The sequence below is a fragment of the Oncorhynchus nerka genome, linkage group LG9b, assembly GCF_034236695.1.
Source record: "Oncorhynchus nerka isolate Pitt River linkage group LG9b, Oner_Uvic_2.0, whole genome shotgun sequence".
Taxonomy (NCBI): domain Eukaryota; kingdom Metazoa; phylum Chordata; class Actinopteri; order Salmoniformes; family Salmonidae; genus Oncorhynchus; species Oncorhynchus nerka.
In genome coordinates, this window is record NC_088424.1 from 4199706 (window position 1) to 4343884 (window position 144179).

Genomic DNA, 144179 nt, shown 5'->3' on the forward strand with positions numbered 1-144179 from the left:
GCTCCCGGACAAACTGAGCAATCGGTGTAGAAGGGCCTTGGTCAGGGAGGTGACCAAGAACCCAACGGTCACTGATAGAGCTCCAGAGTTCCTCTGTGGAGATGGGAGAACCTTCCAGAAGGACAACCATCTCTGCAGCACTCCACCAATAAGGCCACTCTTCAGTAAAAGGCACATGGCAGCCCACTTGGAGTTTGCCAAAAGGCACCTAAAGAATCTCGGAACATGAGAAACAAGATTCTCTGGTATGATGAAACCAAGATTAAACTCTTTGGCCTGAATGCCAGGGGTCATGTCTGGAGCAGACCTGGCACCATTCCTACACTGAAGCATGGAGGTGGCAGCAGCATCATGCTGTGTTTTTTTTAGAGGCAGTGAATGGGAGACTAGTCAGGATGAATGGAGCAAAGTACAGAGAGATCCTTGATAAAAACCTAGAACAGGAAAATGATCCTAAGCACACAACCAAGACAAAGCAGGAATGGCTTCGGGACAAGTCTCTAAATGTCCTTGAGTGGCCCACCCAGAGCCCGGACTTGAACCCGATCAAACATTTCTGGAGAGACCTGAAAATAGCTTTGCAGTGACACTCCCCAATCAACCTGACAGCTTGAGAGGATCTGCAGAGAAGAATGGGAGAAACTCCCCAAATACAGGTGTGCCAAGCTTGTAGCATCATACCCAAGAAGACTCGTGGCTCTAATCGCTGCCAATGGTTCAACAAACTACTGAGTAAAAGGTCTGAATACTTATGTAAATGTGATATTTCCAGTTTTCTTTAATAGAAATGTGCAAATATTTCTTGAATTGTCATTATGGGATATTGTGTGTCGATTGATGGGGGAGGGGGAACGACGTAGCGTAACAATATGTGGAAAGAAGTGGTCTGAATACTTTCCGAATGCACTGTATATTGTGTTCCTTAAAGTTATTGAAAAGAGCAGAAACTCTGAACTATAGTAAATAGATGCCAATACTAACTACTTACAGGTTATTGAAAATGTGCTGTTTTAGTATTTCTCCAGTATGTTTCATCAAAGAAAAACCTCCACTTCTATCTCAAAGATAATAAAACACAAGAGTAAATTATTAAGGTCCGCAAAAACACTACAGTAAATAATACAGTATACCATAATCTGTACTATAAACATGATTTATACTATAGTTAACTGTAAATACAACAGTATACTACAGTAAATACTACAGTATTAAAGTCCACAAAAAGCTACAGTGAATGCTATAGTATACTACAATCATGTCCGTAAAAACCTAGCAAGATTCTTGCTTGAGAAATATTACCCTTTGCTAAGAAGCCATTTTGTTTATTTATGATAATTGTAATTGAAAACAATTACAGTGAGGTACTTAAAGTGTTACCCAGAAATGATTTGATATTGCGATTAAAAACGGCTGCATTGGACCTTTAAACTCAAACTTTTTACATTGCATTGCTGGTTTTAGCTGTAAATATTATGTATTTGGGTGCACTAAAATTACAGAAACTGGACTGATTAACTCTGATAGCCCTAGTATATACACATTATTTTTTATCAAAGATGGTACAAAAAAAGAGCTTGTTTTTTTCCTTTGTATTATCTTTTACCAGATCTAAAATGTTATATTCTGCAACATTGATTTAATTTTTCCACAAACTTCAAAGTGTTTCCTTTCAAATGGTATCAAGAATATGCACATCCTTGCTTCAGGTCCTGAGCTACAGGCAGTTAGATTTGGATATGTTATTTTAGGTGAAAAATTGAAAAAAAGGGGTCGATACTTAAGAGGTTTTAAGACATGTTTTTACTAGCAGATACTATATAATACTGTATATTCTACAGAATCCATTATCACACCATAAAATATGCACAATAAACTAAATCAATAATTTTTCAATTAATGTTTATGCTACTCTAATATTATTGTTTACGTATACATAATAAATACAATACAGGAACTGAAAAATAACTTTTGTGGATTGCTTAAAGTAATGTGCCAAATACCAGAAATTTATAAAATATTTGTTTTAATTACTGGAGAAATCCTTAAATCAATCAAGATAAGCGCAACATCAGCTGTTGAGAAGAACGCAACAGCATGTCAATATTTAGAAATGTTTTATCATATCATTATGATTATAAACTGTCTGGTGCTGATTGGCTGACAGCTGTGGTATATCAGACCGTAAACCACAGGTATGACTTCTCAGGTTTTTACTTCTCTAATTACGTTGGTAAACAGTATATAATAGCAATAAGGCACCTCGGGTGTTTGTTATATATGGCCAATATACCATGACTAAGGGCTGTGTCCAGGCAACCAACATTGCATTGTGTATACCACCTCAGCGGTGGTATATTGGCCATATACCACACCCCCGCGGGCCTTATTGCTACCATAACTATCCCTCTCCTAAATGAAGATTCGAGCTCTTCTTTACATTTTTATTTGTAAATTGACTCATTCTCAAAAACACAAATTGGGAATATACAAAATGTTGGTCAATTTACGCTCACCTCACAATATAATCACAAATCTGTGCATTCACATGGTTAGTAAAAGACAGCCAATATCTGTGTCTTGTAATATTGTACCAAGGTATTTGAATAACAAAATGTATTTATTTATATAAAATATTGATATTATTTACTTCATGAAATAATATACTTTAAAAAAATCCCCCTTCTGTACAGGTGTGAGTTAGACTTCGATGAGTGCTCATCAGGCCCCTGTGATAACAGAGGCTACTGCCACAACCTCCCCAATGGCTTCCACTGTGACTGTGAGAGCAACTTCTCAGGCAACCAATGCACAGTCGACTGCAGTGAGTTCTACTTGTACCTGGCCCTGGTGCTGTGGCAATACATGTTCCAGTTCATTTCCTACATAATCCTGCACCTCGATGATGATGGCCAGGAGATCGACCAGGAACACCAGCAGATAGGGGCCAACATGGACGATTAGGGTCAATTGGAGCCAAAATGAGGAAAATGATGTGTATATATTGAAGCAAAATCTCAAAACATCAATCAGGAAGATAAAGCTTGGTCGCAAATGGGTCTTCCAAATGGACAATGACCCCAAGCATACTTCCAAAGTTGTTGCAAAATGGCTTAAGGACAACAAAGTCAAGGTATTGGAGTGGCCATCACAAAGTCTTGACCTCAATCCTATAGAAAATGTGTGGGCAGAACTGAAAAAGCGTGTCCGAGCAAGGATGCCGACAAACCAGACTCAGTTACACCAGCTCTGTCAGGAGGAATGGGCCAAAATTCACCCAACTTATTGTGGCAAGCTTGTGGAAGGCTACCCGTAACGTTTGACCCAAGTTAAACAATTGAAAGACAATGCTACCAAATAATAATTGAGTGCATGTAAACTTCTGACCCACTGGGAATGTGATGACAGAAATCAAATCTGAAATAAATCATTCTCTCTACTATTATTCTGACATTTCACATTCTTAAAATAAAGTGGTGATCTTAACTGACCTAAGACAGGGAATTTTTACTAGGATTGAATTTCAGGAATTGTGAAAAACTGAGTTTAAATGTATTCGGTTAAGGTGTATGTAAACTTCCATCTTCAACTGTACCACCCTGTCTTGTCACAACACAACTGATTGGCAGTAAGGAGGAAAACCGACATCAAGTGTATATTCAGTTCTCTCATCAATAGCTATTGAACCAAGCATGGCATGAAAATGGTACATTCTGAATCAGGGGAGGATGGAGAACAATCAAAAAGTCCCCCCCAAAAAAGTGTGGATTGTTCTCCATCCTCACCTAACTGTTTAATTTACCCTTACAGGACAATCTGGGAATTCAGGCACATGTTCACCAGCATATGACCTCAACTGGCATTCAATACTCTTCCCATCTGCATACACTTGCCACATGACCAAATATTTTGCAATTATTACACTGAGGGGATTTGGGCATGAAGGATCTCATAAAGCAGAACTTTACATGAGAAGGTAGAGACTCTTTATCAAAGTATGGATGAAGTGAATTTCCCCAACCACTCCTCCCACTTTTTCAGGTATTTCGGTCTCTTTCTGTGACCAAGTTTACATGCACATCGTATTCCAGATAGTAGCTCATATGCCGTTTAAGGTCTTATTCGGGATACGCTTTTCACATGCACCTTTGATATTCAACGATTATCTCCCTGTACCATGAATAAACAGAATATTCCTAATTTAAATTCATATGGGTTAAATGGAATAGTAACTGAAATAGACACTGACACTAACTGTAGGCCTATAACTTCTCACATGTAGCCTAATATAATATTAACTGCTGCAGAATTATGCATTTCTTGAAGTTCAATTATACAACAAATGTTCATTTTGTCTAGGGACCAGGAAATTATGACTTCTTTTTTTCATCTCTTGAGAAAATGCAAATGTGCATGTAATGTGTTATCTTTGACACTTATGCAAGCAGACAGTATTTCAACCACAAAATATGCACCCAAGACAAACTGAAGTCTTAACAGAAACGTGTTTAATCGTTTTATCAGCTTTTAATTTATTTAAAACCTGTCAAATTTGATGACATTTGGACATTTTGCACAGGAACAATCTTCCCACTGTTTTGGAGGTATTCCGTTTTCTCCCCAGTCCCTAAACGAAACAGACAACTTTACCAACGTTAACTAGATTATGAATGCATTAATTCTACCGATGTAAGACATTCTTGTGAGCACTACTTTACTTCGTTTTCTAGGCCAGGGCAACAGGTTATGACAGAAGAGAAGCTGCATGTATAGAACTATAGTTGACAAACAAATGGCCTACCAAATGTCGGAAATTATAAGCAGAAACATATCTAAATTAGGGGTGAAAGTAGCCTAAGCCAGTTGGCTATAAGGTCCAATACAGTGTATAAGCAAAATAAGTTATGGAATTACTATGGTGGCTCGAAATGTGCAGGTATATCCTACTTTTTAACGTGATTGGTTTGAGATTCGAATGAAAACACCATCACATGTGAAACTGAGTATGCACAGACTGCAAAAAACAACAGTAAACAGGATAAGGTGTTGACATGCCACAGTATAGCATTTAAGATCAGCGTATCTCAGGCATTTTATACGGGTTTATCATAACCGGGATACAAGCTTTTTAGGGTCATTGTAAACGGGATAGGATGTTTATATGCGTCAACTCAAAAAACAGAATACTTGAGTATCCCGAATAATAACAGGACATTGGTGTGCATGTAAAGGTGGTCACTGTCACCAGATTCTGGGTTTATACAGCTGTAAGGTTACTTGTGGACTGAAGATAATTACCGACCAGACTTCAGAACTCCCATTCACAGGTGTCTCTAATCAAATGACCTGTGTCACATTCAGGAGGGTAAATTTGTTGTATATAGCTAAAAGTCCCTATTCTACATGAGGCATGTCTTATCTACATTATAATCTATATTTCTTTCCATGTGAAAGGAACTGATAATATGCGCCTATGATGAATTAGTGGTATTTCTTTGATGTACATGCTTAGAATATTTTCCATCAAGGTAACTTTGGTCAACTGAGTTCAACGGGATAATCGGTAGCACGAATGTGTCTCACCTTTTAGCAACGTACATTCCTATGCCAATGAATCCTCTGAAAAAACCTGCTCCTGGGCAGGTTAACTCAGTCACTCAATTTATCCTGAATGAAGTGTCTGAGCTGCGAGTTGAGGACCAATGAAATATTCTCTCGCAAAAACTACGTTATCATCCCTTTAATTTGACTGATTCAATATTTTAATAATTAAATGTTAAAAATACCAAGCACACCAAAGACGGCATTAACGTTAATCAATAGACAGCACCTCAACAAGCCTATTTTATACCATAGCCCCAGAATTTGCAAGATAACTTTAATTTCGTTTTTGATCTCAGCACAAAGTCAAAATGTGGCACAGACTCGCCTGTTGATTGACGTTTCAGCATTGCCTCAATGAAGAGTTCAGCGTTTGACTTGACACGTACGAAATGCATGCGCAGTTAAAAGCCTGCTACTTAGCGGCAGGCGGACAAGCAATTCACACATCCACCATCGTAGCGCAGATGAACCCTGAGCTGGAATGTGAAGCTAACGGAAGTTGGCTATTTAAAATAAAAACCGAATAGATTTAGCTTCAATCATAATATACCCCTCAGCTCTGAAAAATACCTGATGTGTAAAGATCGGCGATTGGTTAAAAAGACTGAATTAGGCTGACTGTGTAAACACAGCATGCATGACAGGCATAAGCAATATTGCTTTCACACGAAATCCTCTCAGGCTGTTTACACAGGCAACCCAATTCTGAACGCCTGTCCAATTATTGTCAAAATAGCTTTTGGTCAAAATACCAATTAGTGTAATAAGATCAGAATTGGGCTGCCTGTGTAAACAACATATACATTGTAAAGTGTCTTGCATGTTTCCGCACATTTCTATTTGAGCACTTTCACCATACAGATGGATTAAAACCTAAACAGGAAATAAAGCACAAACACAGGTTGACAGTTCTGGTTGGAATAACTTTTATTTGATCTGTCTGTAAACAAGGTGATTTATCAATTTATGGCATTTTCCCCCAAACATTTATCAAAATGCAAATTTAATAACTGACTGAATCCAAATGCATAGGGGAAAGAAAAATCACAAATCAGTGTGAAATGTGTAGTTCTGGACATATTCCACAAAGCCTTTACAGGAGGAAAGAGCCATAGTCCTTGCTGGGGCAGAAGTTCAAAATCTAACTCACAGTAGCAACAGATCAGATCTACATTATGGCACAGGATAGTTTTCTTTGAAAGTTTTCACAAGACAACTCACTAGTGTTCTTATTCCAACCAACACCATTTTCCACCAATTTAGTGTAAACACTTTCAATGTTGTTTTTAATATACTGTTAAGTAGTGTGCTGACAGTTGCTGATACATCTTTGATGAGTACAGCACAAGGCAACTCATTCAAAGAGTTTTGCCCAGCAGAGCTTGGGTTTACGGTCATTCACTAAGAATACACTCATTACCAGTTGTCCAATGAGACTGCAATTTCACCCGTTAACAAATTAGCAGTAAATCAATTAGTTTAAGTAATCTAAAGAAGCAGAAAGTGTTTAAGCCATCTGAAGTATAGTGTCTAATGACTGACAAAATGAGGGCAACAATCTTTCACAATGGTTTGAAGCTATTCTGAAAATCACCCTGACAGACAATTGGTCCTATGGAAAATAAAAACTTGCCAAAACGTGGTTTGTAGGGACGATACACTGCACAATGTCAGCAGTGTGAAATTAAATTGCAGGAGCTGGCATATCCTAGATATGTGCCTGAGCTATTGCAAAGATGGAATGTCCATGAGGACTTTAAGACGTATTGAAGGTTCATGGGAGGAATATATATATATTTTTTAAACTCAGCAATGCTGATCTTATCTGCCATTACTTTCAAACAATATTCCAACACCACATCAATGACTTGTAAGACCACATTCAAGTTACAACAGCAAAAGCAGTTGATGGAAGATAATGCAACCTAAAGAAAATAAAATCTAAATAGTGGGCTGACTCAGCTGAGGGGTTTCAAAGTATGTTTAGAGGACTATGCTGGAGGAAATCTTTACCTTAATGATGTATCAAATGACAATGCAAGGACTGAATTAAAATAACATTTCTGGATGGAATATAAAGGTTTGGGAAAGGCTACTAAAAGATATGCATGCAACTTTCAAACCCTGACATGCTGAGGAAAGGAGACCACACCAGACGGTCATCGCTTCAAACTGTCTGCACCATCGAATGACGCAGCCAATTAAGGTATGCTTCCTCCTGTCATTTTCCAATTACTAAGTATTTGTTTATACCAGCCAAGTCCAAATTTGGTACACTAAATTGTGTTTTTTTATGAATTTCTTTGCACATTTCCCTTTTGGTAAATATACATTTCAACCATTTCTGATGAACATGCTCTTACTTTAGTGTCAGAAATAGGGTACATAGTGTTAATGCTCTGAGAAAGAATGGTGAGGAAAAGGGACAAAAAAAACATGAATTAACAAAAAATAAAACAAAGGGTGTACATAAAAATGGAACTGGGGAAGAGTACCAATGTGTCTGCTAACTAATCCTCAAAGTACTGTCAACACAATGGAGGTGAGAAAGATGATGGGTAGAGGCTGCTTCAATATCCAGACTTCCTCAGGTGCTCAGCCATGGTAAATGCTTTCTTGTTGAGCTGTCCGCCATGGACCCCTTCCTTTCCCATGACTAAAACTAATGCTGGAGCACACAAGGAAACAAAAAGAAAAATGAACAAAACTGAAAATAGTCTTTTTCCCCACTAAGAGTGGGGATAAAAGTGACATAGGATGTTCCCACCACGACCATTACTCTTCATTGCTATTAAAGTTTCCACGACATTTGACTGTTTGCAGAAGAAATCTTAAAAGCAATATTTATTCTCTTCTTTTTGTCCCTCAATTTTAACTAAGCAAGCATGGTGACACTAGAACCCCGAATCCCTCAAGTATTTTGCCATTGAGTATGCCTTCTTATTCAATCCGCCTCCGTGGACCCCTTCTTTGCCCATTACAAGAACCAAGACTGAAAGAGAAGAAAGGAAAAGGGAAATTTTTTAGAGTATTAAGAGGTTAAAGAAAAGGCAGTCACGTGAAGGAAAGGTTAGTAACAAAATGGAGGTGTACAGTTGGCATAACTGAAGATAAAGTTATGGCTACTTGTTTTGCATTTGTATTACAGGGAAGAGCACACTTGCAGGGAAATACCCATAAAGCCTTTGTCAGTGGTCAAAACACCTACAATACTATAGCCAACTATTATGGTATGATTTATCCTTTTTGTAGGAGCAAATAAAGTATTTACTATAAGCTCTAAAGCTTTACATTAAACCAAGTAGACACAGTAACTCCAGAGAAAAATCTATCCTTCACAAGTTCACTGAATACTTGCATACAAGTTCAATGCACACTTGCAAATGTAGAGGACAAATGTTTTTAGAAACTGGTCAACTGTACAGACACCAGGTAAAAGCCAAATTGACTCTAAAAAAGGCAAGTCAAAAAGATTTCTGCCCCATAGGAGTGTATACAGGCCAGGCTCATATAATCTCTGGTTTATTAGGCTACTTTTATCAGGGTCATCATAACCACTACAGACCACCTGGTTTACCACACACACACACGACCTTCCATCTGAAGAGTAATGTGAGGGATGTGTGTGGTGTTTTTAGAGCCACTTCTTCACTGGCACCTGAGTCAGGATTATTAGTGATGTTAGAGACAAAGTTTCACAGGGTGATTGGACAGTCACCTACCATCTCTCTTCATCCGTCTTGCCCAAAAACATTTGAGCCAGAATATTATTAACTCATGTAGCATTTCAAAACGTGACAGACTGACTTGAAAACAGATGTCAATGGACTGCTAGTTTATCCAAAATTAAGCCGGCTATAGACCCATACTGCTTGCAATCAAGTCTAGTGTGTCAAAATGTGAAGACATTGTAGGCTACTGTCCAGAGTGACAAGATGACTAGGAATAATATAGGCATTAAACAGACTACCCAAAGCATGCAGCTAAAATGTTAGTTAGGTTGACAACCACCCAATAGTTAAGGAGCAGCTTAAGAAAATAATCAAAGGTAAAGACCCTCAGAGTTGTTGATTAGACTCAGGTGATGAGACGATCAGAGTAAAGGGCTCAGACACACCAATAGAGTTAGCTGACCAAGAGCACTTAGCGCCTCAAAGTAATTTGTGAGCCCGAGTGCACACCGATTTCACATGTAGCATCTGTGAAAAATGTCGGGAGCCAGAAATCTACAGCACATTGAACGATCGGCATACAAACTCTAGATCAACATTCTGTGCGATGTGCGCAAGCCTCAAGGACCACAAAGGCAGATTGACTTAGTAGGTAAACCTGGGCTTCTTGTTTCTTTTCTCATGTAATTTCTTAACCTCAACACACTAAATAGAATGAAGCATAATGCACCATTAGCATTTCTCAAACATAGTATGGATCCAAGGAAGTAACATGAACTTTGCCACAATGGACATCTTGCCGACCAGTGAGAATTTAACAGTTCTCCAATTTCTGTGTGCTGTGGCTTACAATGGCATACCTTAAATTGTACCCCTTGTCTAAATTGATGGAACAAATACACACTTCCCTCTGCAATATTTCATGCTCAAACAATAATATATTCTGCTGTTTTTTTTATTTAAATGTTTTATTTTAAACTGCATATACTAATATGAGAACAGAGAGCATTAGAGAATAAATAACCACCAACAATCTGCAAGATGCTTGCGTTGATTAAGGACAACACTTGAATATGTTATAGCCACAGATACATCCTAGAATGTTGCAATACCTGACTTTTTTTTTACCACTATAAAAAGTGGTCACCCTTTACCTTTGACAGCTTTGCCTACAGTAATGTTGTACGTTGGCTCTCCTCCTTGACTCTTTGTCCTGATGTCCATTGTCCAGTCCCCTTCACTATGGAGGCTGTCTCTGATGACCGAGCACTTCTTTGAACCCAAGGCCATGCCGTTGGTGAAGAAGCTAGTCCTGTCCTTTCCAATGAGGACATCAATTTCTTGAGGCTGAAAAACAGTGGTAGTACATAGAAAGTTCATGTAGGCATGTTACGTTTAGAAATGACATGTGCCATTAAAAGCTTCTATGGAATGGGGTGCTCATCTGGGTTTAAGTCATATTTTAAAGGGCGACGGTATCTCCCGAAAAAGAGCACAACAGAAGTATTCTAATGCACAAGTGATCTTTTATTAATTTAAGAAAACTGCAAACCTCAATCTGTCTTAGTCAAATCTTGATTTTATTGGTGGTTGTGGTACCACTTATTAATAAAAGCACCCTGGTCCTTTCATAAACACACAGCTGTAGTAATCACAGGTGTGTTCATGTTTGCCAAAATTGATTGTTAATTTATACAGTTTGAAGGAGAGTATGAATGTTACTTTTGAACCAGTGGCGGTCAGTGACGTTTAAGATGAGGGAGGAAGATTAGTTTTTCTTCACGAGCATGTCCATATTTCATGGCTCTCAGTCATATTCTAGTCATTCAGTTCAATGTAACATCAAAGTTTACAACGAAGCGGAACACAGGTTGAAAGAAAAAATTGACGTGACAGACAGTGACACATTCAATATCCGCCTTGCACTCTTGCCTGCGTCTAGCTAATCCAGGGTGTAATCAGTCCAACAACTGCAAACAAGTTTCTATTGGACAAATTCCAGAATATTTATCTCCATTTAATTTGCTACCATTTAAGACCCCCCCCCACCACCAGAATGACTACACCCCTGATCACATGTAAATACAGATCACTTTCATAGCAAAATATTGCTCTCTTGCTTCTCCTTCATGTAAGATATGAATTGGTTCAAAACTGTTCAACTATCATCTTTCTCTCGGAGTCAACCACTCACCACATGTAATGCACTGTGCAGTGCTACATGTAGCTTATGCTTTCAGTACTAGATTCATTATCTGATCCTTTGATTGGGTAGACAACATGTCAGTTCATGCTACAAGAGCGCTGACTGGTTGGAGGACGTCCTACGGAAGTTGTCATAATTACTGTGTATTTCTATGGAAGGGGTAAGAACCATGAGCCTCCTAGGTTTTGTATTGAAGTCAATGTACCCAGAGGACAGAAGCTAGCTGTCCTCCAGCTACACCATGGTGTTACCCTACAGAGCGCTGTTGAGGCTACTGTAGACCTTCATTGCAAAACAGTGTTTTAATTATTTGGTGACATGTGAATATATTTGGTATAGTTTTAACTTTATATGTTTTACTCTTTGAAATTCACTGATGGTCCTCCCCTTCTTGCTATAGGGAGCCTCTGTTTTTAACACATGACGAATTACCAGTTGGTTTGATTACACCTGAGGAATAATGTTCAAGTAGTACAGCATTTAGCTAATCTGATGTCAAAATGCAATAACTGGTTGCAAACTTATCTAGGTAGTTAGCAAGTTTACCCATTGTGGATGACATGGGGAGCAGCCATCTTGGTCCTGATTTGAGCAAAACGTTTTAGCATTCTTTCAGCTAGTTAACTAAGAAAATAACTAGCTACCAATTACATTTACTTATCCAGACAGTTAGATATTATAAAAAGTCGAAATGTATGCACAAATATTGGCTAGCGTCTCCAATTCGAAACATTAGGTAGCAAACTTGGCTATTAGCCAAATAACTTTACTACTAGTAGTAAGCAACTAACGTTAGCTAGCGGCCTCAACTGTTTATTCGTGTATACTAACGTTAGCTAACGTTGGCAAGACAAGTCTTAATTTACTTACCTAGCCAACTAACGATAGTTGGCTATTGGCTAAGCTAGCCTAGTAACGTTAGTGGGTCGAATATATGGCTCTGACGTTAGCTAGCTTCAGACAACGACACTCATTCATTGGCTAACGTCGGCAAGCAGACTGCTAGTACATAACGCTACCTAACATTGATAGCAGCCAGCAAATATTGCATAATTGACATTCGAGTAGTTCCCTGGTTATATTCACATCAGTTCAATATTATTGGCCAACAAATCAGTGTACCAATTTGACGTTAGCAATAGCAAACTAGCTTGCTGACTTATCGACTTTGCTGGCCAAAAGGGGATAGGCGGTGAAGCTAGCTAACGGTAGCTAGCTACTGTACTAGTTAACTGGCCAACATTAGGTAGCAAGCTCATTCTTTGCTAGGTCCGGCGAGGTTGTGATAATCCCAGGCAGCATTCATTCTGATTCAGACAAATATCCACTAGTGGCATTCACTGTTTATTTATGTATAAAAATTGGTTTCCCTTTCATTTCTTACCGTTATGTTGCTAAAAGTACCACCGGCATGTGCTGCCCAAACGTATTTGGCGTCCGTATACCCAACAATGGCGGAATCCTGACAGCTGCCGTCGGCCATCAGGTTATCCACGTAGCTTTGCCAAGACATTTTTGAATTTGTTAAAAATATACAGCTTCCTATTCACTCAAAGATGTCGTTTCTAGGACAAGACCTTTACAGCCAATGTTGCACTGCTTACGGGTCAATTTAGTGTCTCCAACTATAGCTACCCCCACTTCAACGTTAACACACGTCTTGGCTCGGGCAGGAAAGAAAGCCAATGTAATCATGCAGCGCCTGAGCGTAGTCAGTATCAGATCCCTCCGCACAATGTGCTCACTGGCACTATATAAAGGGCCAAAATAATTTTAAAACATGTCCTCACGGTTTTGCAACGCTTTGGATTATAGTACTTATGTGATTTGTGTAATATTCTTCTCGAAACTATATTGTGAGATAAATTGAGGAATGAATAGACGGGGTGAGTGTCTGTAGAACATTGCTGCAGTAAAGCAACATCTTTCATGATTTGAGGACCTCTGTATCTAGCCTTTTGGGGGCTCGTAAAAATATGTTTTTAATTTCCTGCAATTCTACAAATTTTGCCATGGGGCATATAGAAATGTTGCAATTTTAAAGCAAGTTTTCTGCAATTGTATACATTTTACCATGGAGAGGAGATAACAATTTGAGTTACAGCTCATTTCCTGCAATCATACCCATTTTGGAATGACTTAAGGAGGAGAAAGGAGAAAGAGACAGAAGAGGTATCATAGATGGAGATCAGGGTGCCTTGTGAGGATCCGCTGACGAGTGGCTAATCTGCCTTTGCCATCGGTCCTATTGGCCAATGTGCAATCGCTGGACAATAATTTGGATGAACTAAAAGCACTTATATCCTACCAACGGGACATTAAAAACTGTAATATCTTATGTTTCACTGAGTCATGGCTGAACGAAGACATGAATAACATACAGCAGGTGGGTTATACACTGTATCGGCAGAATCGAACAGCATCCTCTGGTAAGACAAAGGGTGGGGGTCTATGTATATTTGTAAACAACAACAGCTGGTGCATGATATCTAAGGAAGTCTCTAGGTTTTGCTTGCCTGAGGTAGAGTATCTCCCGAGTGGTGCAGCTGTCTAAGGCATTGCATGTCACTACAGTCCCTGGTTCGAATCCAGACTGTATCACATGCAGCCGTGATTGGGAGTCCCATAGGGTGGCGCACAATTGGCCCAGCGTCGTCCGGTAAGGCCGTCATTGTAAATAAGAATTTGTTCTGAACTGACTTGCCTGGTTACATTTTTTAAAATCCTCCCATTAAAAACTGTAGACAAAACTATATACTTTTTCTTAAAACTGCATTGTTGGTTAAGGGCTTGAAAGTAAACGTTTCACTGTAGGCTCTACACGTGTTGTATCCGGCGCATGTGACAAGTAACATTTGATTTGATTTAATATGATATCTGAGTGAAAATGACTAATACAGCCAATGTTGGCACCCTGGAGGTAAGGGACCCTGCATCCAGGGTCGGGATTTGTCCATGCCCATGATTAATACAAGTTTAGATGGCTGGCTAGACTAACTACTTGTCACACCCTGATCTGTTTCACCTGTCTTTGTGATTGTCTCTACCCTCCTCCAGGTGTCGCCCATCTTCCCCATTATTCCCTGTGTATTTATACCTGTGTTCTCTGATTGTCTCTTGCCAGTTTGTCATGTCAACCAGATTTTTTTGTCTCAGCACCTGCTTTTCCCAGTCTCTCTTTTTTTTACTCTTGCCTGTTCTGACTCTGAACCTGCCTACCTGCCCCTGAGCCTGCCTGCACCTTTGCCCCACATCTGGATTAATGACCTCTGCCTACTCTGAGCCTGTCTGCCATCCAGTACCATTCCCCCACCTCTGGTTTACTGACCCCTGCCTGATTTGACCTGTCTAGTGCCTGCCCCTGTTGGATTATTAAACCATTGTTACATTTAAGTTCTGGGTCTTACCTGAATAAATCACTGACAGTGTCACCAGAAAAGCACCATCACACCTCCTCCTCCATGCTTCATGGTGGGAGCCACGCATGCGCAGATCACCTACTCTGCGTTTCACTAAAACATGGCGGTTGGAACCTAAAATCTCATTTTAACTCATCAGACCAAAGGGCAGATTTCCAACAGTCTAATGTCCATTGCTTGTGTTTCTTGGCCCAAGCAAGTCTCTTTTTATTATTGGTGTCCTTTAGTAGTGGTTTCTTTGCAGCAATTCAACCATGAAGGCCTGATTCACAGTGTCATCTGAACAGTTGATGTTGAGATGTGTTTGTGACTTGAACTCTGTGAAGCATTTGTTTGGGCTGCAATTTCTGAGGTGCAGTTCACTCTAATGAACTTATCCTCTCCAACAGAGGTAACTCTGGGTCTTCCTTTTCTATGGTGGTCCTCATGAGAGCCAGTTTCATTATATTGCTTGATGGTTTTTGCAATTGCACTTGAAGAAACTTTCAAAGTTCTTGAAATGTTCTGGATCGACTGACCTTTATGTCTTAAAGTAGTTATGGGCTGTCGTTTCTCTTTGCTAATTTGAGCTGTTCTTAATGTGGACTTGGTCTTTTACCAAATAGGGCTATCTTCTGTATACCACCCCTACCTTGTTACAACACAACTGATTGACTCAAACACATTAAGAAGTAAAGAAGTTCCACAAATGAACTTTTAACAAGGCACACCTGTTAATTGAAATGCATTCCAGATGACTACCTCATGAAGCTGGTTGAGAGAATGCCAAGAGTGTGCAAAGCTGTCATCAAAGGCAAAGGGTGACTACTTTCAAAAATAAGGCTGATTTCCAATTTCGCTGTTTAAGCATGTCACATTGGTATGAATTATTCGGGAGACAGGCACAGGAATGCGTAATAAGGTTTTTTATTAAGCCCAAATTACGGCGTGCCGTGTAAAGGCATGGGGATGAAGACCAAACAAACACGTAACAAAACGCAGGGTAGAAACCCAAATCAAAACAGCGAGGAGTACCTCAAATAAATAATACACTCGCACAATGATTAACCCACAGTACGAGACCTACAAACCTGACTCAGTTACACCAGCTCTGTCAGGAGGAACGGGCCAAAATTCACAGAACTTATTGTGGTAAGCTTGTGGAAGGCTTCCCAAAACATTTGACCCAAGTTAAACAATTGAAAGGAAATGCTACCAAATTCTAATTTAGTGTATATAAACTTCTGACCCACTAGGAATGTGATGAAATAAATAAAAGCTGAAATAAGTCATTCTCTCTACTATTATTCTGACATTTCATGTTTTTTAAATAAAGTGGTGATCCTATCTTACCTAAGGCAGGGAATGTTTACGAGGATTAAATGTCAGGAATTGTGAAAAACTGAGTTTAAATGCATTTGGCTAAGGTGTATGTAAACGTCCGACTTCAACTGTATATACAAATAGTAATCAGTGGGAATAGGGGACAGGTGTGCGCAATGAAAATGTCAGAGGGATCCATGACCAAGCAAACGCTTATGCCTGGAACCGACCCTGCCTATATGGTCCATTGCACAGTTGCTTTTTGCTACATTGTGTCACAATCGGATGGCACACCTGTAAGATCTATAGAGAGGTGTGTACACATGTCATGAGGAACTTTAGCTTTTGATTGTTGAACCAGATATTTTAACCAAATATGTTTGGTATCCATTAGTGGGAGTTAGAGGTTAGTTACAGAACCTTTTTGACCCACCTTACCTTGGCGATACTATCTTCGTTCTCGATTCTGCCAAACATGTGTTTTCTAAAATGTCTGTGTCCAGTTTCAGGTGGTGCGTTTGAATTTATAAATTGATCTGTTATTAAGATGTATTTTTTTTGCTCCATGAAGTAATCCAACAATGTGTACGCCGCCATCTTGTCTATTGTCTATTTCTTCTCTCATTGATTAAGACAGGTGGGTCTACCCCATAGTGCCCCATGTTATGATGAAATGCCTGTCTCGATCAATGAGAGAAGATTTGAAGTAGACAAGATGGTGGTGTACACATTGTTGGATTACATGGAACAAAACATTTATTTATTTTAATAACGGAGCATTTTCTAATTTCAAATGCACCACTGTGCTTTGGTGTATTCTGTTTCTTTTTATATATAAACAACTCCCTAGTCCTTGCTGATGATAAGCATACCCATAACATTATACAGTCATAAACATGCTTGAAAATATGAGTGGTACTCAGTGATGTGTTGTGTCGGATGTGCCCCAAACATAACGCCCCAAACATTTATATACATTTTTTGCAGTATTACTTAAGTGCCTTGTTGCAAATAGGATAAATGTTTTGGAGTATTTGTATTCTGTACATGCTTCCTTCCTTTCACTCTGTCATTTAGGTGAGTATTGAAGAGTAACTACAATGTTGTTGATCCATCCTCAGTTTTCTCATTTCACAACCATTCAACGCTGTAACTGTTTTGAAATCACCATTGGCCTCATGGTGAAATATCTGAACAGTTTCGTTCCTCTGCTGCAACTGAGTTAAGAAGGACGCCTGTATCTTTGTAGTGACTGGGTGTATTGATAAACCATCCAAAGTCTAATTAACACCATGCTCAAAGGGATATTCAGCATCAACATTTTATTTTACCAATTTGTGTCCTTCTTTGCAAGGCATTGAAAAACCTCTCTGGTCTTTATGGTTGAATCTATGCTTGAAATAGACAATTGTATGTGTGGGGTACAGATATGGGTAGTCATAAAAAAAAAATGTTAACCACTATTATTGAACACAGAATGAGTCCATGCAACTTATTATGTGATTTGTTAAGCACATTTTTATTCCTGAATTTATTTAGGCTTGCCATGACAAAGGGGTTGAAAACGTATTGACTTTTCAGTATAAATTTTTAAAAATATATATATTTTACCCAACTTATTGACATTTCAGTATTTTTAAACATTTTAATATACATTTTACCCACTTTTTCTCCCCAATTTCGATCTTGTCTCATCGCTGCAACTCCCCAACGAGCTCGGGAGACGAAGGTCATGTCATGCGTCCTCCTTAACACCTGCCCACTTAACCCGGAAGCCAGCCAACACCAATGTGTCAGAGGAAACACCGTTCAACTGACGACTGAGGTCAGCCTACAAGCGCCAGGCCGCCACAAGGAGACGCTAGAGCGTGATGATCCAAGTAAAGCACCCCGACTAAACCCTCCCCTAACCTGCCAATTGTGCGCCGGCTCTGTAGTGACGCCTCTAGCCTTTGACCGCTGCGCCACTTGGGAGGCCCAGACATTTCAGCTTAAAATTTTTATGAATTTTCTACAAACGAAATTCCACTACTCAATTTTTAAATTGAGGCTGTAACACAACAAAATGTGGAAAAGTTAAGGGGTGTGAATACTTTTTGAAGGCACTGTAGTCCTTAGTGATGTGGATACCGTGGAACTCGAAGCTCTCAACCTGCTCCTGTACAGCCCTGTTGATGTGAAGCTGATTGTGAAATCCACAATCAGCTCCTTTGTCTTGCTGACGTTGAGGGAGAGGTTGTTCTCCTGGCACCACACTTTTAGGTCTCTGAACTTCTCCCTATAGGCTGTCTCATTGGTGATCAGGCCTACCACCGTTGTTGGAGTCGTGCACGTCCACACAGTCCTGAGTGAACAGGGATTACTGGAGGGGACTAAGCACACACCACTGAGGGGGGACTAAGCAAACACCACACGCCCCTGTGTTGAAAGTAAGCGTGGAGGATGTGTTGTTGCCTACCCTCACCACCTAGGGGCGGCCCGTCAGGAAGTCCACGATCCAGTTGCAGAGGGAGGTGTTCAGTCCCTGGGTGCTTAGATTATTGATGCGCTTGGAGGGCACTATGGTGTTGAACGCTGAGCTTTAGTCAATGAACATCATTCTCACATAGGTATTCCTTTTGTCCAGGTGGGAAAGGGCAGTGTGGAGTGTAATAGAGATTGCATCATCTGTGGATCTGTTTGGGTGGTTTGCTAATTGGAGTGGGTCCAGGGTGTCTGGGAAGATGGTGTTGATGTGAGCCATGACAAGCCTTTCAAAGCATTTCATGGCTTCAGATGTGAGTGCTACAGTACGTGGCGATAGTAATTTAGACAGGTTACCTTAGCGTTCTTGGGCACAGGAACTATGGTGGTTGAACATGGTTGAACATGTCAGTGAAGACTGGTCAGCGCATGCTCCAAGTACGCGTCCAGGCAATCTGTCTGGCCCTGCGGCCTTGTGAATGTTAATCTGTTTAAAGGTGTTACTCACATCGGCTGTGGAGATCGTGATCACACAGTCATCCAGAACAGCTGGTGCTCTCATGCATGGTTCAGCATTGCTTGCCTCGAAGCAACCATAGTACGCATTTGGCTCGTCTGGTAGGCTTGCGTCAATGGGCAGTTCATGGCTGGTTTTCCCTTTGTATTCCGTGATCGTTTGCAAGACCTGCCACATCTGATGAGTATCAGAGCCGGTGTAGTAGGATTTGATCTTAGTTCTGTATTGACGCTTTGCCTGTTTGATGGCTCGTCGGAGGGCATAGCGGGAGTTCTTATAAGCGTCCGGATTAGTGTCCTGATCCTTGAATGCTGCAGCTCCAGTTTTTAGTGCAGATTTTCCTTCTGGTTGGGATATGTATGTACGGTAACTGTGGGGATGAATTTGTCGATGCACTTATTAATGAAGCCGGTGACTGGTGTGGTAAACTCCTCAATGCCATTGGAAGAATCACGGAATATATTCCAGTCTGTGCTTGCATCGAACCACTTCCATATTGAGCTGGTACTGGGTACTTCCAAGTTTTTCTTGTAACCAGGAATCAGGAGGATAGAGTTATGGTCAAATTTGCTAAATGGAGGGCAAGGGAGAGCTTTGTATGCGTCTCTGTCTATGGAATAAAGGTGATTTAGAGTTTTTTGCCTGTTGTTCCACAGCTCATTGAGTTTGGTTTTAGTGCCAGTTTGTGGTGGTAAGTAAACAGCTACGAAAAATACAGATGAAAACTCTCTTGGTAAATAGTGTGGTCTACAGTTTATCATGAGGTATTGTAACTCAGGTGAGCAGAACCTAGAGACATCCTTAATATTAGAGATTGTGCACCAGATGTTGTTAACATAGAGACACACAACACACCCCTGACTTTGCCTGACGCTGCCATGCTGTCCTGCCAATGTATAGGAAAAAAGCTAGATTTATATTTTCCATGTCCTTGTTCAGCCATGGCTCAGAGAAACATAGGATATTACAGTTCTTCAGATCTAGTTGATAGGATAGTCATGAATGGAGCTCGTCCATTTTATTCTCGAGTGATTGCACATTCGCCAATAGAACCAAGGGTGGTAGATGTGCGTTATCAACTTGCCGACTTAGTTTCGTCAGTTATTCTGCACCCTCTATAACGCTGCTTCTTTCTTCTTCAAGTGTTGCGGATTTGGTCCTGGTCCTGGATGAGCAGAATGTCAATCGACTCAGACTCATTGAAGTAGAATCCTCATCCAAATTGAGATTAGTGATCACTGTTCTGATGTCCAGAAGTTATTTTCAGTTATAGGAATGATGGAGGAGACATTATGTACAAGAACAGTTAAAAATAGCGCAAAAAAACACAAAATAGCACAATTGGTCAGCAACCCATAAAACGTCTGCTATTCCCTCCAGCGCCATAATATTATTATGTTTTGACTTTGTGGCTGTGTTATTTCATGTAAATGGGGTCAAGTGGCCAATGTAGATATTGTAATTTCCTGGTTGCTTAAATTCTACACGCTTTATGTGAGAAAACAATCACTGAATAGTGTAGAGAATCATTGTACAATCTAAATCGCTATGAAATATATTTTTAATAACAAAAAAATATTTTTTTACAGCTGTTTGAAGCTGGTGGACCTAAACCGAAGGTAAAAGGCTCAGCGAGTCTCCAAATGTTATATGGAAATAGGATGTGGGGAGGGGGAGATTTGTTTTGAATGCATCCTAGTGCTGTTGCAATTCCCCTAGCTTCCACATAGGGAAGCTAGGGGCACATTTAAATGTCACTTATTTCAAGTTGCATCATTGAAAGATATGGTTTCTCAAGGCCTTCCCACACTGTTCATCAGATTATTAACAATTATTACATGTCACACTGGTATGACCAAATGAACATATACAGTGGGGCAAAAAAAGTATTTAGTCAGCCACCAATTGTGCAAGTTCTCCCACTTAAAAAGATGAGAGAGGCCTGTAATTTTCATCATAGGTACACTTCAACTATGACAGACAAAATGGAGAAAAAAAATCCATAAAAACACATTGTAGGATTTGTTATGAATTTATTTGCAAATTATGGTGGGAAATAAGTATTTGGTCAACCCATGTTGTGGGTTGTTTATAGTAATTAATAATTATCGTAATGTTTTTTCATGTCAGAAATAAATAAATAAATAAAATCCCAGAATGCATCAGTTCAAACACTGCAGCATTGAGATACTTTTAAATGACTTATTGTAATTCCGAATTCTATGCACTTCCGTATGGAAAGGAACAGCAAACAAAGAAATTACATGACAAAGAAAAAGACTGTTTGACAGATGAGTTATAATCAAAGTAATATGTGTAATGTTACAGTGCCTTCAGAAAGTATTCACACCCCTTAACCTTTACAGCTTGAATTTAAAATAGATTAAATTGAGATTTTTCCCCCACTGACCTAGTCACAATAACCCATAATGTGAAAGTGGAATTATGTTTTTAGACATTTTTACAAATTGTAAAAAAAATGTAAAGCTGAAATTTCTTGAGTCAATAAGTATTTAACCCCTTTGTTATAGCAAGCCTACATTCAGGGGTAGAAATGTGATTATAAAGTCACATAATAACTTGCATGGACTTACTGTGTGCAATAATAGTGTTTAACATGATTTTTGACTACCCCGTCCCTGTACCCCAGCCATACAATTATCTGTAAGGTACCTCTGTCGAGCAGTGAATGTCAAACACACATTCAACCACAAAGACCAGGGAGGTTTTCCAATGCCTCGCAAAGAAGGGCACCTATTGGTAAATGGGTAAAAAATATAAAAAAGCAGACAATGAATATCCCTTTGAGCAAGGTGATGGTATTTATTACACTTTGGATGGTGTATCAATACATCCAGTCACTACAAAGATACAGGCATCCTTCCTAACTCAGTTGGCGGAGAGGAAGGAAACTGCTCAGGGATTTCACCATGAGGCCAATGGTTACTTTATAACAGTTATAGAGTTTAATGGCTGTGATAGGAGAAAACTGTGGATGGATCAACAACATTGTAGCTACTCCACAATACTAACCTAATTGACAGAGGGAAAAGAAGGACACCTGTACAGAATAAAAGTATTCCAAAACATGCATCCTGTTTGCAACAAGGCACTAAAGTAATACTGCAAGAAAATGTGGCAAAGCAATTCTATTTTTGTCCTGAATAGAAAGTGCTATGTTTGGGGCAAATTCAATACAACACACTACACACCTACCTGCAAGTTCCCGGGCATTTCTGGGGAGAATGGCCCTAGCCCTCACACTCCGATCCAACAGGTCCCAGACGTGCTCAATGGGATTGAGATCAGGGCTCTTCGCTGGCCATGGCAGAACATTAACATTCCTGTCTTGCAGGGAATCACGCACAGAACGAGCAGTATGGCTGGTGTCATGCTGGAGGGTCATGCTGTCATGCTGGAGGGTCATGTCAGGATGAGCCTGCAGGAAGTGTACCACATGAGGGAGGAGGATGTCTTCTCTGTAACGCACAGCGTTGAGATTGCTTGCAATGACAACAAACCCTCCACCTCCAAATCGATCCTGCTCCAGAGTACAGGCCTCGGTGCAATGCTCATTCCTTCGACGATAAACGTGAATCCGACCATCACCCCTGGTGAGACAACCGCTACTCGTCAGTGAAGAGCACTTTTTGCCAGTCCTGTCTGGTCCAGCAACGGTGGGTTTGTGCCCATAGGCGACGTTGTTGCCGGTGATGTCTGGCGAGGACCTGCCTTACAACAGGCCTACAAGCCCTCGGTCCAGCCTCTCTCAGCCTATTGTGGACAGTCTGAGCACTGATGGAGGGATTGTGCATTCCTGGTGTAACTCGGGCAGTTGTTGTTGCCATCCTGTACCTGTCACGCAGGTGTTATGTTCGGATGTACAGATCCTGTGCAGGTGTTGTTACATGTGGTGTGCCACTGCAAGGACGATCAGCTGTCCGTCCTGTCTCCCTGTAGCGCTGTCTTAGGCGTCTCACAGTACGGACATTGCAATATATTTCCCTGGACACATCTGCAGTCCTCATGCCTCCTTGCATCATGCCTAAGGCACGTTCACGCAGATGAGCGGGGACCCTGGGCATCTTTCTTTTGGTGTTTTTCAGAGTTAGTAGAAAGGCCTCTTTACTGTCCTAAGTTTTCATAACTATGACCTTAATTGCCTACCGTCTGTAAGCTGTTCGTGTCTTAACGACCGTTCCACAGGTGCATGTTCATTAATTGTTTATGGTTCATTGAACAAGCATGAGAAACAGTGTTTAAACCCTTTACAATGAAGATCTGTGAAGTTATTTGGATTTTTACGAATGATTTTGAAAGACAAGGTCCTGAAAAAGGGACTTTTCTTTTTTGGCTGAGTTTATGTAAAATGTATGCAAAGTTTTACCTTTAAAATGCCCAAGTATACAAAACATGACAAGTTTCTAGGAAATTTGTAAAGAACATTCCCTTTGTGCTATATGGATGTAAATTGGATTTGTGTATATAACTAAACTGCTAAGTCCATCATATACATATTCTAAACCACATATTCCCTTTGATATGTAATGTTTTACCATTATTCCTCCTCCACTAAACTTCCCACTTGGCACAATGCATTCGGGCAGATAGTGTTCTCCTGGCATCCGCCAAACCCATATTAGTCCGTCGGACTGCCAGATGGTAAAGCGTGATTCATCACACCAGAGAACGATTTTCCTTTGCTCCAGATTCCAATGGCGGCTAGCTATACACCATTCCAGCCTACATTTGGCATTGCGCATGGTGATCTTAGGCTTTTGTGCACTTGCAGTTGACCGGGGCAGCTCTAGCAGGGCAGAGATTTGATGGACTGACTTGTTGGAAAGGTAGCATTCTATGACGGTGCCATGTTGGAAGTCACTGAGCTCTTCAGTAAGGCCATTCTACTGCCAATGTTTGTCTATGGAGATTGCATGGCTGTTTTCTCGATTTTATACACCTGTCCGCAACGGTGTGGCTGAAATAGCCGAATCCACTAATTTGAAGGGGTGTCCACATACTTTTGTATATATAGTCTATTTTCGAGGGATTCACAGCCATCTATAGTTCATTGAACTGACTGAATACGTTAAGATTTGTATACATTGGCCACCAGGGGTCCAAAGATACAAAGACCACCAGGGGTCCATGGCAGAGTTTTAGTTTTGATTGTTCCTGCTCCCTTCAATAGTGTTCTTCACCAATCCCTTGAGGGGAACGGATAGTAAGGGGTGCAGTCTCCCTTTCAAATAATAAAAGTGGTCGAAAAATAAACAAGACAAATAGTCTAAAAGTGTAGTAAAATATATATATATATCGAGAGAGAAAAATTAAATTCTCAATCATTATGTACCTAAATATGGTTGCGTTCCCGCTTCCCACGATGCAGTGCAATTGTACGTAACCAAATATTTTATATTATATTGACAAGAAAGTCGAGTGACTGCTCTAACAATGGAAATACATGTCCATGAAGATGGAAGCCAGGCGAAAAGAGAGATATCTTGTGGGACCATTCTAGCTAATAAGAGGGCAAATACGCGTGTGAACAACAGTCACAACTCCAATATAAAGTTGTTTTTTCTAAGTTGCTGAAATCTCATGTGCGTCTACTTATATCAGTTCGTTCGTGACAATCAAACAATTGACCAAATTCGACACTTGTCATTGACTTCCTTACAACAATTTCTCATTGGTTGTCTTATTTTCGTGGACAGATTTTGGGCGGAGTAAACCCTCTCGCGTTGCCTCTTCCTCTCTGATATAACTGGCTAGCCATCTTCTTGACAAGAGTAAGGTAGGCGCTGTTTGGAATGTCAGTTCCATGAAGTGGGAAATAGTGACAGTGTATTCTTGGAAATGTGATTCAATTACCTTTTAAACAAGTGTTAGTATTGAATAATTTTAATTCGCAAGTCAAGAGGGGAGGGTAGACTTGATCCGCATGATGTCTTACGTACTTGTCCCAACGTAGAGGAGTGTTGCAGCTAGCAAGCTAGCGTTAGCACTTTGAGTGGAGTGGAGGGGTACGGGCCCGCCTCAGACTAAAGTAGCTCCTGCAGCTGGGGAGCTCTCTCTGCGACAGCGGCCATCTGACAACTACGGAGTCGGGACATTACTTACTGGGCAGGCCGGTTCTGACGGATCAAAGCTTTGGATCAGTTATTTAATTGCTAGCTAATTCTATTGGCAAACGCCGCATTGCTTGAATTGAGACCGGGTCGGTCTTCAATGTTATGAACTCGTAAAATGCAACAGGAGAGGAGGTAGGATGACATACTCGTCTTGATAATAGAATAACTGAAATCGATGCGAATACGCTGTTTCAGATAGCCATTTGTCAGCTGATACTAGCCCACTCACGTTTGACGCATGATATTTAGACTGGAGTTGTAAACTCAGGCTCTCAAAATGTCTAAAATGCCGGCTAAAAAGAAGAGCTGTTTTCAGATCACAAGTGTGACACAGGCTCAGGTGGCGGCCAGCAGTGCCACGGATGACACAGAGAGCCTGGACGACCCAGATGAATCACGGACTGAAGACGTGTCTTCGGAAATATTCGACATGTCCCGGGCTGACTACGAGCCGGAGGTATGTGATCGAAGTTCATCTGAGGAAACCCTAAACAATGTAGGGGAGCAAGAGGCACCTGGCGTTATACCTCAAGTTGGGCAGCTACCTGCAATGTCGGGTCCCCCAAATGAGGGTTTTGCTATTCAAAAGGTGGGAGTGGCAGGCTCTCTGGGAACTGGTTCCTCAAGCGGCCTCCCTACTATCTCTCAGTCCAGGCTCGTGCAACAGCCTGCCCCAGTGACCAGTGGGGTGGCTACCAACGTGTCAGTGAGCACATCTCAGCCAGTAGTAACTAGTTCAACCCCTACTTCTACGACGTCGACAACAAGTTGCAGTTCACGCTTCAGGGTCATCAAACTTGATCATGGTACTGGAGAGCCCTTCAGAAGGGGCCGATGGACTTGCACAGAGTTCTATGAGAAAGACTCGGAGGGTAACACAGTGGTTAACAGGACTGCGGATAACATTAGGCATGCCAATGCGTTGGACCCCAGCGCCGACAGGGACAGCGGGCTGGGGTTGACAGGTGGTTCGGTGGTCGCACCGGCGACTCTCTCAGGCCAGGGCCTAGACACTCTAGTGGATGCTGCTGCATTTAGTGCCTCGCACATTCACCCAGTGGACACACTGCTACAGCAGCAGCTCCACCACCAAAACTACAACATGGGGCAGCCTGGAACAGCCACAGCCAACGCTTTCCCCACCAACAAACCCGTGGCTGTCTCAGTTCTGCAGCCAGCGCCGGGCACTATCCAACCCGCTGCCCCCCAGAACCTCCTTGTGGGGTTCAACGGTCTGCCTCAAACTGGCATCCACATACAGAAATCTCATAGCGTGCCCCCGGCAGCCCAGACCCAGCCGCTGGCTTACCCTCTCCAGCAGCAGCAACCCATTCTACAGCATCTTCCACTGGGACAACATCTATCCAACCAACCCCCAGGCCTGCCCCAGAACCAGGCGGACTACTACCAACACCACCAACCTGTCATGGAGGCAGTGGTGTCGGCTGGCCAGACCCTTTCCATGACCAGCCTCTCCATGGGACAACCTATGGGTCAGGGCCCATCGCCGGTCATGATTCCCGCCGCCGGGGTGCCGATGCAGGGCCAGGTAGGGGAGTTGGCAGCAGCGGAGGGAGGAGTCCCTTTACCCCTTAATCAGCCAGCTCCAGGCTTGATGGGTGCAGTTATTGGAGGTGTTGGGGCCTCCATACTGCTGGGCAGAGCCTCTACTCTGCAGCAGCCTGTGTGTCAGTATGCCCCCACAGGGATGCCTCAGCCCCTCGGGCTCCACTCCATGCCCCCCAGTGCCCAAAACGTGCCTACCGCCGTCGTAGCCGTGACCACCAGCATCGCCGGCATGCCCACCACTGTGCAGAGTGCCTCCAACACTGCTGCAGCAGTCCCTGCCACCATGTCAAACCTGACCGCCTTCTTGTTGCCCAGGCAACAGGCCCCCACGGCCTGCAATGGCGGGGGGGTGCAGGACCTCTTGGCTGCCGGGTTTGACCAGGTGGAGGAGGGCAGTAGGAAGGTGGAGGACCTCGCGACGGCCCAGCCTCCCGCCATCGCTGAGAAAAACCTGATGAAGACCCCAGAGGGCCTGCATCAGGCTGACAACCCCTCTGTGAACAGCCTGTTTGGAATACCCATACAAATGGACTGGGACGAGGACAGGTAAGGCCCCACCACCATCGTTCACTCTGTTACAGTTCACCATAGAATGGAATAGCCTAGCTAGAAAGTCAACTAAATGCTGTCAGGCCACATACTATGGACTCTCAGGGGCAGAGCCATTCAGATACATGACTTTGGCCTAGCCTAAAATTGCCAAAGACTCCAGTCACCCAAACCATAGATTGTTCACTCTTTTACCATCCGGCAAATGGACCAACAGGCTTTGAGACAGCTTCTACCCCCAAGCCATAAGACTGCTAAATAGTCAATTAATGGTACCCAAACTATCTGTACTGACTCTCCATCTTGCACTGCCTTTATGGACACTCACTAGACTATGTATACACACTCACACACACTACATTGACACTCCCACACAAAACCCGCACGCATTCAAATACACTACATACACCCACACACTCATACCGACAACACAAATGCACACATTACACACACGCACTTTCATTTGCTGCTGCTACTCTGTTCTTTATTTAGACTTATCTATCCTGATGCCTAGTCACTTTACCTTGCCTTCATATCTGTCTCTAATACTTTACCTCTGCACATTGATCTGGTACTGGTACTCCCTGTATACATATCCATTCTTGTGCATTTAATTGTATTCCTCGTGCCACTATTTTATTTAAATTATTTTTAAACCGCGTCGCTGGGAAGGGCTCGTAGGCAAGCATTTGTACTACACCTGTTGTATTTATGTTAAAAATATAAACTGATTTTATTAGCTATAGTGAAACAATAGCTCAATCTCCTTGGTTGAGGTATAAATCATTTTGGTACCGTTTCTCTCTGTATGCAGTACAATTGGCAGGTTTTTATATCAGTGTTGAATAACAACATTGCAGCTGTGAAGTGGTTTTATAAAGTGCAGGGGGTGTGGGAACTTTAAGTGTGTGTGTTCACATGGGGGAGGGTCTGTTTGAAATTATGTGGCAGCCAGCTCCCTTTCCATTCGGAAAGTATTCAGACCCTTTGACTTTTTCCACATTTTGTTACTTTACAGCCTTATTCAAAAATGTATTATAATTTTTCCCCTCAATCAACACACAATACCCCATAATGACAAAGCGAAAAATAGTTTTTTTTAACCTAAGTATTCAGACCTTTTACTTTGTTGATCACCTTTGGCAGCGATTACAGCCTCGAGTCTACTTGGGCATGACACTACAAGCTTGGTACACCCTGTATTTGGGGAGTTTCTCCCATTCTTCTCTGCAGATCTTCTCAAGTTCTGTCAGGTTGGATGGGGACCGTCGCTGCACAGCTATCTTCAGGTTTCTCCAAAGATGTTCTCCAAAGGGTTCAAGTCCGGGCTCTGGCTGGGCCACTCAAGGACTTTCAGAGACTTGTCCCGAATCCCCTCCTGCGTTGTCTTGGCTGTGTGCTTAGGTTCATTGTCCTGTTGGAAGGTGAACCTTCGCACAAGTCTGAGATCCTGAACTCTGGAGCAGGTTTTCAGCAAGGGTCTCTCTGTACTTTGCTCCGTTCATCTTTCCCTCGGTCCAGACTAGTCTCCCTGCCGCTGAAAAATATACCCACCGCATGATGTTGCCACCACCATGTTTTTTCCCCAGACGTGACACTTGCCATTAAGGCCAAATAGTTCAATCTTGGTTTCATCAGACCAGAGAGTGTTGTTTCTCATGGTCTGAGAGTCCTTTGGGGGTCTTTTGGCAAACCCCAAGTGAGCTGTCATGTGCCTTTTACTGAGGAGTGGCTTCCGCCTCGCCACTCTACCATAAAGGCCTGATGGGTGGAGGGCTCCAGAGATGGTTGTTCTTCTGGAAGGTTCTCCCATCTCCACAGAGGAACTCTGGAGCTCTGTCAGAGTGACCATCGGGTTCTTGGTCACCTCCCTGACCAAGACCCTTCTCCCCCAATTGCTCTCTAGCTACAATGATATCTTCAACCTAGCATCTCTTTTAGCTTGCTAGCTAGCTGCTCTGCAGTGCAAGCTAGGTTGACTTGCTATAAAGTTTGAGAAACAAGTTGAGGAAAAAGTAATTAAACAACCTTTTTATAATCACCTGAAACTGTATTTGACATGAATGAGAAATTCACATTTTCTAATCTCCCAAAATACATGCCATCTCTGACGAGAGACCGGCTCTCCTTCCATCTTGCATTACAAACACTTGTCCGTTCAGTAGTGGGACAAGACTCCATGAAGATGACGTAAGGCATAATGAAATATGTCACGATGTACATGGGTCAATTTTAGAGTTAAGAAATCAGCATTTTCAAAGCGCAGACCATCAAATCTGCATTTTTAAACCTTTTTGACCTGAATTTTTACATTGTGACTTTTTTTTTTGTCCGATCAGGGACCTGCAACTAGGACTGACCCCTAACTTTTTTTTACCGACTGGTCAATTGTGCAGTCGATAGGCTGTTGGTCGAACCTAGATTTCACTAGTTGAGCAGTCACAAAAAAAATCACGGTGCACACGATACCTGTCTGATTCGCACCTGTCTGAGTAGACTAATCCATTGCGGAGGCTGTGGGGATGTCACTTTTGTGCTACTGAAATTGTATATGTTTATATTATGTTAGAACAATGGTGCAACTAATAAAAATATAATTTTATATCGTGCTTTCTCCTGCCTTTAGAGCGGTCGCTGTCCATGGTTCTGAAACGCCAGTGCGCTGTTGAATTGGTGCCTTTTTCATGTTGCTATGTGCATAATAGCGAAGTTAACCAGTATTTTCGTGTTGAGAACAATGTGGAGGAGGCTGCAGTAGAATTAGGAGACAGGAAAACAGCCCTTTCCTTAATTGTCTAAGAAAAGTGAGGAGAGTGATAAACCCCAACTTAATTAGGTCTAATCAATAGCCTAACTGTTAAATGTGCCTGACTTTAAGTCATCTATATACAGTTCCAGTCCAAAGTTTGGACACCTACTCATTCAAGGGTTTTTATTTATTTTTTGCTATTTTCTACATTGTAGAATAATAGTGAAGACATCTAAACTATGAAATAACATATATTGAATCATGTAGTAACAAAAAAGAGATGATTGAAAGTAGCCACCCTTTGCCTTGATGGCAGCTTTGCACACTCTTGGCATTCTCTCAAGCAGCTTCATGAGGAATGCTTTTACAACAGTCTTGGAAGGAGTTCCCACAAATGCTAAGCGCTTGTCTGTTTTTCCTTCACTCTGCGGTCCAACTCATCCCAAACCATGTCAATTGGGTTGAGGTCGGTGGATTATTGGAGGCCAGGTCATCAATGCAGCACTCCATCACTCTCCTTGGTCAAATAGCCCTTACCAGCCTGGATGTGTGTTGGGTCATTGTCCTGTTGAAAAACAAATGATAGTCTCACTAAGCGCAAACCAGTTGGGATGGCATACCACTGTAGAATGCTGTGGTAGCCATGCTGATTAAGGGTGCCTTGAATTCTAAATAAATCACTGACAGTGTTACCAGCAAAGCACAGTCACACCACCAACCAAAAATCTCACTCCCTCTAGTTATTTGTCTTAAATATTTAATCTAACAGTGCGCTTAAAGCATCAGACAAGCTCAGCCCATATAGTGGATTTTATTTAAACACGTAGGGTGTCTACATATAGAGAAATGTGTTTGAAAAATGTTGGCCAATCAATTGGTTGAAAAACAGATGACTTTTGGTCATCAATATTTTTATTTTTTTGGTCGGACAGCTTACATGCACCGACCGTATTCCTTCACAGAAAATGCATTAGTGCACCACATTCGGCAGAAAATAGCTTCATTTTCATCAGATGACAACAGAAGTGCAACGCTATTTGGCTGGTCTTTTTATTTCTGTTGATCATCGAAGGAATGCAGCCAGCTACATTTCACAATGTTTTGCTTGAAGTTAAACTGGTGTTTTACCTGAGAAACGTAGCTACACATCAGTCAGTGCTATCTACTTAAAAATGAATTCTCATCTGAGTGTAGAAGTGCAACTGAGCAGAAAATTGGTCTGATGCCAAGCAGAAATTACAATAAGAAGCATTTTAGATCTGCATTGACAATGCAGCAAGATATTTCTTGAGCGTTTTGTAATTAATTATTTTGTGGAATTCTGCATTAATGCAACCCTTGGCTTGTATATTGCCACATTTCATGTTATCAGAATTTGTATTTATTGTGGATCACCATTAGCTTAAGTTAGATATACACTACATGAGCAAATGTTTGTGAACACCTGCTTGTTGAACATCTCATTTGAAAATCATGGCCATTTTAATATAGAGTTGGTCCCCCTTTGCTGCTATAACAGCCTCTACTCTTCTGGTAAGGCTTTCCACTACATGTTGGAATGTTGCTGAAGGGACTTGCTTCCATTCAGCTATGAGCATTAGTGAGGTCAGGCACTGACTCAATGGCTCAGACACAAGAGGCATGTGGCAGGGTCTACAGTCAATCACGGACTACAAGAAGAAACCTAGCCCAGTCACGGACCAGGATGTCTTGCTCCCAGGCAGACTAAATCACTTTTTTGCCCGCTTTGAGGACAATACAGTGCCACTGACACGGCCTGCAACGAAAACATGCGGTCTCTCCTTCACTGCAGCCGAGGTGAGTAAGACATTTAAACGTGTTAACCCTCGCAAGGCTGCAGGCCCAGACGGCATCCCCAGCCGCGCCCTCAGAGCATGCGCAGACCAGCTGGCTGGTGTGTTTACGGACATATTCAATCAATCCCTATACCAGTCTGCTGTTCCCACATGCTTCAAGAGGGCCACCATTGTTCCTGTTCCCAAGAAAGCTAAGGTAACTGAGCTAAACGACTACCGCCCGTAGCACTCACTTCCGTCATCATGAAGTGCTTTGAGAGACTAGTCAAGGACCATATCACCTCCACCCTACCTGACACCCTAGACCCACTCCAATTTGCTTACCGCCCAAATAGGTCCACAGACGATGCAATCTCAACCACACTGCACACTGCCCTAACCCACCTGGACAAGAGGAATACCTATGTGAGAATGCTGTTCATCGACTACAGCTCGGCATTCAACACCATAGTACCCTCCAAGCTCGTCATCAAGCTCGAGACCCTGGGTCTCGACCCCGCCCTGTGCAACTGGGTACTGGACTTCCTGAAGGTGGTGAGGGTAGGCAACAACATCTCCTCCCCGCTGATCCTCAACACGGGGGGCCCCACTGCAAGGTGCGTTCTGAGCCCTCTCCTGTACTCCCTGTTCACCCACGACTGCGTGGCCACGCACGCCTCCAACTCAATCATCAAGTTTGCGGACGACACAACAGTGGTAGGCTTGATTACCAACAACGACGAGCGGCCTACAGGGAGGAGGTGAGGGCCCTCGGAGTGTGGTGTCAGGAAAATAACCTCACACTCAACGTCAACAAAACTAAGGAGATGATTGTGGACTTCAGGAAACAGCAGAGGGAACACCCCCTATCCACATCGATGGAACAGTAGTGGAGAGGGTAGCAAGTTTTAAGTTCCTCGGCATACACATCACAGACAAACTGAATTGGTCCACTCACACTGACAGCGCGTGAAGAAGCGCAGCAGCGCCTCTTCAACCTCAGGAGGCTGAAGAAATTCGGCTTGTCACCAAAAGCACTCACAAACTTCTACAGATGCACAATCGAGAGCATCCTGGCGGGCTGTATCACCGCCTGGTCACGGCAACTGCTCCGCCCTCAACCGTAAGGCTCTCCAGAGGGTAGTGAGGTCTGCACAACGCATCACCGGGGCAAACTACCTGCCCTCCAGGACACCTACACCACCCGATGTTACAGGAAGGCCATAAAGATCATCAAGGACATCCGAACCACTGCCTGTTCACCCCGCTATCATCCAGAAGGCGAGGTCAGTACAGGTGCATCAAAGCTGGGACCGAGAGACTGAAAAACAGCTTCTATCTCAAGGCCATCAGACTGTTAAACAGCCACCACTAACATTGAGTGGCTGCTGCCAACACACTGTCATTGACACTGACCCAACTCCAGCCACTTTAATAATGGGAATTGATGGGAAATGATGTAAATATATCACTAGCCACTTTAAACAATGCTACCTTATATAATGTTACTTACCCTACATTATTCATCTCATATGCATATGCATATGTATATACTGTACTCTAGATCATCGACTGCATTCTTATGTCACTAGCCACTTTAACTATGCCACTTTGTTTACTTTGTCTACATACTCATCTCATATGTATATACTGTACTCTATACCATCTACTGTATGCTGCTCTGTACCATCACTCATTCATATATCCTTATGTACATATTCCTTATCCCCTTACACTGTGTATAAGACAGTAGTTTTGGAATTGTTAGTTAGATTACTTGTTGGTTATCACTGCATTGTCGGAACTAGAAGCACAAGCATTTCGCTACACTCGCATTAACATCTGCTAACCATGTGTATGTGACAAATAAAATTTGATTTGATTTGATGTTGGGCGATTAGGCCTGGCTCGCAGTCGGCACTCCAATTCATCCTAAAGGTGTTCGATGGGATTGAGGTCAGGGCTCTGTGCAGGCCAGTCAAGTTCTTCCACACTGATCTCGACAAACCATTTATGTATGGACCTTATTTTGTGCATGGGGGCATGCTGAAACAGGAAAGGGTGTTCCTCAAACTGTTGCCACAAAGTTGGAAGCACAGAATCATTTAGAATGTCATTGTATGCTGTAGGATTTCCCATTACTGGAACTAAGGGGCGTAGCTCGAACCATGAAGAACAGCCACCGACCATTATACCTCCTCCACCAAACTTTACAGTTGGCACTATGTATTCAGGCAGGTAGCTTACTCACGCCAAACGCCGATTCGTCCGTCTACTGCCAGATGGTGAAGCGTGATTCATCACTCCAGAGAACGCATTTCCACTGCGCCGATGGCGGCGAGCTTTACACCACTCCAGCAGAAGCTTGGCATGGGGATCTTAGGCTTGTGTGCGGCTGCTCGGCCATGGAAACCCATTTCATGAAGCTCCCGACACAGTTCTTGTGCTGACGTTGCTTCCAGAGGCAGCTTTTAACTCGGTAGTGAGTGTTGCAACCGAGGACTTCGTGGCTGAGCCGTTGTTGCTCCTAGACATTTCCACTTCACAATAACGGCGATAACAGTTGACCAGCGCAGATCTAGCAGGGGAAAAATTTACAAATTTGGCTGTGCTCGATTTTATACACCCTTCAGCAACGGGTGTGGCTGAAATAGCCGAATCCACTAATTTGAATGGGTGTCCACTTTTATACACAACAAAAATATAAACACAATTTGATGTGTTGGTCTCATGTTTCATGAGCTGAAATAAAATATCCTAGACATTTTCCATATGCACAAAAAGCTTATTTCTCTCATTTTGTGCACAAATTTGTTTATATCCCTGTTGGTGAGCATTTCTCCATTGCCAAGATAATCCACCCACCTGGCAGTTGTGGGCAAGTCAAGAAGATCATTACACAGGTGCACCTTGTGCTGGGAACAATCAAAGGCCACTCTAAAATGTGCAGTTTTGTCACACAACACCATGCCAGAGATGTCTCAAGTTCTGAGGGAGCGTGCAATTGGCATGCTGACTGCAGGAATGTCCACCAGAGCTGTAGCTAGATAAGTCAATTTCTCTACCATAAGCAGCCTCCAATGTTGTTTTTTAGATAATTTGGCAGTGCAGCCAACTGGCCTCAACCGCAGACCACATGTTTGGAATCGTGTGGTCGAGCACTTTGCTGATGTTAACATTGTGAACAGAGTGCCCCATGGTGGCGGTGGGGTTATGATATGGGGAGGCATAAGCCATGGACAATGAACACAATTGCCTTTTATTGATGGCAATTTGAATGCATAGAGATACCGTGATGAGATTCTGGTGCCCATTGTCATGCCATTCATCACCTCATTTCAGCATGATAATGCACGGCCACATGTCGCAATTCCTGGAAGCTGAAAATGTCCCAGTTTTTCCATGGCCTGCATACTCACCAGACATGTCATCCGTTGAGCATGTTTGGGATGCTCTGGATCGACGTATGACCTCGTGTTCCACTTCCCTCCAATATCCAGCAACTTCGCACAGCCATTTAAAAGGAGTGGGATGACATTCCACAGGCCACAATCAATAGTCTGATCAACTCTATGCTAAGGAGATGTGTCACGCTGCATGAGGCAAATGGTTAGATAATCATTAGATAATTTATTTTGGTACTGTCCATATGAAGATTGTTTTTGGTCGTAGGTCCAGGAATGGCTGAAGAATTGCAACATTTACGTGGCTCTAACTCTGCAGTTGGCACTGCTGGGTGATTTTGAAAAGTCATAGTCAATCGATCAATAACATTTTGCTAAAAGTATTATATTTTCTTTAATTTACAATCTATAGAAACTGAAAATTGGAAAGGTTCAGAACTTTTGTGAAACATCACAACACAGTTAAACTGGATGGTCTTTAGAAATGGATGGGAGGGGTAGAGGAAGGATAGGAGTAAAAACAAACAAAAGATTGTTTGTAAAATGTATTTAGTAAGTATAAGCTAGAGGTAAAAGCCTAAGTGCTGCTGTTCATCAGTTTACTCCAATTAGGGGAGGGGTATTAGGGTTATTGGAAAATAAATGAAAATATATCTTAAAGATTGTGTATAGTGCCTTCGGAAAGTATTCAGACCCCTTGACTTTTTCCACATTTTGTTACGTTACAGCCTTATTCTAAAATGGTTTAAATAAAAAATCCTCAGCAATCTACACAATGACAAAGTGAAACTAGGTTTTTAGAAACTTTTGCAAATTGATTAAAAAAAATATATTTACCTTATTGACAACTATTCAGACCCTTTGCTATGCGTCCTGTTTCCATTGATCATCCTTGATGTTTCTACAACTGGATTGGAGTCCACCTGTGATAAATGCATAACCCAAAATGATGTTCCAAAAACAGGTTTTAGGCATTTTTGCAAATTTTTATTAAATGAAGTACTATAACATTTGCATAAGTATTCAGACTCATTACTCAGTACTTTGTTAAAGCACCTTTTGGCAGAGATTACAGCCTTGAGTTGTCTTGTGTATGACGCTACAAGCTTAGCACAACTGTTTTTGAGGAGTTCCTCCGGTTTTTCTCTGCAGTACCTCTCAAGCTTTATCAGGTTGGATGGAGAGTGTCACTGCAAAGCTTTTTTCAGGTATCTCCAGAGACGTTCAAGCCCAGGCTCTGGCTCGGCCACTCAAGGACATTCAGAGACTTGTCCCGAAGCCACTCCTGCCTTGTCTTGGCTGTTTTTATTAGGGTCGTTGTCCTGTTGCAAGGTGAACCCCGGTTTGAGGTCCTGAGCAGTCTGGAGCAGATTTCCATGGTTTCTAAACCTGTTTTTGCTTTGTCATTATGGGGTATTGTGTGTAGATAAACATTTATTGAATACATTTTAGAGTGAGGCTGTAACGTAACAAAGTGGAAAAAAGGGAAGGGGTCTAAATACTGTGTGTATGTTTTGATCTGCAATATTAAAGCTGATCAACTTTGGGACTGTGAAGAGGCCTGGTGGCATGTCTTGTGGGGTATGCATGTGTTTTTGAGCTGTGGGCTAATAGTTTAAACAGACAGCTCGGTACATTCACCATGTCAATACTTCTCACAAATATAAGCAGTGATGAAATCAATCTCTTATGTACTTTGAGCCAGGAGAGATAAACATATTATTGTTAGCTCTCATGTACATTTAAGGGCCAGCCATGCTGCCCTTTTCTGGGCCAATTGCAATTTTCCTAAGTCCCTCTTGGTGGCATCTGATAACACGACAGGACAGTAGTCCAGGTGCGACAACTAGAGCAGGTAGGAAAGCAGAGCAGCACTTTATTATGGACAGACCTTTCCCCATCTTAGCTACTGTTGCATCAATATGTTTGACCATGACAGTTTACCATCCAAGGTTACTCCAAGGAGTTCAGTCTCTTCAACTTGCACAATTTCTACATTATTCATTACAATATTTACAGTAGATACAGGTTTTACTCAGAGCCAGTGGTAGGTCATTAGTAAAGATTTTAAAAAAGGGGCCTAGACTGCTGCCCTGGGGAATGCCTGACTCTAACTGGATTATGTGGGAGAGGATTCCATTAATTCCTGTGGTAGGTTGACTGATAACGTTACAGTTTTAAAGCTTTTTCCTGAGTGGGCAGCTTGATGAAAGCCAGTTAATATTTGGTCACCTGTTGATAAAGCATTTCATACACATTATCCTGATACTGACTGTTGGCACTTGGTCGAAAGCAGCTTCCCACAAGAATGGGCTTTAGGTGGGGCAGGTGAACCTGTAGCCATATTACTTCAACAGCATTTGGCATGACATCCTCAAAGCATTACAGGAATATGACTCTGAACATAAACAGCAACTCCTCCACCATTGGCATTTCTGTGTCTTCTGAAGATGTTGAAACCATGTATTGCTACCACTGTATCATCAAATGTATTATCTAAGTGAGTTTCAGAGAGAGTCAGTATATGAACGTTATCTTCTAGCAAATTATCGATTTCATGAACCTTGTTTCCTAGGTTACATGTTAATGTGGGCTATTTTTAGCACTTGTTTTTATTGCTTTACTGGGAGGCTTATCAGAAGTAGACATGACACTGATATTTATGTTTGAGCTGATAGTGTAGGGTGAACTGCACCTAGTGGACTTCCAACTAGGTCAAACAGCCTCAGTGGTAATAGTATAACTCAGGCTCATGATTACTGCATACAATAGCTGTAGGATGGCCCGAGGCATTCAGGGGAGTTGGAGGGACATAAATTAGGTTATTTACATTATGACTGCCAACAATCCTGGGACAATGTCATTGCCTTTAAATGCCTTTAAATGCTAGGACAGGAGCCAAAATGATTTGGATGGACTCTGTCATTCCTGTAAAGCATCTTCTGTTTCCAAAAGGTGTCAAAGTTAACTTTTATAGATATGCCAACAGAGCTACAGTAGTCTTTTAGCCAGATGTGTAATGCCAGTAGCCTGCTGAGTCTTTCACAGCCTCGTCCCAGCGATGGTGCCGGGCCTGAAATAATTTATCACTTTTTTTTGGACAGCCTTGTATTGTCCTGTACTCATGCTCCAGTATAGCAAAGGGTTTTTGTCCCGGGAACCTAGCTGCCTGATGATATTCACATAGTAGACCTCCCCCTTAGGAAAATGTTCTGGGAAGATGGGCCAGGAGTTGGTGCATGCTTTTAGAAGTGGTTGCTGCCAAGTGGATTTCTCAAGAACTGTGGTTAGTCTGTATGATATGTATACATTTGATACAGGAGTCAAGTTTGGGGATAAGCTCAGCCTACAAACATAAGTATGACATCTTGGAAGTAGGGCTGCAAATTTTGGTCCATTTTGCTGTAGACTAATCGACCCTCATTAACCGTTAACAAATGGTTCAATTTCTTTCAAACAGCAAAATGACTTCAACAGAAAATACTATGCATGCATACATGGAATTTTTCATTTAAGAGCTTAATTGAAAAATGCAATAATAGCACGGCTACGTTTCACAGCCAAAATGCTATTTTCTTATACATGCAACTCCTGTAATGAAGCAGCTAATGTAAAACTTCATTGTAAATCATTTTCCAAAATACAATTTGTGGGAATACACTTCTAAAGACACACAGAGATTAAAATCTCAGAAATTTAGAGGGAAAATCGAAAGATGCAAGAACTACGGCGGGTTGCTAATATGACTTGGATTGTGCCTTTGGCTTCTGGACAACAAAATAAAGTTGATATGAAAACCAATAGAGGAGGAGAGATGCTGGTTTCAATGGCATAATAGGAAGTCTATATAAAATAGTTTCTATAGTCTGCTTTTGGCTAGGCTACTTGGAAGCAAGGTAAGACATGCCTCATGAGTTAAAATGTCCAGGTTTAAAACAATTTTAAGTATATGTTTTCAAAATACCTCCAGCTCAGATTGTGAGGTGGTGGGTACCTCGTTGATGGTCTGCCTACTGGATTGCCTATGCACTCGAATGGCGAATGGAGGACACACTTCAAATAGTAGCATTAAAGCTGGTATCCTCTTAAACTCTTTTTTTTAGAATTGTTGCGCAATGATTATAAGAATTGTTTCACTCCAGCAGCAACCAGCTGTTTGAGGGGCAGCAGCTTTTGATGTCCCTGATATTCCACTCCAAACTAAGTTCTGTGTGTGATTAAATAAGACTCACGAGGACTAACAAAAATACACGGCCCAATTTTTATTCCACTAAATTGTGCAAATTAACAGACAGATAAGCATGACCTGTAAATGTTATTTTCGCCGGCTAACAGATTAATTTATTAATATCCAGGAAGGATATGTTGGTGGGTCGGTCCACCTCAAAGCACAAGTCGATTTCGACACCCACCATCTCAGATTGTTCAATAATTGTTTATTTTAGAAATGGATAAATTACCGTTCCTGAAATATATTTTGATCTGAGAAATTAAGCTAATTGATTGCACCCAAATTGGTCATATTTTTGATATATAGGATTCAAATAATATTCAATAAATATAGTACCTAGCAATGAGTGAGGAATCCAAAGAAATTGTCAAAAGCCTCCCACCCCAACAACGAGTCTCAGTTCGCTATGTCTTACAAGTAGTATGGCACTGCGGTTCAGAGTATTGTTATGTATTCCCAGTGAATTTAATGGTGTGTTCCCCCCCCTGTCGAGATAAATTAGACATTGAAGTTGTTAGGTCCAATCCTACATCCTGATATTACACAGAGTTCCCCCAAAATACAAAATTACATATTGGTTACCTTACCCTGTAAACAGTCTATGGACAAGATATGACCGCAATCCATGTGTTGGTTTTGTTGTCCACTGTTTCATTTGTGGCACAAATTAAACGCAAGTCGATGGTACCTACAGTATGTTGGCATTTTCACGCTTCATGTCCAAATCATCCTGAAGTATCACATTTATTGTGTAACTCGGATGTTTCTTCTAGCTGTGGATATGACGCTCAAATGCTAATTATAGGTACCATTGACTTGCATTGAATTTGTGCCACAAATGCTAAAAAATTAGCATTTGAAACAGTGGCCAGGTAAACAACCAAACATAGGTTGGTGTTATACCTTGTTCATAAACTGCTTACATGTCATGGGAGGGGGAGAATTGATACTGTATAGTCATTGTTAGGATGGGATTGGCGTAGGGTGGGGGAGGGTGAGTCTCTTTTGGATTCCTCATGTCTTATTGTTGAAAAAGTTTGGTCCAAATCGTATGTTCGGTACTACATTTATTGAATATTCTAAGAATCCTATGAATTAAAATGGCCAATTTTTTTGGGGGTGCAATCAATTATCTTAATTTCTCAGATCAAATTGTTTCAACAAAATAATGTTGTAGGAATGCTAATCTTATCGGTTTCTAACTACAGAAACGCTTTCAGAACCATCTAAGATGGTGGGTGTCATGGCTTGCTGAAATGACATGGAACAACTCTTCTGACACAAGTTACAGATACTAAACCTTGACTGAAAACAGTCCTTTAGTGTAGATATGCAGTTTAGACTAACGTTACACAGAATCTTAGTGCATATGTTAATCTACAGATTTGGTTGAGAGGTGTCGCTCACACTTCCTTTTCATACGCTAAAACGTTCAGTTCCTGAGCTGAGCGCTTGCCTGGGTTGGCAAGCGTGAGAGGAAATGGTAAAATGGCTTGAATCTTTTGGTAATTTCCATATACAGGTTTTATAGACAAATATAGACCCGGCATCCTATGCAGCAGCGCAGGCATTTTGCGTTCGGTGACATATGGCCTAGAGGCCTAGTTTAGCCCTTTTTTTGTTTTAAAAGCATACTTTTTTTTTTTTTTTTCAAGTTATTTTTATTTCACCTTTTATTTAACCAGGTAGGCCAGTTGAGAATAACTTCTCATTTACAACTGCGACCTGGACAAGATAAAGCGAAGCATTGCGACCAAAAACAACACTGAGTTCCACAAACAAACGTACAGTCAATAACACAATAGAAAAATGTATGTATAATGTGTGCAAATGTAGAAGAGTAGGGAGGTTAAGGCAATAAATAGGCCATAGAGGTGAAATAATTACAATTTAGCATTAACACTGGAGTGATAGATGTGCAGATGATGTGCAAGTCGAGATACTGGGGTGCAAAAGAGCAAGAGGGTAAGTAATAATATGGGGATGAGGTAGTTGGGTGTGCTATTTACAGATTGGCTGTGACTTGCCTTATAAGCTTTTTCAGAAAGTTGTTTAGTGTGTTTTTGCAGCACAGGCTTTTGTCATTTGAAGGCTCTGGTTCTGCCCTTTGTTGAATTCATGAGCCTAACTTGCTTTTTAAAGTTATTTAGTAGTGCGTTTGAATCGGCCACTTATTTAGTAGTGCGTTTGAATATAGGCCACTTAGTTTTTCAGTTTTGCGATTTCTAAGTTGCTGTGTTTAAAACGGCAATGATTCACACCTTGCAACAAAGTGACTGCCTATCTTCTTTTAGCTGTTGTGAGTGAAGCAAGCAGCTGCTTGTCCCAGGCTCGTGAGAATTAAAACTCTCTCTCCAAATGATTCGAGTGGGGGTCTCATGATAGCAGCAGCCCTATCAGGCAGCGAAGTGGTCTTTCCACCGTGCCCCCATTCTACAGATAAGGCCCCGTCAACGTGGTGTGTCGGACGTCAGTCACTACACTATATCTGCCATATATTTCTCTCTCACTCTCACTCTCTCTCAATATCTGCCTGAAACATAATTGAAATTCGTCATTGTCACCCACCTCCCCTTGTCCGGAATCAAAACCGCACTGGCTGTCGAGACCTGCCTAACTTTGCATCTGTTCCACCTCTGTATCTTTCGTGCCATTGGGAACGTCCTCTGTTGCAGTGTCTAGAGCCAGGCCCCTTGACTGACTGCCCGGCATAGAGAGGCAAGGCAAACTGGCAGTTGTGACTGAGGTATTCCCAGAACTCTAGGAAGCCACAGAGTGAGTGGAGATCCACAGAGTCATATTTGATATAATGGTCCCAGATGAGTGTGTAGGGTAGTGATAGGCCTAGTACATAGCTCGTATCTCCCTTGGTAACATTTGGGACTATAACATCTAGGCCTAACCAGTTGTAGGTTTCCCATTCTCACAATATAGTTAGCAAATGTCATCAACGGTGTTGGTAAAATTAGGTGTCTGACTTGTTGCTGTCGCAGTGACTACATCTGTTAATGCCTTACACGGAACCCAAACCGGGGGGTAGTAGAAGTGAAGGAGTGATTGACACTGAAATGTGCCCGTATGTGGTGGGGGAAGATGGAGGTGGGGATTCACTTTTTTGAATAGAACAGTCGTTAAGGGAAGTCTTATGTATTTCCTGAGTGTCTCTGTGACAACAATCGGCCTAGGGTATCCTGCTGTTTCCTGTTTTGCTCACCAGAGAGTGAGAAGAGGGGTATGATCACTGTCTTGACCATGGTTTCCGTTATGTAAATGACTGGACATTTTGAGAAATTTACTGGACCTGTATGCTTTGGGTGCGTAACTTGATTTGGGTGTCTACCCACAGTACTCAGAATAACAAATCACACGTAGATTATGGTAATTCATCTTAACAGTACATTGTAACTCGAGGATGCAACGACGTGTGTCCTCTCCGAATTACTTTGCAAACTGTGAAGATGTTAGATCAACTTCACATTTTACTTTTCCTCAGCCAACAAGACGATTAACGAACAGCAAAATCACTAGCCTATGTGTTATAGGTTGGACACTATATAAACTATGTCAATCTACTAGAAAGAGAAAAATTGCCTATTCCAAACGGACTCTGGGACAGTTGTGGGACAATAGATCCCAAATTCATACAACCAGTATGCCTAGGCTACGTATATTTAAAAACATATTTAAAGCAATGATGCTGAACATTTAGCTTACAATTTTGATGCTTTACAAAAATATACACTGAACATGAAACAGATTGTACAGAGGTTCAGATAAGGAAATCAGTCAATTGAAGTGAATTCATTATGCTGTTATCTATGGATTTCACATTACTGGGACCTGGAACACGCTGTCGTACTCGTTGATCCAGAGCACCCCAAACATGTCTGAGTATACAGGCCTTTGAAGAACTGGGACATTTTCAGCTTCCACGAAGCTGAAAATCTTTGATGGCCGTGCATTATCATGCTGAAACATGAGGTGATGGCGGCGGATGAATAGCATGACAATGGGCATCACAATCTTGTCACGGGATGTCTCTGCATTTATATTGCCATCGATTTAAAATGCAATTGTTTGTTTTTTGCAACTTAGTCCTGCCCGTAACAGCCCCACCATGGGGCACTCTGTTCACAACATTGACATCAGCAAACCACATGCCCATACAACGTCATACAGGGATTCATCCATGAAGCGCACACCTCTCCAGCATGCCATTGGCCATTGAAGGTGAGCATTTGCCCACTGAAGATGGTTATTACACCGAACTGCAGTCAGGTCATAACCCTGGTGAGGAGGACGAACACGCAGATACGCTTCCCTGAGACGGTTTCTGTCAGTTTGTGCAGAAATTCTTTGGTTGTTCAAGCCCACAGTTGCATCAGCTGTCCGGGTGGCTGGTCTCGGACGATCCCGCAGGTGAAGAAGCGTGGAAGTCCTGGCCTGGAGTGTTTGTTTGTGGTCTGCGGTTTTGGTTTGAAGTACTGCCAAATTCTCTAAAATGACATTGGAAGTGGTTTATAGTAGAGAAATAAAAATGTAATTCTCTGGCAACAGCTCTGGGTACATTCCTGTAAATGAGTAGCAATGTACAGGTAACTGACAAAATATAGGAAACAGTTAGGTAAATGATGGAGACTAAGTATATTGAAAGCAGGTGCTTCCACACAGGTGTGACTCCTGAGTTAATTAAGCAATTAACATTCCATCATGCAGAAGGCCATGAATAAAAATACCCAGTTGCCCTTTTATTTTTGCCACCATGGCTAGAAGAAGAGATCTCAGTAACTTAAAAAAAGGAGGGTCTCAGGAGCATATGGGGTTTAAAGTGTGTGTGTCTGTCACCAGATCTCAACCCAGTTAAACACTTATGGGAGATTCTGGAGCGGTGCCTGGGACAGCGTTTTCCACCACCAAAAAAAACAAACACCAAATGATGGAATTTCTCCAGACACTTGTAGAATCTTGCCTGTCTCAGCGCACTGACGCTGTTCTGGCAGCTTGTAGTGGCCCAACGCCCTATCAAGAAACTTTATGTTATCGTTTCCTTTATTTTGGCAGTTACCTGTACATGAAGGCATAAGTCTACATCCAGCCCCATACGCTTTACTTTGTTACCATTCAGCAGGCAAGGGGGCTCGTTTGGCTAAAACAGGTGAACAGAATTAGCCAACCACCGGTAATCTTTTGCACTGCTTTGAACTCCCTTTAACTGCTTGTGGTTTGTGTTTTAAGTCCCATCTGCCTTTTTTAATGCTATTCTAAAGAAAGGTGTATTGTTCTCCGCGGACCCACTCTGCCTGTCCCCGTCTTTAGGTTCTTCCTCAGTCATCAACTCTGCTCCAGGTACAGAGGCCCTCCATTGTTTGGAGAGGAAGGCATGTCAGCGCTTCGCTACCAATAATAGACTGGCTAAACAGTTCCTTCATGGGGAAGTACTGTTACTGTACGAAGTATTGTTACTGTACGTCACAAAGGGCTATTTATGCACAGCATTTAGGTGAGCAGTGTTTAAGTGATCGGGTAACTGCCAACATAATGGAAACACTTGAGTAAATGAGGAACACAAAGTACAGTTTAAGTCGGACGTTTACATACACCTTAGCCAAATACATTTAAACTCAGTTTTTCACAATTCCTGACATTTAATCCTAGTAAAAATTCCCTGTTTTAGGTCAGTTAGGATCACCACTTTATTTCAAGAACTTGAAATGTCAGAATAATAGTAGAGTGATTTATTTCAGCTTTTATTTCTTTCATCACATTCCCAGTGGGTCAGAAGTTTACATACACTCAGTAAGTATTTGTTAGCATTGCCTTTAAATTGTTTAACTTGGGTCAAACATTTCAGGTAGACTTCCACAAGCTTCCCAGAATAAGTTGGGTGAATTTATGCCCATTCCTCCTGACAGAGCTGGTGTAATAGTCGGGTTTGTAGGCCTCCTTGCTCGCACATGCTTTTTCAGTTCTGCCCACACATTTTCTATTAGGATTGAGGTCAGGGCTTTGTGATGGCACTCCAATACCTTGACTTTGTTGTCCTTGAGCCATTTTGCTGCAACTTTGGAAGTATGCTTGGGGTCATTGTCCATTTGGAAGACCCATCTGCGACCAAGCTTTAACTTCCTGACTGATGTCTTGAGATGGTGCTTCAATATATCCACGTAATTTTCCAGCCTCATGATGCCATCTATTTTGGGACGTGCACCAGTCCCTCCTGCAGCAAAGCACCCCCACAACATAATGCTGCCACCCCCATGCTTCACAGTTGGGGTGGTGATCTTCGGCTTGCAAGCCTCATCAGACCAGAGGACATTTCTCCAAAAAGTACCATCTTTGTCCCCATGTGCAGTTGCAAACCGTAGTCTGGCTTTTTTATGGCGGTTTTGGAGCAGTGGCTTCTTCCTTGCTGAGCGTCTTTTCAGGTTATGTCGATATAGGACTCGTTTTACTGTGGATATAAACACTTTTGTATCGGTTTCCTCCAGCACCTTCACAAGGTCTTTTGCTGTTCTGGGATTGATTTGCACTTTTCGCACCAAAGTACGTTCATCTCTATGAGACTGAACATGTCTCCTTCTTGAGTGGTATGACGGCTATTGGTCTCATGCTGTTTGTACTTGTGTATTGTTTGTACAGATGAACGTGGTACCTTCAGCGTTTGGAAATTGTTCCCAAGGATGAACCAAACTTGTGGAGGTCTACAATTTATTTCTTAGGTCTTGGCTGATTTATTTTGATTTTCCCATGATGTCAAGCAGAGGCACTGAGTTTGAAGGTAGGCCTTGAAATACATCCACAGGTCCACGTCCAATTGACTCAAATGATGTCAATTAGCCTATTAGAAGCTTCTAAAGCCATGACATCATTTTCTGGAATTTTAAAAGCACAGTCAACTTAGTGTATGTAAACTTCTGACCCACTGGAATTGTGGTACAGTGAATTATAAGTGAAATAATCTCTGTAAACAATTGTTGGAAAAATTACTTGTCATGCACAAAGTAGATGTCCTAACCGACTTGCCAAAACTATAGTTTGTTAACAAGACATTTGTGGAGTGGTTGAAAAATGAGTTTTAATGACTCCAACTGAAGTGTATGCAAATGTCCGACTTCAACTGTAGTGTGTTTGTGTGGCCATATGTAGTGGGGGTGTCAGTGGAAGTACTGTATGTGTGTGTGCGCCGAGTCCAGTGCAAAATAAGGCCAATGCGGGTAGTCATTTGATTTGCTATTTAGCAGTCATGTTTTGCATTCTTATGGCTTGGGGGTAGAAGCTGTTCAGGGTGCTGTTGGTTCCAGTCTTGCAGTACTGGTACTGCTTGCTGTGCTGTAGCAGAGAGAACAGTCTACGGCTAGGGTGACTGGAGTCTTCTAAAAATGTTGTGGGCAGTCCTCTGATACCGCCTGGTATAGTCACAATATCAAACAATTACTCAGATCAGAATTGGATCAGGCAGGGAAGTGCATGGTTGACATTGATAAGTCGCTCTGGATAAGAGCGTCTGCTAAATGACTTAAATGTAATGTAAATGATTAACCTGTTGTAACACCCCATTCCGGGTCCTGGAGCGTAATCATCAACTGACCCTAATTAGCATAATGCAACGCACATAAATATTACTAGAAAATATTCCTATTCATGAAGTCACAAGTGAAATATATTGAAACACAGCTTAGCCTTTTGTTAATCACTCTGTCGTCTCAGATTTTCAAAATATGCTTTACAGCCAAAGCAAATAAAGCATTTGTGTAAGTTTATCGATAGCCTAGCATTATGTCCAGCTAGCAGCAGGTAACTTGGTCACGAAAATCAGAAAAGCAATCAAATTAAATCGTTTACCTTTGAGCTTCGGATGTTTTCACTCACGAGACTCCCAGTTAGATAGCAAATGTTCCTTTTTTCCCAAAATATTATTTTTGTAGGCGAAATAGCTCCGTTTGTTCTTCACGTTTGGCTGAGAAATCGACTGGAAATTGCGGTCACGACAACGCCGAAAAATATTCCAAATTAGCTCCATGATATCGACAGAAACATGGAAAACGTTGTTTATAATCAATCCTCAAGGTGTTTTACAAATATCTATTCAATAATATATCCATCGGGACAATTGGTTTTTCAGTAGGAGCGAAAGGAAAAATGGCTACCTCTGTATTTTACGTGAGAATCACTCAGAGCCATCAGGTGACCACTTACACAATGTAGCCGCTTACGCTTATTCTTCAACATAAAGGCGTAAAACTACGTCACTATGCTTTAGACACCTTGGGGAATACGTAGAAAAATGAATCTGTAATCTGGTTGATAGCCCATTCACTGCTCAATAGGGACGCATCGGAACGCAGAGCTTTCAAAACATGAGTCACTTCCGGATTGGATTTTTCTCAGGCTTTCGCCAGCAATATCCGTTCTGTTATACTCACAGACAATATTTTTACAGTTTTGGAAACTTTAGAGAGGATAGAAAACAAAGTTGTTAATTATATGCATATTCTAGCATCTTGTCCTGACAAAATATCCCGTTTAATTTGGGAACGTTATTTTTCCAAAAATGAAAATACTGCCTTGTTACAAGAGGTTAAATTGCCTATATTCCTATTCCTATTTGCTGTAGCCTATTTCAATACATGTTTTATTTACATAAAGCACGAGAACAATGTAGACCGAGCTAAGAGTCTCACCAAAGCAGTGCAAAATATCCTGTCAGAATAAAAATATATTTTTGAATGCAGGAATCTGGGCCTTTTTTTTAGGATTCTCTGCTGTCTAATTGTTATAGAAGCCCATATGTATTATTTGTGACCCAACACCTGGATTCGGTCCTATGTAGCAAAGTTTGGAATGGTGTTTTTTTTTACATTGGATAAAAGTAGAGACTGTAATCCGGAGGCGGGTGTTTTTATACAACAGCCTTCTTTCTGTGTTCTCTTTTTGGACTCTCTGCATTTGGCAATCATCGCTCTGCTTCCACCGAGCATTTCACTCATTTCAAATCTGTCAATTTCCATGACAACGAAACTGTTTCTCCCCCACCATTGTCATCAGAAGACTCTACAATGTCTGGTTCAATGAAAAATGTTTTTCCTAAATCGGGGATTTCCTCTTTTTGTCAGTCAGCATGGCACAATCATCCTCCAGAAAGTAGGCCATCACGTTTTGGCACTTAGCTTTGTCGATAGCGCTAATAACTTCAAGGCAGCAATGTTGAGAACAGTAGCAAAACTGTCAGTTCTTCATACATTTCCAAAAAAGACATGGTAGACAGGATTATCCACACATACTTAGCAGCTCATGTTATAGACAGAAGCATGCTACATGGCAGACCAGTCCAAACTTATCTCTCATCATGTCCAGCCCATTCATTCTCAGCCAATCATGGCTAGCGGGAGGATTTCTGTATTTTTCTGTGGCTGAATCAACTAGGCTCATTTTAAATAAAATTTTTAAAAACATTTTTTTTTACTAATGGCTTACAAGTTTGTCATTAATGAAGCCAATGACTGTGGTAAACTCTTCAATGTTGTCGGATAAATCCTGGAACATATTCCTATCTGTGCTAGCGAAACAGTCCCGTAGATTAGCATCCGCTTCATCGGACCACTTCCGTATTGAGCGTCACTGGTACTTCCTGTTTGAGTTTTTGTTTGGAAGCAGGATAAAAAAGGGAGGGTGCGGGAGGGCCTTGTATGCCTTTCTTTGTGCGGAGTAAAAGTGATAGAGTTTTGTCGCCTCTAGTTGCACAGGTGAGAAGTTGGTTAAAATGAGGTAAAACAGGTTTCCGTTTCCCTGTGTTAAAATCACCAACCACGAGAAACGCTCCCTCTGGATGTACATTTTCTTGTTTGCTTATGGCCTATACAGCTCTTTGATTGCGGTCTTAGTGCCAGCATCAGTTTGTGGTGGTAAATAGACAGCAAGGCATGACTAACTCCCCCCCACCACTTGTCCTTTGGACCTTGTTGTTGAAGGGCCGGATGGCAGTAGACAAGAAGGATATAATTCATATTGATGTTAATGATTCATTTCGAGAGTCATGATTATTGACTCTCTCTCTGACAAACAACCAAAGAGATCTCTAACAAACACAAACTACTAGGTCATCATTTGGGTCCACAACAAATTTAAATTGTCATGAAGACCCAAATGTCTTTAAATCACACAAAGGGGCTCTTTCCTTTTCAAACCAATCTCTCCTTCAATAAATTAACATTAACGTGTTAGCTTCCAAACTTGTTTTGTGGGTTACAGGGATGAAAAATACCATGGCTGGTCAGTGAAACATTTAGGCTAACGTTAGCTATAGCCGCTTGTCTTCAATAGTACTGTCACTCCAACAACACTGGCTACAGCCTACCTTGAACAATGCAAAGAAATGCAGGTAGTGAAGGCCTGCATCTTCAATGCTAATGCATTGTGTTTAAGTAGCTTCTCTTTAGGGAACTCATTGTGCCCCCCTTAGCCCCAACAGGTTAACTTCTTATGGGCAGGTGGGACGGCCGACATCCGGTGAAATTGCAGAGCACAAAATTTGAAAATACCAAATTAAAATATTTAAGATTCTTGAAAATATGTGTTATACATCAAAATAAGAAGAGCCGCACACACAGGGTATTATACCCTGATGAAGACAGCTTGGCTGTCGAAACGTTGGACATTACATTTTTGCATCTGAGCTCCTAGAGTGTGCAGCTCTCCTTTATTTTCAAGTTTTCCACTCCGCTAGCCAGCACCTCGCCTAATAGGTGTGCGTTTCTTTTTCTTCTAGATACATCAAAATAAAGCTTAATTTGTTAATCCAGCCGCAAACCATGCAGTTCTTTGAGGACAGTGCCCCGCATACAAACACATGAAAATCGTATTTCAACCAGGCAGGTGCGCCACAAGTCAGAAATAGCTCAAAATGAATGCCTTACCTTTGAAGATCTTCTGTTGGCACTCAAATGTCCCAGAAACATCACAAATAGTCCTTTTTGTTCGATAATGTCCCAAAAATGTCAATTTATTTGGCGTGTTTGATTCAGAAATACACTGGTTTCAACTCCCCCAACATGCCTACAAAGTATCTATTAAGTTACCTGTAAACTTGGTCCAAACATTTCAAACAACGTTCCTAATCCAACCTCTGGTACCCTAAACCGTAAATAATCGCTAAAATTTCAGACGGAATAAATTGTTTATGATACCGGATAAAAAACAACGTGAAGCACGCTCCAGTTCACGCGCACCAAATCAGTCGAGTCCACCTGTAGTGACACTTACAATGAATAGGACTACTTCTTAATTTCCCAAAAGAACATTGAACTATTTCTAAAGACTGTTGACATCTAGTGGAAGCCATAGGAACTGCAACCAGGTTCCTAATAATAAGGGTATCCCATAGAAAACATTTGGAAAATACTATGACCTCAAAATAAATTTCCCTGGATGGTTTGTCCTCAGGGTTTCGCCTGCCATATCAGTTATGTTATACTCACAGATATTATTTTAACAGTTTTAGAAACTTTTTGTTTTCTATCAAAATCTACAAATTGTATGCTTATCTTAGCTTCTGGGCCTGAGAAACAGGCAGTTTACTTTGGGCACACTTTTCATCCGGAGGTGAAAATACTGCCCCCTTCCCAAGAGATGTTAACTTACCTTGCTTGCCCCTTGTTGAAGATTCATCTCTCCATCCATGATCTGATTTGACAAACGATCCCGTTGGGATCACTCGTATAATACTTGATTACCGGTAATTCTGAGCCTAGTGGCAGTTTTGCTCAAAGTATTGTTTGTTTTATGTATCGTCTTTTTAAGCACATGACCAAATTAGTTTCTCACTGGTGGGCTGATAACGTTAATCTAAATCTCTGAATCTGACTAATGATAACCAACTAGCTAAAATCAAATCAAACAAGCAACAACGCTATTTATCTGAGAAGTCTGCTTCAAGGATGGTTGACTAACTAGAAAACGGGAAGACAGCGTGCATACAACCCTTCTCGACTGTGCACTCATCCCCCCCCCAAAAAAAAGATTAAAAGCAGTGTTTTGGTACTGACAAAGATCCGTTTCAGTTCTAAACATAGTCAATAAAGTGGTGAATTGAGCTTCAACAGTGTGCACGCCTTCTTTGTTAGCCCAGAACATTTACATTTACATTTAAGTCATTTAGCAGACGCTCTTATCCAGAGCGACTTACAAATTGGTGCGTTCACCTTAAGACATCCAGTGGAACAGCCACTTTACAATAGTGCATCTAAATCTTTCAAGGGGGGTGAGAAGGATTACTTTATCCTATCCTAGGTATTCCTGAAAGAGGTGGGGTTTCAGGTGTCTCCGGAAGGTGACAGAACCTACAGTGCATTCAGAAAGTATTCAGACCCATTGACTTTTTCCACATTTTGTTATGTTACAGCCTTAATCTAAAATGGATTCAATAATTTTTTCCCCCCTCATCAATCTACACACAATACCCCATAATGACAAAGCAAAAATGGGGTTTTAGAAATGTATGCATATTTATAAAAAATGTAAATGGACATTTCCATAAGTATTCTGACCCTTAACTCAGTACTTTGAAGCACCTTTGGCAGCGATTACAGCCTCGAGTTTGACGCTACAAGCTTGGCACACCTGTATTTGGGGAGTTTGTCCCATTCTCTTCGGCCTATCCTCTCAAGCTCTGTCAGGTTGGATGGGAGCTTCGCTGCACAGCTATTTTCAGGTCTCTCCAGAGATGTTCAATCGGTTCAAGTCCAGGCTCTGGCTGGGCCACTCAAGGACATTCAGAGACTTGTCCTGAATCCACTCCTGCTTTGTCTTTGCTCTGTGCTTAGGATCGTTGTCCTGTTGGAAGGTGAATCTTCGCCCCAATCTGAAGTCCTGAGCGCTCTGGAGCAGGTTTTCATGAAGGATCTCTCTGTACTTTGCTCCGTTCATCTTTGCCTTGATTGTGACTAGTCTCCCAGTCTCTGCCGCTGAAAAACATCCCAACAGCATGATGCTGCCACCACCATGCTTCATCGTAAGGAAGGAGTGACTTCTGTTTGGCCTCTCTACCATAAAGGCCTGATTGGTGGAGTGCTGCATAGATGGATGGTTGTCCTTCTGGAAGATTCTCCCATCTCCACAGAGGAACTTGAACTCTGGTGCACTCTGAGTGACCATCAGGTTCTTGGTCACCTCCCTGACCAAGGCCCTTCTCCCTCGATTGCTCTGTAAAGAATTCTGGTGGTTCCAAACTTCTATTTAAGTATGATGGAGGCCAATGTTCTTGGGGACCTTCAAAGCTGCAGACATTTTTTGGTACCCTTCCCCATATCTGTGCCTCGACACAATCCTGTCTCAGAGCTCTACAGACAATTCATTTGATGTAATGGCTAGGTTTTTGCTCTGACATGCACAGTCAATTGTGGGACCTTATATAGACAGGTGTGTGCCTTTTCCAAATCATGTTCAATCGCTTTCGCATTGTCATTATGGGCTATTGTGTGTAAATTGCGGAAAACATCATTTTTATTAAATACATTTTAGAATAAGGCTGTAGCGTAACGAATTGTGGAAAGAAGGAAGTGGTCTGAATACTTTCCAAATGCACTGTATGTTTTTAAGGATGTGCGTATGACCACATTTATGTAGACTGTATTGGTAGACCATCTACACCGGCCCAATGCTTTTACATCTTTAACAGGAGTTAAGGCTAAAGGCCAGAGCTAGCAAGAAATGGGATGCTGCTCAATGACTTTTCACCTTTTATTTAACCAGGTAAGCTAGTTGAGAACAAGTTCTCATTTACAACTGCGACCTGGCTAACCAATAACCGCAAGATGACTCTCGCTTCCAACAAGTTTAGGATAGGATATCGATTGCTTTGCTTTATAAAATCTTATAATTTAAAAAAGTAATTCTGAACCTCTAAAATCACTTCAATACTGTTAATATATTTTGATCACTTTTCACGTCATTTTGCCCAGCTAATAGGCCTACCCACTGATCAAGCAACATCGGAAGTAGTGTGAACCTCTTATGAGCAGTACTCATTAGCTCCGGCGTACAGTTACTTATACACAAAATCCGCCCCAATTGTATTCATAACTACATTGTTGATTGTAAATGACAACTTTGATAATTCTACATTACTAACTAGCTTCGTTATTTATTCTGTGTCTAAACCTGCCTGATTTAATTGATCTGTAGCATGTTATCTTGAAGGGGCGAAGTCTGTTGCGACATTCTAAGGTCAGGAAAGTTGAAGCTAGCGTTTTTAGCAAGCTAGCTATTGTCAAAAAACCTTGGGAAACTATTTCCTTAAGTAATAATACAATGATCTTTACAATAAAGAGTTTTAAAGTCTAGGCTGCTTCATTTGTCACACGACCTTCATTTAGCATATATCTATGTAATTAAAAGTCAAAATAAAGCTTGGCTACATTTTTACTGGCGCCTCATGTCCGCATCGGTTTGGACATAAGGCTGTAGACAATATGCATATCACCTGTACTTTGACATGTAGGCTTTTAAAAAAAAATGTATGTGCATGAAAAATGTATTTGAATATTATATTACCTCTGATCCAATTATGATATGAATAATTGTTTGATATTGTCATTTTTGTGATGTATACAGTACCAGTCAAATGTTTGGACACCTACTCATTCAAGTTTTTATAACATTGTTACTATTTTCTACGTTGTAGAATAATAGTGAAAACATTAAACTATGAAATAACACCTATGGAATCATGTCGTAACCAAGACGGTGTTAAACAAATCTAAATATATTTGAGATTCTTCAAAGTAGCCACCCGTTGTCTTGATGACAGCTTTGCACACTCTTGGCATTTTCTCAACCAGCTTCATGAGGTAGTCACCTGGAATTCATTTAAATTAGCAGGTGTGCCTTAAATTAATTGGTGGAATTTCTTTCCTTTTTTTGCATTTGAGCCAATAGGTTGGGGTGGTATACAGAAGATAGCCCTATTTGGTAAAAGACCAAGTCCATATTATGGCAATAACAGCTCAAATAAGCAAAGAAATACGACAGTTCATCGTTACTTTAAGACAAGGTCAGTCAATCTGGAAAATTTCAAGAACGTTGGAAGTTTCTTGAAGTGCAATTGCAAAAACCATCACGGGCTGTGATGAAACTGGCTCTCATGAGGACCACCACAGGAAATGAAGACCCATAGTTACTTCTGCTGCAGAGGATAGGTTCATTAGAATTACCAGCCTCAAAAAGCAGCCCAAAAAATGCTTCAGAGTTCAAGTAACAGACACATCTCAACATCAACTGTTCAGAGGAGACTGCGTGAATCAGGCCTTCATGGTCGAATTGCTGTGAAGAAACCACTACTAAAGGACACCAATAAGAAGAAAAGATTTGCTTGGGCCAAGAAACACAATCAATGGACATTAGACCGGTGGATTTCAGTCCTTTGGTCAGATGAGTCCAAATTTAAGATTTTTAGTTCCAACCTCTGTCTTTGAGACGCAGAGTAGGGAAACGGATGATCTCTGCATTTTCCCATACTTAACCAGCATGGCTACCACAGCGATCTGCAGAGATACGCCATCCCATCTGGTTTGCGCTTAGTGGGACTAAAATGTGTTTCTAAAGGCCTCCACAATCACTCAACCCAATTCAGGTGGTTTGGGATGAGTTGGACCGCAGAGTGAAGGAAAAGCAGCCAAAGAGTACCCAGCATATGTTGGAACTCCCTCAAGACTGTTTTAAAAAGCATTCCAGGTTAAGCTGGTTGAGAGCATGCAAAGAGTGCAAAGCTGTCAAGACAAAGGGTGGTTACTTTGAAGAATCTAAAATATAAATACAGGCCTATCTTAAGCTAAATATGGAGCACACAATTAAAAATGGTTATCAAACTTAATTTAGCCAACAAATGTTTTAACAGAATAAAACAAACACGTTTTGAATATTTAAAGAATTTGTTTAAATAGGCCTACAGTAATAATGATATACAATAATAATAGTAATGATGATAAAACAAATGTTTCTAAATATTAAAAAATAAATCCATGCAAGTTGCGCACAGCCTACATTTGGCCGAACCACTGTTCTTATCATAGTCCTCTTTTTAATATTAAAACTTAGGCACAGTCTCTTACTTTCATTTGACCTCAATTTACGCAGTCAACAGTAGCTTGGGGGTGGGCCATTTCCCTTCTCCTCATATGTCTCATCATTAAACAGTGTACTTCTGGCCTCAAAGGCCCCATAGTCAGGGCATAAGCAGTAATGTTAACCATCTGAGCTCGCCCCCCCTATCAACAGCGGTTGGCAAAATATAATTTTCTTGCTCTGTAGACCTCAACACTTAAATAGTTTTTACAGTTTTAGCCTCCGTTGCCTGAACTGCTTTCAAAAGATTTAAAGTAGGGGTTAAGCAAGTACAGTGTGTTTCACTCTACAGGCACTTTGTTCTTTGCAACTCCCCATAAGCGAGTTTTTTTCCATTTTATTTGAATATTTGTGAATTGCGTACTGTTCTGTTTGCTACCTTGAACTCAATTTAGTGAAAGGCTTTTAGGCATACATTAGTCTCTATCCTCCTAACTAGTTAGCTTTGCACACAGGGTATTCTACCTCCAAGACATTTTGCAATATGAGCCTTGCTTTCTCTTGTCTGTCTTTTCTGATTCACCCCCTCACTCTCTTTTTCTCCCTGTTTTCTCTGACTTTTGTTGGCACAGGAATCCCTCCATTGCGTTCTACCAGGCCTTCCAGTCTGGCAGCAGGCTGCGGGCCCACAGTGATAGGTACTGGACTGGATGGGACAGGCCTGCCTGTGTGTGGTTATGGTGCAGTGCATTTGCAGCTCAGCAGCAGTAGTGAGCTTTCCTTTGTGGATGTGCATGGCTGGAAACAGAGCATGGCAGCGGAGATGTGTTGGCCAGCCAAACCTCTCACACTCCGCCAATAGGCCTACATTAATAGCTGCCTTCTCAGTAACATGAAGCCCCACTAAAGCCCATAAAAAAACAGTTGTTCCCTGAACCTCCCCTCAACTGACTCACGCTGGTCAGTGTATGACATGGAACAGAGGGGTGCTATAAAGGGCAAGCCACTTTTAGTCATCAATAGGAATAGTCGGATGATTTAAATTGAACATACCAAAGCCAATACCTTTCCCTAACACTCCCACTTACAAAGCAGATTTGCCAGTCTATTATGACCTCTCACATAGCCCTTTCTGAGTGCTAGATTGAGTGTGCATTCAGGAGGCAGGACGTTCTTGAGAAGCCTCTATACAAATGAAAAGGGAACCATATTAAACTATATCTGACAGGAGAGCACCAGACGGGAAATGAAAGTGTGTTGTTAAAGCAACTCCTTGCTGACAGACACCAGGGAGGAGAACTGTACACACAGGCAGTAATTTCATACACCCGACCACCTCCAGCCAATTACACTGTGTGCCTGAAACCCACTCGCACTAAAGCATCGATTGATTGACTGACTGGCTGACTTCGAGAGCACTGACTGAGTGCTTTCTAACTGGGACGCTGCAGTAACAGCATGTACTTCTTCTGCCTGGAATAGTACATGCAGATTTCAGTTGTGCTGTGTTTGGAGACTTTACTGTTACTGCAAGCACCTGGAATGTACTGCATTATCTCTAGTTGGTTTCCATCACCAGCACCACTGCGGGATGGCAGGGGCGTTGCGCTTCACTTCCTGTTTTAGAGGTGCTGATTGTAAGAGCGTTCCGTGGGTACACACTTCCACGAGTGCCTGTTTCCATGGCAGAAAGGCAAACAGGCCAGGCTTTGTGCGCAAGTCATCTGTGGATCTCAATGTTGCCCCTGGTGCTCTGAGTTTGTATTTCATGTCAGTTATTCGACCTCATTTGGTAACCAATTGGGCTCTCTCAACATGATACCATAGAGATTGTTCAGACAACATCATGCTCCACTGTTTCCCCCTGATGTTGTTGCACTGTAACAACGAGATGGATATCCAAATAGCCCGTTCTCTTGCATGAAGAAATGCTAGTGTGTTTGTTACGAAATTAATCTGCTTGTAGTCACGCATGTTTGTGAAATGTCTTTCATGGTAGAAGCAGGTAGGTACATTCAAAGGTGTCACGGCAGTCAAGCCCACCAGCAGATACTGAACATGTGGACTGGCCTCGCTTTTGAGCTGTTTTTATCATATGCCAAGCTGAGCCAGAGGCCCCAACTGGGCTTCCCTCTCACTGAAGTTACTGATCCCAGTGATGGCAACAGTGGCCAGGGGCAAGGTATGACAACTATCCCAGGGTCCTACTCTGTTGCTCCCGCCTCAGTCCCTGTCAATGTAGGAGCACTTTGTGACTGTCCACTCTTTGGTGGCTAATGCATCTTTTGATTCACATTCCTCTCTTCTCTCTTGAACCCTTGAGTTTCGGAAATCGTCTCGGTCATTCTGTTTGTAACAACAAACCCTAATTCAAGCTCCATTAACTTCTTAGGGTATAGGGGGCAGCATTTTCACTTTTGGATAAATAGCGTGCCCAATTTAAACTTCCTGCTACTCATGCCAAGAATATAAGATATGCATATTATTAGTAGATTTGGATAGAAAACACTCTGAAGTTTCTAAAACTGTTTGAATCATGTCTGTGAGTATAACAAAACTTATGTAGCAGGCAAAACCCTGAGGACTAACCGTTCAGAATTTATTTTTTAGGTCTCTGTTCACTGTGTTCTCATTGGGAAACGATATTTCTTAGGAACTTGTTTTCAGTTCCTACCGCTTCCACTGGATGTCACCAGTCTTTGGAATTTGGTTGAGGTTATTCATTTGTGCAATGAAGAAGTACAGCCATCTAGGAACTGCGTAACACTGAGAGTTGCGCAAGACTTGAAAAGTAGCTTGGTTGTTGTCTTCCTGTATTGAACACAGACCAGTCTTCAATTTGATTGATTATTAACGTTTAAAAATACCTAAAGTTGTATTACAAAAGTAGTTTGAAATGTTTTGGCAAAGTTTACAGGCAACTTTTGAAATATTTTGTAGTGACGTTGCGCAATTTGGAATTTGTTTTTTTCTGGATCAAATGCGCCAAATAAATTGACATTTTGGATATATATGGACGGAATTAATCGAACAAAAGGACCAATTGTGACGTTCATGGGACATATTGGAGTGGCAACAAAAGAAGCTCATCAAAGGTAAGGCATGTTTTATTTTATTTCTGCGTTTTGTGTAGCGCCTGCAGGGTTGAAATATGCTACCGTCTTTGTTTACTGTTGTGCTATCATCAGATAATAGCTGCTTATGCTTTCGCCGAAAAGCCTTTTTAAAATCTGACATGTTGGCTGGATTCACAACGTGTAGCTTTAATTTAGTATCTTACATGTGTGATTTAATGAAAGTTAGATTTTCATATCATTTTATTTGAATTTGCCGCGCAGCATTTTCCCTGACGCAAGAGTCCCCTATACCATAAGAAGTTAAGCTCGGTCCAGTGATTGTACAAGCTAAACTTTATAGAGTTGCGCAAAATGGACGATTGCAGCTTTTTGTTTGATCTCAACCCAACCCTGAGCCCTGTGTGGGCTCTGACGAACAGAGGCGGTTTTACACCCCTTACCTTTACCCAGGTAGAGCCGGAGAAGTACCTTTTACACTACGTACTGTACGTGTTTGAAGCCAGAAGCTTTAGCAAAGAGTTAGGCCTACGTGGCTTTAACGAGTCAGTGGCTAAGAGAAGGTCACATGTTCAAAGGGGCTTGAGAAAACTGAAGCTTGTTACACCACCTGGCCACACATTGTTTTGCCTTAAACCAAAAAAAATCACAACTCTCAGGAGTAATTTAGTTTGTTTGACAATTTGTGTACGACTTTTAGACACTCATGCTGCCATTCTGGCTTTGGTAGCTAGTTCTGTTATTTTTCTTGGTCTGTTGAGGAGTGCAAGGATTATGTAATTGGTAGGATTTCACCAAACACAAATTCTTAAAGTAGCTTAATTTGAGTGGGCAGTAGGCACTGCCCAGACTGATCTATGATCAGCTGGTTTGTGGCAGCTCTTACCTACACTGAATAGCACAGTCTCTTCTATTTACTGTGCCTATTGGCCAGAACTGACCGAGGTGTCACTGTCCTCATGGTCACACGTCTAGTGTAAATTCAACTCTGCCACAGCTGTGTAGTTACTCTACCATCCTCCCCAAAATGGTGGGGGTTCCACCATAGCCCTGCCAGTGGCTGGCTTTTTCCAAACTCCTCTTTAGGCCCGTGTTCTCTAGTGTTGGTCTTTTTCAAGCCGTCTTTAATTAAAATGAATAAACGCACTCCACTTCGGTCTGTCCCAGTGTCTGAATTCCGAACGCTGGTATTAAAGGTTTACGCCCCAGTTAGGCAGTTTTAGTGTACAGTAGCTCGCTAGAGAGCCTTATGTTTTATTACTGGTTGTTTTTTGATATTATTAATGCACTACTAGCCTGATTGTCTTGTCATTAAAGTGCAATAGGACCAGTGACCAAGTGTTTTGGTTTAGGAAAATGACTAGGCCTACTTCAAATGATTTAGGCTAGCCCATGCATTTGATTGAATCATTTGAACTGATTTATTGTTTTGGTCTCATACTGACACAGGACTAGTCTGGAGGTATTTGGGCTTGGGGCCCATCACAAGATCTGTGCTTTTACAGAGGGAGAGAGCCGTTGGGTCAGACCCATTTTGAAAACTCACAGCAGGCAGGAAACTTAATAGGAGGGACTATGTGCACGCTAGGAACTGACCTAATTGAAACAAATTTGAGCAGTGTAGGGTGAGGTTTGTTTTTCTGGGTATACATAACTCTTTGGCTGTTAGGATCTATTACTATTTGAAATCTTTCAAATACTTAGAGCGTTCGCTTTAGCCTGCCTGAAGGGCCAGGTGGTGGTGGTGGGGGGGGGGGGGGGTTATACTTTTCAAGTCTTTTCAATTGCAACAGGCAAGCTCAATCAACCGCAGATATAGTATTTGAAAATATTGCAAGTAGTATTTGAATCCAGGTCTGGTGTAGTGAGTGTGCGCTGAGCTTGCCTCTTGCTTGTGTGTACATTGTGTTTTTATACGTTTTGGGGAAGTGTGCCTACTGCCTCCTTGCATGTGAAATGTTTTGTCTTACTCAGCCTTTGTTATCCATCATCCTCTTGTCAGCGAGACCAAAGTGTAGGTTTGTGGTACAAAAAGTCACTGTACTAGCTGAAGGGCTGGGAGAACGTTCCTCCCTGGAGGAGCCTGTTGATGTTAATCTGCTTGTGCTTCCGCTCCTCTTGGACAAGTACATTTGGATGGTGAAAGAACATAATGTCTTGTGCTTCGCCGTGTTCATCAACAATTATTTTGAGGGAACCTCGGAGCGTGCGTGTGAGCATTAGAGCCCGAGTAAACAAAAAAGAAGCAGCTGTCCTGCACATCCTGAAGTGTTAATCATGACATGGTGCAATTAGTTGACACACTGATTAGAATGGCACCAAATGTCAACCCATGCAATCGGTCTGTGCTGGTAAAGGTAACCACATCCATATCTGGTTGGAGTCATTAAAACTCGTTTTTCAACCACTCCACAAATGTATTGTTAACCTACTATAGTTTTGGCAAGTCGGTTAGGACATCTACTTTGTGCATGACATGTAATTTTTCCAACAATTGTTTACAGATAGATTGTTTCACTTGTAATTCTCTGTATTACAATTCCAGTGGGTCAGAAGTTTACATATGCTAAGGTGACACGGCCTGGAAAATTCCAGAAAATTATGTCCTTGTTTTAGAAGCTTCTGATAGGCCAATTGACATCATTTGAGTCAATTCGAGGTGTACCTGTGGATGTATTTCAAGGCCTACCTTCAAACTCAGTGCCTCTTTGCTTGACATCATGGGAAAATCAAAAGAAATCAGCCAAGACTTCAGAAAATACACTGCTCAAAAAAATAAAGAACACTTAAACAACACAATGTAACTCCAAGTCAATCGCACTTCTGTGAAATCAAACTGTCCACTTAGGAAGCAACACTGATTGACAATACATTTCACATGCTGTTGTGCAAATGGAATAGACAACTGGTGGAAATTATAGGCAATTAGCAAGACACCCCCAATAAAGGAGTGGTTCTGCAGGTAGTGACCACAGACCACTTCTCAGTTCCTATGTTTCCTGGCTGATGTTTTGGTCACTTTTGAATGCTGGCGGTGCTTTCACTCTAGTGGTAGCATGAGACGTAGTCTACAACCCACACAAGTGGCTCAGGTTGTGCAGCTCATCCAGGATGACACATCAATGCGAGCTGTGGCAAGAAGGTTTGCTGTGTCTGTCAGCGTAGTGTCCAGAGCATGGAGGCGCTACCAGGAGACAGGCCAGTACATCAGGAGACGTGGAGGAGGCTGTAGGAGGGCAACAACCCAGCAGCAGGACCGCTACCTCTGCCTTTGTGTAAGGAGGAGCACTGCCAGAGCCCTGCAAAATTACCTCCAGCAGGCCACAAATGTGCATGTGTCTGCTTAAACGGTCAGAAACAGACTCCATGATTGCCCGACGTCCACAGGTGGGGGTTGTGCTTACAGCCCAACACCGTGCAGGACGTTTGGCATTTGCCAGAGAACACCAAGATTGGCAAATTCGCCACTGGCGCCCTGTGCTCTTCATAGATGAAAGCAGGTTCACACTGAGCACATGTGACAAACGTGACAGTCTGGAGACGCCGTGAAGAACGTTCTGCTGCCTGCAACATCCTCCAGCATGACCGGTTTGGCGGTGGGTCAGTCATGGTGTGGGGTGGCATTTCTTTGGGGGGCCGCACAGCCCTCCATGTGCTTGCCAGAGGTAGCCTGACTGCCAATAGGTACCGAGATGAGATCCTCAGACCCCTTGTGAGACCATATGCTGGTGCAGTTGGCCCTGGGTTCCTCCTAATGCAAGACCATGCTAGACCTCATGTGACTGGAGTGTGTCAACAGTTCCTGCAAGAGGAAGGCATTGATGCTATGGACTGGCCCGCCCGTTCCCCAGACCTGAATCCAATTGAGCACATCTGGGACATCATGTATCGCTCCATCCACCAACGCCACATTGCACCACAGACTGTCCAGGAGTTGGCGGATGCTTTAGTCCAGGTCTGGGAGGAGATCCCTCAGGAGACCATCCGCCACCTCATCAGGAGCATGCCCAGGTGTTGTAGGGAGGTCATACAGGCACGTGGAGGCCACACACACTACTGAGCCTCATTTTGACTTGTTTTAAGGACATTACATCAAAGTTGGATCAGCCTGTAGTGTGGTTTTCCACTTTAATTTTGAGTGTGATTCCAAATCCAGACCTCCATGGGTTGATTAAATTTGATTTCCATTGATCATTTTTGTGTGATTTTGTTGTCAGCACATTCAACTATGTAAAGAAAGTATTTAATAAGAATTTCATTCATTCAGATCTAGGATGTGTTATTTTAGTGTTCCCTTTTATTTTTTTGAGCAGTGTATATATTTAACATAATGCCATCATACTGTCAAGAATTTAGAAAAATAGTATGACATTTTGGCCATATCGCCCAGCCCTAGTGTGAAGTGCAATTGAGATTGCGACATCTGTGGATCTATTAGGGTGGTATGTTAATTGGAGTGGGTCTTGGATGATGGTGTTGATGTGTGCCATGACCAGCTTTTAAAGTGCTTCATGATTACAGATGTGAGTTACGGGGCAATAGACGATTAAAGGTCATATTGCAGAATTATTACACCTGTTGAATGAATGAATGCATTTGACAGATTTTTAAAATGCATTCTTGCGTCAAACAATGCAATACAAAAAGTTGAGACTTATTTCCATTCTGGTCCTCATAACTTTGATGAACAGGGTCACACGATGTGTTCGCTGTAGTTTTGTCAGTTTCCGTTGCACATTCAACTTGTGAAAAGCACAGTATATACAGTGGGGTCTGGAATTATTGGATCCCTTTATAAAGATTAGCAAAAAATAGAAATACTGTTAAATACGTTTTACAAATAATTTATACTAATACAATTTCTCAGAGAGAAAATGTTTAACAAATAATCTAAAAAAATACTATTGGATCCCCGGTTTTCAATAGGCTACTCTATAGCACCCTCTCCTTGTGAGGCTAACGAGATTATTTGGAGAACCCATTGGTGTGCGTGGCCAAAGACCTCTATTCTTGTCATATGACCATAATAATAAATAAAAGACAGACGGCTGCACAGTACAATCGACCTGGCCAAGGCTTTTAACTCTGTCAATCACCGTATTCTTATCGACAGACTCAACAGCCTTGGTTTCTCAAATGACTGCCTCGCCTGGTTCACCAACTACTTCTCAGAGTTAAGTGTGTCAAATCGGAGGGCCTGTTGTCCAGACCTCTGGCAGTCTCTATGGGGGTACCACAGGGTTCAATTCTCAGGCCAACTCTTTTCTCTGTATATATCAACAATGTCGCTCTTGATTCCCTGATCCACCTCTATGCAGACGACACCATTCTGTATACATCTGGCCCTTCTTTGGACACTGTTAACTAACCTCCAGACGAGCTTCAATGCCATACAACACTCCTTCCGTGGCCTCCAACTGCTCTTAAACGCTAGTAAAACCAAATGCATGCTCTTCAACCGTTCGCTGCCCGCCATCGCCCGCCCGGCTAGCATCACTACTCTGGACGGTTCTGACTTAGAATATGTGGACAACTACAAATACCTAGGTGTCTGGCTAGACTGTAAACTCTCCTTCCAGACTCACATTAAACATCTCCAATCCAAAATTAAATCTAGAATGCGCTTCCTATTTCACAACAAAACCTCCTTCACTCACGCTGCCAAACATACCCTCGTAAAACTGACTATCCTACCGATCCTAGAGTTCAGCGGTGTCCTCTACAAAATAGCTTACATTTAACATTTAAGTCATTTAGCAGACGCTCTTATCCAGAGCGACTTACAAATTGGTGCATTCACCTTATGACATCCAGTGGAACAGTAGTGCATCTAAATCTTTTAAGGGGGGTGAGAGGGATTACTTTATCCTATCCTAGGTATTCCTTAAAGAGGTGGGGTTTCAGGTGTCTCCGGAAGGTGGTGATTGACTCCGCTGTCCTGGCGTCGTGAGGGAGTTTGTTCCACCATTGGGGGGCCAGAGCAGCGAACAGTTTTGACTGGGCTGAGCGGGAACTGTACTTCCTCAGTGGTAGGGAGGCGAGCAGGCCAGAGGTGGATGAACGCAGTGCCCTTGTTTGGGTGTAGGGCCTGATCAGAGCCTGGAGGTACTGAGGTGCCGTTCCCCTCACAGCTCCGTAGGCAAGCACCATGGTCTTGTAGCGGATGCGAGCTTCAACTGGAAGCCAGTGGAGAGAGCTGGAGGAGCGGGGTGACGTGAGAGAACTTGGGAAGGTTGAACACCAGACGGGCTGCGGCGTTCTGGATGAGTTGTAGGGGTTTAATGGCACAGGCAGGGAGCCCAGCCAACAGCGAGTTGCAGTAATCCAGACGGGAGATGACGAGTGCCTGGATTAGGACCTGCGCCGCTTCCTGTGTGAGGCAGGGTCGTACTCTGCGGATGTTGTAGAGCATGAACCTACAGGAACGGGCCACCGCCTTGATGTTAGTTGAGAACGACAGGGTGTTGTCCAGGATCACGCCAAGGTTCTTAGCGCTCTGGGAGGAGGACACAATGGAGTTGTCAACCGTGATGGCGAGATCATGGAACGGGCAGTCCTTCCCCGGGAGGAAGAGCAGCTCCGTCTTGCCGAGGTTCAGCTTGAGGTGGTGATCCGTCATCCACACTGATATGTCTGCCAGACATGCAGAGATGCGATTCGCCACCTGATCATCAGAAGGGGGAAAGGAGAAGATTAATTGTGTGTCGTCTGCATAGCAATGATAGGAGAGACCATGTGAGGTTATGACAGAGCCAAGTGACTTGGTGTATAGCGAGAATAGGAGAGGGCCTAGAACAGAGCCCTGGGGGACACCAGTGGTGAGAGCACGTGGTGTGGAGACGGATTCTCGCCACGCCACCTGGTAGGAGCGACCTGTCAGGTAGGACGCAATCCAAGCGTGGGCCGCGCCGGAGATGCCCAACTCGGAGAGGGTGGAGAGGAGGATCTGATGGTTCACAGTATCGAAGGCAGCCGATAGGTCTAGAAGGATGAGAGCAGAGGAGAGAGAGTTAGCTTTAGCAGTGCGGAGCGCCTCCGTGATACAGAGAAGAGCAGTCTCAGTTGAATGACTAGTCTTGAAACCTGACTGATTTGGATCAAGAAGGTCATTCTGAGAGAGATAGCGGGAGAGCTGGCCAAGGACGGCACGTTCAAGAGTTTTGGAGAGAAAAGAAAGGGATACTGGTCTGTAGTTGTTGACATCGGAGGGATCGAGTGTAGGTTTTTTCAGAAGGGGTGCAACTCTCGCTCTCTTGAAGACTGAAGGGACGTAGCCAGCGGTCAGGGATGAGTTGATGAGCGAGGTGAGGTAAGGGAGAAGGTCTCCGGAAATGGTCTGGAGAAGAGAGGAGGGGATAGGGTCAAGCGGGCAGGTTGTTGGGCGGCAGGCCGTCACAAGACGCGAGATTTCATCTGGAGAGAGGGGGGAGAAAGAGGTCAGAGCACAGGTTAGGGCAGTGTGAGCAGAACCAGCGGTGTCGTTTGACTTCGCAAACGAGGATCGGATGTCGTCGACCTTCTTTTCAAAATGGTTGACGAAGTCATCTGCAGAGAGGGAGGAGGGGGGAGGGGGAGGAGGATTCAGGAGGGAGGAGAAGGTTGCAAAGAGCTTCCTAGGGTTAGAGGCAGATGCTTGGAATTTAGAGTGGTAGAAAGTGGCTTTAGCAGCAGAGAGAGAAGAGGAAAATGTAGAGAGGAGGGAGTGAAAGGATGTCAGGTCCGCATGGAGGCGAGTTTTCCTCCATTTCCGCTCGGCTGCCCGGAGCCCTGTTCTGTGAGCTCGCAATGAGTCGTTGAGCCACGGAGCGGGAGGGGAGGACCGAGCCGGCCTGGAGGATAGGGGACATAGAGAGTCAAAGGATGCAGAAAGGGAGGAGAGGAGGGTTGAGGAGGCAGAATCAGGAGATAGGTTGAAGGTTTGAGCAGAGGGAAGAGATGATAGGATGGAAGAGGAGAGAGTAGCGGGGGAGAGAGAGCGAAGGTTGGGACGGCGCGATACCATCCGAGTAGGGGCAGTGTGGGAAGTGTTGGATGAGAGCGAGAGGGAGAAGGATACAAGGTAGTGGTCGGAGACTTGGAGGGGAGTTGCAATGAGGTTAGTGGAAGAGCAGCATCTAGTAAAGATGAGGTCGAGCGTATTTCCTGCCTTGTGAGTAGGGGGGGGAGGTGAGAGGGTGAGGTCAAAAGAGGAGAGGAGTGGAAAGGAGGCAGAGAGGAATGAGTCAAAGGTAGACGTGGGGAGGTTAAAGTCGCCCAGAACTGTGAGAGGTGAGCCATCCTCAGGAAAGGAGCTTATCAAGCTCATTGATGAACTCTCCGAGGGAACCTGGAGGGCGATAAATGATAAGGATGTTAAGCTTGAAAGGGCTGGTAACTGTGACAGCATGGAATTCAAAGGAGGCGATAGACAGATGGGTAAGGGGAGAAAGAGAGAATGACCACTTGGGAGAGATGAGGATCCCGGTGCCACCACCCCGCTGACCAGAAGCTCTCGGGGTGTGCGAGAACACGTGGGCAGACGAAGAGAGAGCAGTAGGAGTAGCAGTGTTGATCCATGTTTCCGTCAGTGCCAAGAAGTCGAGGGACTGGAGGGAGGCATAGGCTGAGATGAACTCTGCCTTGTTGGCCGCAGATCGGCAGTTCCAGAGGCTACCGGAGACCTGGAACTCCACGTGGGTCGTGCGCGCTGGGACCACCAGATTAGGGTGGCCGCGGCCACGCGGTGTGGAGCGTTTGTATGGTCTGTGCAGAGAGGAGAGAACAGGGATAGACAGACCCATAGTTGACAGGCTACACAAGAGGCTACGCTAATGCAAAGGAGATTGGAATGACAAGTGGACTACACGTCTCGAGTGTTCAGAAAGTTAAGCTTACGTAGCAAGAATCTTATTGACTAAAATGATTAAAATGATACAGTACTGCTGAAGTAGGCTAGCTGGCAGTGTCTGCGTTGTTGACACTACACTAATCAAGTCGTTCCGTTGAGTGTAATGGTTTCTACTGTGCTACTGTGCTGCTATTCGGGGCTAGCTGGCTAGCTAGCGGTGTTGATTTACGTTACGTTGCGTTAAAAGAACGACAATAGCTGGCTAGCTAACCTAGGAAATCGCTCAAGACTACACAATTATCTTTGATACAAAGACGGCTATGTAGCTAGCTATGTAGCTAGCTACGATCAAACAAATCAAGCCGTTGTACTGTAATGAAATGAAAAATGTGATACTACCTGTGGAGCGAAGCGAAATGCGACCGGATTGTTGAGTGCGGAAGTTCTGTTACGTTAAGGACGACGAATAGCTGGCTAGCTAACCTCGGTAAATTAAGATAATCACTCTAAAACTACACACTCTAAACTACACAATTATCTTGGATACGAAGACGGCAAAGACAACTATGTAGCTAGCTAACACTACACTAATCAAGTCGTTCAGTTGAGTGTAAGTTGTGCTGCTAATCGGTAGACGGTGGACTAGCTAACGCTAGACGTTAGCTAGCTAGCTAGCTAGCTGCAGGGCGGTGTAGACTGCGTTAAGACGACGAAATACGATAATTACGCAATTATCTATGATACAAAGACGGCTATGTAGCTAGCTAAGAAGAAAAATTGCTAAGATTAGACAAATCAAACCGTTGTACTATAATGAAATGTAATACTACCTGCGGACCGAGTGCAGATGCGACCGCTCGCTCCAACCCGGAAGTTAACTAGCTTCCAATACTCTACTCAGCAAACTGGATGCAGTTTATCACAGTGCCATCCGTTTTGTCACCAAAGTCCCTTATACCACCCACCACTGCGACCTGTATGCTCTAGTTGGCTGGCCCTCGTTACATATTCGTCGCCAGACCCACTTGCGCCAGGTCACCTATTCTATGCTAGGTAAAGCTCCGCCTTATCTCAGCTCACTGGCCACGATAACAACACCACCCGTAGCACGCGCTCCAGCAGGTATATCTCACCAGTCATCCCCAATGCCAACACCTCTTTTGGCCGCCTTTCCTTCCAGTTCTCTGCTGCCTATGACTGGGAAAAAATGCGAAAATTGCTGGAGACTTATATTTCCCTCACTAACTTTAAACATCAGCTATTTGAGCAGCTAAACAATCGCTGCAGCTGTTCATAGCCCATCGGTAAATAGCCCACCCAATCTACCTACCTCATCCCCATATTGTTTTTATTTACTTTTCTGCTCTTTTGCACACCAGTATTTCTACTTCACATCACCATCTGCTCATCTATCACTCCAGTGTTAATTTGCTCAATTGTAATTACTTCGCTACTATGGCCTATTTATTGCCTTACCACCTCATGCCATTTTCACACACCTGTATATAGACTTTCTTTTTTTTTCTTATTTCAACTAGCTTACCTGGTTAAATAAAGGTGAAATACAATTCAAAAATAATGATTGGTTAAATAATTCACCTGTGATTTGTCTTCATTCTAATATTCTCCTCTTCCTTTTATAGTGCCTCTGGAGCCAGTGTTGTTGCCATTGATAATAAAATAGAACAAGCCATGGTAAGGGTTTTTATTGAATCATAATCATTTTTATAGTATCATATTTTGCTCTCATTTTGGTTTTAAACAGTGTCGATGAAATGGAACTACTGTATTGGTAAGGAATGAATCTCAACTAATTTGCTCAGGTGCCACTAATTCAAATAAGTTGCCATCTAGAGACCATCACCTAGTTTTCCTGCTCTGAGCTGGTCGCTGTGTTGATGACGAGGACTAGTTGTTTTCTGTTCTGTCCTCTTGTAATGACTGTTAGCATGTCCCTTGTTTTCTATCTCCTCAGGACCTGGTGAAAAGCCATCTGATGTATGCAGTGCGTGAGGAGGTGGAGGTGCTGAAGGAGCAGATCAAGGAGCTGTTTGAGAGGAACTCTATGCTGGAGCGGGAGAACGCCGTTCTGAAATCCCTGGCCAACAGCGACCAGCTGTCTCAGCTCTCTGTCCGGCCGGCCGACACAAACTCCTCTTGCAGCACGACTCCACAGCAAGGGGTGGGCCAAGGCCAGCCGCAACTACAACTACAGGCTCCACCACAAGCCCAGCTTCAAACACAGCCTCTGCTCCAGGCCCAGTCCCAGCAACTTCAAACCCAGCCTCAGGTGCTGCTTCAGCTCCAGTCCCAGCAACTACAGCCTTTGTCTCAACCCCAGCTCCAGCTTGACACCAGCCAGCCCCCACCTTCGCAGCAACCGCAGCCCAACTTCAACTCCGCTTGAAGTGCACCCTCCCTCCCTATCGAGAGGGGGGAGAAAAAAAAGTAAAAAAACATCCTCCAATTCTAAATTGGCATACGAAGCAAAAAACAATATTGTCTTGTTCGCCACCAGCTTGACCTCCACAACCAAGAGCAGTGCTTCACTGTGTCTGTGTGTGTACTGTATGCCGGCCTTCCCAGTGTTAATGCAATCATCGTGAGAATATGAGCGAGAGAAAGGGGGGTATTTCTTGTGGGGTGCCATGCTGGAGCTTTGACTGACCCACCCAGGGGCAACACACAGAGGAGAGGGGATACTCACGAGGACAAATCATCGTGTCCCAGATTATTTTTTTCATTTTTTTTCAGAGAATCGAGTCGAAGGGGTTTATTTTTAGCCTTGCAGTTTCATGTTGTAAGTAAGTGGGAGAGATCTATTTTCAGAGCCGCGCCACCATTTCTTCTCCATGCATCAGTCTCTAAAGTTCTACTGTTAATGTTTATTTATTACTGGGCTGCTATTTTCATAAAGGAACAATGTCTCACAAAAAAAAAATTATATATAAAAATAAACATTGAGCCTTTTTTTTTTATTACTTTTTTTTTGTCATTAGTGTTAAATAACTGGCCCTACATCCAATGGGCAGTTTATTGCATTAACCAGTCGAATATGTAGGCAATAATAAAGAAACTCTGACACGTCTAACACTAAATGGGCTGTTTAACAATGAAATTGTTTATCCGCATCAGTCAAGATCTAGTTTGAATGTACATTTTGTATAGAGTGTAAAGTATTATGCGCATAGCAAAGTTTGTACAGGTGAACACCAACTCTTGTGACAGGAAATCTGAACATGAATCTGCGGTAGGCTATTTTGACGACAACTTCCAATCCAATTGCTAGTTTCTTTGTCTCAAATTGACAGTTTATTGCCATACTTCCCTGCCCCTACCCTAATATCGTCTTGTGCATTTGATTCCGGGATGGGGGCAAAAAAATGCTGTGAAATCGTTCAAAACCTACTTTGTAACCAAAGATGCAAAGCTGTGTAATTCTATTATTTTTGCACACTTCTATGTATTTTGTTACTTTTTACTCCTTCACAACAAAATATTTTTGTTGCTGTTTAGCATGTTCTGCATGATCTGTAATCTTCAAACCACTTTCTTACCTCATTTTTATTTCAGCACTCTTATTGTAAGATCTGTGAACAATGTAAATGGGAGGGAAAAGACATGGAGACAGAGCTAGGGTTTTGGTTGAGCAACACAAACTAGTGTTAGACACTAGCTGCAAAGAAATGAAGTGAGCCATGTTTTCATTTAAATGGTGTTTGAATTTCATATGCCAATAGTTTTGTTACATTGCAAATTTGTATCTATTTAAATAAATGCAATCTTCCGATTCAAATTTTGTGAAAACCTGAGTACTTTTTTGTGAAATGACTACCCATTAGGAACCACAGGAGACTTGAAGTATTTTAAATTGTCACACTGTGTGTTTTAAAGTCTTTCCATAAATGCCTAAAGGATGTACCATTCTAATTAGTTTGCTTCTAGCAAACGTCACACACTTAACCAGAGAAGAGTAATGGGTCCAATCCCAAATCCTCCCCTAAACCCTGCACCTAGGAGGAATTGATAGGTGTAATCTATCTGGTAATAGCGCCATCTTGCCCTCTGATAGGCTAGGTGAGAGTTTCACCATATTGCTTATACCAATCAAATCATCTATGTGGCTGGAAGGTGTGTTTATGATTCTGAACGGTCAGATGGCTAAGCAACAATGACAAGAATCTGCCATGCTGGGAATCGTAGGTGGCTTGTATCTTGATACCGTGTTTTGACTGATGTTTATGCTAAAATTAGCTAACTAGCTGACTGTAAAGATGCATTTAAAGGATATGTGTTCATTGTGCAAATGTATTTGTTTGAAACTTTTAGTAACTAAATATAGAATACATATTAATAGTCTAAGCCAATCCTGTCTGTTTTGCCCTGTAGTTGTGCACTTGTCAGTTTGGTTGCTAAACAACCAACCCGTCTATAGGGCGCAGGGTTTACAGGAGGATTTGGAATTGGCCTAAAAAGTCTTTCCTACAAGACTGGTTTACCAGCCTGTCGAGAGCAACTCATTCCTTACTGAACGATTTAGTCTGAAAATATGCCCAATCCCAAATCAGCCCCTGGCTCCTCTGCAATTACCTGTGACCTGTACAGAACAAACCCTCAGTTGGAATTTTTGTAAGTGTTCTCAAATTAATTTAGCTGAAAACGTTTGTCCTCTCACTTCATGACTTGACTATTAGCCATGTCATAGCAGTTGGACTCCACACGGCTGACATTGTACCCTACTTATTAACATTTTATGAAGAGCTTGAATACTTATAATAACCCAACCTGAATTTTCAATAAATTTGTGTAATATTTTTAAATTCATCAAGTGTAGAGAACCTGTTATAACGTAGCCTATCAAGAAAACACTAGTATACATTTCCACTTTTTTTTTTTTTAAGTAATAACTTTTTTCAGGGAGTCCAGGTAGGGGAAGCGGCATCCCCTGGTCAAATCTTTATCTGCGTCTTTGTCCGTCGTCCTCTTGCTGCATCTCAGTTTTCTTGGCACGGGTCTTCGTCCTCTTGAAGTAACCTCGCAGCCTCTTCCAGGACTTCTTGGCAGGTTTAGGTGCAGCGTCCTCAGCCAGCTCAGCTCTAACCTCCTGGAGTCTCCTCGGGCACGGCCTGGGTGATGTGTTGGACCAGGATGGGGGCATCCTCTGGGATGCTGGCGAGGGTCTGCTCCGAGGCACCGGAGCCCAGTGATTGGGCCGACCTGGCCCGGCACTTACCGGACACCGTTCTCACCATCTCAAGCGATGGTACCCTCTCGTGGTGGATAACAATGTCCTCGCACCATGGGTAGACCGAGAAGGGCCAGGACTCAACGGTACTGGAGCATAGGCTGGTGCGGCTGCATTGTGATCCGTCCCTGCTGGTCACCCAAGCGGCTTTTGGGGTGGATGGGATGTCTATGGTTTGGCTCTCTGCAGATGAGAGCTGAGGTATTGGGCTATGACAATACATGATCACAAGCAAGTGGCAAGCTGTAGTAGTAGGATAACAGCAGGTTGTCCAGAAAATCATAAAACAGGTGTTTGAGTTATAAACAGCTGTTCGAACCTTTTCTAGCCTACCCCATGATGACCACATGATATGCCATGGTGATGCAATAAGCCATGCTGAGCCAAAGTAACAACATGGCTATGGTCAAAAGTAGTGCACTATAAAGGAAATAGGGTGACATTTGGGACATATGTCTTGTGTTTTTGCCATTTCTGTTACATTCAAGACCAAAGAAACAACTGCTACAGAATTTTAAAAAAGAATATGGATGGGAGCCAACCAACCAATGCCCCTTCTCTCTCTCTTTGATCCCGACTAAACTTTTGGAGGCATACTGCTCTCCTAAAATAAACTGGGTAGCAAATGTTAGGTGGCTAGCCTAGCACAACAGCATCTGTGAAGGTACTGACAGGATGGTGTTTTCCTAAGGAATATATTTTCTATTTTTAACACTGGGTATGCTCTGTAGCAGTGGTGTAGTGGAGGGTAAACGCCTACCGGGATTAAGTACATTCATTTCGGATGTATTCAACTGAATAATGACTTTGTAGTTAGTATTGAGCGATGCCTAATCATAAATAAAAAATGGATTTAATTGCAAATAAAAGCCTGTGTGATGACATAGTGTAAATAAAAATAATGCTTTCAGGTTAATCCCCATGTACCGAATAAAACATACAAGTTAAATAGATTTCCATTGCATTTTCAACTCTACCGATGGTTTTGTCATAAACATTTTTTGCGTTATACAGCAAATGTGCCCACTCTGGTCTTGGCATGTACCCTGGGCGGCAGGGTAGCCTAGTGGTTAGAGCGTTGGAAAGTAACTGGAAGGTTGCAAGTTCAAACCCCCGAGCTGACAAGGTACAAATCTGTCGTTCTACCCCCGAACAGGCAGTTAACCCACTGTTCCTAGGCCGTCATTGTAAATAAGAATTTGTTCTTAACTGACTTGCCTAGTAAGATACTTTTTATTTTCAAATGGCAGCCAAGCATTGATCATCATGTCACCAGAATAAGACCCGAATATGCTATTAATTGGAAAGAGCATCAGGCTCATCACCGTGATCTTTCAACACACTCGTCATAATTTATTTAATCTGTAGCCTAATAAACTGCATGCTTTCCCAAGTTGTAGTGGGAGCAGGACTACCACTTTTTGTATTAAACAGCTAATTTCCTGCAAATCTACACAGTTTGCCATGGGGCGGAGAAAAAATTTGCTGTTTTATAGATAATCTCATGCTGATTTTGCCATGAGGATGAGAGAACATTTTGCAGTTGTAAAGCTTTTTTCCTGCTATTCTACACATTTTACCATTAGGCTGAGATACACATTTTCAGTTTTAAATCAAATTTCTTGCAATTCTACACATTTTACCATTGATCATGACTGTCGCCCACTGACTCTAAAAAAAAAGATGCCCAGGGTCCCTGCTCATCTGCGTGAATGTGCCTTAGGCATGCTGCAAGGAGGCATGAGGACTGCCGATGTGGCCAGGGCAATAAATTGCAATGTCCGTACTGTGAGACGCCTAAGACAGCACTACAGGGAGACAGGACGGACAGCTGATCGTCCTCGCAGTGGCAGACCACATGTAACAACACCTACACAGGATCGGTACATCACACTTGCGGGACAGGTACAGGATGTTAACTGCCTGAGTTATTTATACCAGGAACACACAATCCCTCCCAGTGCTCAGACTGTCCAAAACAGGCTGAGAGAGGCTGGACTCGGGGCTTGTAGGCCTGTTGTAAGGCAGGTCCTCACCAGACATCACCGGCAACAACGTCGCCTATGGGTACAAACTCACCATCGCTGGACCAGACAAGACTGGCAAAAAGTGCTCTTCGTTGACGAGTTGCGGTTTTGTCTCACCAGGGGTGATGGTCGGATTCGCGTTTATCGTCGAAGGAATGAGCGTTACACCGAGGCCTGTACTCTGGAGAAAGATCGATTTGGGGGTGGAGGGTCCGTCTTGGTCTGGGGATATGTGTCAGCATCATCGGACTGAGCTCGTTGTCATTGCAGGCAATCTCAACGCTGTGCATTACAGGGAAGACATCCTCCTCCCTCATGTCGTACCCTTCCTGCAGGCTCATCCTGACATGACCCTCCAGAATGACAATGCCACCAGCCATACTGCTCGTTCTGTTCGTGATTTCCTGCAAGACAGGAATGTCAGTGTTCTGCCATGGCCTGCGAAGAGCCGTGATCTCAATCCCATTGAGCACGTCTGAGACCTGTTGGATCGGAGGGTGAGGGCTAGGACCATCCCCCCCAGAAAATCTCCGGGAACTTGCAGGTGCCTTAGTGGAAGTGGGGTAATATCTCACAGCAAGAACTGCCAAATCTGGTGCAGTCCATGAGGAGAGAACTTGTTCAGTTTATGTCGGTTGTTGAATCTCGTTTTGTTCATACAAATATTTACACAAAGTTTGCTGAAAATAAACGCAGCTGGCAGAGGATGTTTTTTGTTGTTGCAGAGTTTATAAAAGGTTGGAAGGAAACCTGGTTACAGTTCTCTACTTGGGTATGAAAAGGTAGCAAAAAAATATGCCACAGATACACCGAACAGCATTTCCTATAGGACAGCAGCCCACATTTATCAGAACCAAAAGAAATACACATTTTTACCACATTTATGTTACATAAATTCCGTTATTTTATACCTGTGATGGGTGTTAAAGGTGAAGTGAACTGTGGTTAAGGATTGTATTGGGCAAAAATACTTCAGCACTTCATTTTTCAACATAAAAACTGTGGATGGAAATGTAGTCTATACAAGTAACAGTGTGTCAAAACTATCAGTAGAGTTGAAAATGAGATAAAAACAATGAACTTCAGATTTTTATTCGGTACATGAAAACTTAAAAGTAAATTGCCTACACTTCGTCATCACACACCCCTGATTTTTATCTGCAACAAGTCTGTTCGGTGGAAAAACTCCACAGGTGGGAAAATGTGTATTTTCTTTATGTAGACTTTAGAACATTAGCATGAAAAATCAGTTGTGAATTCGATGGAAATCTAGCTAGAGAGGGAAACAAAGTCCCACATTTCTATATTTGAAACAAAACAAATAGTATTTAAAAAATGTCCCATCAATAAAAAAAGAATTTAATAAAAGACACTAAACAAAACCCTTTCCTTCTGGCACAAAGCAACATCCGTATTGAAAAACATTCTTCCAATGTCCTTCAGTACAACTCCCACAGCTGCACTCCTTGTGAGAAAAGGGATTTTCCTTTACGTCCAGACAAATGTTGAAGTTCCTGAAGACAACAGCTAAGTACACTGAACAAAAATACAAGCGCAACATGTAAAGCATTGGTCACGTTTCATGAGCTGAAATAAGACCCCAGAAATGTTCCATGTTCACAAAATATTTCTCAAATTTTGTGCACAAATTTGTTTACATCCATGTTAGTGAGCATTTCTCCTTTGCCAAGATAATCCATCCTCCTGACAGGTGTGACATCAAGAATCTGATTAAACAGCATGATCATTACAAAAGTGCACCTTGTGCTAAAAAAAGAAAAGAAATTGCAGTCACAGAACACGCCATAAGATGTCTCAGGTTGAGGGAGCATGCAATTGGCATGCTGACTGCAGGAATGTCATCCAGAGCTGTTGCCAGAGAACATAATGTTAATTTCGCTACCATAAGCCGCCTCCAACGTAGTTTTAGAGAATTTGGCAGGACCTCCAATCGGCCTTACAATGTGTAACCAAGCCAGCTCAGGACCTCCACATCTGGCTTCTTCACCTGCGGGATTGTCCAAGACCAGCCACCCGGACAGCTGGTGAAGCTGAGGAGTATTTGTCTGTAATAAAGCCATTTTGTGGGGAAAAACCTCATTCTGATTGGTTGGGCCTGGCTCCCCAGACTGCACCCCTGCCCAGTCATGTGAAATCAATAGATTAGGGCCTAATTTACTTATTTAAATTGACCGATTTTCTTATATGAACAGTAACTCAGTCAAAATCTTTGAAATTGTTGCATTTATATTTTTGTTCAGTATACATTGTTATGAATGAGTGTCCTATCATGGTACAAAAAAAAATAATATTCCACAATAACTGCACCCGTATATAGTTCTCACATTTGAGGAGTAGTGCACTTTGTGTATCTCATTCTGCTGCTCCATGAGGAAAGTCACTCAGGAGAATCAGCTTAAGATCAGTGCAGGGACCTTTTGAATGGTTCCAGCAAATTAGATAAGTGTGGGTCAGAGTGCGTGTCTGTCTGAGTGGAACACAAAGGTTTCCTTCGTATCGTTGGATTAACCCACGGTGACGAATCGGCTGCCTTTGCTGGTCTGCGCAGTGGCGATGCGCTGGTCTTTCAGGATGCGGAATCGCTCATTCAAAGTCAGCGCCGTCTGCTGTGACAACAGTTTGGATAAAACCAATAATTCACGTCACACAACTGGGTCATGTTGACTAGGCACAAAATGTATGCAATCTGAACATTTCAAATAACAAACGCTTGTCTACCTTTGCATTGCATGTTTTAAAACAGTTTCACATTTTGATAGAGCATGCCCTAATGAATAGGACCCTGTACTCATCAATTCACAGGGTGAAACCTTGATTTTGAACCACCTGGGGGAGTTATACTCTTGACTATTTAGTTCAAACACAGTTCTTAAAATGTATATGCTCATCAGGACAAGATCAGAGCCACTTGGGCTGTATTTACACAGGCAGGCTAATTCTGATGTTTTTCCACTAATCTGTCTTTTGACCAATCAAATCGACTCGTCAATAATTGGGCAAAAACTCAGAAATGGGCTGCCTGTGTAAACACAGCCACTGTGTGATTGTGCACTTTTATCTTATTTTCACCTGTTTCCCCACGCTGTTGATGTCAAACTGCAGGGGGACTCCTTTAGGTGGTACTGGTTTCTTCTCCTCCTCCACCTTGACTGGGGCCGGGCTGATGGGTGCCGAGGGGTGCAGGGACCAAGCACTGGGAGGCCTGGGGGAACAGAGAAGAAAATACATGGTGAGTGGTTGTTTATCTCAGCCCAGGAGTATTTCTTGACTATGTGAATTGTCCAGGCAAAACTCTGGCCCTTCATTATGATCAGGTCATATGTTAAGGAAAAACTACTGGTCCTGTGTACTCAGTCAGCCTCTGTTCTGAAAGTGGTCTATGTGAGCTCATAATGGGACTCACTCAGGCTGCGTCATGGTGGCAGTTGGGTTGTCGATGGAAACGGTCAGGATCCCACTGCTGTTTGTTGACGTGCGCCATCTGGTGGACAGACAGGCAAACAGACAAACATAGCGTAAGACAACCTGTGGATAACGACAAGCAAAGGTAACATTTGTGGTATTCAAGAATGATGAGGGTGCACCAAATTATACAGAGGAATGTAGTCTGTCAAGAGGTGAGTCGGTGTGTTCATTCTCTCACACACAAACACACCCATCCACATTAGGGTTGCACGATATGGTAAAAAAAAATCTGAGATTTCTGTACCGAATATTGTGATTTTACTTGCGATTATAGACCAAAGATACTTAGATACTTGCGACAAAGATTTTAGAACACTCTTCACTTTATCCTCTCTGATTAAGAACAAGCTGTTACACTCCACCACTGGTACCAGTCTATTTGAGCATTAGGAACTGCCTGCTTGAGTGACAGGGGGCGGGGCTTGGTGTGTGTGGGATTAAGCAATAAACAAAGCCTTTTTATAAAATGGCCATTACAGATAGCTAAGTCGCATTTCAAAAATAATCGCAGCCTCTTGCAATATGGATATTCACAGCCCTAATCAACACACAGGTCAAATACTCACTGGCGAGATCTAACTGGAGTAGGGGGTAGAGATGTTGGAGCTGGCTTCTGCACCTGAGCATGAACCTGCAGTATGGACGAATGTACAAGTGAGACAACTTTTCATGCACTGGGTCTGTTCTAAAAAAAAAGGCTGCCTACGATCAGACACCTACAGACAAATAGAGAGCATACCTTGAGGCCCCTGTGGAAGAGAAACGTGGCCTGGCGGGCTTCTCTCTGGGTTTGATGGACAGGGGGCAGAGGCCTACAAGGAGAACACAAGATGGAAAGTTGGTTGAGACAGGAACGGAGATTAAAAAAAAAATTCCATGACGTCATTGCACAAACGAAGGACATTGGAGAGCACTTGGAAATACTTAACAGGAGACACTGATTCTCAGTGTCAGACTGAGCCAGTCCCAATTCGTTCCCTACCCTTTCACCTTGAAGTTAACCCTTCCATGTTTGCAGATTTTACAGGCCTGGATACGTATACGGTGTGTATACAGTATGGCGCAGGTTTTCCGTTAACCAGTAATAGCCGACTTTTGACCCCAACTAAAATAATAGAAGACGATAAATGAAATTGGCACCGGCCAACATAAAGAAGAAAAAATCCCATTGAGAATGAATGCTTTTTAGCCTAATCACTGATGGAAATATCAGTCTATGTACATTCATTTGACTGGTCATTTTTATTAGTTGATAGCTTAATTTGCATAATCTATTTATCACGTGTAGGACCTACAGCATACAGAGCCTTTGAGTGGAAAATCTGTCAGACAGCGCAAGAGCTGCTGCATCTTGTGGCGCTTTTAAGACAACTAGGAACTCGGGGAGGGGGGGAATAGGTCAAATCATGACATTAGTGATCTTCTTCCCGAGTTGGATGACCGATCAAACCGATTTTGCCCAGTTGGAGATCTTTTTCCCCAGTGGTCATGAGTCAGAGCTCAGAGTTGTTTTGAACGCAGACTCAAACGGAAACAGAAGGCAGGGAGGCTTCATCAGCTTGGCACACACCACTTTGCAATGAACTGGAGGCAGTATGCATTTTGAAAAAATATACTTAATTGTTTGAAACTTGAATGTTTTGATACATACTATGAGGCAATATCTTACCCTGCTTCAAAATGTAATCTCTGTGACAAGAAACTGCTCACATCTGCAGTTCCCTTTTGAAAACAGTGTTTTCCCACTAATTGCATTATGGAACAAACATTCGCACGTAGCCTACTGCCTTGTGCGCATTGTCAGACTGATTTATTTTTTAACACTTTTTTTTACCCTAGGCCAAAAAAAAAATGAATTTCAGATCTATCGTCCCCCAACTGTCCATAGTCTGAGAAAGAAATAGCCTATTCCAAACAAGAAGCTGTTAATCGTCTTGTTGGCTGAGGAAAAGTAAATGTGGACAGTTATTCTAACATGTTTAAATCAGAATTCGGTAAGAAGGACCGACCGCACATTGTTGCATTCTCGACTTGCACGTTCTGTTAATATGAATTACCTTATTCTAAATATGATTTCTGTCATTCTGAGCACAGCGGCTGGACGCTGCAATCAGGTTACGCACCCAATGCACATGGGTCTGGTACATTTCTAAAATGTTCGGTAAATTCAAATTTTGCCGGTCAAATGTCCGACGCCACATTTTTCGAATGGAAAACCTGATATGTGGCTTCCACCACATTACTTAAATGATACAGATCTGCAAACATTGAAGGGTTAAGATCAAGGGGAAGGGGTAAATAGCGAATTTGTACCGACTGACAGTGTGACGTGGTTATATTCCATGGAGGGGACTATTCCAGGAGTAAATTCTGCAATTGTAATTTTGTTACCGTCCCCGCAGCTGAACGGGTCTTGTCTGTGTCATCGTGTTGGGGCCTCTCTGTACGTCTGTCTGTCTGTACGGCCTCCTCTGGCCTTGCGTCTGTCTGAATTGGGCTGATTGGATAAAAGGCCACGATTGGTTGTTGAAGGGCCGCGGTTGGTTGTTGAAGGGCCGCGGTTGGTTGTTGAAGGGCCGCGGTTGGTTGTTGAAGGGCCGCCGTTGGTTGTTGAAGGGCCGCCGTTGGTTGTTGAAGGGCCGTGACTTCTAAGAGGGAAAACGTAAATAGAGATGGTGAGCAGAGGAGCGATGGCTCCTTCGGAAACTAACTCACTCCTCCTCTTCCATCCCAACAAGGGTTGTTTGTGTTCATTAGGCATGAAACAGGAAAACGGTCCAAAACTGAGTGCAACATTTTGCCCTAATGAACATGTCCCAGATGTACGAGCCCTTAGTACCTGGTTGACAGTCGGTCGGTTGAGTGGACTGATTCCTTTCTGTACGGCTGCAGTCTTCCGGGCCGCCAGTCCAGTGATAACCCCTTGACCCCGGCTTTGACCAACCAGAGGGGGAATCTTCCGGCCTCTTCCAACACCCACTCTCGTTACCCCCCTTCTTGCTACACCACCTCCTGGAAATGACATGTGGACAATCTAAATGTGGTTAATTGGTATTATAAGTGGAGCTAAAGTCTGCCATTTCAAATATCACAGGAATGACTGTATGAAGTTATTCAACAATAGAAAACTAGCTGCATTAATGAGCACCACAAACAAAGCTACTGTACACACCTCTTTGGGTCTGTCCTCCAGCTCTCGCTCCAACTGGTTTCCCTTGCACAAAGCCCTTTCCTTTCTGTAATGGCCTGCGGTTCCCCGGGCCTGGCCTCCGTGCTTGTTGCTCTTTCTTGTTCAGACGAATGATATCATCTAGGGAAGTAAGATGAACAAAACAATATTATAAATCGACTCGTCAGTGAGCTCTTTTTCTAGTCAATGTAAAATCTAAATGCCAAGCATATGAATGAAAGTTTGTCTGACTCCTGGAAGTCTGAACTAACTTTGTACATTATAGCTAACTGTGGCTACATTCATTACTCACACTGACGTTTGGATGGGCCAAATATATACATATAGCTTAATGTTCAACTCATAAGACCTACAAAATAGTAACTAGTTAACGTTACTGTAGCTAACGTTAGCTGGCTTGGTCGCATTGAATGAACGCAGCTAGCTAACACAGTTGCCAGAGTAGTAAGAGCTTTTAGACTTTGAAATAGACAGTGGAATGTATATACATATATTTAGTTATATAACAATGTATATTATGACCTTATAACCGATTAGCTGGCCAGCTACTTTACATGCGAACGTTAGCTATGGCTAGTTACAACAACCAAACCCGAGCTACTGGTAACCACCACATCAAGTGTCGCGAGCGGCCTTACCTAAAGACATGTCAACCTTATCAGGTCCCTCAGAAGTGCTCCCCCGTACAGCCGAAAAACCAACGTTACTCATACTGTAAAAATCTGGAGAATGTTATGGATAAAATTACAAACTGCGCTTCAACTGCAAACTATAGCAAGCTAGCTAGCCTAGCTATCTACGTGAAATTCAACTCCCTCTGCAAACGTCTAATACACGCGCACTAGACACGAATGGCATTTTGGGATGTGTAGTTTAGATGCCAGTAGACCCAATAAACCATCTGTTACAGAACAGAAAGAACACACAATGCATATATATATATATATATATAGTGATGTAAAGTACTTAAGTAAAACAAATTGGGGGGGGGGTATCTGTACTTAACAATTTATATTTCTGACAACTTTTACTTTTACTCCACTACATTCCTAAAGAAAATATTGTACTTTCTACTCCATACATTTTCCCTGACACCCAAAAGTACACGTTACATTTTGAATGCTTGGCAGGACAGGAAAATTGTCTAATTCACGCACTTCAAGACAAAATCCCTGGTCAACCCTACTGCATCTGATCTGGCGGTCTCACTAAACACAAATGCCCCTTGCTAGCTGTAAAATAAAAAAATAAAAAAGAACATTATTCTATCTGGTTTGCTTGATATAAGGAATTTCAAATTATTTATAATTTTACTTTTGATACTTAAGTATATTTTAGCAATTACATTTACTTTTGATACTTAAGTATATTTAAAACCAGGATTTTACTGGGTGACTTTCACTAAGTATGAAAATGGGTACTTTTCCCACCACTGTGTATATATATATATATATATACACAGTTGAAGTCGGAAGTTTACATACACCTTAGCCAAATACATTTAAACTCAGTTTTTCACAATTCCTGACATTTAAATACCAGTAAATATTCCCTGTTTTAGGTCAATTAACAGGTGTGTCTTGCTAAATGTTAATTTGTTGAATTTCTTTCCTTCTTAATGCGTTTGAGCCAATCAGTTGTGTTGTGACAAAGTAGAGGTGGTATACAGAAGATAGTCTTTTACCAAATAGGGCTAAGTCCACACTATGGCAAGAACAGCTCAAATAAGCAAAGAAAAACGACAGTTCATAATTACTTTAAGACAAGAAGGTCAGTTAATTCGGAAAATTTAAAGAACTTTGAACATTTCTTCAAGTGCTGTCGCAAAAAACATGAAGACTGCCACAGGAAAGGAAGACCCAGAGTTGCCTCTGCTGCATGGAAATGTGAAAGGAATGTATGGAAATGTGAAAGGAATGTAGTAGAATATAACACAATAGATCTGGTAAAAGTTAATACAAAGAAAAAAAACAGATGTTCTTTTGTATTTTTTTTGTACCATCATCTTTGAAATGCAAGAGAAAGGGCATAATATAATATTCCAACCCAGGTGCAATTTAGATTTTGGCCAATAGATGGCATCAGTGTATGTGCAACGTTTTAGACTGTTCCAATGAACAATTTCATTTATTTTCAACATTTTGCCTCAATACTGCCCAAATGTGCCTAATTTGTTTATTAATAACTTTTCATGTTCAAAATTGTGCACTCTCCTCAAACAGTAGCATGGTATTTTTTTCACTGTAATAGCTACTGTAAATTGGACAGTGCAGTTAGATTAACAAGAATTTAAGCTTTCTGACAATATCAGATATGTCCTGGGAAATGTTCTTGTTACTTACAACCTCATGCTAATCGCATTAGCCTACTTTAACTCAACCGTCCCGTGGAAGGGACACCGATCCTGAAATCGTTTTAATTAACACATTTTCTTTTTAGCTTGACCCCCTGAACCATCCATAGTTCAAATTCAAGTCTGGCAGCCAATGCGCTAGTTTGACAGCCACTTTATTAGATAGCAACTTGATTGACTGAATGATGGAGAATGCTAGTAAGGCTAATTCAATTTCAAATCACTCATAGATGGCTCTCTGGATAAAACCAAAGTAATTTGCATCCACTGCAAGGCTTCATTTGTTTATTACCGAAGTACATCGAGTCTTTGTTATCATTTACAAGCGAAACTGTCACGCCTGCTCCCGCTCTTCCCCCCTGGCACTCGAGGGCGTCGGGCTGCTCTGCATTACCCACTCCTGCCACCATCATTGCACACACCTGCCTTCCCTCGTCACGCGCATCAGCAATTTATTGGACTCACCTGGACTCAATCACCTGTTTATTTACCTCCACTATATTTGTCAATTCCCCGCTCTGTTCCTCGCTGCTGCATTAATTGACCGAAGTCTGTGTATTACCCGGTTCTGACACTGTTCTTGTCTTGTTTTCCTCTCTGTTACAATTAAATGTTGACTCCCCGTACCTGCTTCTCTTCTCCAGCATCGGTCCTTACAGAAACATACTGTTGACACCAGCAACACTAGTAACGTTACTAGTAGTAATGGAGGACATCTTCGGCAGGCTAGGGTGCGTGCAGGAGGCCTATGGACAAGTTGACTAGCAGCAAGCTAACACAAGCAACAGCCATGTGGATAGCTACAGCTTGGAGGCATGTCCGCATTTTGGAGGACAAAGGCTTGAGGGATATCATTCGGATAGCATCGAATGACTCTACATATGAGTTACCTTCGTGTGTCACAGTCATTACAAGAATACAGGAGCTGTATGAAAGTGAGAAGGCTACAAAAGCGGAGGAATTGAAACATACAACTGGCTGTTGCTCTCACGGGAGACCCCTGGACTTCAGTCAGTAACAACTACATTGGGGTTACTACCAGTGATGGAAAAAGTACCCAATTGTCATACTTGAGTAAAAGTAAAGATACCTTAATAGAAATTTACTCAAGTAAAAGTGAGTCCCCCAGTAAAATATTACTGGAGTAAAAGTGTTTGGGTTTTTAAAAATACTTAAGTAAAAGTGTAAATCATTTCAAATTCCTTATATAAAGCAAATCAGACAGCATAACTGTCTTGTTTTTTTATTTGCGGCTAGCCAGGGGCATGTTCCAGCACTCATACAACATTAACCTACGAAGCATGTGTTTAGTGAGTCGCCAGATCAGGGGCAATAGGGATGACCAGGGATGTTCTCTTGATGTGTGAATTAAGTGTGTGAATTATGCAATGTTCCAGTCCGGCTAAGCATTCAAAATGTACTCTTGGGTGTCAGGGAAAATGGAGTAAAAAATACATAATTTTCTTTAGGAATGTAGTGAAGTAAAATTACAGATACCCCCCCAAAATACTTAAGTAGTACTTTCAATTAATTTTACTTTACACCACTGGTTACTGTCCACCACATTAATAATTAAAACTGGAAACTGCATTCACACGCTCTACCCATAATGAAGACAGTAGAGGCACTATGCTGAAACGTGCGCTGAGTATTTCAATTGATCTAGCATATCAGTGGACCGTTGAAAACGAAGTTACCACAGTATGCACAGACAGTGCACGGAACATGATTACAGCTGCGAGACGTCTGCCTTTTGAACACCTGCCTTGTACTGCGCACAGTCTCCAAAGGTCCATCAGTGTCCCTACACTGCGGGTTCAACAATTCCCTAGCCAAATGCCTATAGAAAAAATTAGGCATTTCAAACACAGCCACCAAAACGCTGAAAATCTAGGACAACAGAAAGTTGCAAATGGGCTAAAGAATGAGTGACTCGCACAAGATGTCACAACAAGATGACGTTCCACTCTGGAAATGGTAAAGCATGTCCACAGAAACCAACAACCCCTGAGAGATGCTCTGGCCCAACAGAACTTACATCACCATGCCAACCACAGCTGAACTGGAGAAACTGCAGAAGCTAGAGGCACTTCTGGAGTCCTGCAGGTAATAGTCTTTATCTCACTATTAGTGTTATAATAATATTTGGTTTGTGTGTGTGTGTGTGAGAGAGATGGTGTAAAATGAACGTAGACAGGGCTCTAACTCCTATAGCTCCATGATGAGATAGGGTGCAGGCCAGGCAGAATGCTGTTAGACAGCCTGCCAGCTTAGTGGAGTCTGCCACTAGCACAATCAGTGTAGTCAGCTCAGCTATCCCCATTGAGACCGTGTCTGTGCCACGATCTAGGTTGGGCAAAACTAAATATGGCGGTGTTCGCCTTAGCAATCTCACTGGAACACAGACATCCTCCATTCCTGTCATTATTGAAAGAGATGTGATATCTCACATCTCAAAATAGAACTACTTAATGTTAGATCCCTCACTTCCAAGGCAGTTATCGTCAATTAACTAATCAAATTTAAATTTACAAACAATTAAAATGTCTCCGTTTTCGTCTTTTGAGCTTCTAGTCATGAAATCTATGCAGCCTACTCAATCACTTTTTATAGCTACTATTTACAGGCTTCTTGGGCCGTATACAGTGTTCCTCACTGAGTTCCCTGAATTCCTGTCGGACATTGAATTCATGGCAGATAATATACACATTTTTGGTGACTTTAATATTCACATAGTAAAGTCCACAGACACATTTCAAAACGCTTTCGGAGCCATCATTGACTCAGTGGGTTTTGTCCAACATGTCTCCGGACCTACTCACTGCTACAGTCACACTTTGGACCTAGCTGGAATAAATATTGTGGAACTTAATATTTTTCCTCATAATCCTGGACTATCGGACGACCAATTTTTTACGTTTGCAATTGGTACAAATAATCTGTTTAGACCCCAACCAAGGATCATCAAAAGCCGTGCTATTAATTCCCGGACTTAAATTTAACCTTGCGTAATACCCTAGACGCAGTCGCACCCCTAAAAACAAAAACATTTGTATACACTATACAGAAAATTCCTGAGAAAATTCACTAAAAGTGGCAGTCATAAAGCCTCTCTTGAAAAAGCCAAACATTGACCAAGAAAATATAAAAAAACTCTCGGCCCATATCGAATCTCCCATTCCTCAACATTTTTTGAAAAAGCTGTTCCGTCGCAACTCACTGCCTTTCTGCAGACAAACAATGTATACGAAACGTTTCTGTCTGGTTTTAGACCCCATTATAGCACTGAGACTGCACTCATGAAGGTGGTAAAATATATTTTAATGGCGTCAGACCAAGACTCTGCATCTGTCCTCGTGCTCCTAAACCTTAGTGCTGCTTTTGACACCATCGATCATGGCATTCTTTTGTAGTGGAAATACAAATTGGTCTACACGGACAAGTTCTGGCCTGGTTTAGATCTTATCTGTCGGAAATATATGTTTGTCTCCGTGGATGGTTTGTCCTCTGACAAATCATCTGTAAGTTTCTGTGTTCCTCAAGGTTCTGTTTTAGGACCACTATTGTTTTCACTATATATTTTACCTCTTGGTGATGTCATTCGGAAACACAATGTTAACTTTCACTGCTATGTAGACCACACACAACTGTATATTTCGTTGAAACATGGTGAAGCCCCAAATTCGTCATCCCTGGAAGCCTGTGTTTCAGACAGAAGTGGATGGCTTTTAAACTGTGACAAAACAGAGATGCTAGGTCCCAAGAAACAAAGAGATCTTCTGTTGGATCTGACAATTAATCTTGATGGTTGTAGAGTCTCAAATAAAACTGTGAAGGACCATGGTGTTACTCTGGACCCTGATCTCTCTTTTGACGAACATATCAAGACTATTTCAAGGACAGCTTTTTTCCATCTTCGTAACATTGCAAAAATCAGAAACGTTCTGTCCAAAAAGGATGCAGAAAAGTTCATCCATGCTTTTGTCACTTCTAGATTAGACTACTGCAATGCTCTACTTTCCAGCTACCTGTATAAAGCACTAAATAAACTTCAGTTAGTCCTAAACATGGCTGCAGAATCTTGACAAGAACCAAAACATTTCCTCAAATTACTCCAGTGCTAGCCTCTCCACACTGGCTTCCTGTAAAGGCTAGGGCTGATTTCAAGGTTTTACTGCTAACCTACAAAGCATTACATGGGCTTGTTCCTACCTATCTTTCCGATTTGGTCCTGCCGTACATACCTACACGTACGCTACAGTCACAAGATGCAGGCCTTCTTATTGTCCCTAGAATTACTAAGCAAACAGCTGGAGGCAGGGCTTTCTCCTATAGAGCAACATTTTTATGGAACAGTCTGCCTATCTATGTGACTCAGACTCAGTCTCAACCTTTAAGTCTTTATTGGAGACTCATCTCTTCAGTAGGTCCTATGATTGACTGTACTCTGGCCCAGAGGTGTGAAGGTGAGCAGAAGGGCACTGGAGCAACGAACTGTCTTTGCCTGGCCAGTTCCCCTCTCTCCATCGGGATTCTCTGCCTCTAACCCTATTACGGGCCTGAGTTACTGGTTCTCTTCCATGCCGTCCCTAGGAGGGGTGCATCACTTGAGTGGGTTGACTCACTGATGTGATCTTCATCGGGTTTGTGCCGTGGGGGAGATCTTCGTGGGCTAAACTCAGCCTTGTCTCAGGGTAGTAAATTGGTGGTTTGAAGATGTCCCTCTAGCGTTGTGTGGGATTATATGCTGCCTGGTTGGCCCTGTCCGGGGTTATTGTTGGACGGGGCCACAGTGTCTCCCGACCTCTCCTGTCTCAGCCTCCTGTATTTATGCTGCAATAGTTTGTGTATGGGGGCTCGGGTCAGTCTTATGTCTGGAGTATTTCTCCTGTTTTATCCGGTGTCCTGTGTGAATTTAGGTATTCTCCCTCTAATTCTCTCTCTTTCCCTCTCCCTCCCGGAGGATCTGACCCCTGGGACCATGCCTCAGGACTACATGGCCTGATGACTCCTTGCTGTCACGAGTCCACCTGGTCCTGCTGCTGCTCCAGTTTCAACTGTTCTGCCTGCGGCTATGGAACCCTGACCTGTTCACCGGACGTGCTACCCTGTCCCGGACCTGCTGTTTCGACTCTCTCTCTCTACCGCACCTGCTGTCTCTAACTCTAGCTGCTCAGCTAACTGACATTTGGCTAACAGCCAACTGACATTTACTCCTGAGGTGCTGACCTGTTGCACCCTCTACAACCACTGTGATTATTATTATTTGACCCTGCTGGTCATTAACCTTTGAACATCTTGGCCATGTAGTTTTATAATCTCAACCCGGCACAGCCAGAAGAGGACTGGCCACCCCTCAGAGCCTTGTTCCTCTCTAGGTTTCTTCCTAGGTTCTTGCCTTTCTAGGGAGTTTTTCCTAGTCACCATGCTTCTACATCTGCACGGCTGGCTGTTTGGGATTTTAGGCTGGGTTTCCATATAGCACTTTGTGGCATCGGCTGATGTAAAAAGGGCTTTAAAAATAAATTATATTGCAATTTATAAACAGATTTATTTGTTTAAGGTCCGCGGTGGGTCTGTGTAAACTATGCGATTATATTGGAGACTGGTTGTTTCGAGCCACGGCTATATTGTGGCTATATTGCCGTGGTATATTGGTCAGAAATCTATTTTTATTTGTCACATGCACCGAATACAACAACCTTACAGTGAAATGCTTACATACCAAAATAAGTGCTAAGTAAAAGTAGATAAGTAAAAAATAAAAGTAGCAATTTCATTCGCTATTCAGGAGTCTTATGGCTTGGGGGTAGAAGCTGTTAAGAAGCCTTTTGGACCCATGCCAAATCTTTTCAGTTTCCTGAGGGGGAATAGGCTTTGTCGTGCCCTCTTCATGACTGTCTTGGTGTGGAGTGCAAAAGAGATTGAATCATCTGTGGACCTTTTGGGGCGGTATGCAAATTGGAGTGGGTCTATGGCTTCTGGGATAATGGTGTTGATGTGAGCCATCACCAGCCTTTCAAAGCACTTCATAGCTACAGATGTGAGTGCTATGGGTCAGTAGTCATTTAGGCAGGTTACCTTAGTGTTCTTGGGCACAGGGACTGGTCTGCTTGAAACGTGTTTGTACTACGGACTCAGTCAGGGACAGGTTGAAAATGTCAGTGAAGACACTTGCCAGTTGGTAAGCGCATGCTCGGAGTACACGTCCTGGTAGTCCCTCTGGCCTTGTGAATGTTTTTTTTATTTAAATTTTACCCCTTTTTTCTCCCCAATTTCGTGGTATCCAATTGTTGTAGTAGCTACTATCTTGTCTCATCGCTACAACTCCCGTACGGGCTCGGGAGAGACGAAGGTTGAAAGTCATGCGTCCTCCGATACACAACCCAGCCAGCCGTACTGCTTCTTAACACAGCGCGCATCCAACCCGGAAGCCAGCCGCACCAATGTGTCGGAGGCTACACCGTGCACCTGGCAACCTTGGTTAGAGCGCACTGCGCCCGGCCCGCCACAGGAGTCGCTGGTGCGCGATGAGACAAGGACATCCCTACCGACCAAGCCCTCCCTAACCCGGACGACGCTAGGCCAATTGTGCGTCGCCCCACGGACCTCCCGGTCGCGGCCGGTTACGGCAGAGCCTGGGCGCGAACCCAGGGACTCTGATGGCACAGCTGGTGCTGCAGTACAGCGCCCTTAACCACTGCGCCACCCGGGAGGCCTTGACCTTGTGAATGTTGATCTGTTTTTTCACATATTCACATATTCACATTCACATATTCACATCACCTACAGTCATCCGGAACAGCTGATGCTCTCATGCATGCTTCAGTGTTGCTTGCCTAGAAGCAAGCATAGAAGTAATTTAGCTCGTCTGGTAGGATCGTGTCACTGGGCAGCTCGCGGCTGTGCTTTCCTTTGTAGTCTGTAATCATTCGCAAGCCCTGCCACATCCGACGAGCGTTGGAGCCGGTGTAGTACGATTCGATCTTAATATTGTATTGACGCTTTGCTTGTTTGATGGTTCATTGGAGGGCATAGCGGGATTTCTTTTAAGTGTTCGGGTTAGACTCTCGCTCTTTGAAAGCGCTACCCTTTAGCTCAGTGTGGATATTTCCTGTAATCCATGGCTTCTGGTTGGAGTATGTACGTACGGTCAGTGTTGGGACAGCGTCATTGATGCACTTATTGATGAAGCCAGTGACTGATGTGATGTACTCCTCAATGCCATTGGAAGAATCCTGGAACATATTCCAGTCTGTGCTAGCAAAACAGTCTTCTATCTTAGCATTTGTGTCATCTGACCACTTCTTTATTTCCCGAGTCTCTGGTGCTTCCTGCTTTAGTTTTTGCTTGTAAGCGGGAATCAGGAGGATCGAATTATTGTCAGATTTGACAAATGGCGGGCGAGGGAGAGCTTTGTACACATCTCTGTGTGTGGAGTAAAGGTGGCCTAGTTTTAATTTCTCTGGTTACACATTTAATTTTCCTTGCATTAAAGTCCCCGGCCACTGAGTGCCGCTGTTTGCTTATGGCCTTATACAGCTCATTGAGTGCGGTCTTAGTGCCAGCATCGGTTTGTGGTGATAAATAGACAGCTACAAAAAATGATTTAAACTCTCTTGGTAAATATTGTGGTCTACCGCTTAACATGAGATACCCTACTTCAGGTGAGAAAAACCTCGAGACTTCCTTAATATTAGATTTCATGCACCAACTGTTGTTTACAAATATACACAGACCGCCACCCCTTGTCTAACTGTAAACAGCTGTTCTATCTTGCCAATGCATCGTAAACCCCGCCAGCTGGATGTTATCCGTGTAGTCTTTCAGCCACAACTCTGTGAAACATAAGATATTACAGTTTTTAATGTCCCGTTGGTAGGATATTTGTGATTGTAGCTCGTCTGTTTTGTTATCCAATGATTGTACGTTGGCTAATGGGACTGATGGTAGAGGCACTCGTTGTTGGATCCTTACAAGGCACCCCGACCTACGTCCCCGACATCTCTGTTTCTTTCTCATGCAAATGACTGGGATTTGGACATTGTTGGGTGTCTGTAAATCCTTCGCGTCCGACTCGTTAACTAAAAATAATCTTCGTCCAGGACACAGTGAGTAATCGCTGTCCTGATATCCAGAAGCTCTTTTTGGTCATAAGAGACGGTGGCAGAAACATTATGTAAAAATAAGTTAGAAATAACCCGAAAAAACCCCACACAATTTCACCGTTGGTTAGGACGGAGTGGCTCAGGTAGTGCAGCTCATCCAGGATGGAACATCAATGCGAGCTGTGGCAAGAAGGTTAGGGAATGGTTTGCTGCGCATGAAAGGATAACAATGGAGTTCCTTCCACTATACTCCCCATTCCTGAATCCAATAGAATAGTTTTGTTCAGGATGGAGGTGGAAAGAATATAACTATCGGGCATAAGATCAGATGTCTCTGTTAGATGCCATGAATGCTGCTTGTGAGGACATCACTGGCGATCATTGCAGGGGATGGATGCGTCACGCAAGGAGATTTTTTCCCCCTGGTGCATCGCATGGGAAAACATCAGATGTGACGTTGACGAAAATCTCTGGCCAGACCTACAAGAGCGACCGGTTGTCCACCAAGAAGATGGGAACTTGTAGTGTTACGTACTGTGAGGAGGTACAATTTATTGTTTTGTTTTTCAGAACTACAGCAAGTTTTTTCATTGTTGCGTTTTTATAAAATAAATGTTGCATGGATGTCATTTTGTGGGAAATTTTCTGTTCACTATATGACTTTACATGTAAGAAACATGTAAAAATGGACATGCAAATGTGAATTTTTTGTTTACATGTGTCATGACGTTGCCCTCTTTAAGTACAGCGAGCACCATCCCCCGCTCTCTGCTTCTACAACCAGACTGCTGTGGGCAGAGTGAGGTCGTAAATTCCTAAGGAAAACCTTGCCTCATGGACACACAGTTATAGAGAGTAGTTTTTCATGGAGACAAAGGAAATCCTTCCACCTCACAGAACTTGAGGTACAAACAAATTTCATGTTCCAGAGAAAGTGTAAAAGATCAGTGAAGAATCCAGCTACGAACTGGTCCGTTTGGCACAACTTGGGAAGCTCATGGGAGATGGTGTGGCCACATTACCATAACGCTGTTTATATAATAGCCTCAGATATGAGGTTTACATCTAATTGTTGTATAAGATGAATGAAATGAAATCAAATCAAATTTTATTTGTCACATACACATGGTTAGCAGATGTTAGTGCGAGTGTAGCGAAATGCTTGTGCTTCTAGTTCCGACAATGCAGTAATAACCAACAAGTAATCTAGCTAACAATTCCAAAACTACTACCTTATAGACGACACAAGTGTAAGGGGATAAAGAATATGTACATAAAGATATATGAATGAGTGATGGTACAGAGCGGCATAGGCAAGATACAGTAGATGGTATCGAGTGCAGTATATACATATGAGATGAGTATGTAAACAAAGTGGCATAGTTAAAGTGGCTAGTGATACATGTATTACATAAGGATGCAGTAGATGATATAGAGTACAGTATATATGTATACATATGAGATGAATAATGTAGGGTATGTAAACATTATATTAGGTAGCATTGTTTAAAGTGGCTAGTGATATATTTTACATAATTTCCCATCAATTCCCATTATTAAAGTGGCTGGAGTTGAGTCAGTGTGTTACGTTCTGACCTTTATTTCCTTTCTTTTGTATTTATTTAGTATGGTCAGGGTGTGAGTTGGGTGGGCAGTCTGTGTTTGTTTTTCTAGGTTTTGGGTATTTCTATGTTTCGGCCTAGTATGGTTCTCAATCAGAGGCAGGTGTCATTAGTTGTCTCTGATTCAAATCAAATCAAATCAAATCAAATTGTATTTGTCACATACACATGGTTAGCAGATGTTAATGCGAGTGTAGCGAAATGCTTGTGCTTCTAGTTCCGACAATGCAGTGATAACCAACAAGTAATCTAACTAACAATTCCAAAACTACTGTCTTATACACAGTGTAAGGGGATAAGGAATATGTACATAAGGATATATGAATGAGTGATGGTACAGAGCAGCATACAGTAGATGGTATCGAGTACAGTATATACATATGAGATGAGTATGTAGACAAAGTAAACAAAGTGGCATAGTTAAAGTGGCTAGTGATACATGTATTACATAAGGATGCAGTCGATGATGTAGAGTACAGTATATACGTATGCATATGAGATGAATAATGTAGGGTAAGTAACATTATATAAGGTAGCATTGTTTAAAGTGGCTAGTGATATATTTACATCATTTCCCATCAATTCCCATTATTAAAGTGGCTGGAGTTGGGTCAGTGTCAATGACAGTGTGTTGGCAGCAGCCACTCAATGTTAGTGGTGGCTGTTTAACAGTCTGATGGCCTTGAGATAGAAGCTGTTTTTCAGTCTCTCGGTCCCAGCTTTGATGCACCTGTACTGACCTCGCCTTCTGGATGATAGCGGGGTGAACAGGCAGTGGTTCGGGTGGTTGATGTCCTTGATGATCTTTATGGCCTTCCTGTAACATCGGGTGGTGTAGGTGTCCTGGAGGGCAGGTAGTTTGCCCCGGTGATGCGTTGTGCAGACCTCACTACCCTCTGGAGAGCCTTACGGTTGAGGGCGGAGCAGTTGCCGTACCAGGCGGTGATACAGCCCGCCAGGATGCTCTCGATTGTGCATCTGTAGAAGTTTGTGAGTGCTTTTTGGTGACAAGCCGAATTTCTTCAGCCTCCTGAGGTTGAAGAGGCGCTGCTGCGCCTTCTTCACGACGCTGTCAGTGTGAGTGGACCAATTCAGTTTGTCTGTGATGTGTATGCCGAGGAACTTAAAACTTGCTACCCTCTCCACTACTGTTCCATCGATGTGGATAGGGGTGTTCCCTCTGCTGTTTCCTGAAGTCCACAATCATCTCCTTAGTTTTGTTGACGTTGAGTGTGAGGTTATTTTCCTGACACCACACTCCGAGGGCCCTCACCTCCTCCCTGTAGGCCGTCTCGTCGTTGTTGGTAATCAAGCCTACCACTGTTGTGTCGTCCGCAAACTTGATGATTGAGTTGGAGGCGTGCGTGGCCACGCAGTCGTGGGTGAACAGGGAGTACAGGAGAGGGCTCAGAACGCACCCTTGTGGGGCCCCCGTGTTGAGGATCAGCGGGGAGGAGATGTTGTTGCCTACCCTCACCACCTGGGGGCGGCCCGTCAGGAAGTCCAGTACCCAGTTGCACAGGGCGGGGTCGAGACCCAGGGTCTCGAGCTTGATGACGAGCTTGGAGGGTACTATGGTGTTGAATGCCGAGCTGTAGTCGATGAACAGCATTCTCACATAGGTATTCCTCTTGACCAGGTGGGTTAGGGCAGTGTGCAGTGTGGTTGAGATTGCATCGTCTGTGGACCTATTTGGGCGGTAAGCAAATTGGAGTCGGTCTAGGGTGTCAGGTAGGGTGGAGGTGATATGGTCCTTGACTAGTCTCTCAAAGCACTTCATGATGACGGAAGTGAGTGCTACGGGGTAGTCGTTTAGCTCAGTTACCTTAGCTTTCTTGGGAACAGGAACAATGGTGGCCCTCTTGAAGCATGTGGGAACAACAGACTGGGATAGGGATTGATTGAATATGTCCGTAAACACACCAGCCAGCTGTATACATGAGTGAGTATGATACTGTTTGTATAATTGTTTAATATGGTTGTGGACTGTTTAATGAAGAAAAATACAATTCCCTTTTGATTTGAACTAAATCAGAGGACCGCCCCTGAGCCCAGTTAGGGTCAGGCCTCCTGGGACAGCCCCTTTTCTGCCATTCCAAATAAAACCCAACTTTGAGAAATTATCACTAGACCATGTTTTTCTCCATTAGGGGAGGACAAAGGTTGTAGAATCTTTTAACCATACCACGTGGTTAAACTCTTAGACTATCGATTCCGACAGAATAAGAACAAGTCTTTGATACTAATTACTAGTCTGCAGCTAGGAATTCGGTATCATTGAACGCGAAGAACGACAACCGCCGAAACATCCATTCTATAATGAATGTCACTTTGAACTATCCCCTCTAACCAAGACAGAGGGAGAGAGACGGACAATTCTACAAAAGAAAGACTTTTCACCAGCGATCAAGACGACACACTGAGCGTAAATATATATATTGATTGCAATTGTTCCCGAATGAGTGAGCGTTCATGTGTAAAGGATTAGCATTTTAATTGTTATAATTAACTCTGTAGTGACTTCTTGGTAAAACCCCCACTCCCCTTTTGTCAAACAAGCCGCCATTCCGGGTCAGCCCACTAGGGCACATTCTATCATTTCATGTAACCATATTTACTGTTTGTTTATGCATTTCTGTGAATTACTTAGTTAGTAATAAATAAATGATTTAAGACAATTGATGTATGGATGACTCATAGTGAAGACTGGGTTCGTGCAGATAACCAACAATTTACGACGTTTGGAATGAGACTAACGTGAGGTAAAATAAATAAATCATTCATCAGAAGACTATTGATCAGATATGAAAATATCTGAAAGGTTATATTGGGAAATTATAACTTTAATCTGAATACTTTCCTTGGTGCCCCAACTTCCTAGTTAATTACAGTTACATGATTATTCAGTTTAATCGAGTAACTAATTACAGAGAATCTTTGATAAAACGAAGTCTTCGGTTTACTGATAGTAAAGACACGACATGTGTAACACATTGCTACAAAAATAAATGTACTGTATACATATAAATGTGCATTTCCTTCTGTGCACTACAGTATTGACTTCTCAGTACTTTTACCTACTGTTGAAGTCGGTATCTAAAAAGCTCAGTGTGATACACAATAGCATTCAGCTAGACAAAACTGACATTCTGGTATAGTACAGTAAGCAGTCAGTGTCAACAAAAAAGTAGAACAAAACTCAAATTTGTATATAACAAACATTTCCAGGGTTGACTGCCATGGTGAAAAAAACATCAAAACATTTTGACCACTCACACGACGACTCACACGATGACAAAAAAAACATTGAAGGACATTGAATGCTACCTGAATGGACTCAAAAGTAACATAAGTAGGCCTACAGTATCATAGCGAGGTCAAATAGGTGTTTGCTAGTCAGATTATCCAGTGTCCACAGCGACACTATTGATTATTTTCTACCCCCAGTGCGTGCATGTGGTGAACTATGGTCTTAGCCATGCTCTCGCTAGCCCTAATCTTTTCTCTTTCTCTATCTCTCTTTCCGGAAGGCCTGAGGCTCTTGGACACCTGGATGTGCCTGGCCCAATCCTGGCCCCGCTCTACCCACTTCCTGCCTGTTGCTGCCCCCACTGTTTCTTTCTCCCCCTCAAGTCACTCCGCACGCACCCAGAAACTTGGATTCCATTACTTACCATGACGTCTTTGTGAAAAGCCATCTGACGATAGGGTCTTGAAGTGTTAGAACTTCCTCTATAGTCCTTATGGGTATTGTCTGAGCCTGTTGGACATTAATATTGCTTTTCCTTATTGAAATTGTGAATAAAGGAAGACTGCTTTAATTTTCACTTCAGGCACAATGAATACATTGTTGGATTGAATGTATGCATTCATACGGTCTGTATCTCTGTACTACAGCAGTTCAAATAAGGATTTGTGCAAACTGGAAGTGTCTTCTTTCCCCAATGATTTCATAAGGCTGAGGAATTATGTCAGTTATCCCATACCAAGGCTAGATGAGGCTGAATGACCACTAATTCATCTAATTGGTACATGACTGTTCAGTCTGTTGAATATTCCATCAAAAGGTGCATTTTTGGGGGGCTAAATTAAGGTTTTACTAAACCTTCAAACCTTCAAAAGGGACACACATACACAATGAAGTTGATAAAATAAAGTAATTGACAGGAAAAGTAATTTATTACATCAAGTATAGTCACAGCCTCTCCCCTTCATTTGCTTAACTGTGGGAATGGGATGGAAAAATGGTTTACAATAGGCAGGGTGGATCCAAAGCTGTGTAGATGGGTTACCTGATAACATCACAAAAACAATACACACGCTTCAATGGGGCAGAAGTCTGTGGGTTGTTGTGATTCTGCATGGCCGTATAGCTACCAACAAAGGCAATCCTAAGTGACTTGTTTCAGGTTGTTTCTTCTCGTTCTTGATACCATGTCTTGTTTTGAGGTGTTTTGACTGATTTCATGTCAATGCTAATATGGAAAAATTCTCTAGCTAGCTAACCAACAACTGTAACGATGTATTTGAGAGACAACAAGTGCTCATTGTGCAAAGGCTTAACAGTCCCTTTGCATTCATCAATTGGCCGCTGCACAGTTTGGATTGATTAATTGATTTTATTTGTCAGTTAAAAAAATACATACACTATATATGCAAAAGTCAAATTAGTGGATTCGGCTATTTCAGCCACACCCGTTGCTGACAGGTGTATAAAATCGAGCACACAGCCATGCAATCTCCATAGACAAACACTGGCAGTAGGATGGCCTTACTGAAGAGCTTAGTGACTTTCAATGTGGCACCGTCATAGGATGCCAAATTTCCAACAAGTCACTTTGTCAAATTTCTGCCCTTTTAGAGCTGCCCTGGACAACTGTAAGTGTGGTTATTGTGAAGTGGAAACATCTAGGAGCAGCCGCATAGTGGTAAGTCCCACAAGTTTACAGAGCGGGACTGCCGAGTGCTGAAGCACGTAACGTGCAAAAATTGTCTGTCTTCTGTTGCAACACTCACTACCGAGTTCCAAACTGCCCCTGGAAGCAACGTCAGCACAAGAACTCGGGAGCTTCATGAAATGGGTTTCTATGGCTGAGCAGCCACACACAAGCCTAAGATCACCATGCGCAATGCCAAGCATCTGATGGAGTGGTGTAAAGCTTGCAGCCATTGGGCTCTGGAGCAGTGGAAACTCGCCGGAAAAATCTGGGTTTGACAGATGCCAGGAAAATGCTCCCTGCCCCAATGCATAGTGCCAACTGTAAAGTTTAGTGGAGGAAGAATAATGGTTTGGGGATGTTTTTTATGGTTCAGGCTAGTCCCCTTAGTTCCAATAAAGGGAAATCTTAACTGTACAGCATAAAATTATATTCTAAACAATTCTGTGCTTCCTACTTGATTGCAACAGTTTGGGGAAGGCCCTTTCCTGTTTCAGCATGACAATGCCCCCGTGCACAAAGCAAGGTCCATACAGAAATGCTATGTCGAGATCGGTGTGGAAGAACTTGACTGGCATGCACAGGGCCCTGACCTCAATCCCATCGAACACCTTTGGGATTAATTGGAATGCCGACTGCGAGCCAGGTCTAATCGCCCAACATCAGTGTCCAACCTCACTAATGCTCTTGTGGCTGAACTGAAGCAAGTCCCTGCAGCAATGTTCCAACATCTAGTGGAAAGACTTCCCAGAAGTGCACAGGTTGTTATAACAGAAAAAAGCGGACCAACTCTGTATTAATTCACATGATTTTGGAATGGGATGTTCGAAGAGCAGGTGTCTACATACTGAAATAAGTCGAGGACTTATTTCCATTGTCGTACCTATTTTTTCTTTACAGAAACACAGTTCCATTCAAAAGTTTGGACACCAACTCATTCAAGGGTTTTTCTTTATTTTTACTATTTTCTACATTGTAGAAAAGGGAATAATGTAGTATCCAAATAAGGATGTTGCGAATTTTCGCAGCTTTTTGTTAAAAATCGCGCAACATTTCAGCGCCCTGCTATTCATGCCAGGAATATAGTATATGCATATGATTAGTATGTGTGGATAGAAAACACTCAGACGTTTCCAAAACTGTTTAAATCACGCCTGTGGCATTTACAGAACGTGCGTTTCATCGGAAAGTGCATGAAAATCTGTTCACTGAAAATGGAAAAATATATCCTTCCGCGACTACAGGCAATTGTTCAAAGCGAACAGAATTAAATAGAGCCGAGTTTTCATTGACTACAGCTTCCACAGGTTGTCTAGAGTCACGTCATTTGTTTCGCAATTGATTCTTGGTCTAACCGAAACAAGGGAACTCCTTTCCTACTGTCCCCGCCCAGATTTTTCTTCAACCATTTCAAGACATCTTTTTCTCCACGGACAAGCTAAACATTTCACATCGCCTCCTGAGGTATTTTATCGCTTATTAACGTGTACTAATACCTAAAGTTGCATTACAAAAGTATTTCGAAGTGTTTTGTGAAAGTTTATCGTCGACTTTTTGAATTTTAAAAAATGACGTTACGTTATGAAATGCTAATTTCTTTCTTTACTCCCACAGTATTCTTAGCTCGATACCTAGGCTATATATGGACCGATTTAATCGAAAAAAAGACCCTAAATGATGTTTATGGGACATCTAGGAGTGCCAAGAAAGAAGCTCGTCAAAGGTAATGAATGTTTTATATTTTATTTCAGCGTTTTCGTTTGCGACGGCTAACGCAAAATCTGTCGTTTTAGGTGACGTTGCAGTATTTTGAGGGTGCATGGTATCAGATAATAGCTTCTCATGCTTTCCCCGAAAAGCATTTTACAAATCTGACTTGGTGGATAGATTCACAACGAGTGTAGCTTTAATTCAGTACCTTGTATGTATGTATTAATGAAAGTTTGAGTTTTATCAAAAACTATACGTGGCGCACTTGAAATTTCCGCTGATTCGATCCCCACAGCGGGAGCACTTCTCTAACAAGTTTTAAACAAATCAAAATATATTTGAGATTTGAGATTCTTCAAAGTAGCCCCTCTTTGCCTTGATGACAGCTTTGCACACTCTTGGCATTCTCTCAACCAGCTTCATGTCACCTGGAATGCATTTCAATTAACAGGTGTGCCTTGTTAAAAGTTAATTTTGTGGAATTTCTTTCCTTCTAAATGTGTTTGAACCAATCACTTCTGTTGTGACAAAGTAGAGGTGGTATACAGAAGATAGCCCTATTTGGTAAAATACCAAGTCCATGTTATGGCAAGAACAGCTCAAATAAGCAAAGAGAAATCACAATCCATCCTTACTTTAAGACATTTCGGAAAATTGGAACGTTTCTTCAAGTGCAGTCGCAAAAACCATCAAGCGCTATGATGAAACTGGCTCTCGTGAGAACCGCCACAGGAAAGGAAGACCCAGAGTTACCTCTGCTGCAGAGGATAAGTTCATTAGAGTTACCAGCCTCAGAAATTGCAGCCCAAATAAATGCTTCACAGAGTTCAAGTAACAGACACATCTCAACATCAACTGTTCAGAGGAGACTGCGTGAATCAGGCCTTCATGGTTGAATTTCTGCAAAGAAACCACTACTAAAGGACACCTGCTGTTGAAATGATTACACAGAGACACTCAAAGTCAATCTTAAAGGAATCATTGTTTATTTGTCAGCGCGCTGGATAGGTTCCAACAAACTTAATGCACCATAGTGAACATCTGTCAGAAGCTGTACTGGTACAGTCGCAGCAGTTAATTAGCAGCATAATTCATTAATCATTACCGTTTTGTTTCATTCATGTGACCAACCAATACCTCACAAGGCTTCTTCTGTCACACTTGTCCTTGTTATTGTCTCCACCCCCTCCAGGTGTCGCTTGTTTTCCCCAGTGTATTTATCCCTGTGTTTCCTGTCTCTCTGTGCCAGTTCGTCTTGTAGGTTCCATGTCAACCAGCGTGTTTTTCCTGTGTGCCTGCCTTGTTTATTCTCTTTTTGCTAGGCCTCCCGGTTTTGACCCTTGCATGTTTCTGGACTCTGTACCTGCCTGCCTGACTATTCTGCCTGCCTTGACCTCGAGCCTGTCTGCCACTCTGTACCTCCTGGACTCTGAACTGGTTTTGACCTTTTGCCTGTCTGTCATCATTCTCTTGCCTACCCCTTTTTGGATCAAAAAACATCTAAGACTCCAACCATCTGCCTCCCGTGTCTGCATCTGGGTCTCGCCTTGTGCCCTGATATCTTCCCTCTAAACTGAGACCTTGAAACTGAGATATCTTTCGTTCTCAAAACAAGGTCTTGCGCGTACTGCCAAATTGTAGATACTGATAAGTGAGAATTCCTTCAATCAGTCACTTGCATGAACACATTAAAAAAACAGACACTTCATTTCAAACCCTTCATACTGGGTTGTACAATCCAATTAGTATGGTAATACTATAATTATAAAGGTTATACTTCTATTAATGGGAGTGAGTATCAAAAATACACACACATACACAAGGGATCTGTAGATTCAGAGGTTAATACATCTCTCAATGGTAATCAATTGTTTCCAAATCTTACCACAATGGGGTTGGATTGACCTATGTTTTTCACTAACTGTCCCTGGGGCATCAACTTAGTCAAAATATAAAACCCTGTTGTTTAATAATTCTTGTTGAATGAAAGCAACCTTCAATAATTTCTCATCGTCCGTATCTACAGGGGAAAATGAGAGCTCATCTAGAGTTGACAGCTCATTAGTTTCAACATTATAGCTGCTGAAATCTTATCAACCAGAGAGGCACAGCATGCTAATAACATTTCACAGGGAAGAGAGAGAGAACACATGTTTTAACAGTTTCACACCAGCTTGGCTAAAAATGAGATTGGGGAAAGGTCAGCCCAAGCTACAATCTAGTGGCTCTCCTCACATTTTAGGGCACAGCTGTGTCTCTAGAAGCCTCACCTTTCCAAATCATAATTATTGATAAATTACTGATAAAACTATTGATAAATTATCCAACCCAAATTTAGAATGACAGTCCTTAGTGCTTCACATTGGTTCTATCTCTTTAATTTATGACCCTAACTTTTCTCATCACTTGTGGTAATGACAAATTGGTACCTCAATGCATTCTTTAGTCTAAATTACTATATATTTTGCAGTTTGCAGACCTTCGCAATCAACCTGATACCCCAAATAAACAACTTTGGATGAGCCTAAATCATTTACGGGCACGCCCCCCACGTTTCTTCATGTTCTTCTTCAGATAGTGTTTCTGTTCGTCTTACCAATGGCACATGTCCAGAGTGGATGGCCCTTGATAATGTCTCTCAACCTGAGCCGCCACTGTCCTATATAGTCCATTATGTCGTTTTCCATTTTCCTACCAGTACACCAGCAAGTTTGGACGGGATCTCTCTACATGCTCACTCCACGTGGAAAAATGTCACACTCCTGACAGAAAAATGTATGAGAGAAAAGGCAGTTTATAGCTTCGACTGGATGCTGTGTACAGGTTGCTGGCTCGGACTCAGGTTCCACAGTAGAAGTGGTGAAGTACCATGTTGAACGCCATTGTCGCAATTACTTCAGCCTGTTAGAGGGGGTGTTGAGGTGCACACTGTTCTTGGTCAAATTATCCCTTCCATGCATCTAGACGCCATCTGGGGTCACCTTCGCCATTACCTCTAGAGAGGACAGACGAGAACAACAGTTTGGTTTAGGGCATTTCTAAGTCAGGAAATCCAGACAAATTATTTTATTGTATGACAAATTATTACTACTACCTGATTCAGGAAATCGAGAAAAATGATTTACTGCATGACAAATTATTGCTACCTGATTCAGGAAATCCAGACTTCTAAAACAAATGTCAAAGAGAAATAACAACACACAGTTGAAACCATTTTTTCCACCCAAATAGGCTTATACTCCCCAATCATCATGGCGATCTCACTGCAGAGTTACAGGTCAGGTAGTCAGAGCGCTAATTCTTAGGGAGAAATCCCGACCAACCAGCAGACCCAATCTGGTGAGATTTGTTATTGAAGCAAAGCAAAGATAAGAAAACAACAACAGCAATACACATATATGACTCAAGGTGGGGAAAACGTCAATCCATTTGGAGTAATTTGCATATTTACCAAAGGGGCCCAGGGGACTGGTAAATTCCTTTTGGACACATGACTCACATTGTGATACATGTGTCCAAAAAACAACAACAACACTACCTACCACAGAAAATGACGCAGACAGAGAGGGCTGCACTGCTTCAAGCTCTTAGGAAACTTTGCAGTATTTCGTTTTTATATGTACTATTTCTTACATTATTAGCCCAGATTTTGTTGTGTTATTACATACAGCCAGGAAGAACTATTGGATATCTGAGAGGCGGTAACTCGGTAACCAGCATTACGACCAGGAATATGACTTTCCCGAATCAGATCCTTTGTTCTCACCCCCCAGGGCAATTGAACTGATTCCAGAAGCCGACCCAAAACAATGCCGGCGGAGGAGAGGTACTCAGAGTGGTCTTCTAGTCCGACTTAGGAGGCGTGCACACCACACACCACTTACGAGGATACTGCTCGCTAATGTTCAGTCTCTCGATAATAAAGTTGACGAGCTTAGGGCAAGGATTTCTTTCCAGAGAGACATCAGGGATTATAACACACTGAGTTTCACGGAAACATGGCTCTATCAGCATATACTGTCTGAGTACGTCCAGCCAGTTGGGTTCTCAGTTCATTGTGCAGACAGGAATAAATCTCTCCGGGAAGAAGAAGGGCAGGGGTGTATGTTTCATGATTAACGACTCATGGTGTGATTGTGATAACATACAAGAACTCAAGTCCTTTAGATCACCCAAGCTAGAATACCTCACAATCAAATGCAAACTGGAAACCACATATCCACATAGGCCGCATTTATTGGAGCTGGGGATTTTAACAAACAAATTTGAGAACAAAGGCTGCCGAAGTTATATCAACACATTGACTGGAGTACTCGCGCTGCTACTCCGACTTCCGGGATGCTTACAAGGCCCTCCCCGGCACCCTTTTGGCAAATCTGACCACTACTCCATTTTGCCCCTCAAACAGGAAGTACCCGTGCTAAGGACTATTCATCACTGGTCTGACCAATCGGAATCCACCCTTGAGTTTGAGTTTATTTTGTTATTTTTACAGGGACAGTGCACATTAATCAACGTTTCAGTAAAAGTGCCGGTTTTAGTGCAGTCCCTGGGCAGGTTATTAAAAACAATTACAATATAGACAATAGCAACATAGAACAAGCAAGCCATAGCAACATAGGACAAGCAAGACATAGCATACAGACAGAGCAACATAGGACAAGCAAGACGTAGCATACAGACAGAGCAACATAGAACAAAAAGCAGCAAGACCAAATTCATAAAAGCAACAAAGTGTTTCCACACCTCACAAGCTACAGACAACAGACAACATGGAAAGCGGCAACACACAGCTAGGGACCATGTTCACAAATCTGATGGACCTTTATCCTTGTCTTCAAGCATTTTGTGAAAGTGTGATATGTGGTGCAGTTATGTGTGTCTGATGGCAGTGTATTCCAGACATGGGAAGCTCTCACAGAGAATGCAGATTTACTAAAGGTGCTTTTCCTTAGGGGAACTATACAGTCACCTCTCATGGCAGACCTTGTGGATCTGCTGCCATATGTCTGGGTTTTCTGTTTAACAAAAATATTGAGTGGAGGGGGAGCCAGGCCATTAAGGATCTTGAATACAAGACATGCGTCGGTGTATTGCACAAGATTTTCCCAACTCAAGAGCTCATGCTTTCTAAGGATGTGACAATCCTTAGAAAGCTCTGCTCTGGCCAGAGCTTTCTGCTCTGGCCCCCCAATGGTGGAACAAACTCCCTCACGACGCCAGGACAGCGGAGTCAATCACCACCTTCCGGAGACACCTGAAACCCCACCTCTTTAATTAAGGAATACCTAGGATAGGATAAAGTAATCCCTCTCACCCCCCCCCCCCCCCCTTAAAATTTTTAGATGCACTACTGTTCCACTGGATGTCATAAGGTGAATGCACCAATTTGTAAGTCGCTCTGGATAAGAGCGTCTGCTAAATGACTTAAATGTTAAATGTACATGTATGATGGCTATTGGGCTTCCTATCATGCACTTTGAGAGCCTGTTTGTAGACAGACTGAATAGGTTTTAATGTTGTACAGCAAGCTTGGGCCCAACTAGTCAAGCAGTATGTTAAGTGGGGGAGTATCATAGATTCGAAGTACAGTTTTGCTACCTCTGTAGTCAAACAATTTCGTATAAATCGGAAATTAGCTAGGTTGAATTTGGTTATTTGAATTACCTTTTTCACATGCTTTTTAAAAGAGAGGTTGGAATCAAGTATGATGCCAAGGTACTTAAAATCGGATACCACCTGGAGCTTCTCCCCTGACACATAGACATCTGGCTCAGTAGCATCTGTTGCCCTCTTTGTGAAGAATGCAAACAGTTTTTTTCACATTGAGATGCAAACACGAGTCACTGAGCCACTTTGTAACCTGGACCATTACAGTAGTGAGTTCTTGTGCAGCTTGTTGTTTGCTCTTTGCATGCACATATATCACTGTATCATCTGCATACATTTGAACTTCAGACCCAGTACAGACAGAAGGCAGATCATTAATGTACAGGCTGAACAGGAGGGGCCCCAGTATTGACCCTTGGGGCACACCCACATCATAGCTACGAGTGGGCGACAGCTCATTGCTCACTCTGACACACTGAGTTCTGCCTTCAATGTATGATTTCATCCATCTCAAGGCATCAAGATTATTTTGATCACGCGAACTGGGAAATGTTCCGGGTAGCCTCCGATAGTAACATTCACAATTATACTGATACGGTGACTTTATCAGGAACTGTATAGGAGATGTTGTACCCATTGTGACTATTAAAACCTACCTTAACCAGAAACCATGGATAGATGGCAGCATTCGCGTAAAACTAAAAGAGCGAACCACCGCATTTAACCATGGCAAGGTGACTGGGAATATGGCAAGAATATAAACAATGTAGTTATTCCCTCCACAAGGCAATCAAACAGGCGAAACGTCAGTTTGGAGACAAAGTGGAGTTGCAATTCAATGGCTCAGACACAAGACATATGTGGCAGGGTCTACAGACAATCACAAACCACAAAAGGAAAACCAGCCATGTTGTGGACACCGGCCGTCTTGCTTTCGGACAAGCTAAACACATTCTTCGCCTGCTTTGAGGATAACACAGTACCACCGACACGGCCCGCTACCAAGGACTGTGGTTTCTCCTTCTACATGGCCGACGTGAGTAAGATATTTAAGTGTGTTAACCCTCGCAAGGCTGCTGGCCCAGACGGCATCCCTAGCCGCGTCCTCAGAGCATGCGCAGACCAGCTGGCTGGTGTGTTTACAGACAACGCTAGTAAAACCAAATGCATGCTTTTCAAACCGTTCGCTGCCTGCACCCGCACGCCTGACCAGTATCACCACCCTGGATGGTTCCAACCTTGAATATGTGGACATCTATAAGTACCTAGGTGTCTGGCTAGACTGTAAACTCTCCTTCCAGACTCATATCAAACATCTACAATCGAAAATCAAATCAAGAGTCAGCTTTCTATTCCGCAACAAAGCCTCCTTCACTCACGCCGCCAAACTTACCCTAGTAAAACTGACTATCCTACCGATCCTCGACTTCGGCGATGTCATCTACAAAATTGCTTCCAACACTCTACTCAGCAAACTGGATGCAGTTTATCACAGTGCCATCCGTTTTGTCACTAAAGCACCTTATACCACCCACCACTGCGACTTGTATGCTCTAGTCGGCTGGCCCTCGCTACATATTTGTCGCCAGACCCACTGGCTCCAGGTCATCTACAAGTCCATGCTAGGTAAAGCTCCGCCTTATCTCAGTTCACTGGTCAAGATGGCAACACCCATCCGTAGCACGTGCTCCAGCAGGTGTATCTCACTGATCATACCTAAAGCCAACACCTCATTTGGCCGCCTTTCGTTCCAGTTCTCTGCTGCCTGTGACTGGAACGAATTGCAAAAATCGCTGAAGTTGGAGACTTTTATCTCCCTCACCAACTTCAAACATCTGCTATCTGAGCAGCTAACCGTTCGCTGCAGCTGTACATAGTCTATCGGTAAATAGCCCACCCATTTTTACCTACCTCATCCCCATACTGTTTTTATTTATTTACTTTTCTGCTCTTTTGCACACCAATATCTCTACCTGTAGATGACCATCTGATCATTTATCACTCCAGTGTTAATCTGCAAAATTGTAATTATTTGCCTACCTCCTCATGCCTTTTGCACACAATGTATATAGACTCCTCTTCTTTATTTTTTTATATATTTTTTTCCTACTGTGTTATTGACTTGTTAATTGTTTACTCCATGTGTAACTCTGTGTTGTCTGTTCACACTGCTATGCTTTATCTTGGCCAGGTCGCAGTTGCAAATGAGAACTTGTTCTCAACTAGCCTACCTGGTTAAATAAAGGTGAAATAAATAAAAAAATAAGAAAAATATTCAATCTCTCCCTATCATAATCTGCTGTCCCCACATGCTTCAAGATGGCCACCGTTGTTCCTGTACCCAAGAAGGCAAAGGTAACTGAACTAAATGACTATTGTCACGTAGCACTCACTTCTGTCATCATGAAGTGCTTTGAGAGACTAGTCAAGGATCATATCACCTCCACCTTACCTGTCACTTGTAGTGGAAATTTCCTGTATTTACCAAATCATGAGAGTAAACCACCACACAAGTCAGAGTTATCATAAAGTCCATCTTTAATTATTATGAGCTCCATCACAACCCTGTGACTCTCAGATCAATTCAGTGTCTATAAATGAATTCTCTGAGAGTGCTTACACATTGCAACTGAGATCCTTTATAGCAAAGACACACATAGCCAGACAGCATTGGCTATAAATTATCATTCAGCTTTGTCTCCTAAACGATGTTCTTATCTCGCTCTTGGTACCATTCAGGACCAAAAACAAAACCTCATCCACTAGCATGTATCAAATACACCCCTCCTGGACAAGATCACAGAAACACAGTGACTGGCACACAGACATTGTGGAGCCAAGAGATAATTGGTTCCCCCTCAATCACCCCTTCACATGGTTTAAAAGATATGTTTACATATGAAGACAAGCTTGACCTCTCCCCTTTCTGTGGCCCAAGTAACTGAACCCTGACAGAGAACCGATAACTGCAACCAGCCAACAGTATTATCCAAAAATAGACATTCTAATGACAAATATCTCACATAAGCATGCAATAAAATGAATAAAACATTTTATTTATAAATGTTACCTAAATAATTCTGATTCTGCTACGACACACCCAATTTGTATACCGCCCCAATAGATCCACAGATGATGCAATTGCCATCACACTGCACACTGCCCTATCCCATCTGAACAAGAGGAATACATGTGCTGTTCATTGACTATGGCTCAGCATTCAACACCCTAGTACCCTCCAAGTTCATCATTAAGCTCGAGGCCCTGGGTTTGAACCCCGCCCTGTGCAACTGGGTCCTGGACTTCCTGACGGGCCGCCCCCAGGTGGTGAAGGTAGGAAACAACACCTTCACTTCGCTGATCCTCCGTCAATGGGGCCCCACAAGGGTACGCGCTCAGCCCCCTCCAGTACTCCTTGATCACCCATGACTGTGTGGCCACGCACGCCTCCAACTCAATCATCAAGTTTGCAGACGACACTACAGTAGTTGGCTTGATTACCAACAATAACTAGACAGCCTATAGGGAAGAGGTGAGAGCTCTGGGAGTGTGGTGCCATGGAAATAACCTCCCACTCAATGTCAACAAAACAAAGGAGATGATCGGGGGCTTCAGGAAACAGCAGAGGGAGCACCCCTCTATTTACATCGACGGGACAGAAGTGGAGAAGGTGGAAAACTTCAAGTTTCACGGTGTACACATCACTGACTACCTGAAATGGTCCATCTACACAAACAGTGTGGTGAAGAAGGCGCAACAGAGCCTCCTCAACCTCAGGAGGCTGAAGAAATTTGTCTTGGCTCCTAAAACCCTCACAAACATTTACTGATGCACAATTGAGAGCATCCTTTCGGGCTGTATCACCGCCTGGTACGACAACTGCACCTCCCGCAACCACAGGGCTCTCCAGAGGGTGGTGTGGTCTGCACAACGCATCACCGGGGACAAACTCCCTGCTCTCCTGGTGACCTACTGCACCCAATATCACAGGAAGGCCAAAAAGATTCTCAAGGACAACAACCACATGAGCCACTGCCTGTTCACCCCGCTATCATCCATACGGTGAGGTCAGTACAGGTGCATCAAAGCTGGGACCGAGAGACTGAAAAACAGCTTCCATCTCAATACCAACAGACTGTTAAATAGCCATCACTAGCACATTAGAGGCCGCTGCCTATATACATAGACTTGAAATCATTGGCCACTTTAATAAATGAAATACTAGTCACTTTAATAATGTTTACATATTTTGCATTACTCATCTCGTGTGTATATACTGTATTCTGTTCTATTCTACTGTATCTTAGTCTGTGCCGATCTGACATTGCTCGTCCATATATTTATATTTTTTTAATTCCATTCCTTTGCTTAGATTTGTGTGTATTGGATATATTGTAACGACGGGTGAGTGAAATGAGTGAGGAGTCAGATGCAGAGAGCGAAATGAACGAAAACGCTTTAATGTCCTTCAAATCGTAACAGGTCCAAAACATGGGTGAATGCCCAAAACACTGGCGCTAAACCAACCCAAAACCTAGACGCACACTGGACAGCGAAAAACCCAAAACCAAAACACGATACATCACCAACCGTAACAACCAACAAGCCCGCACAAACACCAGCGGGCAAAACGAACTTAAATAACACCCATCCCAAAACCCCAACAGGAACAGGTGAAAACAATTAGACAAAAACAAACGAAAAGGAAAAAGGGATCGGTGGCAGCTAGTAGACCGGCGACGACGACCGCCGAGCGCCACCCGAACAGGAAGGGGAGCCACCTTCGGTGGTATTCGTGACATATATGTTGTGGAATTGTTAGATTTTACTTGTTAGATATTACTGCATCGTTGGAGCTAGAAACACAAGCATTTCACTACACCCGCAATAACATCTGCTAAACATGTGTATGTGACAAATAAAAATTTGATTTGATTTTGATTGGTTAAATAAAAAATTAACAAATTAGAACAAATCAAATTAGAAATAATTGTATCCCTTAAGGTAAAGATAAAATAGACTAGAGACAGGTGTCCCTCATTCAGGGGAAACTCTTTCTCTCTGTCCTTCTCGTGGTCTGAATCACTTATAGGATTATTGATAAATTATACACTTCTTCTAATCTTCAGTGTTTACATAGACAATTTAAATCTCAGCCAATGTCTCCAGTCTTTCTAATGAGGGTTATCAGGTCTCACCAGGAAGTCAGAACAGAGGTCAGAGGTCAGTCAGCCCTTTTAAGTGAGTGTTTGTTTTCCTGTACCTCAGACTTTATTTAAAGATATTTCAAACATTTCAAACATTTTGTGTATCAGGTTTACATTGGGTTTTTCAATACATTTCGTATCATGAGAATTTACATGTGTAAAACCAAAACTCTGACAATAGAAACTTTCATTTATGTATAGCATCCTTTCTAACCCACAAAAAAACCACTAAAACCAAATAAAAAGACCCCACACTTCTAAACCTAACATAGTATTAACCACTAACAAATATTCATAAACAGGTAGGTTGTGTGTGGGTGCTGGCATGTGTGTGGCTAAAAAGAAGGCACAATGATGCCGAAATGTTGGTGATTTACCCAACAAATTACTGGGAGTTTATATATGGACTGTGCAACTCTCTTTATTATTATAGTTTATAGTTTATTCGCCGTTAGTCAGCACCTCCACATATAACACTTTTTTCTGGGTGTGCGCCAGCTCGTGTTTTTTATTCAAAAATGGAGCCCTATGAACCAAAGTAGTGCATTTTACAGGGAAACGTTGCAGGGAATAGGGTGCCCTTTGGGACTCATTCCACCTGTTGAGCCCCACCCTGCCTATTGTAAACCATTTCTCCATCCCATTCCCTCAGTTAAGCAAATTAAGGGGAGCGACTGTGACTATAATAGATGTAATAAATTACTTTTCCTATCAATTACTTTATTTGATCAACTTCCTTTACCTTGTGTCACCTTTACCTTCCTTTACCTTGTGTCACCTTTACCTTCCTTTACCTTGTGTCACCTTTACCTTCCTTTTACCTTCCTTTACCTTGTGTCACCTTTACCTTCCTTTACCTTGTGTCACATTTACCTTCCTTTACCTTGTGTCACCTTTACCTTCCTTTACCTTGTGTCACCTTTACCTTCCTTTACCTTGTGTCACCTTTACCTTCCTTTACCTTGTGTCACATTTACCTTCCTTTACCTTGTGTCACCTTTACCTTCCTTTACCTTGTGTCACCTTTACCTTCCTTTAGCTTGTGTCACCTTTACCTTCCTTTACCTTGTGTCACCTTTACCTTCCTTTACCTTGTGTCACCTTTACCTTCCTTTACCTTGTGTCACCTTTACCTTCCTTTACCTTGTGTCACTTTTAAAGGTTTAATAAAATCTTCATTCAGCCAAGACATTTTCATTGATGGAATATTCAACAGAGTGAACAGTCATGTACCAATGAGATGAATTAGTGGCCGTTCAGCCTTGGTATGGGATAACTGATGACTGACAAAATAACTCATCCTTAGGAAATCTTTGGGGAAACAAGTCACACTTCCAGTTTGCACAAATCTTTATTTGACTTGCTGTAAAACAGAGATGCAGACCACATAAAAGCATACATTGTTTGAATATGTCTTCATTGTGTCTTAATTGAAAATGAAAGCATAGTCTTCCTTTATTTACCATTTCAATAAGGAACGAGCAATACCAGTATTTTAATGGCCAACAGGCTCAGACAATACCCATAAGACCTATAGAGGAAGTTCTAACACTTCAAGACCCTATCGTCAGATGGCTTTTCACAAAGACGTCATGGTAAGTAATGGAATCCACATTTCTGGGTGCGTGGCGAGTGACTTGAGGGGGAGAAATAACCAGTGGAGGCAGCCACCGGCAGGTAGAGCGGGGCCGGGTGGGATTGGGCCAGGCACGTCCAGGTGTCAGGCCAGGGTGTCCTCAGTTGCAGGCCTCAGGCCCTCCGGTAATATGAAGGGGAGACAGAGAAAGAGTACATACTGTATTAGGGTTAGCGAGAGCATGGCTAAGAGCATAGTACACCGCGTGCTCTGGGGGTAGAGAATAATCAGTAGTGTTGCTGTGGACACTGGACAATCTGACTAACAAACACCTGTTTGATCTCGCTATGATAAATTAGGCCTACTTAAGTTACTTTTCTGAGTCAATTCAGGTAGCATTCAATGTCCTGCATTTGCATTAACCATGACAGCCAGCGTAAATAAATAGATGTGCTGTCCAGTGGAGGCTGCTGAGGGAGGATGGTTCATAATAATGGCCGGAAGGAGCTAATTGAATGGGATACCATTCCACTAATTCCAGTCCAGCCATTATCATGAGCCCGTCCTCCCCAATTAAGGTCCCACCAACCTCCTGTGGTGCATAAAGATAATCAGCTTCTGAGTCTGTGAATCCTTTCCCCGTATGTATTGTTCATGTCAGCCAGGCCCATCTTTTCAAAGACACACCATTGATTTCAAATCAAATCAAATCAAATGTATTTGTCACATACACATGGTTAGCAGATGTTAATGCGAGTGTAGCGAAATGCTTGTGCTTCTAGTTCCGACAATGCAGTAATAACCAACGAGTAATCTAACCTAATCATTCCAAAACTACTACCTTATACACACAAGTGTAAAGGGATAAAGAATATGTACATAAAGATATATGAATGAGTGATGGTACAGAATGGCATAGGCCAGATGCAGTAGATGGTATAGAGTACAGTATATACATATGAGATGAGTAATGTAGGGTATGTAAACAAAGTGGCATAGTTTAAAGTGGCTAGTGATACATGTATTACATAAAGATGCAGTAGATGATATAGAGTACAGTATATACATATACATATGAGATGAGTAATGTAGGGTATGTAAACATTATATTAAGTAGCATTGTTTAAAGTGGCTAGTGATATATTTTACATCAATTGCCATCAATTCCCATTATTAAAGTGGCTGGAGTTGAGTCAGTGTGTTGACAGCAGCCACTCAATGTTAGTGGTGGCTATTTAACAGTCTGATGGCCTTGAGATAGAAGCTGTTTTTCCGTCTCTCGGCCCCTGCTTTGATGCACCTGTACTGACCTCGCCTTCTGGATGATAGTGGGGTGAACAGGCAGTGGCTCGGATTTCAATCTCGAGTTAAGTAAAACAAGGAGTCTATTGCGCCAGTCCTTGTTTTGTTTTCAGTTATTGTTACCTGGTAAATAACCAACAGTCATGGATAACCACAAGGATAATAAGGTGAGGAAACAGTCCATGTCAGCCAGGCCTAATTTTCTTTTTAGAAGAAACACCTTATATTTCAATTTCTAATTGAGTAAAATCATTTATTTTGTTCTGTTCACAAGATAATTCAGAACGTAAACAGTGCCATACTCTGAATGTTCTATTCTCAGCCAGAAAACAATTTAATTCTCTCTCTCTCTCTTTTTTGCAAAATAATTTGTTTTGTTGTGATCACAAGAAAATCCTAAGAACAGAGGGAAAGAGCGTCACAGTCACGCAGACAAGTCGGAATGTTCAATCATAAATGGAAAACAATTCATTTCCCTGACTGATATGGCTGCTACTTAGAAATACTAGAACAGTACATTGATAGATGACATTCACTGCTATAAACCAGTCTCCCATATAATCGCATAGTTTACACAGACCCACCACGGTCGCTTCTACTGAGACGCCTGAACCTGTAGAGCTAGCTGAGGCGCGGGAACCAGTCGAACCAGCTGAGGCATGGGAGCCCAACGAGTCGGCTGAGGCATGGGAGCCCGACGGGTCGACTGAGGCATGGGAGCCCGACGAGTCGGCTGAGGCATGGGAGCCCGACGGGTCGACTGAGGCATGGGAGCCCGACGAGTCGGCTGAGGGATGGGAGCCCGACGGGTCGAATGAGGCATGGGAGCCCGACGGGTCGACTGAGGCATGGGAGCCCGACGAGTCGGCTGAGGCATGGGAACCCGACGAGCCGGCTGAGGCACGGAAGCCTGACGAGCTAGCTGAGGCATCCCCTGTAGCTTCGGCAATTAAAGCCTGATGAGCCAGCCAAGGCTTGAGAACCTGTCGAGCCAGCTGAGGCACGGAAGCCTGACGAGCTACCTGGAGCAGGAGTAGTAGACAATGATACTGCTTTTTCTCAAGGCCTTTTAGGCTTATATACAGGGATGCAAACTTGTCACTCTTCTGCGAAATTCGCAGTTTTGATCTCAAAATAGGTCATCCACGTGAATCGTGTCAATCCCAAAAAAATACGCTTTGGGTGGGGTGGGTCTGACAAACGTGTGCAGACGGAGAGCTAAAATACTTTCTCCCTGTGTGATCACTACCTTCTCTCTCGAAAATGAATGACTGAGCACAGAGTGCATCCCTACGCGTCCTACAAATAGAATATCAAACAGAGTTCAGAGCCATGATATCAGATATGTCATATCAGAATGAGCGCTTCAGCCAATATTATGTGTGACAGCTGTGAGCAGCCAGCCGCATCCCCAAAGCAGGCCTACTCAGCTGCTTCTCTCCATCAGTTTTTAAATGGTTTTTTAGCTGTGATTCTGAGCTGGGGTGTGCAGGCAGTGATGGGGTTTCTTTTGTTACATTTGTTTAATTATTGGAGCGGCTCGCAGCGTGACCGAAGTGGATTCATACAGTATCTTTTCATTCTCTCCTGTAAGAAGAAGCAGCCTCTGAGTGCCAATGCCATAGTCAGTATCTGGTGTGCCCACCAGCTGCATTAAGTACTGCAGTGCATCTCCTCCTCATGGCCTGCACCAGTTTTGCCAGTTGCTGCTGTGAGATGTTACCCAACTCTTCCACCAAGGCACCTGCAAGTTCCCGGACATTTCTGAGTGGAATGGCCCTAGCCCTCACCCTCCGATCCAACAGGTCCCAGACATGCTCAATTGTTTGAGATCCGGGCTCTTCGCTGACATTCCTGTCTTGCAGGAAATCACGCACAGAACGAGCAGTATGGCTGGTGGCATTGTCATGCTGGAGGGTCATGTCAGGATGAGCCTGCAGGAAGTGTACCACTTGAGGGAGGAGGATGTCTTCCCTGTAATGCACAGCGTTGAGATTGCCTTCAATGACAACAAGCTCAGTCCAATGATGCTGTGACACACACCCCCAGACCATGACGGACCCTCCACCTCCAAATCGATCCTGCTCCAGAGTACAGGCTTCGGTGTAACGCTCAGTCCTTCGTCGATAAACAAAAAAACATTACACATGGTCTGCCACTGCGAGGACTATGAGCTGTCCGTCCTGTCTCCCTGTAACACTGTCTTAGGCGTCTCTCAGTACAGACATTGTTATTTATGAGATGAGCAGGGACCCTGGGCATCTTTCTTTTGGTGTTTTTCAGAGTCAGTAGAAAGGCCTCTTTAGTGTGTGCGTGTGTGTGGGTGTGTGCGTGTGTGCGTGTGTGTGTGTGTGTTTGTGTATGTGTGTGAGAGAGAGAGAGAGAGAGAGAGAGAGAGAGAGAGAGAGAGAGAGAGAGAGAGAGAGAGTGCGTGTGAGTGTGCTTGCTTAATATTTATGCAGGTGAAACCCAACAGGCACAAAACGTACTTGGCAGCAACTGGAGATGAAACTGAAGACGTGCTCATTATACATTTCAAATCTGACCTCCATGATAGCCAACAGAAAAAGGCTGATGGCTGAAAAACAGGTGGGGGTCCACCACCACCAGCACTAACAGAGGCTGAAGAAAAGGCCCTCAGTGAAAACAGTGGGCAACCTATTGCTGAAGGCATCTCTGGAGGAAGCTTATCTGACCCAACCACCCCCCAGGACACAAGGCCCTACATAAGAGGTTAGTTATTCTAATTTGTGATATATGTACATTCATTCTTTTGCCAGTGTTACCTCAGTGATGCCCACCCATCCATCTTAAACAAAACATGGAACATTGATTTTCTTGTAGCAGTACAATTCTTTGTAATTGACTGCTGTTACTTTTTCAGACTCTTAGTTGTCCTTCAGACATCATCATCTATTTTAAGGTGACTCAGAGTTATATATTTGAAAAATGGTGATGTGGCCTGCACACTGTTGTAAAAACAAAATTCAAATTAGGTGGGGTAAAGTTCTAATTCAACTGTCTAATCTTCTTCATCTTCTACCAGTTACTGATGGTGTAATCTGTCTGGTAGAACCTTCTACCATAACAGACCTCCATGCAGTTGTAAGTACTCGTAATACTCCACAGATTTGTCATAATGGGTTAGAGTAGAACACCACAATTGTTCATTTTCATTACAGGAGAATGATGAAGACACCTTGTCAGCCACCACAGAGAGGGAAGATACAGAGAGGTCTATTGAGGTTTACACCTTAAAAATAACTTCTAACAGTTGACGTTAGTGTTGTACAATAACAAAATGTGCACCTTCTTTTTCTTTAACAGAGCAATGCTGGAAATTACAACGAGGAAGAGGGTCCATCCACCTCCATAGCACAAATTAAGTAAGTAAGATGTTGTTCAGCATTGGCCCATGGCTTACAATGAAACAAAGTAGACCTGGCACTGTGAAATTCAATTCATTTTTTGTGTGTCCCTATAGCACCCTGTGAAACAGCTGTACGAGTTGTACTTAGAGAAACACATTGAAAACATGCAGACGATAAAAATAGAAATACAACTGCAAGAACATCAGTTAAAAGGTGGGTGGTTACTGTATGAAATACTGTACTGCATTTGTACTTGAAGAGAATAAAGAAGACTTCATAAAAAGAAAGGCATGTTGTCTTTATTTGACACTGGGGAGGTGATGGGTCAATCAGAAATGATGGTAGCATATTGTGTCTCTGACTGCTCTTCTATCTGGTGCGTCAGCGGGGACGGTCAGGATCGTTATCAGGATCCTTCACTGGTTGAGGAGGACATTGACCTCCTCTAATTGTGGCAATGTGGTGGAGAATCGGGCTGGCAGGGGTACCCTCTGTCACCGAGCAGGTAACCATCCAACTCTCTTATGATAATACGAGGATACAGTTGAAATGCTCAGTTACAGGAAACAAAATATTGATTATAATAGCATATAGCTATATATATAAACTCACCACTGGCAAATCTAGTGCTCAGTGTGCACTCAAGAAAGATTTGCGAGTCATGCACAGACCCAGGCCACTTTGTTTCTACGTTGCTGATGGTATGAGCTGCATCACATATTATCTTCACAGTGCTGAACAGTAATTAGCTGCAGTAGCTGTATTGTGAAGTATCTTTCATTTGGAATGCCAAAGGCTACTATTTAGGCCTACCAGCACATTAATGCTGTGGGTCTGTGACTTGGGAACACCACAAAAGTGTACAGTAAACGTTTCAGTGCAAGAGTCACATTTCTGACAGCCCGACAGATGGTTGCCTTGGAAATATGCTCAACATTGGCAAAAAAAAAAAAAATGAAGTGCAACACAAAGAATTTGTTCTGAACTGAGAGCATGTCCACTATGTTTCATATGAACGATATGAGGGATGAGAATATTGTTCAGATGAATGATCGATTGTGCAGGAAAACTGAAACGCTCCAACAGATAATCGTCAGGGAATGATAAAACATCCAAGCGGGGTCTGATCACCCTCTCTCGACAGAGATTTATGCAGACTTATTTGTGCTTCAATATCAACTGGTTCTTTAAGAAAAGGACACGCCATGTCTGACACCTCCTTCAGTCTGCAATCTTCAGCTAAAGAGGAGGAGAAACTCAGGGTTAGTTGAAGAAAACCTGCCAGTGAGCAGGTTAGCGTCACAGAGTATGTTGCCATAGTAACTGACTCAGAGTTAAGCTGAACTGGCTTTGTGAAACCGAAAACCCAGAGTTTCCTTCAACTTGAGTCAAATAACTCTGAGTTTTCACTAAACCCACTTTCTGAAACAGGGCCCTGGCCATGTGGTGCCAGGACAACAACCTCTCCCTCAACATGATCAAGACAAAGGAGATGATTGTGGACTGCAGGAAGCACGTCCCCATTATCATCAACGGGGCTGTAGTGGAGCAGGTTGAGAGCTTCAAGTTCCTAGGTGTCCACATCAACAACAAACTATCATGGTCCAAACATACCAAGACAGTTGTGAAGAGGGCACGACAAAGCCTATTCTCCCTCAGGAGACTGAAAAGATTTGGAATGGGTCCTCAGATCCTCAAAAAGTTCTACAGCTGACCATTGAGAGCATCGTTGCATCACTGCCTGGTATGGCAACTGCTCGGCCTCCGACCGCAAGGCACTACAGAGGGTAGTGCATACGGCCCAGTACATCACTGGGGCCAAGCTTCCTGCCATCCAGGACCTCTATACCAGGCGGTGTAAGAGGTTTAATGTGCTTCAACACCTGCATTGCTTGCTGTTTGGGGTTTTAGGCTGGGTTTCTGTACAGCACTTTGAGATATCAGCTGATGTACGAAGGGCTATATAAATACATTTGATTTGATTTGATTTAACTGGACAGGTTCCACTCAGAACAGGCCTCGCCATGGTCGACCAAAGAAGTTGAGTGCACGTGCTCAGCATCATACCCAGAGGTAGACATATGAGTGCTGCCAGCATTTCTGCAGAGGTTGAAGGGGTGGGGGGTCAGCCTGTCAGTGCTCAGACCATACGCCGTACACTGCATCAAATTGGTCTGCATGGCTGTCGTCCCAGAAGGAAGCCTCATCTAAAGATGATGCACAAGAAAGCCCGCAAACAGTTTGCTGAAGACAAGCATACTAAGGACATGGATTACTGGAACCATGTCCTGTGGCCAGATGAGACCAAGCTAAACGTATTTCGTTCAGATGGTGTCAAGCGTGTGTGGCGGAAACCAGGTGAGGAGTACAAAGACAAGTGTGTCTTGCCTACAGTCAAGCATGGTGGTGGGAGTGTCATGGTCTGGGGCTGCATGAGTGCTGCCGGCACTGGGGGAGCTACAGTTCATTGAGGGAACCATGAATGCCAACATGTACTGTGACATACTGAAGGCATGATCCCCTCCCTTCGGAGACTGGGCCGCAGGGCAGTATTCCAACATGATAACGATGCCAAACAAACTCGTCAGTCTATTCTAGTTTTGAGAAATGAAGGCTATTCCATGCGAGAAATTGCCAAGAAACTGAAAATCTCGTACAATGCTGTGTATTATTCCCTTCACAGAACAGCGCAAATTGGCTCTAACCAGAATAGAAAGAGGAGTGGGAGGCCCTGATGCACAACTGAGCAAGAGGACAAGTACATTAGAGTGTCTAGTTTGAGAAACAGACGCCTCACAAGTCCTCAACTGGCAGCTTCATTAAATAGTACAGTCTCAACGTCAACAACATTAAACAGTCTCAACGTCAACAGTGGAGAGGCGACTCTGGGATGCTGTCCTTCTAGGCAGAGTTCCTCTGTCCAGTGTCTGTGTTCTTTTGCCCATATTAATATTTTCTTTTTATTGGCCAATCTGAGATTGCACGCACTCAATTCTTCATTGCTGCCACTTGCTTGCTAGCTGATATTTCTGATCACGTTAGGCTGCGTTTCATTTTATTTTTATGTCGATGTGATCACGGGGAGGGCACTAGTAATGTCTGCAGTTTTCGGGTTTGGCTATTGGTTTCAAGTGTATTAGTCTGTAAATAAATCTCTTTTACCAAAATTCGTCATCTCTCCCATGTCTTATTCGACTCATAGTTGTTCTGAAATGTTTATTTTCTGCCTACATTTGACTCCCTGCTCTATGTTTAATATAACACACATACATTAGTTATTCATTTCGGTTGCCTATCCTGATGTTAAGATTGTTCAATAGAAAGTATCTGGCACACTTCAGAATCATGTTTGGTGATCTATCATGCTCTCTGATGTATGCCACTTTAAGTATTAGACTCTAGTCACAAAAGGAATTGGTCATTTCAGAAATAATAGAGCCCTCTACAGTTCTCTCTACCAATCCCTCAACCCCCCCATCCATTCGTGCATTTTCCTCTTATGTCTGTTCCTAAAAAAATGTTTTACACTTTTTCTGTCTTAGTTTTTAAGAATGTAGGTACAGTAGTAATAATAAAATAATGATAACAATAATAAATCTGGACGAAATATAGTTCAAATATATAAGTCAACATATCCATAATCACAGTAATATAATAATAGATTTTTTTAAATAAACGAAAAAAATAAATAAATGTGTAATAGTATAGTAAACAACACTACGACTGAATGTGCCTCCGTGAAGAATCCCCTCCCCAATAGGTCCCTTCGCCCTCAATAGGACAGCCCCAGCACCTCCACCATCCTCATCAACCCTCAATAGGACAGCCCCAGCACCTCCACCATCCTCATCAACCCTCAATAGGACAGCCCCAGCACCTCCACCATCCTCATCAACCCTCAATAGGACAGCCCCAGCACCTCCACCATCCTCATCAACCCTCAATAGGACAGCCCCAGCACCTCCACCATCCTCATCAACCCTCAATAGGACAGTCCCAGCACCTCCACCATCCTCATCAACCCTCAATAGGACACCCCAGCACCTCCACCATCCTCATCAACCCTCAATAGGACAGCCCCAGCACCTCCACCATCCTCATCAACCCTCAATAGGACAGCCCCAGCACCACCACCATCCTCATCAACCCTCAATAGGACAGCCCCAGCACCTCCACCATCCTCATCAACCCTCAATAGGACAGTCCCAGCACCTCCACCATCCTCATCAACCCTCAATAGGACAGCCCCAGCACCACCACCATCCTCATCAACCCTCAATAGGACAGCCCCAGCACCTCCACCATCCTCATCAACCCTCAATAGGACAGCCCCAGCACCTCCACCATCCTCATCAACCCTCAATAGGACAGTCCCAGCACCTCCACCATCCTCATCAACCCTCAATAGGACAGTCCCAGCACCTCCACCATCCTCATCAACCCTCAATAGGACAGCCCCAGCACCTCCACCATCCTCATCAACCCTCAATAGGACAGCCCCAGCACCACCACCATCCTCATCAACCCTCAATAGGACAGCCCCAGCACCTCCACCATCCTCATCAACCCTCAATAGGACACCCCCAGCACCACCACCATCCCCATCAACCCTCAATAGGACAGCCCCAGCACCACCACCATCCCCATCAACCCTCAATAGGACACCCCAGCACCTCCACCATCCCCATCAACCCTCAATAGGACACCCCCAGCACCTCCACCATCCTCATCAACCCTCAATAGGACAGCCCCAGCACCTCCACCATCCTCATCAACCCTCAATAGGACACCCCAGCACCTCCACCATCCCCATCAACCCTCAATAGGACAGTCCCAGCACCTCCACCATCCTCATCAACCCTCAATAGGACAGCCCCAGCACCTCCACCATCCTCATCAACCCTCAATAGGACAGTCCCAGCACCTCCACCATCCTCATCAACCCTCAATAGGACAGTCCCAGCACCTCCACCATCCTCATCAACCCTCAATAGGACAGTCCCAGCACCTCCACCATCCTCATCAACCCTCAATAGGACAGTCCCAGCACCTCCACCATCCTCATCAACCCTCAATAGGACACCCCCAGCACCACCACCATCCCCATCAACCCTCAATAGGACATCCCCCAGCACCACCACCATCCCCATCAACCCTCAATAGGACACCCCCAGCACCTCCACCATCCCCATCAACCCTCAATAGGACACCCCAGCACCTCCACCATCCCCATCAACCCTCAATAGGACACCCCAGCACCTCCACCATCCTCATCAACCCTCAATAGGACAGCCCCAGCAACTCCACCATCCCCATCAACCCTCAATAGGACACCCCCAGCACCTCCACCATCCCCATCAACCCTCAATAGGACACTCCCAGCACCTCCACCATCCCCATCAACCCTCAATAAGACACCCCAGCACCTCCACCATCCCCATCAACCCTCAATAGGACACCCCCAGCAACTCCACCTTCCCCATCAACCCTCAATAGGACACCCCCAGCACCTCCACCATCCCCATCAACCCTCAATAGGACACCCCCAGCACCTCTACCATCCCCATCAACCTCCCCCCACCCCTCAACCACAAAACACAATAATGACAATAATAATAGAAATTAAAATACAACAAATATATACTAAGATATATATACACATACACACACATGTACAGTACATATACATAAACATATTCACAGGACACTCAACTTATTTCTTATCTCTTTTCCTACATTAGATATATGCAGGTGACATTTCCACCTGGATGACAGCACATAATCACCAAGACGGAGATGCTCTTCATCCGAGGGAAGGCCTGCCCATTCTCAGTTGTTAGATAATCTGAGATGATCACATGTCATTTACATTCTAGCCCTTGTCAGCTCCAGCTTTGACTACTTCAACTCACACCCTGCTGGAATCCTTGCATTCTCAGATTCTCCTCCACTGTTTTGCACCCTGGACGTGCTCCCTATTGCAGCTCACATTATGTTCAGGATTCTAATTCTAGCCTACGGGGCCAGAAAATGACAAGCTCCTTAATACCTCTCGGCCTGGATAAAGTGCTGTACTGTTGTTGTAAAGTGCTGTACTGTTGTTAATACCTCTCGCCCTGACCTGAGAGAGCCTTTTTATGTCTCTATTTTAGTTTGGGCATTCTATGTTCTGATTTTCTATGTTTTCTATTTCTTTGTGTTTGGCCGGGTATGGTTCTCAATCAGGGACAGCTGTATATCGTTGTCTCTGATTGGGAATCATACTTAGGCAGCCTTTTTCCCTGTTGGTTTTGTGGGAAGTTATCTTTGTTAGTGGCACTAATGCCCTGTTAAGAAGCTTTACGGTCGTTTTGTATTGTTTATTGTTTGCGACATTAAAAATAAAGTACTATACGCTCACAACGCTGCGCTTTGGTCCACTTCTTCTGACGGTCTCGACCATTGTTCTTTCTCTGTGATCTACAATTGTGGCGTTCTTGGAGTTGTCTTCTCTTTAAGGATTCAGTGGACAATCACCAAGACTTCTCTGTGTACTGTTGCCTAATTGGTTGAATGAGTTGAGCTGCAGGCATTAATAACTGCAAAGTCCCTTGCTGTTTGTAAATGCTGATTGTATAACCACCTATTCAAAAATGCTGATTTACTTTTGTACTAGGAATACACTTCAACCTGTTGCTCTATGTTTATAATAGAAACATTTGTTGTTTGTGCTTTTACTCTAGCAGTGAACAGGTTAGGTAGCAGTTTTCTACTTATCGTATTGCATATAATGTACTGTATGTGTTACATTTTAGAATATGGTAGATTCCATCATGTAAAACGACATCTACCATAACATGTATTTATGGTTTCAGCATATACTGCACAAATGTATAACTTTAAAGTACATTTGATTTGCTAAAGGTACATTGATTCTCCCCTGTCCTTATTTCTAAATTGAGTTAACCTCAAATGACACAACAGGTTTGGTTTGTCTGTTTAGTCATAACATATGGTATTGTCTTGCCTCACAGATATCATGATTGACAATAAAGACAGAATGAACTGATTTATTTTCCATCACGGTGGCTTGTCCAAAATCCAACATATACCACATACACATACAGACACACTCATTCTTCTTATGACTATAAGGTGAGATGGCTACACATCTATGAAAAACATATACGTATATTATCAGCATCACAGATGATAAAGATTGTAATGATACGTTTGTATTTACACAAAACAATATATAAACGTGGGCGTCTTTCTGTGGGTTGCTAACGCCTCTTTTTTTGTGAAAGAGTGCTTAATTTTAGTGTTAATGGCTTTTATACTGAAGAGTATTTAAAAAATAATAATAATAAGTGTCACAACATATCACGGAAGACTTCAGGCCTACCTACACTACGCAATACTTTTAATTTGCATTTGACCTATCAGTAGAACAACAACAAGTGCTTCATTGAAGACTGACATTAGGCAAGGTTATCCAAATTACACAACTTGCATAAATGTTGTCGTGTCTTTGGCTAGGCCGGATTAAGTGATATGACATGCTATTCTATAAAATAATTTATCCGTAATTAATATTACCTGATTGAGCTAATCATGTAAATGTAATTAACTAGAGAGTCGGGCACCACAAAATAATATTTATAGAGCTGTTATCTTCCGAATTAACTCTTAAAGACCTAGTAATATTTTACATCAATAGCCGTCCATATCAATCGTCACCTTAATTCAGTCTCATCTGAAAGTTGTAAATCCTTTTATCTTCACGAACCCTGGCTAACAAGTTGAATCAGCAATAGAAAATTGGGTTTAATTATTTATTTACTAAATACCTAACTAATTACACATACACACAATGAATCATAACTTGATTACAAATGACGTCATAAAGGAAAACGTCCCTAGCGGGCGGAACAGATATGACAGCTTGTTACACAAAGGAAAAGGGGCTGGGTTGAGTGAAAGAGCGGGAGACTGAGGAACAAAGGGAAAAAGCTGTGCTATCATAAATACAGTATCTTATCCATTCTAAATTACCACCCATTTGGAAAAGGAAAATTAATAAATATTTACTCTGAGCTGCGCTTCAGTAGGTTGGTGGTAGATGGAAGGTGGTAGATGGAAGGCTGTATTGCCAAACCGAGTCCTTTGAAGAATGTCTCTGGTGGTCAGTTGAATACGTTGTAGTAACGTCGTTGTATGGTAGACTGTCTGTTCCTTCCTAACCTGCGTTTGCAGCTGCTGTTGCTAACTCAACGGCTAGGAGGTATCACTTCTGTAGTGAATAAGAGTTCAAAGTTCATACCATTCGGAACCAAAGCTCACGCTGATGTTGGCTTCATTCTGTAGTTATTATGTGAACCATTCTGACATAGGACCGTCGTCCTCACGTCCTTGGAACAGGAAGTTATGTTGTCGTCAAGGCTTTATATAGGAATGGAGAAAAGGGGTGTGTTTCATAGTTTACAACCTCTGTCTCTTCACGTGGGCGGGCCACTGAGTGAGCAGGCTGCATTCATTGTAGCTGGGGATTTTAACAAGGCTAATCTGAAAACAAGACTCCCTAAATTGTATCAGCATATCGACTGCGCAACCAGGGCGGGAAAAACCTTGGATCATTGTTACTCTAACTTCCGCGACGCATATAAGGCCCTGCCCCGCCCTCCTTTCGGAAAAGCTGACCACGATTTTGTTGATCCCTGCCTACAAACAGAAGCTAAAACAAGAATCTCCCACGCTGAGGTCTGTCCAACGCTGGTCCGACCAAGCTGATTCCACACTCCAAGACTGCTTCCATCACGTGGACTGGGATATGTTTCGTATTGCGTCAGACAGCAACATTGACGAATACGCTGATTCGGTGTGCGAGTTCATTAGAACGTGCGTTGAAGATGTCGTTCCCATAGCAACTATTAAAACATTCCCTAACCAGAAACCGTGGATTGATGGCAGCATTCGCGTGAAACTGAAAGCGCGAACCACTGCTTTTAATCAGGGCAAGGTGACTGGTAACATGACTGAATACAAACAGTGCAGTTATTCCCTCCGCAAGGCTATCAAACAAGCTAAGCGTCAGTATAGAGACAAAGTAGAATCTCAATTCAACGGCTCAGACACAAGAGGTATGTGGCAGGGTCTACAGTCAATTACGGACTATAAGAAGAAAACCAGCCCAGTCACGGACCAGGATGTCTTGCTCCCAGGCAGACTAAATAACTTTTTTGCCCGCTTTGAGGACAATACAGTGCCACTGACACGGCCTGCAACGAAAACATGCGGCCTCTCCTTCACTGCAGCCGAGGTGAGTAAAACATTTAAACGTGTTAACCCTCGCAAGGCTGCAGGCCCAGACGGCATCCCCAGCCGCGCCCTCAGAGCATGCACGGACCAGCTGGCTGGTGAGTTTACGGACATATTCAATCAATCCCTATACCAGTCTGCTGTTCCCACATGCTTCAAGAGGGCCACCATTGTTCCTGTTCCCAAGAAAGCTAAGGTAACTGAGCTAAACGACTACCGCCCCGTAGCACTCACTTCCGTCATCATGAAGTGCTTTGAGAGACTAGTCAAGGACCATATCACCTCCACCCTACCTGACACCCTAGACCCACTCCAATTTGCTTACCGCCCAAATAGGTCCACAGACGATGCAATCTCAACCACACTGCACACTGCCCTAACCCATCTGGACAAGAGGAATACCTATGTGAGAATTCTGTTCATCGACTACAGCTCGGCATTTAACACCATAGTACCCTCCAAGCTCGTCATCAAGCTCGAGACCCTGGGTCTCGACCCCGCCCTGTGCAACTGGGTACTGGACTTCCTAACGGGCCGCCCCCAGGTGGTGAGGGTAGGCAACAACATCTCCACCCCGCTGATCCTCAACACTGGGGCCCCACAAGGGTGCGTTCTGAGCCCTCTCCTGTACTCCCTGTTCACCCACGACTGCGAACACCCCCCTATCCACATCGATGGAACAGTAGTGGAGAGGGTAGTAAGTTTTAAGTTCCTCGGCATACACATCACAGACAAACTGAATTGGTCCACTCACACAGACAGCATCGTGAAGAAGGCGCAGCAGCGCCTCTTCAACCTCAGGAGGCTGAAGAAATTCGGCTTGTCACCAAAAGCACTCACAAACTTCTACAGATGCACAATCGAGATCATCCTGGCGGGCTGTATCACCGCCTGGTACGGCAACTGCTCCGCCCACAACCGTAAGGCTCTCCAGAGGGTAGTGAGGTCTGCACAACGCATCACCGGGGGAAAACTACCTGCCCTCCAGGACACCTACACCACCCGATGTTACAGGAAGGCCATAAAGATCATCAAGGACAACAACCACCCGAGCCACTGCCTGTTCACCCCGCTTATCATCCAGAAGGCGAGGTCAGTACAGGTGCATCAAAGCTGGGACCGAGAGACTGAAAAACAGCTTCTATCTCAAGGCCATCAGACTGTTAAATAGCAACCACTAACACTGAGTGGCCGCTGCCAACACACTGACTCAACTCCAGCCACTTTAATAATGGGAATTGATGGGCAATGATGTAAAATATATCACTAGCCACTTTAAACAATGCTACCTAATATAATGTTTACATACCCTACATTATTCATCTCATATGAATATGTATATACTGTACTCTATATCATCTAACGCATCCTTATGTAATACATGTATCACTAGCCACTTTAACTATGCCACTTTGTTTACATACTCATCTCATATGTATATACTGTACTCGATACCATCTACTGTATCTTGCCTATGCTGCTCTGTACCATCACTCATTCACATATCTTTATGTACATATTCTTATCCCCTTACACTGTGCATAAGACAGTAGTTTTGGAATTGTTGGTTAGATTACTTGTTGGTTATTACTGCATTGTCGGAACTAGAAGCACAAGCATTTCGCTACACTCGCATTAACATCTGCTAACCATGTGTATGTGACAAATACATTTGATTTGATTTGATTTGATTTGATTTGAGATGACAACCAAACTGATATCATATTCATTAAGTACCACCACATATGTTCAATTGTTCGGATGACCAGAATATAGTTAATTTCCCCCCACATTCTGATGTTCCCAGAGTCTCTATGTTAACCAAGGGGTTTGCAAATGTAACCTCAGTAGGGTAGAGAGAGGAAAAAGGGGGAAGAGGTATTTATGACTGTCATAAACCTACCCCCCAGGCCAACGTCATGACAATGTCATAATGTTGCAGATTATTAGAACACAGTTGACTGATTGAATTTCAAAACGTATGTTTTCAGAAGAATGGATCCTGCAACCTATACTAACTTTGTCAATTACAAAAGCAATGGTGGCTATCCTATGGGCTTGACCAAGGATGAATGTTTTTTTGTTTTGTTTTGAAAAAGGACATTAATTTTGTTGTAGAAGGTGAGGCAAGACTTACAAGAATGTATAGTTAAAGTGACTATGCATATATGATAAACAGAGTAGCAGCAGTGTAAAAAGAGGCGTTGGGGAGGGGCACACAATGCAAATAGTCCATGTAGCCATTTGATTACCTGTTCAGGAGTCTTATGGCTTGGGGTAAAAACTGTTGAGAAGCCTTTTTGTCCTAGACTTGGCACGCCGTTACCGCTTGCCATGCGGTAGTAGAGAGAACAGTCTATGACTGGGGTGGCTGGGGTCTTTGACAATTTTTAGGGCCTTTCTCTGACACCGCCTGGTGTAGAGGTCCTGGATGGCAGGCAGCTTAGCCCCAGTGATGTACTGGGCCGTACGTACTACCCTCTGTAGTGCCTTGCGGTCAGAGGCCGAGCAATTGCCGTACCAGGCAGTGATGCCACCAGTCAGGATGCTCTCGATGTTGCAGCTGTCAATTCAATGTTATTTGTAGTTTACAAAACGGTTTTGTGATATCAAGGTAAGATCTACTTGTTTTAAACGGCCATCATTTAATTTAACATTGGGATTAATAATGCATCATTTACACTCACCTGTGCATATGACAAAATAGCTTACTATCAAATCCAAACGGCTGAGTGATTTATCTAAATGTCAGAGTTTCATAGTTATCATAATATAGTAGTATGGCTCAGGTTTCCAGACGGTGGCTAAAACTTAGCCATTTTGTCTTAGAATCAACAGTAGAGGTTTGAAGTAAGTAGGCCAACTTGTTGAATATTTTAGTCTTACTATATCCAGCTTTTAATTCAATTAATGAATGGAACAAATTGAATTTTGCTCAATTGTTCCAAGTATTCTTAATGAATACTTTTATCATGTTTAATCATGTATCCATGCGAGCAGCATTGGGGCTCATTGTGGACAAAAAAAACAAGAGATGCAATCTAAAAAATATTTTATCGTCAGGGATGTCCGCTGACATAGACAAATGGGTAATTATAAATCTAATGTCCTCTTGTCTAAATGAAACTGGCTATTATATTCTGATACTTCTTGTGAAAAAATATGCAGATGTTTTTGTGTTTGTTTTAGTAGTTGGCAATTGCTATTGAGAACTATTGAAACACTTTTGAAAACTATAGTCCTAATATTTCTCCTCCTTCAATCAGGTGTCACAATGTGTGCCTTGCCAGGCAAGCATGACATCCATCAAACAGGAGGTGGAGTACACTCCAATAGTGGTATGTGGCTTCACGTTTACATTCCTGCATTTACAAAATGTTACATATTTATTTTGAGAATATAAAGTCATAATGTTACCATCTTACATTTAGTGTACATTTGTTACTATGTTATTACATAACTTTACCTTACCTGTCAAAACAACATTGCAGTTACACAGGAACAGCTATGTAATAGCAGTATAGGTTATAGGTGGATACAAGGTATAGGACTGATTGGTGCCATTGGGAGCTGTTGTGCCTCACATTTATTCAAATTGGACATGGCTAGTTTTCCAGGTGGTACTGTCTGGACCTGGGGGCTAGCAATCACATTTAATTTCTTGAGTAATAGACTCAAACACTAGTGTGAAGGTGTCAGGTTTCACAGTAGAACTGTGGGGAGTTGTGTGTGTGTGTGTGTGGAGAGAACTCTCCCCTTGCCACTCTTCTGATTTATTGCCCTGGTTTCCTGGAGAGAGCCACTAAAGCCAGTTGTTTTTCTGTGTGTTTAAGTTTGTGCGTGTCTTAGTGCGTGTGATGTAGGTGACCCTAACCTATCAGATAGGTTAATGACATAGCAATTCCATCTACAATGTTGGACTTAACGTAAAGTGTGTTCAAGGTTTCCTCAAGGTCAACTGCCATTTGAACTACATGGAATTGACATTATTGGCAAACTGACACAGATAGACAGGTGACACCAGTACATCTGTGTTATGATTGACTACCTCACTAAATGGCCACATGCATACCCCCTCCGCACAAAGTCTGCTAAGGAGGTCACAGATTGCATAATGACATTTTTATATCCGTTTGAGGCACTCTAACGTATACTCACAGACCAAGCAAAGGAGTTGGTCATGAGGTATATAGTAGCTGTGTTTCTCAACTTTAATATTTGTTTAAATGTCTTCAGCTTTCTAAAAGTTTTTTCCCCCTTTTATAATAAAAGATCGACGGAAATGTCTGCAAGGCTCTGGCGATCTGAAGAAATCTCTGCTCACCGTACCATCCCCAAACGAATGGATTGGTAGAAAGGATGAACATGACAATACAGAGGTATAAGCAACATCTGTAGACTGATGTTATAACATATTTAACAGGCATTAGTGGTTTTGAGTTCATCAACTGTAATGTTGTAAAAACTTTCACGTTCTAAGAACAACTTGTGTCATATTATTTTCTATTCAATCATATTTTCAGATCCATCTCTAAATTAGTGGGCCAAAAACCAAAAGAGAGGGACATGTTTGGTTTAAGAACCAATAATCAAATGACAACAAAATACTCCCCCTTCTACCTGATGTTCAGTAGAGAGGCTCGCTACTCGTCAGAGCTTCCAGAACATTAGAGGGTTGGTGAACATCATTTTACATTCTAGTTGATTTGAGAAGTGCAGAGTGTATCTTTGTAAGTTTAAATTAATATCAGAAATGTATGTATAGATTGACAGCAGTGTCGAGGAGGTCTTAGCAGTGGAAGACTTAAAGAAGATATGCTGAAGCTCAATGAGGTTCTCCAGACTGCCATGGACAACACTAATGTGGTCCAGAGGAAATCTTCCAAAAAACAAAAGGCACAGTGCCAAAACTGAATGTGGGTGACAGGGTGTGGAGGGTAAATATCCATAGCTAGCAGAGGAAAGGGGGCAAACTAGATCCAAACTATCTGGGCAAAAATACGATTTGAGGTCTTGAAGGGAAGAGTGTGAACTTGGAAGATGACAAGGAGGTTTTCTTCCCTAAAATAAGCATGGATCACCTGAGGCCTCATGTAGAGGAGACTCCTCGGATCCCTCATAAAATAAAATCTGCATGCTCCTAAACCACCACACCAGCAGGTGCAGCCTTCACAGCCACCACACCAGTGGCCTCCTCCTCCACAGCCACCATGCCAGTAGGTGCAGACTCCACAGCCACCACACCAACAGCCTCAACCTCCAACACCACCACACCAGCAGGTGCAGCCTTCACAGCCACCACACCAGTGGCCTCCTCCTCCACAGCCACCACACCAGCAGCTGCAGCCTCCACAACTACCATACCAGCAGGTTCGGCCTCCACAGCCACCACACTAGTGGCCTCCACCTCCTCAGCCACCACACCAGCAGCTGCAGCCTCCACAACTACCATACCAGCAGGTTCGGCCTCCACAGCCACCACACTAGTGGCCTCCACCTCCTCAGCCACCACACCAGCAGCTGCAGCCTCCACAACTACCATACCAGCAGGTTCGGCCTCCACAGCCACCACACCAGTGGCCTCCTCCTCCACAGCCACCACACCAGCAGCTGCAGCCTCCACAACTACCATACCAGCAGGTTCGGCCTCCACAGCCACCACACTAGTGGCCTCCACCTCCACAGCCACCACACCAGCAGCAGCAGCTACTGATATAAACAAATATATGTATGTAATATTTTCAGGTTGATCCATTTCTATATCTCAGTACACTTACAGGTACATTTTTCCAGGTGAGGCAGAGGCTTGGGGTGGAAAAGATGTATATGTGCTGTTGTCTAGAATCGGCCCATAGAAAATCTTTTATCAGGATCTCCACAGAACTGGTCCAAATATAGAGCTGGAAAGTGAGGTAAGACTGTGTTGCACATACAGTATATGTAAACACTGTATGTGTGTGATAAATCTGTGTAGTTATAAGGAAAACCTCAATTGTTGTTTTTCCATGTAACAGATTTACCTTCAATGTCTTTCTTTTTTTCTGTCAGACCATCAATGCCTACATGTTCCATCTGGTGAATAATTTTAATAGGCAGTCAACCGAGCTGTCGCGTTCTGACCTTAGTTCTTTTGTTATGTCTTTGTTTTAGGTTGAGATTGAGATTGAGATTTAGGTTGAGAAATTTGAGATTGATCCAATGATGTACAAGTACATTATTGGCATCATCAATGAACACAACCACTGGACTGTGACGGTAAGAGCCGCTAAGGCAGTATTAAGAACTAAGAAATACATACATAATACAGAATATACATGTGAACACATACACACGTGTAAAATGTGTGTATGCCATATGTGTGAATGTAATATGTGTATATGTATGTGTGTCTGTCTGTCTAAATTTGAAAGGTTAAGCTGTCAATCCCAAAAGAGGGCTCTGTTCCTCAACCCAATGGGGGAAAGTGCCACAAAAATAAAAAGATGCCAAAAGGTAAAAACTGCTTTTTATATATTTTTTTAATATCTGTATTGGAATCAATAAAGTCTTTGAAATGCTATACTATTATTAATCTCTGTATTGTAATCAATAAAGTCTTTGAAATGCTATACTATTATTAATCTCTGTATTGTAATCATTAAAGTGTTTCAAAATGCTGTATTTTAAAAACATATACAGTGGGACAAAAAAGTATTTAGTCAGCCACCAATTGTGCAAGTTCTCCCACTTAAAAAGATGAGAGAGGCCTGTAATTTTCATCATAGGTACACTTCAACTATGACAGACAAAATGAGAAGAAAAAAAATCCAGAAAATCATATTGTAGGATTTTTAAATTAATTTATTTGCAAATTATGGTGGAAATAAGTATTTGGTCAATAACAAAAGTTTATCTCAATACTTTGTTATATACCCTTTGTTGGCAATGACAGAGGTCAGAACTCTCAAATTATATTATAGCTGTGTCGTTGTATACTTGCAAATTAGAATCTTAAGTGTAACAATTTTGTTGGGGAAGACTGAAATACCCATCAAATGTTTTTCCCAGTTTTCTGAATGTGTTCTGAAGGAGGAGTCGATTGTCATTTCAAATACGGACAAAGATGTTATCATGAGAATTGAAATAGCAGTCACTCTCCTCAAACACTGGTATGTTCAATTTCTAATTTAATATAATCGTAGATCAAATTTAAAAAAAAACATTTATATGGATCTTTCAAGGTTATCTCTGATCCAACTTCTGACTAGATGTCCACTGAAACACAGGTATTTAAATAATTGTGTTACAAGAAACCTATACTATTCCCTTGTTCCGTTCCCTGTTTGCTCTGAAAAATACATGTAAAGATGTATAGACTACTTGAAATTATGTTTTGCTAGATGACCTGAGCCAACTGTGCCACTTCCGTGGGGAGGTGGACAATAATGAGGAAAACATTGGGTAACTGGGTAATTGCTTGTTCACTTCTAAAGGCACATTTTTGCGAGTACGATTTTGTATAAGCAGTAATATTTCTAGAGGTAGTATTATCTGCTTTGTCTGGCAATGAAATAATTGTAATTCAAGAGAATGTATTTAATGTTTAAAATATCTCAACATTTTTCATCATAAATTTCAGAATGGTTGTAACCGCTGCCCACGTTGGTTCCACCAGTCCTTTATGAAAACCATCCCATCATTGGAGGATTATGTGTCACGCCCTGGCCTTAGTTCTGTGTTTTCTTTATTATTTTGGTTAGGCCAGGGTGTGACATGGGTGATTTATTGTGTTTCGTCTTGTCTAGGGGTTTATTAGATTTATGGGGTTGTGTTCAGTGTAGTTGTCTAGGTAAGTCTATGGTTGCCTAGAGTGGTTCTCAATCAGAGGCAGGTGTTTATCGTTGTCTCTGATTGAGAACCATATTTAGGCAGCCATATTCTTTAGGTATCTTGTGGGTGATTGTTCCTGTCTCTGTGTTTTGCACCAGTTAGGACTGTTTCGGTTTTTCCACGTTTTCTTATTTTGTATAGTGTTCACGTTTTCATTTTTCATTAAAGATGTTTATAAATAACCACGCTGCATTTTGGTCCTCCTCTCCTTCCCAGGAAGAAAACCGTTACAGAATCACCCACCACAACAGGACCAAGCGGCGTGGTGACAGGCAGCGGCAGCAGGAGCAGCGCAAGGATGAATGGACATGGGATGATGTGTTGGACGGCAAGGGTTGCTACACTTGGGAGGAGATCCTGGCGGGAAAGGATCGCCTCCCATGGGAACAGGTGGAGGCAGCTAGGAGAGCAGAGGCAGCCGGAGAGAGGAGTCGGCGATACGAGGGAACACGGCTGGCAAGGAAGCCCGAGAGTCAGCCCCCAAAATTTATTGGGGGGGCACACAGGAGATGTGGCGAAGCCAGGTAGGAGACCTGCGCCAACTTCCTGTGCTTACCGGAGGGCTAGAGAGACCGGGCAGGCACCATGTTATGCTGTGGAGCTCACGGTGTCCTCAGTGCGGGTGCATAGCCCGGTGCGGTACATATCAGCTCCTCGTATCGGCCGGGCTAGAGTGGGCATCGAGCCAGGTGTCATGAAGCCGGCTCTACGCATCTGGTCTCCAGTGCGTCTCCTTGGGCCGGCGTACATGGCACCAGCCTTACGCATGGTGTCCCCGGTTCGCCTTCACAGCCCAGTGTGGGATATTCCACCTCGCCGCACTCGCAGGGTGACCGGGAGCATTCAACAGGGTAAGGTTGGGCAGGCTCGGTGCTCAAGAGCTCCAGTGCGCCTGCACGGTCCGGTCTATCCAGTACCACCTCCACGCACCAGTCCTCCGGTGGCAGCTCCCCGCACTCGCCCTGAGGTGCGTGTCCTCTGCCCAGTACTACCATTGCCGGCACCACACACCAGGCCTACAGTGCGCCTCGCCTGTCCAGCGCTGCCAGAGCCTTCCTCCTCTCCAGCGCCACCTCAGCTGCCCGTCTGTCATGAGCCGCCAGAGCCTCCCATCTGTCATGAGCCGCCAGAGCCTCCCGTCTGTCATGAGCCGCCAGATCTGTCATGAGCCGCCAGAGTCTCCCGTCTGTCATGAGCCGCCAGAGTCTCCCGTCTGTCATGAGCCGCCAGAGTCTCCCGTCTGTCATGAGCCGCCAGAGTCTCCCGTCTGTCATGAGCCGCCAGAGTCTCCCAGGATCTGCCAGAGCCGTCAGCCTCCCAGGATCTGCCAGAGCCGCCAGCCTGCCAGGATCTGCCAGAGCCGCCAGCCTGCCAGGATCTGCCAGACCCGCCAGTCTGCCAGGATCTGCCAGAGCCGCCAGTCTGCCAGGATCTGCCAGAGCCGCCAGAGCCGCCAGGGTCTGCCAGAGCCGCCAGTCTGCCAGGGTCTGCCAGAGCCGCCAGTCTGCCAGGGTCTGCCAGAGCCGCCAGTCTGCCAGGGTCTGCCAGAACCGCCGTCTGCCAGGGTCTGACAGAACCGCCAGTCTGCCAGGGTCTGCCAGAGCCGCCAGTCAGCCAGGATCTGCCAGAGCCGTCAACCTGCCTGAGCTACCCCTCAGTCTTGGGCTACCCCTCAGTCTTGGGCTACCCCTCAGTCTTGGGCTACCCCTCAGTCCCGGGCTACCCCTCAGTCTTGGGCTACCCCTCAGTCCCGAGCTACCCCTCAGTCCCGAGCTGTCCCTCAGTCCGGAGCTGCCCCTCAGTCCAGTGGGGCCCTTTGTTAAGGTTACTAGGCCAAGGTCGGCGGCGAGGGTCGCCACTCAAGGGACGCTAAGTAAGCGGACTAAGACTGTGTTGGAGTGGGGTCCACGTCCCGCGCCAGAGCCGCCACCGTGGACAGACGCCCACCCAGACCCTCCCTATGGGTTTAGGTGTGCGGCCGGGAGTCCGCACCTTTGGGGGGGGATACTGTCATGCCCTGGCCTTAGTTATCTGTGTTTTCTTTATTATTTTGGTTAGGCCAGGGTGTGACATGGGTGATTTATTGTGTTTCGTCTTGTCTAGGGGTTTATTAGATTTATGGGGTTGTGTTCAGTGTAGTTGTCTAGGTAAGTCTATGGTTGCCTAGAGTGGTTCTCAATCAGAGGCAGGTGTTTATCGTTGTCTCTGATTGGGAACCATATTTAGGCAGCCATATTCTTTAGGTATCTTGTGGGTGATTGTTCCTGTCTCTGTGTTTTGCACCAGTTAGGACTGTTTCGGTTTTTCCACGTTTTCTTATTTTGTATAGTGTTCACGTTTTCATCTTTCATTAAAGATGTTTATAAATAACCACGCTGCATTTTGGTCCTCCTCTCCTTCCCAGGAAGAAAACCGTTACATTATGTCTGTCAGGACGAGGTTCGGCTTGAGTTCTAGGCAGCTGTATCACCTGGGAGATAGTCGAGCTGTTGCAGCTTTCCAATATTTGTTTATGTTATTTATTGTATTTTTATATTGTATGTATTGTCATTTTATATCTTATTATGCAAAGATCAACATTTGTATTTCCTATTTAATGTCTGTTAACAAGCTTAACTTTCTGTGATGTTTTTGTGTTTTTGTGTGATAATATGAGGATTATCTTGATTTTCTTAAACATTACAAAATGAATCTAAGAAATGTTTATGTTTCTTTATAATCTAATTTTGATTTCTGTAGCGCACACTACTGGTCAACATGAGCTACCAAAATGATTCAGAAGTGCGCCAGGCATTGCAGTTCCAAAATAGAAGGGGGGGTGGGGGGATTTCCCAAAATGGAAGGGGGGGATTTCGGCAGGCAAAGAAAACACCCTTGCAGAAATCCTTCCCCCGTTCTAATATCCTTAAACTTGTGGCTAGAGTCAAATACTTTCTTTGGCGCACATCAGAGTCAAATCATTTCTATAGAACAAACTTAACATCGGGATAGGCAACCGAAATGAATAATTAATGTATGTGTTATATTAAACAGAGGAGGGAGTAAAATGTAGGCAAGCAATAAACATCTCAGAACAACTACTAGTCGAATAAGACATGGGAGAGAACGAATTTTGGCAAAGAGATTTATTTATATTCTAATACACTTGAAACAAATAGCCAAACCGAAAACTGCAGACAATACTAGTGCCTCCCAGCGATCCAAACCGTGATAAAATATCAAATGAAACGCAGCCTAACGTGAACATAAATCTCAACTAGCATGCAAATCGCAGCAATAACGAATTGAATGCATGCGTGCTCATGCGAACGGGGCATTCTGTCAGGGGAAAGTTTTTCGGAACAACACCAGGCTGATGGAAACAGACAATTTGTTCGTTCGACATGGTGAGGTCTTTTTGTGTAGGTGGGATCTTTTATGTGTTGGTAAAATGTATTATGCAAAAAATGGCAGTGGAAACGCCTTTATGCGCAAATATTGCTTTAATAACCACCATATCAAAGTAAACTTGGAGGTTGCATGATGATATGTTGTGTGGTCCTCCCACTACGACTCGGGGGAAAAATCAGTTTTTAGGCTACAGATTAACTTCACAGTGTGGTGAAAGCGCACTTGACGAGCTTGATGCTTGACTCGCCTTTAAATATTGAGGGTCTTATTCTGGTGACATAATGTTCGATGCCTGGCTGCTATTAGACAAATACAAATTCGCTCAAAATCGCTCTTATCCATAATAATCTCATAATGTAGAGTAGCCTATCCGCACTACATCTGCGAGCTGTCGGCTAAAGTGCAAGTACCAAGACCAGAGTGGGCACGTTTGCTATATAACGCAACAGTGACAACACTATCAATAGCCTTGAAAATGCAATGGAAACCCATTCAACTTGTATTTTTCATTCTGTACATAGGAATTTAAACGCAAAGTTAATTTAATGTGCAGTATGTCATCACTCATGGACTTTTATCCACAATAAATCAGTTTGATGGAAACACATCGCTGGTAGGAAAATGTGCATATTGTTTTATGCAGATTTTAGAATATTAGCGTTGAAAATCTGTCACAAATTGATGGACCCCTCCCTAATTAAGCAACATAAAGTTGCTGGATGTCTTTCTATCTCAATGATTTGAGATTTTGCACTGCAAAGCAACCTGGAACCCGCTGTCAGAATGCAATGGCCCCATAACTGTCTCTGCCACCACATTAAACATTTGCATTAATTATGCCTGTGTTCAAATACTCATTTATTTATTTTTATTGAACCTTTATTTAACTAGGCAAGTCAGTTAAGAACAAATTCTTATTTACAATGACCAAAAGGCAAAAGGCCTCATGCGGGGACTGGGGCTGGGATAAAAAATAAAATAAAATATATATATACAGTGGGGCAAAAAAGTATTTAGTCAGCCACCAATTGTGCAAGTTCTCCCACTTAAAAAGATAGTAGTTGAAGTGTACCTATGATGAAAATTACAGGCCTCTCTCATCTTTTTAAGAGGGAGAACTTGCACAATTGGTGGCTGGCCAAATACTTTTTTGCCCCACTGTATATATATATATATATATTGTACAAAACACACATCATGACAAGAGAGACAACACGACATAAAGAGAGACCTAAGACAACAACGTAGCATGGCAGCAACACATGACAACACAGAATGGTAGCAACACAACATGACAACAACATGGTAGCAACACAACATGGCAGCAGCACAACATGGTAACAGCACAAAAAATTGCACAACCATTATTGGGCACAGACAACATCACAAAGGGAAAGAAGGTAGAGACAACAATACATCACGCAAAGCAGCCACAACTCTCAGTAAGAGTGTCCATGATTGAGACTTTGAATGAAGGGATTGATATAAAACTGTCCAGTTTGAGTGTCTGTTGCAGCTCGTTCCAGTTGCTAGCTGCAGCGAGCTGAAAAGACAAGCGACCCAGGGATGTGTGTGCTTTGGAGACCTTTAACAGAATGTAACTGGCAGAATGGGTGTTGTATGTGGAGGATGAGGGCTGCAATAAATATCTCAGTTATTATACTTACAGATTCTCCCTATGGGGGTGTGGCTTTGAATTGTGAAGAATACCCATATATGGAGGTATTAACTCAGGGGCACTGTTGCATGCTGACTCGAATAGATGCTATTATGTTTCATGTAATGAGCTGTTTTAGCTGGAACACAGTTTCAATATAATGGGTCTACACAGACTATTGTAATAGCAAGGGGGTTACAAAGCCACACATATACAATGTATCTTCTTTAGTATTTTTATTCTCACATTAGTGCCTTATGTTGGTAGTTAATTTGTGTCGTGTAAACGTTTGTGGTGTTGTTTGTTTCATAGAGCTCCGAGGGCTCTGGTAGAAAGTATTATAATGAAGGTTTTCCAGTCATCCGGTTCTTGGAATAGCCCTGCTGGCTCTGATAATATATGCTGTATATATGATCTTCAATTAAATATTCGGCTCAGCTGCTCTGTAATACCCTTTTCACACTACCAAGCCAAACTGTACAGTGCTGGCTCTGAGGTTCTTCTTTCAAGTTGTCCTTTCCAGCAGTTTCAGCAACTGTGTTGGATGCGCTACCAGGCCAGCCAGTACAGTTCGGCACAACTTAGTAGTGTGATGGGGGTATAAGTACACCTACACAGAGCTGATGGCTCTTCTTGTGGGCACAAAGCAAGTTGATTTACAGTGCCTTCAGAAAATATTCACACCCCTTGACTTTTTCCACATTTTATTGTGTTAGCCTGAAATGTAAATATTTTAAATTGAGATTTTGTGTCACTGATCTACACACAATAATAATGTCAAAGTGGAATTATGTTTTTAGACATTTTTACAAATCATTAAGTATTCAAACCCTTTGTTATGGCAGACATAAATAGGTTCAGGAGTAACAAGTCATATAATAAGTTGTATGGACTCATTCTGTGTGCAAAAATAGTGAAAACACGAAAACCACCCAAGGTTGAGCAGTGAATTTCAAATACAGATTCAACCACAAAGACCAGAGAGGTTTTCCAATGCCTCACAAAGAAGAGCGCCTATTGGTAGATGGGTAAAAATTCAAAAAGCAGATATTGAATATCCCTTTGAGCATGGTGAAGTTATTAATTTCTCTTTGGATGGTGTATCAATACACCCAGTCACTACAAAGATACAGGTGTAACTTGCTAACTCAGTTGCCGGAGAGGAAGGAAACTGCTCAGGAATATCCCCACGAGGCCAATGTTGACTTTAAAATAGTCTGGCAATGATCGACAACCAAGTTGAAAGAACTTGAAGATTAAAAACATATATATTTGCAAATATTGTGCTATCCAGGTGTGCAAAGGTCTTAGAGACACAGCTGTACTCACTGACCAAGGTGATTCTAGCATGTATTGTCTCAGGGGTGTGAATACTTATGTATGTAAATATTATATTTCTGTATTTCATTTTAAATAAATTTGCAAAAATGTGATATTTCTCTATTTCATATAGATAACATGTGCAAACATGTCTAAAAACATTTTTGGACTTTGTCATTATGGGGTTTTGTGTGTTGATGAGTAAGAAGAAACATATATTTAATACATTTTTTAATTCAGGCTTTAACAACAAAATCAACGAGGCACTGTTCAGAGCTCTGCTTATTACCAGGCAAGAAGGCATTGAAGAACCCCTCCAGGTATAACAATTAAATCCACAACTGAAGGCAATAAACAACTTATCTGATTTTAAAAAAGAAAGACGGCCTATGTGGCATCGATATTATTCTAGTGTCAAAATTTGCTCAAGTGTAAATAGTACATCGTTAGCATAAAGTCAGCATAAGTGAGTTTGTTGTGACTTGAGGGGTGAATTTTGCTTTCGACAATGCTCACTTGCCCATTAACACGGGATACCCAGCTGCAGTAATTGCGCTCTATCCAATCCTTCCTCTGCTGCTCGGACATTGTTTACCTAAAACAACACATTGCTCGTTTTGTTACTTGAGAAATACTGTACCAAATACCTTATGTAGATGTAAACTTGCGCGACTAAAATCACTGCAAAAGCCTAACATTTAATTACAGATTTCTTTAGTAATCATAGTTTCATTCAGACTATTTTAGGCTTTCTTCCTAATGTGTCTCATGGTGGACAAACATCAGTAACTGCCACATCAAACCCCCAAGACTGAAATCAACATTTTCTTAGTGAGAAACAGAGAAATGCCATGCAGAATTGGTGCATTCAGTCCCTCTTTAAAGATTTTTTGTAGGATTTGACGAAACTTCTTTCTTTGGCACTAATAAAATTCTAACTTCACCACTGAAGTTTTTATGAACCATTTTGAACACAAGTGTAAGATTATAGAAACAAGGAGAGTGCAATGTCAGGAGATTGTTGATGGTGCCCTGGGATGCAACTATCCCCCATGAATCCTAAAGTTAGCACCTGTGCTGATAATAAGCCTGCGGGAATATATGATTGAATACCTAGTCTCCCTATGAGAGTAATGTCTTTGCAAAAAAAAAGTGTGTTATTGACACTGTGATGATATTGGGCTTCTGAGTGGTGCAGCGGTCTAAGGTACTGCATCTCAGTGCTAGAGGCATCAATACAGACCCTGGTTTGATCCCGGGCTGTTAAATAAATATTGCCTCTGGACTCCAATTTTGTCTCCAGTGAGTTAACCTATGAATCTCGTAAACAGGACATCGCTTTAACTGATTTACATACAGTTGAAGTCGGAAGTTTACATAAAACCTTAGTCAAATACATTTAAACTCAGTTTTTCACAATTCCTTACATTTAATCCTAGTAAAAATTCCCTGTCTTAGGTCAGCTAGGATCACCATTTTATTTTAAGAACGTGAAATGTCAGAATAATAGTAGAGAGAATGATTTATTTCAGCTTTTATTTCTTTCATCTCATTCCCAGTGGGTCAGAAGTTTACATGCACTCAATTAGTATTTGGTAGCATTGCCTTTAAATTATTATTATAATTAAATGATCTTGGGTCAAACGTTTTGGGTAGCCTTCCACAAGCTTCCCACTATAATTTGGGTGAATTTTGTCCCATTCCTCCTGACAGAGCTGGTGTAACTGAGTCAGGTTTGTAGGCCTCCTTGCTCGCACACGCTTTTTCAGTTCTGCCCACAAATCTTCTATGGGATTGAGGTCAGGGCTTTGTGATGGCGACTCCAATAGACCCATTTGCGACCAAGCCTTAACTTCCTGACTGATGTCTTGAGATGTTGATTCAATATATCCACATAATTTTCACGGTTGGGATGGTGTTCTTCGGCTTGCAAGCCTCCCCCTTTTTCCTCCAAACAATGATGGTCATTATGGCCAAACAGTTCTATTTTTGTTTCATCAGACCAGAGGACATTTCTCCAAAAAGTACGATCTTTATCCCCATGTGCAGTTGCAAACCGTAGTCTGGCATTTTTATGGTGGTTTTGGAGCAGTGGCTTCTATGTATAAGACTCATTTTACTGTGTATATAGATACTTTTGTACCTGTTTCCTCCAGCATCGTCACAAGGTCCTTTGCTGTTGTTCTGGGATTGATTTTCACTGTTCGCAGCAAAGTATGTTCATCTCTAAGAGACAGAACGCGTCTCCTTCCTGAGCGGTATGACGACTGCTTCAGAACGCGGCTCCATGGTGGTTATACTTGCGTACTGTTGTTTGTACAGATGAACGTAGTACCTTCAGGCTTTTGGAAATTGCTCCCAAGGATGAGCCAGGCTTGTGGAGATCTACAATTGTTTTTCTGAGGTCTTGACTGATTTCTTTTGATTTTCCCATGATATCAAGCAAAGAGGCACTGAGTTTGAAGGTAGGCCTTGAAATACATCCACAGGTACACCTCCAATCGACTAAAATTATGTCAATTAGCCTATCAGAAGCTTCTAAAGCCATATAATTTTCTGGAATGTTCCACGCTGTTTAAAGGCACAATCAACTTAGTGTATGTAAACTTCTGACCCACTGGAATTGTGATACAGCGAATTTTTAGTGAAATAATCTGTCTGTAAACAATTGTTGGAAAAATTACTTGTGTCTTACACAAAGTAGATGTCCTAACCGACTTGCCAAAACTATAGTGGAGTGGTTGAAAAACGAGTTTTAATGACTCCAACCTAAGTGTATGTAAACTTCCGACTTCAGCTGTATTTCAGCTTAGAAGCTTCTGGAGTTGGTGCCTGTCAATCAATAACACTGACATTCAGTGTATGCAGTCATTATCTTCAGATTAGCAACTTCTGCCAGTTAAGAGAGAGACCGAATATTGCCTCTGGCACTTGAATTTCCAATTTCCCGAACTCTAACAATTAATACACAGATCATTAATCTGTCTTTGATGTTGTTTCTGTATTTGATGTCAGGCTGTCATTGTCAATGGGAGTTTGTTCTCAACTTACCCCTGAAAAAGTATGTTATAATGATTATGAATCTAATAGATTATAATGATGATATAATGATTTCATTAATAATTGTATCTCCATGTTCATTACATGATTATAATGAGTATGATGCTCATGCGTTCTGACCATTTTCTAAAACTGGCGTGCGCAGAGGTAAGCATGCTCCCACCAGACAATCTCAGGATGAATCTTAGAAAGCACCACCTGCACTGCTTTTCAATTCCATTGGATTTTGTCTTGATATTTTTGTATTAAATCCCTTGGTCGCCTCAACTTGTGC

The 144179-nt window shown here is 42.7% G+C and overlaps 3 protein-coding genes across 7 annotated transcripts; 1 reads left to right on the top strand and 2 right to left on the bottom strand.

The window, feature by feature from the left end:
• Nucleotides 1-6503: 6503 nt before the first annotated feature.
• Nucleotides 6504-13207, bottom strand: LOC115114132 (profilin-2-like). Of its 3 annotated transcripts, XM_029642141.2 has the most exons (4): nucleotides 12863-13206; nucleotides 10427-10619; nucleotides 8538-8593; nucleotides 8177-8269 (listed from the first exon to the last, which is right to left on the bottom strand). In XM_029642141.2, exons 1-4 carry the CDS (start codon nucleotides 12989-12991, stop codon nucleotides 8264-8266), a joined length of 384 nt encoding a protein of 127 aa, XP_029498001.1. In that variant the 5' UTR covers nucleotides 12992-13206; the 3' UTR covers nucleotides 8177-8263. The 3 variants fall into 3 exon arrangements, with proteins under 3 accessions (XP_029497999.1, XP_029498001.1, XP_029498000.1); XM_029642139.2 differs by lacking the exon at nucleotides 8538-8593 and having other exon boundaries at nucleotides 6504-8269; nucleotides 12863-13197; XM_029642140.2 differs by lacking the exon at nucleotides 8177-8269 and having other exon boundaries at nucleotides 8276-8593; nucleotides 12863-13207.
• Nucleotides 13208-24681: 11474 nt separating this feature from the next.
• On the top strand, nucleotides 24682-71364 carry LOC115114134 (TSC22 domain family protein 2-like). Of its 2 annotated transcripts, XM_029642142.2 has the most exons (4): nucleotides 24682-27428; nucleotides 56300-56365; nucleotides 69212-69263; nucleotides 69544-71364. In XM_029642142.2, the coding sequence occupies exons 1-4, from the start codon at nucleotides 25591-25593 to the stop codon at nucleotides 69973-69975; spliced, it is 2388 nt and encodes a 795-aa protein (XP_029498002.2). In that variant the 5' UTR covers nucleotides 24682-25590; the 3' UTR covers nucleotides 69976-71364. The 2 variants fall into 2 exon arrangements, with proteins under 2 accessions (XP_029498002.2, XP_029498003.2); XM_029642143.2 differs by lacking the exon at nucleotides 56300-56365 and having other exon boundaries at nucleotides 24684-27428.
• Nucleotides 71365-75916: 4552 nt separating this feature from the next.
• LOC115114135 (UAP56-interacting factor-like) lies at nucleotides 75917-82360 on the bottom strand. Of its 2 annotated transcripts, none has more exons than XM_029642145.2 (9): nucleotides 82155-82360; nucleotides 81499-81636; nucleotides 81166-81338; nucleotides 80718-80974; nucleotides 79066-79138; nucleotides 78893-78957; nucleotides 78265-78342; nucleotides 77931-78063; nucleotides 75917-77464 (listed from the first exon to the last, which is right to left on the bottom strand). In XM_029642145.2, exons 1-9 carry the CDS (start codon nucleotides 82225-82227, stop codon nucleotides 77366-77368), a joined length of 1089 nt encoding a protein of 362 aa, XP_029498005.2. In that variant the 5' UTR covers nucleotides 82228-82360; the 3' UTR covers nucleotides 75917-77365. The 2 variants fall into 2 exon arrangements, with proteins under 2 accessions (XP_029498005.2, XP_029498004.2); XM_029642144.2 differs by having other exon boundaries at nucleotides 75917-77467; nucleotides 82155-82359.
• Between the last annotated feature and the right edge of the window lie 61819 nt (nucleotides 82361-144179).

Excerpts from the sequence above, each read along its gene's own strand:
- LOC115114132 (XM_029642139.2), bottom strand. The coding sequence starts at position 12,991 with ATGTCTTGGCAAAGCTACGTGGATAACCTGATGGCCGACGGCAGCTGT. Across the intron at positions 10,620-12,862 it reads GTACTTTTAGCAACATAACG|CCTCAAGAAATTGATGTCCT; the intron begins GTAAGAAATGAA and ends ACTGTTTTTCAG. Across the intron at positions 8,270-10,426 it reads TGTAGGCAAAGCTGTCAAAG|CATTAGTTTTAGTCATGGGA; the intron begins GTAAAGGGTGAC and ends TGTGTGCTCCAG.
- LOC115114134 (XM_029642142.2), top strand. The coding sequence starts at position 25,591 with ATGTCTAAAATGCCGGCTAAAAAGAAGAGCTGTTTTCAGATCACAAGT. Across the intron at positions 27,429-56,299 it reads ATGGACTGGGACGAGGACAG|GAATCCCTCCATTGCGTTCT; the intron begins GTAAGGCCCCAC and ends TTGTTGGCACAG. Across the intron at positions 69,264-69,543 it reads ATAAAATAGAACAAGCCATG|GACCTGGTGAAAAGCCATCT; the intron begins GTAAGGGTTTTT and ends CTATCTCCTCAG.
- LOC115114135 (XM_029642144.2), bottom strand. The coding sequence starts at position 82,227 with ATGAGTAACGTTGGTTTTTCGGCTGTACGGGGGAGCACTTCTGAGGGA. Across the intron at positions 78,958-79,065 it reads TCTTCCACAGGGGCCTCAAG|GTTCATGCTCAGGTGCAGAA; the intron begins GTATGCTCTCTA and ends TCCATACTGCAG. Across the intron at positions 78,064-78,264 it reads GCCACCATGACGCAGCCTGA|GCCTCCCAGTGCTTGGTCCC; the intron begins GTGAGTCCCATT and ends CTGTTCCCCCAG.